Below are 144,179 nucleotides of genomic sequence, written 5' to 3' on the forward strand. Positions count from 1 at the left end.
ATAAAAAATGTAAAACCTGTTTGGGTGGAAAGATTTCAAATGGCATCTACATTGTTTTTCATTCACGGAAGAAAGTCTTTCTCATTTTATTTTTTTCAACCTGAGAGTCTCTTTGTACACACAATTAACTTTACATTTCAGAATCTTGCTGAATTTGGAGTCCTAATAATTTCTCAAGCTGTGTCTCAGAAAATAGAGAGATCTAAAATCCTTCGTTCACTCAAAAAATTAGTCTGTCATAGGTATATCTTATTTTATATTCTTTATATAATGTTTGAAAATGATCACTATAATGCTAAGTTAATAAGGGAAGTCTCAGTGACTATGATTTGACAAAAACATTTCCATAAAACCTTCAAAACATACAGCTTAAATTTTATTGCATTTCCATGCAGAGTTAGCAGTGAAAAGGTTTCAACATTGTAGTATTATATCAGAGGCAGAAATGGAAGGCTTTTAGAAATAAACCACTCTCATTTACCTGTCTAAGTAAGATGAAATGGAAAAAATAAACTTTATATTGTGACAAGCAAAGTAGATTAAAAAAAATTATTTGGCATCTAAAGTGTCATTTAAAGCATAGATGAGGAAAGATTTTTAAAAGTACTGTAGGACAGAACTAGTGTGAATTGGCAAACCTCCACTGATTGCATTGGAACTTTGCCTGTTACATTAGCTGAGGATCTGATTTTATATGAGTTTTAGCTTCACAGTATCCCTTAAATCACCAGGAATAAGATGCCTTAGTGACTCAGTAAATCAAAGCAAGATCAAATAATTATTAAAAAATAAATGAGAACTGTTCTTTAGTGCAATACAATTTTATTTTGAATAGTGTTTCATAGAAATGCATCCCAAGATACTCTATGAGAAAACCTATAAATAATACAATTATGTGGTTCAATAATAAATAATAGATTAAAAGCTGTTAGTGGTGCTGGAGAAGCAGTTTCATCTTAGATTTAGAATGGAATGAAGAGTTTGTGGGATGAAGCAGGACAAGGATGCTAGCTTAATGACAGAGGAGGAAACACTCAATCCAAAATCTGAATTAAAGGACAAGAGGAAAAAAATTAATTTTCCTAGCTGAAGACTTTTATGCGAGAGAACCTATACTTCCTAACCTGCTGGAGAGCAGTCCAGCTACCAGGTTACAGACTGGTAACAGACCAGGTTCCCAGGCACTGGGAACGCTTTCAGTCCTTCTGATCAGAGCCTTTGTGCCTTGCAAAAAGAAGAGAACATAGCTTGGGCAAATTTTAACATACTGAGCCTCATACAGAGCTGTATGTGGGGGAGAAATTTAGCATTCCAGCCTTCTAGAGTCCTCGCCAGGTGAGAGAATCTTCAAAAGCATGACCCTAGCTGTTTGTTTTTCTGTTAAAAATATAGGAGGAGTGAGAAAGAGGTACCACTGGGGGGAGAGAGGAGCCTATCCTTTAAAGAACCATTCCTTTGGAAATCAGAGGATTTTTCTTGCCACTTTTTGCCTACTGTTTGTTTCCAGTATAACACAGGTTTTTTTGTAGATGTTTCTCATGCTTCATGTCTCTGCCCAGAATTGGCAATTCAGATACTGAGGGGTGATCTTAGAGGTTAGGGCACTTAACAGCATTGCAGTGACCAAATCACTGATCTTTGTGCTTTAAGCCAAAACTTATGTTCTTTGTTGCTCATACAGGTGCACTTTTAAATGTGTATGTGTTTGTGTTATAATTATTTTATTACATGTATCTGAAGAAGGAAGTTTTCAGATATACTCCTCAAATCTCAAGATTAGAAGAAGTAAGAAAGTGATGCACAAGGGTGATAGGCTGCCAGAGACCTCCTAGAAATTAATTGGGAGATGCAGTCATGAAAATGTTTCTAGGAGAGGATGAAGAGTAGAAGTGAAGGGATGTCCAGAAGGGAGTAGGAATCAGAGGGTTCGTGGGATAGAGTCACAGCAGTGGGAGACACACAACAGTCCCTGGATGAGATGTGAAATTATCACAGGCTCCTGCTGCTCCTGTTCTAGCCAAGACTCGTCTGGTTTTATACCATAGTAGTTGATAATATATCTGACAATCTATTTTGAGTAACTTCTTCCTCCTCTTACAAAACCCAGTCTATTCTGGAAGACAGGAATTGTAGGTAGGGGTTTGTTACCCATTCCTCTAACTAAAGGAGACAAATGACTTCAGGAAAAAATGCAAAACTTTTTACTTCTAAAAATAGCATCAGTTGTATTAAAATAGAAAAAAACCCCTTCTGTTAAAAATATTGCATTAAAAAGAAAAAGAAAAGCCACAAAGTAAGCCTTTTTGATATACCTTGTAAAATTTATATCTTATAATTTTATTATTGTAAAATAAATTTTATATACATTGAAAAATGTTAAGATTTTTCACTAAAAAAGGGATGAGCAGCCATATTGTTATCTAAAAACAAACACTTGTTTTAGACAAGAAGATTTAAAAAAGAATGAACTTTAAAGAAGTATACATGTACTTCCAGATCCTCTTTTTTCCACACAAAGATTAGTATTGAAGTATCCAAAGGATAACATGAATCAGATACTGTATCAGTGTGTATTTGGACCCTCACAAGCATAAGGATATTTCTCAGCCCCATGCTGCACAACCACTTTACAAATTAAGGTCTTCTGCTGCCCTTGAGAGCTCACTTGCCTGCCCTTCAAAATGGTCTCTTGGCACTTCCTGTCTTCTTTATATATATATTTATATTTAATTCAAAGTTCCATTTAAAATTAAATTGTATTATATAATCGAAGAGAGAGTTTTGGCAGGCCATGAGAAAAGATTTCTTACTGTTTTTACACTCTAATGCAAATTTTGTAATATTAATGCCTACTTGGAACTGTTTTTCTTCCTAAAAGTGCCAAAGGAAACACAAGACAAGTACACTTTTAATGCTAAAATACCATACAAAAGGATGTTATATGTAACTACAGTAACATAAGCTCATTTCCCTGTGGAAAAGACCTATTTCCCTTACTTGATAAACATCACTTCCATAGACTTCTTATTCCTGCACGTTCTAGTGATTAGTTGGGTGGCTGTGAGAATTATTTGCATCTTTCCCTGCTACAGCAATGTTGCCTTGGGAGAGTTGAAAACCTTGGTTAATATTAATGAAATAATTTGGGACATGGAGAATTACACTACCTTCTGCTGCCTGGGCACTAATATTACTCCTCATTAAAGCTTGTGGAAGTTCATCTCACATTCAATTACAGATGCCTAAAAACTATTTTCCAGGCAATCTAAGCTCCTTAGACAAGAGAAAAGGTGGAGGAAAGGATCTGTTTTTCCCCTGGGATTTGCTGCTCTTTTTGCATATAATAATGCCAGCCAGCTGGGAGATTTTGCTAAGTGACTCCTTGGTCAGAGAAATGTCATATTGAGAGATGATAAATGACTCTGGGCTTCTGCTCTAAGAACTAGCGGAAATAATGTAGTAGTCTCAAAGGAATATTGGCAGTTGTATCTGTAACAGCTTCAGAAAAGCAGCCACATTTATAATGTTGGTGTAAATTCTAGAGGAGTAAAAAGCCTTGGTATTTTGGTGGATTTTTTTGTTTGTTTGTTTTTTTATTTAATTTTATTTTTTCTTGGGGTTTTTTGTGTTTGTGTTTTTTTTTTCTGAAAGCATAATGTTTTGTATACTGTTAACCCTTTTGAATATGAAACTAATAGGGGCCTTTGTTCAGTGAAAGGCTGAGGAGATGGAAATTCAGGATGAAGTGAAGAAGACAGGTCACACTCTACTTATCCCAGCTGATTTTTTTGTGCCCTAGCTTGTGTTGTATTAGAAAGTTCTTCTGTAATCAATAGAAGTATACATGATTCATTTGTAAATACAACAGTTCATAACCACATCACAAGTACAATTAATACATCTTATATTAGCAGGAGGTAGCTAATGGAAAATAAGAGCTACTTCAACGTTGAATTTGAATGGCGTTTTGGCTGAGGTGCTTTACATTTCAAAAGCTATAAAATTTGAAAACATTTCTTATCTAAATCTTTTTATTTCAGCCTCATTCAAGACACCTCTTTTTGTCATTTTCTGACAGATTTCATGAGAAAACACTCATCACATTATTAATCATCATTTTTAGTCTCTTTTGCTACTGGATATGTTTGTTATTTAGAAACCAGAATCTACCTGCAGCTGTTAAAATCAACACATGCAGGGCAGAAAATAATTGCCACATATTTTATAGTGTTAATGCTCTTTCTTTCTTGTCCTTTCTATTGAGAGAGGTGAAGGAATTTAAATTTAACTGCCATGAAAGGAGCCTAAAATAACATATACTAAAACTTGGAAATAGTCATATAAATTCTGGACTGTAATTGATTTTTCTGTCATAACAGGAAACTTGCTATACTGTGATATACCTTGGACCACAGAAAGGTTCCCTGAGACAGGGGTTTTAGAAGAGAAATTTTAAATTGGAAAGATTATTACATGCAATATACTTTACATACAGTATTTTCCCAGATGAGATTGAATTATCATTGGAGGAGAGTCTTCACTGCCTGCAGGTGGGGCATTATTTCTACATGAAATACTGGAAGAGTTAAAGAATTTCTTTTGAAACCTTCTGCATTGCAAATGCATCGTTAATGTTAACTGTTGTCCCTGCTGTAATTTGATTATTTTAAAAGATAATGGATGTAGTTGCCTTCCATAGCTCTTTGTTGCCGTCTTAACCCTATTTAATATTATTTAAATTTCTTATAGCATATAAATATATATGTCAGAGCATCTGACATATTAGTCAGAGCATCTTCTGATGAATGAGGAAGATAATAAACTGTCTTTTCAGGCAGTGTAAACAGCTATAGCTCCACTGATCTGCTTTACACTGGAAAAGCATCTGGCTTTCAGCATTAATAACTATTTTTGTTCAGTGTTCTTCACCTTGAAAACTGATGGTGCATCTACTATACCTAAAAGGCAAAGATGGAATTGCTTTGCACGGTTCAGTTCCTTTTTTAAGATTTCCCAAATGCTCATCAACTCTGGGGCCTTTCTCATGTACTTTAAGCTTCCTCTGTTGAATCTGATCATGACTTTATTTGCAGGTTTAGCAAACAGGTCAGAGTTAGGGCATTCTCAGCATGCTAATGACAAGCAGCTCCACACCCATGTAACCTGGCAAAGTGCTCTAGTCTAAGAAGGTGTGTCTACTTTGGTAATTATATTTGTTCATTTATATAAACATTTTAAAAGGTATCTGGATTATATATGTTTGGTTTCTAGAAGGTTTTTTGCACTTATACAGTTACTTTTGCTTTTAAAGCATACATTTTTAACAGCTCATTTACAATAGTATAATATTTAAAACAATAGCTATTAAGTGAAGATTTGAAAACAATAGACTGAATGCACATAGTAATGATTTCAATGACGTTTTTTGTTGAGTTTGAACAGAGAGGCTGAATACACACTTTCAGTGGCTCAATTGAAATGACATCCCATAATGGCTTCAAAGGAGCTGTTACAATCTACCCAGTCAATGATCCATGAACGAAGAAGGATTTACTCAATTTGAAACCAATACCTTATAACATGTTAAAAACCAACCAAACAAACTCTCCTATGCTCTACTGATCCACACAGAAATTTCCTTCTTTACTCACAGGTAGTGCATTTATCTATCTTCTGCATTGTCCTTGTAGTTCTTTCTGCTTTGGCCTGAAGGACTTAAAATGAGAAAATGTTTTAGCCTGCTTTGATATTACTGTCAATGGCAGTTTCAGCTTCTGGGAAAAACGATGGGACATCTTCAAATTAATGTATTTACTACTCATTTTAGAAAAGATGAGTTTTCATACTCAGATGAACCACAGACATGAGAGCTTCTTTGGGCCAATTATCTATTTTACCCAGTACTGAAAGAGTAGATTTATTAAGTGAATGGATAATAGACTTGCTTCTCTACATGATGATAAATCTGTCTCCCTCTTTGTATTAGCAAATGACTTTCTATGAATTTTCTAAAACAGCTGAGCTGGTATGCTATTGACTGAGTTAAATGACTGAATAGTACCAACCTCAAAGGATGCCAAGTTTTGCGAAAAATATTTATCCTTCAAATAGAATTCCTGTTACCCAAAGGCAAAGGTATGAGTAGTCTAGTCTAGATGCCTGTATTTTACTTGGTCAAATATAGATGTAAATAAAATATGAACATGCCTAATATTTTTTCTGTATAGCAAATACTGTTTTAGCTGTCTAACAGTCCAAATCATTAGTACAGTTATAACAGAATGACACAATATGTTTGAGGTCTGAGTTCTGTGTTTGAGGCCTGAGTTTTTCATAAGGGTCTGGAACACATTGGTAACCCATAGAATATAAGGAACTGCATTTTTAGGAGGGAAAAAAATCAATCTAAAATGCTTAACTTTCTCTCAACCAAAATCACTGATTTGATGTTTGAACTGTGTTCACAAGCAAAAATTATTTTAGAGAGGACAAAGACCCACTGAGGCCATATTTATTCATATGAATGGTAAGAAAAAGTTATGCAACCATGAGGAGCAAATGTATCTTCTTCTGATAGGTAATTTAATAAATATTATTATACTAAAAAACATTGCAATACACAATATGAACATATGCACATTGAAATACTGGGTAATACTGAAAAATGGAAATAATTTCAAAATTAAATCTTTAAGCTCAGGATGAGATTTGAGTCCTAGAGTTGAGCTAGATGATCTGTGGAAGTCCTTTCAAACCAAAATTATTTCAGTAATGTATAATTTTGCAATTCACTGCTGCTTGAAGGACAATGAACATATAGCAAAATTATAAATGCATTAAGACACCATACACCAATCAATATGAAGGAAAAAAAAATACCAGCTGAGCAATACACTTACAGAAGGGAAGAATATCAGGATATTAATATTACTGCCAGTTCTTATGTTTCTAATGTAAAAAATAAAATAAAATTTGAAGCATATAAGCTGTCATTAACATAAAAAGCCCAACACATAGAGATTCAGCACACACAGGAATAGCAACTCCATAATTTTTCAGAAACATACTTATGTTCATTTACCACATCTTAGAGCTCAAGCAGTTGTAGATGGAGGTGTAACACAAAAAGAACTGAGAGGAGCATAAAAATTATTCCAATTCAAAAATTGCTGATGTCTTCTTCCTAGAATCTCAAGTCAAAATAAACTTAGCTCATTCCTGAACAGGCTCAACATTTCAATGAAGTACTTGACTTAAAAAGAATTTCCGTTCAACATGATGTTGAACTTTACATCCATAATACATAAAAGGGAGCAAGGTAAGATCAATGCACTGTGTACCCTCCAGACCTAAGACTTTTGGAATTCAGATATAAGAGTTGGGAAAAAAAATTGATGATATTTAGAAAAAATAATACCATATACATAATACCAATTACTGTCATTCTCTATAAGTAAAGAATCCATGTTCATTTGGATTAAAGAGCTGTTCATTGTTATGAAACATTTAGTCTTAAAAATTATAACCATTTTTTCCTACACATGTAAGAAATCCACACAAATCCTATTTGCTACTTAAAATCTCAGCAGAAATGCATTTTCAAATATTTTCACATGTTTTCAAAGATTAACTGAAAATAACATGGCACTAGTGGCAAATTTTCAAAGGACTTATATTTCTTATCAGAGCCCCCTTTAGGGAACTGAACATTCTTACATAACATCTACTTTAATGTATAACTTTGATATATAACATGTTAAGTACATCTGCCTATTGCAATGGCTGTATTAGGTTTTACTTCATGAAAACACACACACATGCACACAAAAACATTGATCCATCCATCCACACACCCACCTATCTGCAAAATACATTTATTTATCAAGTATGAATCCATCAGAAGTGGTGATAAGAATGCTGCATTAAGCTAAGCAAAAAAGAGTAGGAACATATTCTCTGCCCTAAATTTATCATTATTCTGTATTGAAAAAAAAAAAGAATCCTTTCTCAATCTAAGCAACAGTAGCTACCAGAGATATAGAAAAGATAACATCTGATGCAAGTGGTTATAAATCAAATGAGTTCAAATGAGTGGCTCTCCTTTACACAAGCTTAGCTATTAGGCTGCTGAATCTTACTATCCACTCACTTTATGGACTTTATATCAGGTTGCTTTATTTCAGTTTTGTAGTATTTCAAATTGCAAATGGTGGACATGCAGAACTTTCTTTGTTTTCAAATTTGCCCTTAGGGTTTGAGTACTCATTCATGTTTATTACTTTGGATGTTCTGTTATCAAACTTCTCAGTTTCTTTTGAGATATAGTCTACCTACCCTGAAATACAAAAGTATCTTTTTCTAGACATTTTTAAGGAACTTTTGTCATTCTTTTAAAAGAGTTGAAGTTTCAGGCCCCTTTCTTTTCCTGGTGTCTGATACTAGACCAGACTTCTTTGAAACCTTACTTAGTTTTTGCTTCTTTGAATGAGATTCTTTACAGTCCATCCCTATCCAATCCTGCTTCAAGTCCTACATACTTAGTTGGATTTTCTTTGAAGAACTCTTGATCAAGACTCTTTTTCACTTAAATCTTATAATTTTAAAAAACTTAGAGATTTTTAGTACTACTGATTGTCAGATCTCTTCAACTACAATAGGCAACACTTAGGTATCTCTGTACTTTCCATACATAGAAGCAGCCTTAAGAAAGAGGCTTGTTGAGGATCAGCACATTCAGTTATACAATAGTGTACCTCTGTGTGTATCATTAATAAGATGAGTAAATGTGATATCAGCAGCATCTAAATACATTTGCCCAGTCAGTAAGGAGCCACAGCCTTACAACTGTCTGAGTTTTTTTCAGAAACTTGAAAAAGTCGTCAAACATGTATATTCTTAAAGCAAGTAGGCCAATAGTTGTAGAAGTCTTGAAGATTTTAGAGAGATATCCTTTCCTTATCTTTTGTATCCTTATAAGGTGATTTTACTCATAAAATCATAGAATCATTTAAGCTGGAAAAGAGTCTGAAGATTATAGAGTCCAAATGTTAACCTAACACTACCAACTGCACCACTAAACCATGTCTTTAAGCACCACATTAAAATGTCTTTTAAATACCTCCAGGTATAGTGACTCAACACAACTTATCTCACTTGAGTGAACATGACAACAGCAGTGAAATGTGCTCTTAGGTTAAATAAGTGTAACATTAATAAACAATTATGAAATTAAGTACTGGAGCTAGTTGTTACAGCAGTGAAGGGTCATGAAGTTCCCTTCTACATATACAGCTTTTTAAGTGTGAAGACAAATTCATATTCAAAACTGTCCAAGAGGGGTCTGAGATACTGAATGCTATTTTAAACTGTAGTAAATCTTTATTAGTTAGAAAAGGCAGAAAATTTTGTCAAACATTTTTTCTCTCAAATTATTTAATCCTTGAGTTGGTATATATACAGCATTGTTTTGTAATTACTTATGTAACTTATATTACGGACTTTTACAAAATTCCTTATATATAAAAAAACTTTTTCAAAACAAAAAACAAATTTTGATCATTAATGTTTTATGTGTATGTGAAACTCTATGTGTACATGATAAAGTTATATATAGATCCTGTGTGAAAAATGTGCTACTCAAGACAAAATTGGTGAAATGCCATTTATAATGCTAAGGGTAGATTTGAAAATCCTTACAAATACCCAGCAGATGCTACTGAGTTTTAAAGAAAAACCTGTGAATATTACACCAGCATGAACTGCAATATATTCTCCAGTTCTGAAAACAAGTTGGTGCATTGCATTTTAATGAATTTGCCTTTTTGTATTTTTTTTTTTTTTTGGTAGTTTCAGGTAAATGTACCTCTTAAAATTTATACAGATTGTAATTTTTCCCCATGTACTAAAATTTAAATTATGCAGGAATTCCACTACTGAAACAGCTGAAAAGACAAAAGGCTTTTGGTTTTATGAAAAGAGCTGTATATCAAAATGATACGTCAAATGCTGTTCCGCAGGAGTCATGACCATACAACAGACAGAGGACAAAATTTAGCTTGCAAACTGGTTTCCTAAACTTTTGGGTTTCATAATGCTACTTGTGCAATAGTATAGAAATACTTTGTATATTTTTATAAAGGAATATTCCTATTACAGACTTCTGATCAGTGGAGATTAAAGGAACAGAAAGGATGATACATTGAGAAGGACATGAACATAAGTAAATAATACCTTGGGCTATTTCATTGGCTGAGTGAATTATTTGGGACACATTACCTGATGCTCACACTATACCCATGTTTTAGCAGTCCAGCTTATACTAGCTCCAGTCTGGCCACATGAGCTGAATTCCTCTCAGTGAATGAATGCATTGCTGGAGTATGTAGTTTAATCTGGAATAAATTGTAAAATCATAGAATGTCAGGTTGGAAGGGACCTCAAGGATCATGTGGTCCAACTCTTCCAATGTTGTTTATGTGAGATATCTCAGAATCTCACTGAGCTGAGACTTAAAACTTTATAAAGAGGGGGAATCCACCACTTCCAATGGGAGAGCATGCCAATGTCTGATTGTCCTCACAGTGAAAAATTTTCCTCTAATGTTCAAATGGAATCTTTCCAGGAACAATTTGTGCCCATTGCCCCATGTCTTGTCCATGTGACTCCTTGTAAATAGGGAGTCTCCATCTTCTTCTTTCTTTAAGTACTGGAACATGGTAATGGGATCTCCCCTAAGCCTCCTCTTCTCAAGGCTAAGCAGATGCAGTTTTCTCATCTTTTCCTTGTATGGCAAGTGCTACCCAGCTCATGTGTTTTAAGACTATGGTCTTCCACCCCAGTAAATGGGGGTGAATTTGGAAATTCACTTCAGAAGAACTCTCCTAATTTAAAAAACTAGGGTAGACACAAACTCAGTGTCTACCCTAATGTCTTAAAGAATGCATTATTTTTCCGGATATGAAAGAATTAGTATGACTCTCTTTTACTACCTAGAAGGTACTTTTTCACCATAGCTCAATCAACTTATTTTGTTTTTTTGATCTCATACTAAATAAAGTTCTTTATGCCCTTACAGGCCAGAGCTGTGTATTTCAAGGAAATGTAAGCCATAGGTTTACCTTCTGATTAAGACACCTTCTGATGTCTTAATAATGAAAATGTGAAACTTTATTTATAGACATAGGATTTCTATGCCTGATTTTTAAAATTGTCATTTCCATTTTTATATGAGGTCATGATAAATAAAAGCTATCTAAATCATCTCAGTTTTCTATTTCTTCTCATCTGATTTTACTTTTTCTAAAAATTTGCTGTTGTGATTTTCTGTGACTGCATTACTACAGCAACAACTCTTTATGTAGCGAGTCTAAGCTTTGCACGAGGTTCAACACCTCTCATACCTGGGGATAACCATCAGCATTTGAGGAAGATGATGAAACTCAGTCTAATCATTGCAGAATTCCTGATTTGGCCATATAACAAGGAAAAGGAAGAACTAGACTAAAGAGAGAAAAAGCGGTACCCATGCCCTCTATTTTCTTCTTCCCTGTGACAGAAGAAGAAAAAGATACAAAAGAAGAACATAGAAAAAAAAAAGCTGAAAATTTGTCAGTTAAGACTTTCTTTGATGACTTTGATGATCTGAAGAAGGTTTCCTTAACCAACTCAATCAGAAGACCCCAAAGGCCAAGCACCTTACTATTTCATGACTACAAAGCATGATAACATAAGATGTCCCACTTTTTGACTTTGAAGATCTGTTCTCTATGTCACTGTTGGCAGGGTAACTATTCTATTGTGTGGTGACTTCTGAGATTCCATAATTTGCTTTTGCTCTCCACAAGAAAGCAAACAGAAATCTTTGTAGAGCACAATACTGGAATGAAGTTTAGGACAAATCCAGAGCTTTCAGTGTAGGATGAATGCTCTTGTACCTTTGTGTCTGAGGTTTTTTCAATTATTTTAAATTGATCAGCAGAAGAAGTTGATCCTCACACTTCCGTATCTTTGTACCCTACCCATCAGACATGACAGTTTTGTTATTTCTCTCTTTCCGCTGACATTCTACCTTACCTGTGAAACCTTTACCTGGAAAAAGTGTATCTCTAGGAAACACCCCAAAGGTGCTAGATTTGCCTTTCATCACAGATGTTTTTATAAATTCTGATGTTTGCTTCATTAAAGGAAAATAAATACTTCTGGACAGTTCAGGAATGTCTACTTTGTTGTTTACCCAAATAGAAGGAGAGAAAGTATATACAGCAGGGAATAATGTATTAATGTTTTTAGGCATGTGAAATGGCTTTATTTGTCTGTATTGTGTCTTTTTCGAAGTGCATAATGGGTTTCTTACCACTAAGGGCAGTAAGATGGGATATGAATTCATTTAGTTATGAAATAATTAAATTTTTGCCTGTGATATACTGTTTTCTTAAGTTCTTTCCTGATAATGCTGGATTTCCTTTGTGGTATTCAGTGGAAAGCAAAACCTTCAAATTAAGAAATATCATCTGGCTCTTACATAGAAAATCATTATACTTTTGGGTTTCTTCTGCTTACTTAGACCTTGTGAAATGTGTAATATACCCTAGAAAACCCTTCTGCTCTTCATCAATTACTGTTTTACGGCATGCACAGGGAAACCCAAAAATATGCTTTTATGTTGACAAATGAAGAAAACAGAACTTGGACACTTTATTACATTGCACTTAAAATGTGAATGCTTGAGGGGTTTTACCAGTGTTTCAGGGATTTATTGTTTTCCAGAAAAACACATAATAGCATGAATCTGTTTGCTTAAAGGCAAAGCAGTAAGAGTGGTTTCCCCACTAAATAAAACTACATCTACTGCAAATGCTTGTACACACAGAATTTGAAATGCTAATAAATTAAATACTAGCAAAATTCTTATCAAGAATATCCCAGTAATTGGGTAAGATAGCAGTGCTATTTCAGTTACCTGCAACTAATTAGGTTCATTGTATTAAATACATGGTTTCAGATCTGACTTTTTTTCCTTTGTCTCTCTACCCAATTTACTGCATTCTGAGTTGCAGCACCACATGGAATGGGTAATATGGTAATTAGTAATATGGGTAAAATGATAATAGCCGCTTTAAGATAAGAAAACAAAACAAAACAAAAAAAGTGTCTTTTTATTAAAGTATATCTAGACCGTCTTCAACCAATATAAAAAAGTCTTTCTATGGCATTTTAAGATAAAGACAAATAGTATTTTAATGTTATCACCTTAAATAACAACTGACTTGTAAAAGCTGAGATTGTCTATTTTATGTATAAAATGAGACATGACAGTGCTGATGCACAAAACAAAACACAGAGCAAAGTGTATATTGTAAAGTATGAACAAAGGAATAGATTCAAAGGAAATCAAAGGTAATATATATAAAATTTTTAAAATAAACCAGGATTCTTACTTTTTTCTTTTCTCACAAAATATCTAATCAGACTTAAAAATTCATTAGATCAATTAAAACACTCTCAATATAAATACTATTTCTTAAAGTGAAGATTTATAATCACATTGAAAATTGTCAGATAAAATAAGATTAATTTCTGACCTAATTCTTATTATTAAAACACTAGAAAAGTAGCAATTTTGCACCATATCGAGGAATTCCTAGTATTTTAATTAGTTTTAAAGTACAATTTTTTCTACCATGAATAGGCAAATACATTAGTTGACTATTGTTCTTCTCTTTTGTAATATTTCTTATAGTCTTATAAAAAGATACTTTTTTATTTAACATTTTTTTCCAGAGAACAACAACCTAGCTTATTGAAATTATTTGAGTGTATATAATTAAGTTAATAAAAAAAATCTTTTCTTATCAGTGATAAAATGAGAATCTTAAATAAAAATGATCTTTCCAAATCCCCGAGATTTTGGTAATGAAATATACATCAAGAAAAGAAAAATCACATCATTAGAGAAACGAAGCTAACAAACAAAAAAGTGTTTATTTCTGGTATTAACACTAAAAAAATTATATCCAGAGTAGACCATCCTAACCTATAATGGCATGTTTTGTTTCACTTTGCAGAATTGTAATTATTTTGAATGAAAAACACTGTAATTAGTTAAGGGAGAATTCCAAAGGGGAATGATCAGTGATGTGATTCATACACCAAGCTTATTGGATGTAATTAGTGTGATTTGGCTAACTTTTTATTGTTGGTAAGTCACACTGACACACAAACCCTATGCATTTTAATCATGGAGTATTTTTTTCAGTCAAAAAATTCTTTCTCAATGTACTTTTTTATGTCACAGCACTTTATTAGAGGCTCCAGAGGGTGTAGTCATGTCTCAGATATTTCTGGTGATAAAAGCTGTAAATATGAGGAACCATTTCCTTTTTATTTGTCTGGGTCTCGCAACGGGCTTCTCAAAGACATCAGCAAAGCTTGGATAAAAGAGCAGTTCAGAGAAAAACAGGTTTGGAAGGAATTCTATATTGCTATATAACCCCTGCCATTATCACAATGTGAGAATAATTATAGATTTTTTTTTTATCATATTTTCTTAAAAAGCTTTATTCATGGGGAGACATGGCCTCTTCAGGCAATCTAGTCTAGCAGTTTTTGGAACAGTGAGCTTAGCTAGGTTCACAGATAATTTTATGTGCTAATTTTGAAATACTTCTCAATTGCATTTGATTTATTAAATCCCAAACATAACTCACTCGGTTAGGGCAGAAATACTCAAAAAGGCAGTATTTTGGCAATGAGACTGTATTTAGCCTGTTCCTTGGATTCCATAACTAATAAATGCCTCAGAGATCTTTACATAATAGCTACAAAACAAAACTTGAGCTGGAAGCCATCATGCATCAGGAAAGCTATGATGTAATCGCTATAACGGAAACGTGGTGGGATGACTCCCATGACTGGAGTGCTACTATAGGTGGCTACAGGCTTTTCAGAAGGGACAGGCAGGGTAGGAGAGGCGGAGGGGTAGCCCTATATGTTAGGGAGTCCCTTGACACTGTAGAAATTGAAGTCTGTAATAATAAGGTGGAGTGCCTGTGGATCAGAATCAAGGGGAAGGTCAACAAGGCTGATATTGTGATGGGAGTCTGTTACAGACCACCCAATCAAGATGATGAGGATGATGAAGTATTCTACAGGCAACTGGCGGATGTCTCCAAATCGTCATCCCTTGTTCTCGTGGGCGACTTTAACCTACCAGACATCTGCTGGGAACTCCACAGCACAGAGACGAAGCAGTCTAGAAGATTCCTGGAGTGTATAGAGGATAATTTCCTGCTCCAGCTAGTAAATGAGCCCACCAGAAATGGAGCCTCGCTTGACCTTCTTTTCACAAACAGAGAGGAGCTGGTGGGAGATGTGGTGGTCGGTGGTCGCCTGGGACTTAGTGACCATGAAATAATAAAGTTTTCAATATTCAGGGATACAAGGAGGGTCGTCAATAAGACCTCTACGCTGGACTTCCGAAGGTCAGATTTTGACCTCTTCAGAAGACTTGTTCGGAGTATACCCTGGGAGACAGACCTTGAAAACAGAGGGGTTCAGGAGGGTTGGTCGTACTTCAAGGAACAAGTTCTGAAAGCACAGGAGCAGGCTGTCCCAGTATGCCGAAAAGCGAGCCAGCGGGGAAGACGACCGGCCTGGCTGAATTGGGAGACTCTGAAAGAAATTAGGGTTAAGAGGAGGGCCTACCAATTATGGAAAAAAGGGATAACTACTGAGGAAGAATTTAGGAATATTGTTAAGTCATGTCGAAAGAAAATCAGAGACACAAAAGCACAATGTGAACGGAATCTCGCCACCTCTGTGAAGGATAACAAAAAGTCCTTCTACAGATACATTAGCAGCAAAAGAAGGGGCAGGGAAAATATCCATTCTTTACTGGACACGAGTGGGAATATAGTTGTTAAAGATGAAGAAAAGGCTGAGGTATTTAACACCTTCTTTACCTCAGTTTTCAGCGGAAAGACAGGTTACCCTGAAGACGGATGGCTTCTGGAGCTCATAGAAAGTGACATGGATCTAAACAGCCCCCCTGTAATCCTGAAGGACACAGTCTCTGACCTACTGCGATGCTTGGATCCCCACAAGTCTATGGGACCAGATGGGATCCACCCAAGGGTAATGAAGGAGCTGGCAGAAGAGCTCGCCAAGCCTCTCGCTATCATCTACCAACAGTCCTGGCTCACTGGGGACATCCCAGATGATTGGAAGTTGGCGAATGTCACGCCAATCCACAAAAAGGGCCGGAAAGAGGACCCAGGAAACTACAGGCCCGTCAGCCTGACCTCAGTGCCTGGCAGGGTCATGGAACAGATCATCCTCAGTGCAATCACACAGCACCTGCAGGATGGGCAAGGGATCAGACCCAGCCAGCACGGTTTTAGGAAGGGCAGGTCATGCCTGACCAACCTGATCTCCTTTTATGATCAGGTGACCCGACTGGTGGATGAGGGGAGGGCTGTGGATGTGGTCTACCTAGACTTCAGCAAAGCCTTTGACACCGTCTCCCACAGCATCCTCCTGAAAAAACTGTCAGCCCGCAGCTTGGACAGGAGCACCCTGTGCTGGGTTAGGAACTGGCTGGAGGGCCGGGCCCAGAGAGTGGTGCTGAACGGGGCTGCATCCAGTTGGCGGCCGGTCACTAGTGGTGTCCCCCAGGGATCAGTGTTGGGCCCAGTTCTGTTCAACATCTTCATTGATGATTTAGATGAGGGGATTGAGTCCATCATCAGCAAATTCGCAGACGACACTAAGCTGGGGGGAGTGTTGATCAACTAGAAGGCAGGAGGGCTCTGCAGAGGGACCTGGACAGACTGGAGAGTTGGGCTGATTCCAACGGGATGAGGTTTAACACGGCCAAGTGCCGGGTCCTGCACTTTGGCCACAACAACCCCATGCAGCGCTACAGGCTGGGGACAGAGTGGCTGGAGAGCAGCCAGGCAGAAAAGGACCTGGGAGTCTGGATCGACAAGAAGCTGAACATGAGCCAGCAGTGTGCCCAGGTGGCCAAGAAAGCCAATGGCATCCTGGCCTGTATCCGGAACAGCATTGCCAGCAGGTCCAAGGAAGTGATTCTGCCCCTGTACTCAGCCCTCGTGAGGCCACACCTTGAGTACTGTGTCCAGTTCTGGGCCCCCCAGTTCAGGAAGGATATCGAGGTTCTGGAGCAGGTCCAAAGAAGGGCAACCAGGCTGGTGAAGGGACTCGAGCATAGACCCTACGAGGAGAGGCTGAGAGAACTGGGGTTGTTCAGCCTAAAGAAGAGGCGGCTCAGGGGAGACCTCATCGCTCTCTACAACTACCTGAAAGGAGGGTGTAGCCAGGTGGGGGTTGGGCTCTTTTACCAAACAACTTTCAACAAGACAAGAGGGCATGGACTTAAGTTGTGCCAGGGGAAGTTTAGGTTAGATATTAGAAAGAATTTCTTTACGGAAAGAGTGATCCGTCATTGGAATGGGCTGCCCAGGGAAGTGGTGGATTCTCCGTCCCTGGAGATATTTAAAAAAAGACTGGATGTGGTACTCAGTGCCATGGTCTAGCAACCGCAACGGTGGTTCCAGGGTTGGACTCGATGATCTCTGAGGTCCCTTCCAACCCAGCCAATTCTATGATTCTATGATTCTATGATATACTTTCAGTTTGTGTTTTAATTTGTACGTTTTGAGTGTAACTTGTGTTTCCAATTATATAACCAAAACCAAAAATCTGTGTTTTGATAAAGTAATACCTTTTGATTGGTTGCATTTTAAGTTTCCCTGCCATTAAAAATATAGCAGCCCACACATGAGAAAACATGAATCAGCTCACCATAATAATGACACCAAATAAGTTATGTTTGAAGACAAACTATTTTGTAGCAACAAAGATTTGAGAATCTGGGCTTCAAGTATTCCAAAGAGCTGCAGTTAAGGTCAGAGGCTGATAGTAATGTGTCAGAAAAAGGGAAGGAATCTTTTCTTACAGTCATTCTTCAGTCCCCCTTTGGCAAAGGGCATGCAATAGTCTCAAATACCATATTTTTGTCTTATCACTTCTCTTCTGGTCACAAAATTTATCCCCTTATTTTTGTAGATAACATTTTTAGAAGCTATCACATGCAGCTGGTAAGCTAGTATTTGTAACATTCATGTTCCTTACATTGTTTACGCTTTAGAAGAATCATTTAGGGGAAGGGGGAAAACCAGCTGTAGGACACATCTGAAATCTGAACAGAAGCATAGTGGGCAATTTTAAAGTGATTCTTTTATTTGTGCTGCACAAATCACACAGTCATTCTGTATTGCATTAAAGATTCATTTGGCTGTTTTTGATTTGACAATAACCATTGGTGGGTTCATCTGGAGGGAGGATTATAAACACAGGAACATAAGAATAGACACATGGTTTTCACATATCTTGAGTCTGACAGTGGCATATTGTGCTGTTGAAACTTGTAAAATGGGTACAGAAACAACAATAATTCTCACATCAACCTATAGATTAAGGGTTTTCTGTGCTGGTGGTATTTAGATGCTGCATTAAATGATAAATTTTAAATTATTTTTTTGGTTCTACATCTAGTTCTTAAAAATAATTTTTATTTATGAATTATTTTCTTTTTTTTTTCTTATTTTGTGACAATGAGTTTTGTTATTTCAGGAGTGTGCCGTGTCTAAAAGCAATCCTTTTGTTCCTTTAGTTTACCTTTTTTTTTTTTTTATGTCCCTTATGCTTAGGTTATTATTAGAGAATAAACAGTTATTCTATATTCTATTTTTCAGTCTTATCCATGATGTTACGTATAACTTTCATAAAATACATTCCAATCTTTTTTTATGGAACAATGCATCCTAACTTATTTGATCAAAATTTAATAAAAAATTTATCAGCTCTGTCATCTTTCTCTGCATCTCCTTGAGTTTACTTTTGGGATATAAAGAAGAGAGTTATATACAAGACACTGCTTCTGAAAGAGCTAAGAGTTTAGTATTGTTTAATGTTTTCTTCTCTTTGAATTTTTTTCTCTTAAAAATGTTAATGTTTTGTGCTTGCTGCCTTGACTCTTACTGAACACAAACCAGATAATTTCATATAGTTATCCAGATCTTTTTCTTGAGTGATTATAAGATAATTTAAATCTTAAAATTATGTGCCTTTATAGATACTATTATTGTGGAGAACTAATATATCTGATAATTCATAGTGAGCATATGAAAAGAAAACAATTCCAAACCTGAGATTTGCTTTTCAAATCTAAAGGAAACCAGGGCTATTCTAGGAAAGATTACATATGGTTTTGCAGCTTCCTGAGAGCTCCTGGATAGAGGAGGAAAGAGCTGATATTTAGAAGGCAGATGAAGAAACTCTTTCATTAGTGCAAGGTCACAGTCAGGACTTGCCTCAAACAACAATTGTCAACTGGAAGACTGGAAGCACTATCCCTGTTAATACTGTTAATTAGGGAAGACAATTAGGGGAAACACCTAGCCAAAATTATGTTAATTATGCTGATGCAGTAGATGACAGACCACAACAGAGGCAACCACTCGATGGAACTGTCCAGGCCAAGTCAGGACAAGCCAACGATTAGGTAGCAGCTGTGACACAGCAAGAAATGGATAATATAAAAGAGAAACATAAAAGAAGGAGACACTCTAACCCCTTGTCATTCTTCTAGGATGGGACTCTGCCCATCCCCACTCCCCTGTCTCCCTTCTTCTCTGCCATGAGACCAACAGCAGGATGCCACTAGCTCAATTAACTTAAACAAGCCTGCTTGATTTTGCAGTAGGCTGAAATGGTCTCAACATCTCCCCCTTATCTGCTCTTTAATGCAGATAAGCATTACTATCTCTCTCTATATACTATTACTATGCAAACTTGTGTCTAATAAAGTAAGAATTTCTAATACATATAGGCAAATTTAAGATAGGATAACTAAATGACAGTTTAAAAAGCAGCTTACATTTTACTTCTGCTTAACTGTTAGTTATGCTTTGCACCTGGGACATGTGCTTGGTGATGCAGCAATGTAGATTTAGTAGCAGCAAGTCAGGAGATTGCCAAGACCATGTGCACACTTAGGACTGGGATCAGGATGATGTCACGGATGAGCAGTGAGCATGGTATTATGGCTGCAGACTGACCCACAGCTGCTTGGTGTTTTCTTTTCTAGTGATGTGAATAGTTTGTTGTCATTCTCCAGTCAAAATACAGGAATTACTGAACAGACTTCATATGCCTTGAGGACTTGGGAAGGAATAGCTTTATTTTATGAGAAGGAAAGGATGAAATTTTAATACTCTGATTTTATTTACATTTCTAGGCTTACATGATCTAGAAGCTAACTCTTGATGTCTAAAGATAAAATAAAGCAAATATTACCAGGTAGAGTTTGGAGCACAGCAAGGTCTACAGCTATGAGTTTTCTCAGTCTGTGCTCATACTTAAACAGGTACTTTTGGTTGCAATGTATTTAGTCCTATTTTTCATAGCTCCTGAATTCTTATTTCAGTTAATGAAAATACTAAATATCAGTTGATGCTGAAAACTTCTGCTATAGGGAATCACTCACTACAAAGAAAGTAGCAGAGGTTTCTAAATTGAGGTACATGCTCTACTGTGACACCTACTTGAAAAATATTGCCTGCAGTTTGAGGGATATGATCCTTTCCCTCTGCTTATCACTTCTGAGAAGCATCTGGAGTTCTGCATCCAATTCTGAGCTTACCAATATTGGAGAAGTATGAACAATTGAGAGTCCCAGAGGAATGAAATGAGTCTAGCAAAAGGCCACTAAAATATTGAAGGACTGGCACACCTGACATAACATAGACATGGGACTGTTAACCTGGAGTAAAGAGGGGAATCTTATCAATGTTCATAATAAACTGGTGGGAGAAGTAAAGAAGACAGAGATTAACTCTACTCACAAATGGTCAGTGATAGGACAAGAAGGAATGGGTACAAACAGATATATATATATACATATATACATTTTTTAAAATTTAGAATTAACTAATCAATTTAGAGTAAAGCTAAATTTGTAAGTGTAGACTACTGTCTTTCTTTAATAAAAGAGATTAGAAGCATTACTTCAAAGATAAGGGTTTTAATTTTTTTTTCCATTTTGGCACTTGACAAATTTTTTTTTAAATCAGCAAGATAAAATACATATTAAAATTTATGAACACTGGGTGGGCAGCCTAGGTAGTTTATCTTTGGATAATTTTATTTGAGCAGCCTTTCATCAGAGTGACATTTATAGCCATCAGCACTCATATTCCACTTTTTAAGCCAAACTGAGATTGTCAGTAATTAGTATACCATGCTGCTATGTAGTAGTTCATGAACCACAGTTGGCTAACAAACAGTATTGCAGTTTCCAGAAAATTTCTTAAAAAAAGAAAAAAGTTTTGTTTTGTTTTGTTTTTTTCTGAATCAGCCAAAAATGAACAAAGAAATTTTAATTTTCATGTGAGCTGGAAGTTTCCCAAACTTTGCAGCTGCTCAGCCAAATGAGCTCTGAGCTGTAATACTGTCAAGAATGCAAAACCTGTCAAACTGCAAGCACTGATTGTAAGATGCACAGTGCTGACTGCCTTCTCATAATTGCCTCCTGCATGGTACCTTAGCATTTTTGCTTTTCCATGACTGCACATGCCTGAGTTGTTTTTTTGTTAAGCTGGTAACCAGCTGCTCCTTGAACATGGGTCAAGGGGTGAACAAGAAGCCAAGGTGCTGCCCAGCAGCTGGGGCAATCCTTTTTAGAGAAGGGTTTATGGTCAAAAGACCCCTTAGAAGACATGCTGTTTTGCTATTGTGTGTCTTAAAAGCTCTCTTGTCATATAACCACATGGTATATAATCCACACTTCAATTTTGCTACATCTTCTGGTACTGTAATTGCTCTGCCATCACATAACTTCATGCAGCACATCCTCATGAGCTGAGGAAAGTGAAGTTTAATCAGCTGAGGAGGTGAGGGAGTTTCCCATTTTGAGGTTTTTTCATCTGATATCCCAAACTTTGAACCATGAACTGAATATGGTGACAGTTTCTGGCACTGAGGTTTTTTTGGTGTAATATAGGAGGCATTAAATTATTATTTTCTGACAAAGAATAATTTTCTGACCAAATTTTGTTTCCTTTGAAAGTGTATAAGCATCTGCACTGCGGAAATTCAAACAGATTCAGAAGAGGAAGAAGAAGCTGATAGTATCAGCACTAGATCTAGGAAGCTGCCAATCTCCTGTCAGAAAAAGAATCTGGACTGGTGTTGGAACCAGTGGAAAAGGATAAGAAACATCCTTAAGTCAGAACAATTGAACATTCATAGTATGTACACATTTTGATTATCCCAATAATGTTAATTATATTATTTTTCTGGTCATTTAACTGAAGAAGTATTTAGGAAGCCATTTTAAGGACATATTTTTGTAAACAGAAGTTGATGAGTAAGGAAACTATGAACTGTGAAACTAGAACCATGATCTAAAAACCACCGTGAATTTATTAACATAGGAAAAAAAAAAAAGAAAGGGTGAGAAGTCAAGCCTGTATTCATGTGAAAAGAAGGAGGACAACACTATGAAACACATCAGACAGACAGCCTAGGGTAGCCTGGAGGGGTGATCTGCCCTGAAAGAAAATTGAGCTTGATACGAAGAGCAGAGAGGAAGCAGATAAGGAGCTAAGGGAAAGAGAGAACAAGAAATGGCATCAAAGCACATTTCTTTATTCTAATAACTTTTCTTTAAGGAATTTCCTAAAAGTTAGCGTGATGTGAAGAGCTGAAAACTATGCAGGAGTTAACTGGCAAACTGAAATGCATGCAGTAGTATTCCTTAGGATTCATAAATTTAATTTCTGTATTTCTCAATATGCTTTTCTCTTATGTCATGCATGGTTTTAACATATCAGCTATTCAACATGGATTAATAGGCCTACATTGAATTTTCCTGTTCTGATACTACAGTTTTAAAAATATATGCAATAACTAGTCCCATTTCTAATATGCCAAACAGAAATTTTTATCATTCCAAATTCAACCCTGCACCTTTAGTTTTCTTAATCCTTCCCCTGTCGTGCATTCATCACAGTTTTGGCAAAAAACTTTGAGTGGAAGTTGTTTGATAATAGATAGACAAAATAATTCTACTTAAATATTTTTTCTTCATATCAGGTATGGCCTATATAAATTCAGAATTTTTGTTCCAGAAAAAAATTATTAGAGCAAACTCTTATGGGCTTTTTTGTACATACCTGAAATATTCCATCTTTTTCTTAAATAGCACAGGGACAAAATGCATCCCCAGAGAACTCAGTAGTCTTGTCTGTTTGTCAGCTATCTGACCTGAACACGTTTCAAACAGGAAATATTTTTTCTTTGGTCTAAAATATTCCATTAGCTTCTGAGCACTTGCTTCAAAATCCCTATTGTTCCCATTTTTTTTTTCTGAGGTACTAAAAAATATCTATGAGGTCAGGCTCCCTGAGGAGCAACAGAAAAGTATTGGAGAGGCTTCCATAATTTCTGTGTCAGTTGTAAACAATTTAGAAGTGTCAGACTTGCAGTTCAGATTAATCTGACAGATAGTGGATGTCCAGAATAGTCAAATATATATGAGATAAACCTTCTAAAAATATTTCTGTGTCATACACTGCTTTAAATCTGTTAGCATAATTAGAAATTAGTTTTTTGCACTGCCACGTGAAATTTTACAATCTGGAATGTGGAGTCTTATTCCACTTGTTACATATTCAGTGCATATAAATATAAGACCCTAGTTAAACTTGCAAATATTTTTCCCAATGACTTTGTAGTTTCCTTTTCAGGCATTAAAATAATAGGTCTTCCTGAATTTTGATTGTGGCCTTGATCCTTGCTTGCTCTTTTAGTCTTGGACAAGCCATCAATTTTCAGATGGAAGATGAACTAAAAATTGAGAGAATCCTCTCAGTTTTGTAGTTTCTGTAGATTTTGCTTCTGAAGGGATTGTGATGACATAAGCAACCTATCATCACTGTATATAACTGGATTTAATCAGTATGTAAATTTGTCTTTGGTAGATGTGATTAGCTATTAAAAACAGTTTAAAGTAATCATAGAATGGCTAGGGTTTGAAGTGACCTTAAAGGGCATCCAGCTCCATCTGCCCTGTATGTTCAGGGACACCTTCCACTAGACCAAGTTGCTCAGGGGCCCATCCAACCTGGCCTTGAATGTTTCCATGGAGGGGGCAGCCACAACTTCTTTGGGAAACCTGTTCCAGTATCTCACCACCTTCACAGGAAAAATTTCTCCCTAATGTATAACCTAAATCTCCCCTCTTCAAGTTTTAAACAATTTCCCCTTGTCCTCTTACTACACACCCATGCAAGGAGCCCTCCCCCTGCTTTTGTGTAGGACCCCTTCACATTGGATTGCTATAAGGTCATCTTGGAGTCTTCTCCAGGCATAACCACCCCAACTTCCTCAGCCTTCCTCAGCCTGTCTTCATAGGGGAGGTACTCATGGCAATTATCCTCAAGAGTTGTTATGTATATATCCAAGTGGGCCACATCTTTTTGGTTCTGCCCATTGTGCTTGCCTTGCGAAGAAATGACTAGGAGTAGGTAGGACTTCAATGTTAATTATACTTACAAAAATATATCTACAGAATTCTGTTTCTTTCTACATGAGAAGAATCTAATATCTGGAGTCCATTTTTCTCAGATTCCAAGACATGTTCTAGCCAGCACTTATCCTAAAGGTATTAGGACATGTTGGTATCTAACATTTCTAACCATGTGTGTTGTTTGTGCTTTTATCTTTATTTTTACAAACAGGAACAAGTTCAGCAGAGAGCGTTCAGTGTTTTGAAGCCGAATTTCATAATTTTTATAAGGTTTCCCTCCTGATTTTAGCCTCAGTGATGGGCAGTCATTACTTTCATCAGTTTCAATATGATTTAACCTTGTTTCAAGCATCAAAGGAAAAATTTTGTATATGTGCATGTTACTTCATATGAGGGCAATATTTCTTTTCTGAGGAAAATATTAACAATAATATGTGATAATGATCAAGGACTTAGCAGAACAAGAAGGAATAGTGACAAAACAAATTACTACACTCTTTTTGTCAGAAGAGTTGTACTGATATTTAAGCCAATGACACTGCAGTCAGTTGAAAGAAAAAAAGGCTTTGCTCTTCATTGTTCTACAGAAATATTGCAAATGTTTCCTGAAAACATGAATTTTCTTGCATAGATAAGAAACAAATCAAAACCACTAGGAGGTTCTAAATAATTATTAAAAAAAACAACACCAAACCAAAACAATAAACAAACAAAAAATCATATTGACAGTTTCAAACTTTAGATGCTAACATACTCTGTTTTACTCTTTTTATCAATGTATGCATGGCAATAAAATCTGGAAGACTCAGTGATGCACTCAGGAAAATCATCATAATCTAAATGCACTCTTTGTAAACTGAACTTAATTCACAGACCTACTGTAAGTACCTGTTGCCCCTCTGGCCTGAACATTGTCCAGTGATGACTGCCAGTTAAGCAGCAAGGAATAGCCAGATGCAGATCCTTAAATGAAATCCAGCACACTTGACGACAAAAAATTCCACAGGAATCTTTTCTCATATTCATACCATAGACAACACTGGAGGGAAGTGGAGTAGTTATTAGTTATGCTCAGATATTTTTGCTGACATCACAGATATTATCCACAGCATTGTTTTAGTCATTAGAGGTTTTGCTTTTTTTTTGACCCACACTCTTAAGCTAATGCTGACAGCCACTTTTATAGCTGAAGTGTGGACAGAATGAGATATATTACATCAGAAGAGATGCAAACAGAGGAAAAATAATAAAGGAAAACTAAGAAATCATGGCAGGATTCTTCAAATTATAATACACAGAATTAAGAAATGCCTTGAGACATTCTCAACAAGCAGCAACAATATTTCATTTTAATTCACATCAGAGAAGGAGACCAAGCCTGAAAATGGAACATCCACATTTTGTAGACAAACACATCTGGTATTTTGGCTAAGAACAACACAAACTGTGCTTTTAACAGCTGCTGCTAAACACAATGTAGACACAATCTCTTTGGTGTACAGATTTTTTTTCTGCTAAGTTATCTTTAAAAACAGTTTGGCACACCTCTCAATTTCTACCCTTTACCAAAAATTCTATCTGGATTTCTGAGAACCTAGAAGAGGCTATATTATCGTGTATTTTTAGAGGAAGTGTTTAAGAGTTTGCAACAACCTCTCCTGTTATTATCACATTACATTAAAACCCTGAAAAAAATATTGAGTATATGTGTGTTAGTTCTATATAACTAATGTCAAACTGAACATCTAGAAAAAAATATCCATTAAAATGAGAGAAAATAAGTACATGGCCTGTGTTACACCATGATCAGCAAGAATTACAGCTGCCTGTGACTGACAGGACATAAAGTTTTTCTTATGATACACATGATAGTACAGAAACTTTGTTCCATTTTACACCCACACTTTCTGACAGACACATTAAATAAAAAAAAACCTACGAATCCCCTAAAACCCCACAACCAAGATAGTAAAGTGGAATGAGTGATGACAAGGTTTTCACAGATGTCACAAAATTATGCTAAAAACGATGTTTAGAAATAGAGTTTAATTTATCTTTTCCTATCTGAACATAGGGTTTAGACATATGTGTTGAGGCAGCATTAAACCTGATATTTGAAGAAGTATCTTCTTTATAGAAGTAGCAAAGAAGCTGTTGGCAAGAGAAGAAAATTGAGGGGGCAGGCCAGCAAGGCAGATATCCTGTTGGGAGTCTATTACAGACCAGCCAACCTGGATAAAGAGGCAGATGAAGCATTCTACATGAAGCAGGCAGAATTCTCAGAATCACTGGTTCTCGTTCAGGTAGGGAACTTCAATGTACTGGACATTTGCTGGAAATACAAAACAGCAGAGAGGAATTGGTCTAGCAGATTTCTGTGGTGTATGGAAGATAACTTTCAGACAAAGCTCAAAAGTGAGCCAACCAGAGAAGCTGCCTCGCTAGACCTGTTGTTTACAATCAGAGAAGAGCTGGCGGGAGATAGGGTGGTCAGAGATCATCTTGGGCTTAGTGACCGTGAAATGATAGTCCTCAGTTCTTGGTGGTGTAAGGAGGTGGGCCAGAAAACCCAATCCCATGGGTTTCACAAAGGCAGACTTCAGCCTGCTCAGGACACTGATTAAGAGAGTACCTTGGGAGACAGGCCTGAAGGGCAAAGGGGCCTCAGGAAGGACAGTGTTTAAGACGGAAATCTTAAAGGCACTGGAGCAGACTTTCCCCATGAGCTGTAAGACAAACCATTAGCAAAAATGACTGTCCTGGCTGAACAGGAAGCTTTTGCTGGGATTCAGAAAAAAAGAGGAGTGTACCACCTTTGGAAGAAAGGAAAGGCATCTCAGGATGAGTAGAGGGATCTTGTTAGGTCATGCAGAGAAAAAGTTAGAAAGACAAAAACTCAGGCAGAATTTAATCCAGCCACTATTGTAAGAGAAAATGAAAAATGTTTTTACAACTACATGAACTGCAAAAAGAGAGCCAGGGAGAAACTCCATCCTATATTGGATGTGGTGGGTGAACACTGTGACCAAGGATGAGGAAAAGGCTGAGCGACTTAATGCCTTCTTTGCCTCAGTCTTGAATATCCAGACCAGTTATCCTCAGGGTAGTCAGCCCCCTGAGCTGGAAGACAGGGATGGAAATCAGTAAACCCCCATACATCAGCAGGAAGCTGTTAATGACCTGCTGTGACACCTGGACACTCTGTGAGGCCAGATGGGATCCACCTGAGAACACGGAGGGAACTGGCAGAGGAGCTCACCAAGTCATTGTCTGTTATTTATCAACAGTCCTGGGTAACAGGGAAGGTCCCAGATGAGTGGAGGCTTTCCAATGTGACACCCATCTACAAAAAGGCAATGGGGAACTATAGGCCTGTCAGCCTGACCTCCGTACCCTGGAAGGTTATGGAGCAGTTTGTCTTGATTGCACTCAAATGGCAAGTGCAGGACAGCCAGAGAATAAGGTTCAGCCAACATGGATTCAGGAAAGGCAGGTTCTGTTTGACCTGATCTTTTGCTATTACCAGGTGCTCTGCTTAATGGACTTGAATCCTGGACTAGAGTAAAGCCTTTGACACTGTCTCCCATAGTGTTCTTCTAGGGAAGATGGTGGCTCACGGCATAGACAGGTGCACTCTGGGTGAAAAACTGGTTGGATGGCCAAGCCCAGAGACTTCTGCTGAAAGGAGTTAAATTCAGTTGGTGACCAGTCATAAGTGGTGTTTCCCAGGACTCAGTTTTGTGACATATTAATATCTCCATTGATGATCTGGATGAGGGGTTTAAGTGCTCCCTTCATAAGTTTGGGGATGATACTAAGTTGGTGAGAGTGTTGATCTGCCTGAGAGTAGAAAGGTTCTATGGAGGGGCCTGGACATGCTGAACTGATACGCTGAGGTCATCTGCATGAGTTTCAACATGGTCAAGTGACAGGTCCTGGTCCTAAGTCACAAAAAGCCCAGGCAATGATTGCTACAGGACTGGGTAAAAGTGGTTGGAAAGCTGCTGACAGAAAAGGACTTTGGGGGTGTTGTTGGACAGCCTGCTGAACATGAGCCATCAGTGTACTCAGGTGGCCAAGAAGGCCAACATAATCCCTGCTTGCATCAGAAGTAGTGTGGCCAGCAGGACTATGGGAAGGATCATCCCCCCCTGTACTGGGGTCTGGTGTGGCTGCACTTTGAATTCTGTGTTCAGATTTGTGCCCCTCACTGCAAGAATGACATTGAGTTGCTGGAGCATGTCCAGAGAACAACAAAGCTGGTGAAAAATATGGAGCACAAGTGCTACAAGGGGTTACTGAAGAAATTTTTTTAGTCTGAGGAGATTTTTTTAGTCTGAGGAAGAGGGAGTTGAGGGGAGACCTTATTGCCTCCTCCTGAAAGGAGGTTGTAGTGTAGTGGGGGTCAGTTTCTTCTCCCGCGTAACAGGTGATAGGACAAAAGGAAATGGACTCAAGTTGCTCCAGGGGATGTTCAGACTGGACATTAGGAGATATTTCTTTATAGAAAGAGTGGTCAGGTATTGGAACAAGCTGCCCAGAGAAGTGGTGGAGTTACCATTCCTGGAGGTGCTAAAGAAACAAGTAGACATGACATTTCAGGACATGGTTTATTTAGCTGGTGGTGTTGGGTTAATGGTTGGACTCCATGATCTTAGAGGTATTTTTCAACCTCAATGATTCTATGATACTTGCTCCTAAGCCTAATAGCTGGAATAGTGATATAAAATGTGGGAGTTTTAGACAGTGATCACAGTGCTTGTGATCTAAACAAGAGCTGAGCATATCTCCCCTAATTCTATCAAATTATTTCCCTCAGGCTATTTTACATTCCCATATTTTGTCTTTTATAATCAGAAAAATTGCAAAATCTTACATAATTTCTGTTACAGATGATTTCTTTAGTCTTCTCTTTAATAGAATTTTCTAAACATAATTTAGTAAATTATGATTTTAAATCTCAAAGGCAAGCCCGGAGAACTTCTGCATAAACAAATTTGAGCTAAGAATTTTCTAGTTTTCATATAGATGTATTTAAAAGCCTCTATAGTCTTTACAAAGAGATATATCTAATTCAGACACAGATTACTTATTTTACTCTTTAAGAAGGTTATGTTTCAGTATTTTAGCAGTGTAGATTTTTCTTAGGCAATATCTCTTATGCATTATTGATTTTAATAAGTGTGAAATTATTTGAGCTATAACAAACAGTTTATACTTGAGTGTAGAAGGACCCGAAGTATTTATAAATGACAGACCTACAGAATATCTATGAATTAAAATGAGCCCTGGTAGCAGAATGTTGCTTGTTCTGCAACCAAATCATGAAAGAGGGACTCTCAGCATGCTTGACATGAGGAAATTGGTGATTCCTTTCAGTAAAGGAAGTGCTATTCAGATTTCGTAAAGGTCTATTACAGGATACAGCAGAAGCTGCATTTAAAGCAAGAAAATAGAATGCTATTTTTAATGCATAACATATAAAATGTATATGGTGTGTAAAATTAGGTATCAATGGCAATGACAGTATTGGACTACTACTTTCATAAGCTTATTTGACACAGAGCATGGTACTACATAAAAGAAACCTTGTTTTTCTACTATAAATATTCAGACATACTGATAAATACTTGAGACCCATTGATTTGACCTGACATCAGATGGACTGTTTTTAAGAGACTGCATTATATATATGTGCTCAACCTGTCAGCCTGCTAGGGAGAATCACTACCATGAGAATGATTACATTTCCTTTTTAATAAGACAGCATTGTAAAGTTGCCCGAAGGCAGAAAAAGTCCTCTTCCCTCCCAAACCACACTGAGCAGAATATAGGAAAAAAAGCGCCATCCATTGTATGCTTCACCTACCTAGATTTCTCTACTCTTTTCTCATTGTGGTAATTCTTTCATATTTTCTCTTTTTTAGGCTGAACATTGAACTGATTGTCACTCTCACTGAACTCCTCACTGTGGTTGTGCAGCAGCAGAAATCACAGCCAGTGATCTCAGATAAATGAAGACTAATGCCCAGATTCAGGCTAGACAGCTCAGGTCAGTATGCCAGCAGAAGACCTGAGTTGAAAGTCTTTGAGCTTGCAGAGAACTGCAGGGAATTCCCTGGCAGTCATATAGTTTTATACAACTGGACCAAGGGTACAACCATAATGAGACAAGTCAGTCACTGCATGTTCTGTGCTTAAACAGTTCTTTTTTTTTTTCCTAAGAAAGATTTTTCTTTTTATGTTTTCATATAAAATTCTCTAGTCACAAGCTCTTTGGTACTGCAAATGTTGGGGCTGCTGCTAGATTCTTATAATTTTTTCTAGAACTGTTATAAGTGTATGGTGCAGAATGTGGCATGCTCAGAAACATATGACCTTTCTAATATGAAAGCTGTTGCTGCTCCCTTCAGCATCTTGCAGGGAGCTCTCTGTTTGCTGACTACTCCAGAGCCCAGCTGCTCATATACTGGACAACAGCCAAAGGCACCAGGGTCCTTCCAGCTCTTTCAGGGGTCCCAATGTAGCCAGTCACCAAATTATCTTCCATGCTGATTTTGTCACTCAGACTTCTTTATTTAGGCAGTATGACAAGTAGAACACAAAGCAAAAGCAGACCAACCCATCCTATTAAAGAGGCACCCCTTACAGTGTAGCCACAGAGGAGTTCATCTTGCACTCTCCTTAAATTAGACAGTCATTTTGTTTGTGTTTATTTATTATTAACTTCTCATCTGGCATTTATAGGACATTTATGCTCTATAAGTGATTGCACTTGTTAATCAGATGTTTTATTCTGCTCCACCTATTACAGCTGTCAGGAAGCAGCAAGGGGAGGCAGCTCCTGCAAAGGCAGATGACCTGGAGGTGGGCAGTGCTCACTTCGTTCAGCCAGGAGTCCAGAACATCAGGCAGGTCTGTAGAGATGAAACAATCCCAAGCTTAAGCCAAAAAGTCACAAAGTCACATCTGCAATTTGCAATCTGGGTTGGAGTCAGAAAGGCAGAGGACTGGCCAGAGGCATACCTGCAATATTGCTCAGCCAGAGATCAAGGCAGAGAGCCTAAGCTCAAGACCAACTCCCAGGCACTGGGAGGCAGGTTAACAATTGGGACTTCTCATGGCCAGAGAGGAGCATTTTCAAAGCAGGCCCTGAACCTGAGCAGCCAAATACAGGAAATACACTCAGGGTGGCAGGAAATACACTCAAGGCCCTGAAACTACCATGTGCTTTCAAGAACTGGATATAAGACTGGATTGAAGCAGATCAGATTTAAGCAGGTCAGACATACATGGCTCTCTTTTTCTGATGACACACTTGCCCTGTATTTGGTGGGCTGCTGGGTTACAACTGTCCTGTTTCCTTTATACTCAGTTAGCAGCTAAACCCACATTATTCTTGCTTTCGAACTAAGGTTACAGTCTCCTTTACATATACTGCTGTCAATGGTGATGGATCACTTCAGGCTCATGGACCCTGCAAAATTATTGGGTTTTTTCTTCTTTGCACAAAAAGACATAAGTTAGTGTTTCCTCAGGTAGCAGGAATAGCCAGGTAAGTGAAAGGAACGGGTATATATGTGTGTATGTTTGTGATTGTGTGGGCATGCATGTATGTGTTATTTCAATTACCTTCCACTCCCCAGCAAATTCTTACATCCAAGAAACCGAACTTTGGTAAGGGTCTGAGCTCTGTCAGTACTGCTGGGTTACTGTGCTGACATCACAATCTCTATCACATATGAAACTTTTACAAATGGTAATGAACAAAAGTGCTTATTCTTCAATTTGAAATCTATTGATATATATGTTTAAGCCTTTCTGAAGACATCTCTTTTTTCTTTTATATTTACAGGAGAGTTAACAAATGAAAGCATTATCTTATAATTGCATTTCTGTATAGAATTTCCCATAGCCAAGGGTCCTTTGCTCAAGTACATGGAGATACAAGTATGTGCTGCCTGCACTCAGTCTTTTCTTCCAGAATGAGGTAAAGATCCATAGTTATCTGAAGAAACTGGCATACATTTTTTTTGTCTTTCCTTTAGCAACCGAAATTAAGAGCTATACTACTTTCTTTCTTTGTTTATACCTAGCTTGCTTCTTGGCTCAGGCTCTGTTATGCCATTTAAATGAAACAAAAATACTATCAAAGACACTTAATGCTTATTTATAGTTCAAGTGAAAGTCATAAACTCTAGACTTTACTTTGTATTTTCTTTTTTACTCTGTCATGTTTGGATGTTTAATGAGTGGAATATTTGCATAAATAGGCATTGTATGGTAAACTGGATGCTTAGATAAATACTGTTTCATAATTAGATTCCAGCTTTACAGCATAGCCAAACAGCTGAGGAATAATATAATAGAGGATAATCTGAAGGAAATAAATTATTTTCAATATACACAAGAAGACAATCAAATTAATGAAGGCAATGGAAGATACCTCCTTAGATAGAGACAGGATTTGAGAACAGAGGAGAAGTTTCAAGTGCAAGGATTAGAAAAGTTATTAAGGTCTAGAGCTCTAACAGGACATGGGGACAGATTGAAGTTGGCATAATATAGAAAAAAACAAGAATGAATTTTAAAAGTAGCTCTTTCAAGACAATCTTTGGAGGCAAATGTGGAGAAGCTGAGGAAGGAAACAATAAACCTCAAGGAGACTATATCTGTTCTGTAGGTAATAAGGACAGAAACCAGAGCTCAGGAGAAAATTATGTCTTCAGCAGTTTCACAGATTTTCCTGAGGATTTAGTAATGGCTGTTATTTACAGTCTTTGCCTACATCTAGGCTTCTGCCAGTATGTAACTTCTTAAAATGGCCAATTTGAACAATGTGTAGTGTTATTTAACAAGGCCCAAGGCAGTGAGGTAAAGTGAACAAAATTATTCTTGATCAAAAATTCTGCTACATTTTTGCACTTAACATCTTATCTACTCTTTTAGCAATTATAGATCATTTCCATCTTAAAAATAGCATGTTTCTGTACCATTATGCTAACGGTATATCTTCTTAATGCACCTAAGATAACATTTGTGGCTTAATCTGTGTAACTTCTGTAATCTTGTGATCTACAGTTTTTATATTAAAAAAAAACAACAAACAAACAAACCCCAAAACCAAAAAAAAATCCATAACTATACATAAATTACATCATTTTAATTTAAAGGATCAAGATCTACTATAAAGGGGAGCATCTGAGCTAAAATAATTGCAGCTTTTGACCACAGAGATCCCAAAATATTACAACCCCTATTAAAAGGCAACTGCACTCTAATTAACGTGCTCTATAATGGAAGTCTAGTTAAGTATGGGTGGGTAAATGAAGCTTAGAAAGGAATCAGGCAAACAATAAGGGAGAGAAAAAAAAAGCCATTTTCATAGCTTGGAAGAGTGAATCTCTGATGATAACAGCTTATATGCTATGGAAGGTCCTAAGTTCCAGGACAAGGAGAACCTGTTGCCCACTCACCGTTCCCAGGGGTAATTTATTTTGCTTGGATGTTTGGCAGGGCTTGTATCTCTAGCAAGTACAGATTTTAAATTAAATTGTGACTCATATTTGGTCCTTTACTACTGCTGACATTGGTTTGCATGGTACACTAAGAACTCCCATGGCAGTCAAAGTATATTTTGGACAGAGGGATACAGTCCATAGAACTATGCTGTCAGGTTCAAAACTTGAAAATGCCTCTCAAAAGTATTGCTTTTCAAGAAGGATTAATTACATCTAGAAACTGGTAAAAAGGGAGACACTGTTACCTTTTATGTCCCAGTGTACACTACAGTTGTCAATTGTAAGTACAGTACAAAGTTACAGTACAAAAGTAAATACAGTACTACAAACAGCTTCCACATAGAAAAAAAATTAAAAAGAAGTAATACCATGCAGATGTGTAAGACTTTCTTTGATCTCACAAACAGAAGATTTAACAGCCAGCTGAGCCATGTAAAAAAAAAAGTTTGGATGAAGTTTAGCAGATGCAAGAACAGTTTGTCAGGAGAGAGGCTGTAGGGTGTTTAGAGAAGTTACTCATTTTTTTAAGAGCTAAACTAGGTCAGGACAGAAAAGAACTAAAAAAAGAGGGTCTGCCTCTTTTATGAAGAAATTTTATGCAAAGGTACAGTAGTTACTTACAAGGGAAATAAACTGAACTTGTCACTACTAGCTATAAGGATGCACAAGGGTAAGCTATCCTTTCCTGTAGCAGCACTAAAATTCCCTTTGACACTGATCAGACATGACATAATAAACAATGCTACAATAACTTATGTTTTCTTGAAAAAGTAAACCAAATCCCCTAGAGTATTTTTAAGGTGTCCCTAGGCCCAGTCTGTTCCACAATAATAACTATTTTGTGAGGCAGCCTTCGGTCATCAATATTTGAAGGCTGCAGCTGAGGAAACAGCCCAATCATGACAAGAAATTTGGAAACACTGGGAAGATATTGATTCCTTTCCTGGCTTGGAGGAGTGTGCAAAAGAGAGAAATACTAAAACTTTTGCAACCAGTGAATATATGTCTTCCAGGAGACTTTGAAATTCTTTGGACAGTGCATTAAAGACTAGCTGGCTATTGCTGTGTGGCACTTTGAAACACTTTGAAACACAAGCATACAATTTCTGCTTCTTTACTTACATTAGCTCTTAAATTTTCACATTTTGGTGCTTAGTAAAAGCATGATCTGGTGGTATGGAAGGAAATCTTTTTTTTTGCATATGTAGACTTTAGTCTGTGTTAAGATTTTAAGTGATGAATCAGTTTCATTTGAGCTAATTTTCTTTGAAGCCAAACCTTAAATCCCTGCTGATAGAATCTGAAAGATAAGTTTAGTCCTTGAGACTGAGAGTGTTCAAAAAGGCACAAGGGTGAAAAAAGACATGGCAGAAAATCAAAGCATCAAAGAGAGAGGGTCTGTCACAAAGGATGTGGGTGAGTAGTGGAGAGATACAGACAACCATTGAGAATACCTGGAGAGCAGCTGGAAAAGCCAAGAGAGATCCTGAAAACCAGGGAGTGTTGGAGATAAGTGTGTAAAAGCTCAGGACACTACTTCCTGGGAGTCCCAAGAAGAAAGATGGGAGTTAAGATTTTCTCAAGTTTTTTTCTCAAGTTTTTTCTCAAGTTTTTCTCATAGTTTGAGGGTAGCTTTATTTTCCAAAAATCTTAAAAACTCATTCTTCCCTATGGTACATCTTCTAGTGTTGAGATTCTAAACCTGAGGGTTGCCCATCTGTCCTATAGGAGATGTTTCAATGGTGCATCTGGGTCTGCAGACAAAACATGAGTTGGCTGAATGGGTGGGTATGGAAACACCATCACTGCTACGTCAGGGATTAGCACCTCAAGGGTGCTCACTCTGGACACTTGCGTGTGCTTGGTACTCCTGAGCTCCCATAAAACACACGTGTAGCAGGGAATTGCAGAGCACTCAGGCAACAATGCTATGGTCTCATGCTGCATCTCAGCATTGGAGACAGTTATGTATGATGCACAGCTTCATCTCCATTATAAGCCAGTGTTTTCCAGGCCCAGAGACTTCACAGGCAGTTTGCTACTCTTTCCACAGAGGAATGCTCTTTCACCAGGACACATCTAAGAGCCCTAGTTTAGTAAAACAGCTTTCAGTTTGTTGGAGATCAGCATTGCTGTGCTACTGAAATCCTTGTAGGAAACATAAGATTGGATTTCTGTTTTCCCTACCTTGAAAAAAGAGAACAGCAAAAACCTTGGGTCGTTCAAAAAGAGTAAGTTTAGTAGGATGCATTGTTTTCCCTCTGGAAAATGAAATGAGATGATGATAGAATTATCTGAACTTTATGGATTGAGAGGTGAGGAAATTATTTACAAAGGAACATCTAACGCTTTCCTTCATAAATTTGCTGAAAAAAAAGTGTTTACAGTAAATGAATCATATGTTCCTACAGTTTATCCTGCAACATACCATTTCTAGTGTCAATTCCAAACTTTTTAAATATTCTTAATAAATATTTATTCTAGTAGAAATATTTTTTTCAGTCAGGCTCAGTCCCATACTGTTTTTATTCTATTAATACAGGATGTGGCAATTTTATGTCAGCCCATATGTTTATACATTTTTCCCTTCTGTTTCTTCCTCTGCCTTATAGGACTGTATGTTTTTTGAATTGAATCCCTGTATGCCTTTCTACAACAATTATCCTGACTGAAAAATCCGAGTTTGGCCCTTGAAAAACTTAAACAGCAACTAAAGAATATTTGCAAAAAAAAAAGCAACCTGTGTTCCCTCACCCCTTGAGTGGATTGACAGCAAGGCAGAAAGTAGGGAAACAAAATCATTCCCACTGCAAAAGAAGATCATGGAAGCCACATGGAGGACAGGGAAAAGATTTGAGACAGACAGCATAGCTTCACAAAAGGCAAGTCCTTCCTGAGCAGCCTAAAAACCTCTATGACAGAGTGACTACACCACTGTTCAGGGGAAGAGCTATGGATGTCATATATCTAGATGTCTGTAAAGCCTTTAACATAGTCATCCACAACATCCTTCTCCCTGCATTGGAAAGAGATGGATTAGATAGGTGGACTGCTTGGTAGATTAGGAATTGGCTGAATGGTGATGTCCAGAGGGTAGTGATAAATGGTTCAATGCTCAGATGGAGATCAATGACAAGTTGGTGACCCTCAGGGGTCTGTACTGGGACCAGTACTGCATGATATCTTCATCAAGGACATAGCAGGAGATGCAGATGACACCAAGTTTTCGGGTGAGGCTTCAGACCCATCTGAAGGATATGATGCCATCTAGAGGGATCTGAGCAAACTCAAGAAGTGGGCCAATGTGAACCTCATTAAGTTTAATAAGAAGTGCAAGGTTGTGCATCAGGGTCAGGGCAATCCCCAGGTATCAATATAAGCTGAGGGATGAAGGGACTGAGAGCAGTCCTGCCCAGAAGGACTTGGGGTAGTGGTGGTTAAAAAGCTGGACATGAACAAGCAACACATTCTCCTGCCCAGCTTGGTGTAGTCTGCAGATTCACTAAAGGTGCACTCAATACCCTCATCCAGATCATTGATAAAGATATTAAAGTGAACTGACCCAAACCCTGAGCCCTGGGAAACACTGCTTGTGACCAGTCGCCAACCTAATTTAACTCCATTCACCACAACTCTTTGGGTTACCTTGTCACAGAGGATCAGATCAGTGAAGCAGGCTTGCCTTTCATAAACCCATGCTGACTGGACCTTACCATCACTTTGTCCTACATGTGCTATGTAATGGTACTTATTATGATCTGCTTCATAGCCTTCCTCAGTATTTGGGTCAGACTTTAACCATTTAACCCATTTAACCCATTTAACCGATTTAACCAGGACTGCTCATAGGTGATAATACAATAGTTTGTGGCAACTGAAGAACAGTTTGTCCCATTTCCATTCTGATTCAGGTCCTGCTGTGTGGTAAAATTATTTTCCCCTTGCGTATGAAAGAAACAAATTGTCCCCAGTGACTTTAGTCTTGCAGATGGCTGTCTTTCACTAATAGGTCCATTAGCTTCATTAAAACTGCCTGAGTGAACTAACTTAGTTGGATAACCAACTGAATTGAATCAACCAATTGAATCATGCATCCATTTAATAAAATGGTTTACATTGCTTCCTTTCCACTACGTCTAATTTGATGATGATAATACCCATGATTTATCATATTGTTAAGTTTAGTTCTTTGCTGATAGCTGCAGTCTTCCTAGAAATGGAAATTTCTTAAATGCTGAGCTTTATTAAAAAAAAAAAAAAAAAAAAGATAACTAAGATATAACTAACATGAAGATAACTAACAGGACAATTAAAATGACTTGAAAGTTGTTATCATTTAGTCTGATATTTTAAGCTGGTCTTGTTATATTAAAAGAATTGTCTGACAGTTTTTTTTAATTTGGAGGTTGAAGACAGATCTCTCCTTTCTTGAGGAGTGGGACCAGATGAACCTCATTAATTCATCAAGGTGCAATGTCCTGCATCTAGGTTGGGGCAATCTCCAATCTCAATATCAGACCACAGGATATATGGATTGAGAGCTGCACTGCAGAGAAGCATTTGGTGATAGCAGAGGATAAAACACTGGACATGAGACAGGAATGAGCTTGCATCTCAGAAAACTAATCGTATTCTGGGCTGCATAAAAAGAAGAGTGGCTAGCAAGTTGAGTGAGGTGATTGTTCCTCTCTAGTCCTCTCTTGTGGGACCTCAGCTCAAGTACTGTGTCTATTTGGGGAGTCCCCAGTACAAGATAGAAATGGACTTGTAAAAGTGGGGCTAGAGGAGGGCCACAAAAATTGTCAGAGGGCTTGAACACCTCTCCTACAAAGAAAGTGCTCAAGGTCATATGGGATAGTGCTTTGAGCAGCCTGGCCTGGTGAAAGATGTTCCTATCCATGGCAGAGGGGGTGGGACTAGATGATCTTTGGAAATCCCTTCCTACCCAATTAATACTGTGTGTCATCGTATTGTACAGAAAATAATATCTAGAATTTGTTATTTTCATTAACTTCTGGAAATCTTGCTGTCTAAGAAGCACCAAAAATAGATGTAATAATGTTCAAAATCAAACTCTTAAACTATTCCTTGAAACAAAAATAATCTGCTTAAGTATTTACTGTCCTCAAATACATTTAAATTTCTGCTTAAGGTAACAATTTTCCTTATCTTTTCATTTTCTCTGGTTCTATTCTCTGTACTGACAGAGCATATGATTTTAAAGGCCTTCTTGAATCCATTCTGTATCATCCATGTAGAGAAAAGCAGCATGCTGTTCTAGAAAGCTGCAGCCAGGTGTACCCAGTAAGATTAGGGAGAACAGCCTGTAGCATCTGGAGAAGAAGGATGGTGTTATATTTTCCACAGATTCCTGAAAGAGCTGTTTTATGCAGCAACTGAATTTCTATTGGATCAAGGTAGGACTTACTCATCTAAACAAAAGCTCATTATCAGATTTGGTCTATTATTTGGTCTTTATTTTGTCTATTAACTGTGGAGTTATTCTAATATGACAAAGTCTGAAATATGAGCCTACAGTATAAACATGTACACTTAAGTGAGGCAAATCCCATTCATTATGCCTCAGGAGAAGGAAAGAGAATAGTAAACTGCCACCAAATTCTTCTTCCTCCATACTCTTCAGTCTGAAGCAGAGTTTTGAAATGGTTGTGTTCTAGAACTGCTACTGCTAATCTGACCAAGTGTCTTAGTCTTGTCCTGTTTATTATTAGCCTAAGCAGGAATAAAAACTTTCTAATTCTGAAAATGTGTTTCTACATATTATACTGCTGAGAAAGCTGTTCTTCCGAAACCCTGTAAATTAGGGACATATAATTATATCTGTTTGTGTAGAGAATGCCAAAAATGATGATTGAAAAAAATTAGAATCAATGGAATGTCATCATCCTGAGATTTACTCTTGGAAGCCTTCATTAATTTCAGTCATTTACTGTATGATGTTGACAGTAAATAATAAAAAGTTCAAAAGAAGTTGAAAAAATTAGACATAAGGGTATCAATGGGAACTTGGAGTTAATTCCAGTGACACCTTTGAAAGTCTCAGCTATAACAAGCCAGTACTATCAATTACTGTTGGTTGTTTTGAGAATACCATTTGGATAACACAGTCACAATTTCCATCACTCTTCTACTTCATTGGCAGGTCCCTAGTTTTCCAGTTTTCAAAAATCTTTCTTATACCACTCTTTATTGTCAATATTAAACCTACAGATTAATTAACTGTAAAGATGAAATATAATTAGTAAGCAGTAAACATGAAATTAATAAAAATATATTTAATGGAATGTAAAAAGAAATGGCCTGTTTTCTATAGCAGTTGTATCATTCCACTACACAGGGTATTTATTGAAACACAAGATCACTCCTAACCTTCTGTTCTCTTTTATTAGAAAGGAAATAACTTCAGAGTTTTATATTATTTTAATAAAGTGGTGATGAATCTATGATTAAGCCAAGCAATGCAGGTTCATCTTGCTTGATTGGAATAAAAGCTTAAATTTCTTTGTGTGAATGGGAGTAAAAAAGATTATCTGCAGCTTTCTATTTTTTGTAATTTCTGCTGTTCGGGCTGTTATTTTTACTATTTTCTTAACAAAATAATCAACATTTTTCTAGACTTATTTCCAGTGTACCTTTTGTCTCTTTTTGGATCATTATTTTTCAACATCATTTGGAATGTCAATATTTTAAAAGAGAAGTAAGAACTACTATTTTTAAACAAGTAAAAAGTTCACACTCCCTTGGTCCCTCTTCATTATAACACAACGATGAAGATCAAAATGAAATTTGTTAGGTTTCTGTAGAACTACTGCCTTGTTATTGTAAAATAATATTGAATTGCACCCTGAAATCTCTCTTTTTTTAGCTCCAGATTAGAAGTGCAAAGAATGTAACTTCAACCTTCAGACATATTGTTAGCAGTGAGCTAACTGACTGGGTGTCAATGAATTGAACAAGAGATTGTGTAAGTGTTCATTTTCACAGCCATTTGTAAGGTTCCTACGTCAATCATATTTAACAGCAACTAATACCAGATGAGCAGCACCAGGCTCTTGACAGATACATGTTCTATGTGCACGGTGCACTGAAACATGGCAAGAAGTTTCTGACAGATCACTGACATGCTTACTGGAGCTCCTGCTATTTTTCACTGACTTAAACAAAGTTTTCAGGAAATTAGTCCACACAATAATTTTAAGAATTGGTATACTCCTCCAAAAATATTCTCCTCAGTCAGAATATAATATAGCTCCATATCAGTGTCTAAGTGCAAAGCACAGACGGATACTGCTGATTTCGTACTAAGTAAACGGTGAGAAGGTACTGAGAAAAAAATCACAGAAATTCTTTGTAGAGTTGCAATAGCCAAAAACCTGGTGTATTAATACCATTTTGGTCACAGATGGAAACCAAAGCACCACAAGAGCTTCTGTGAAGAAAATTAACTCCATTCCAGCTAGATCCAGGACATAAGTCAAATTCCCTCTTGTTTTTTTCTGGGTCTGATTATTAAAGTCCATCAGTCCATCTTGAGTAGGAAAAGCAGAAGGTGGTGACAAATGAGAGCTGAGAGTTTTTAGGCAGTTATGTGTTCTGGCTTCACTTGGTGCCATTTCTGGTAGCAAGGATGGTGCTTCCCAGGGGTGGGTCATATAATTGGCTTTTGAAAGCTCTCCTGCTCCAAAATGTCCAGACCCACCTCAGGCCATCAGTGCACAATAGATGTTTGTCTCTGTGATTAGCATATTCAATAAGGGTAAAGCATCCTGTGATTAAGAGTAGAGCAAAGGAGAGGGAAAAGTGACAGTAAACAGCTGGACAGAGAGAGCAACACCAGAGGAGAACAATGCCAGATCAGAGACCAAGGTCAGTGAGGAAGGAGAGGGGTGAAGAAAAAATATTTAAGCTCTGGTTTGTGTTTTCTCTTTGCCCAGTTTTGATCTGACTAATGATAAATTAAAGTGATCTTTTTCCTCAGGCTGAGTCTGTTTTGCCTGTTACTGTAGTCATAGCCCATATCTTCACCCACAAGGTTTTATTCCTCCTCGCCATCCCAAAATGTGGGAGTGACCAGCCGCATGGCCCTCTGTTATCCGTCAGGCTCAAACCACAACATTATAGCTTTAAACTTCATCAAGCCAAGATGTCACCAAATGTCAGGTCTCACACTTCTCAGACAAATGCTCTAAGCACCAGGCAGATGGTGGCCTCCTCATTTCTTTGCAGTGCCGCAAAGGCTGATCAACCCTTTCATAGTTTTGAACTTTGTTCTTGCTTTTCTCTCTCCCCACGTCAGGACTGCTCATACATCATGAGATGCACAATGCTCTGGCATGCTGGAACATTCAGAAAAATGGTTTTGTTTTTTGTCATTTTCAGATTCACAAAACAGACTTGAGTGTTGCAAGACTGATCAGGGTATTAGTCCAAGGACTGATTTCTGTGTTTTCCCTGGCTTCTGCCTTTCCAGCCTCAGAAGCCTTTCCTTTTCAAGCCATGCACTGTGCTGTGGGTAATGGGAGGCTTATGTCCCTTCTCTTGAACCAATATGAAATGGCAAGCATAGAAATGAAGCAATGAAATCTCAAGCATAGAGCATCAGGAAAGTCAGAGAAAAGAAAAACTGAACAGGCAGTGAAAATTAGCCTTTGTTTCCCCCATGTAGAAAAAAAAAATAAAATTTGAAACCCTCAGACTTGTCAATACCACTGTAAAACTGAGCTATGGGCCACAAAGATCCTAAATTAATAAGTCTGATATGCATTAAAATCAGATTAATTAGTTATTAATTATGCTGGGAAGAACCTCAAATGATGGAACTAAGAGAGATTATTTTTTTTCTGAAATTGCATGTTTTTCTTGAAATAATTAATACTGAAATATGTTTTCATATCAGAGTTCCTGAAGTTCCACTTATTTCAGTGAATTTTTCACAGACTTAAAGATATTATCATATTGATCAGTAACTCTACAGGTCTAAAAGCACTTTCTCATATTGACGTTTTTAATGTATCTTATTATTAAGTGGAAAGGCAGAAAAAGGCTGTTAGAGAGAAGCCATTCCATTGAGGAACTTCATTAACATCAATAAATCCTGTTGCATGTAAATGATCTGAAAAACTCAGAGCAATTAGCTTTCCCTTTTAACTTGAGTGTTTTAGTGCAGATTGGTAGCTAATCAAGCTAGGAAATTGAAATAGAGTGTGTAAAAAAATTGCTTATGAGTAATATTGTAAACAAGTATTGCAGGTAGTTCTGTACCTGCTTTAGCGCTATAATAAAATAAGCAGTGAAATCAGCATTGCATCCATTTAGGTGTAATTGTACAAATTGCTAGCTAATCAGAGTGAGAAAATTGAGCCAGGGCTTTGGAGAACAATACTGTATGCTATTCACTTATGTTTAATTACGCAATTAAAGCATTTAGAGGTGAAATTTGTTTTTAAAATAATCATAAATTTATTTTGTTCTAAAAGGTGTGTCTGAGTTCATTTCAATAGTGTAATCTAGAAGAAATTCCAGTGACGTTTGTGAAATTCTTTCAAACACAAACTGGTGCAGAAACATAGAAGCACAGAAAGGTTTGAGTTGGAAGGGATGTTAAAGATCATCACCCCTCCATGGTAAGGGGCAAAACCCCTAGACCAGACTGCTTAAAGCCTCACCCAGCTTTTAGGAGGGGGCATCCACAACTTCCCTGGGAAACCTGTTGCTGTGTCTGACCACCCTGCTATTAAAGAACTTCTTTTTAATGTCTACCCTAAATCTACCCTCTTCCAGTTTAAAGCCATTATCCCCTGACCTATCTCTGTGTGCCCTTAGGGAAAGTCCCTCCCCATCTTTTTTGCAGGTTCCCTTCAGGCTGCTATAAGGTCTCCCTAGAGCCATCTCCAGGCTGAATAATCTCAATTCTCTCAGCCTGTCTTCATGGGACAGATGCTCAAACCCTCTGATGGTATTTGTGGCCCTTCTCTGGACTCATTCCAACAGCTCTATGTCCTTCATGACATTCTGGGGCTCCAGAACTGGACACAATACTCCAGATGAGGTCTCAGAAGAGCAGAGCACAGGGGACGATTACATCCTTTAGCCTGCTAATCACTCTTCTTTTGATGCAGCCCTGGATACAGGTGGCTTTCTGGATACAGCACACATTTCTGAATCATGTAGAGTTTCTCATCAGGACCTCAGGTCCTTCTCAGGGCTATTCTCAATCTACTCTCCAATTGAACTTTAACTGTGCTTGGAATTGCCCTTAGGCAGGTGCAGGACCTTTCACTTGGCCTTTTTGAACTTCATGAGGTTGACATGGGCTCAGCTCCCAAACCTGTCAAGGTCCCTCTGGATGACATGGCATGCTTTCCCTTTAGTGTGTCATCCAACTGTACAGTTTCATATCATTGGCAAACTTGCTGAGGGTTCACTCAATCAGTCTATATTTCCAGCAAGGTGTTAAACAGCATCGGTCCCAATACCAACCATGAGGAATGCCACTTGTCACTAAGTTCCATTTGGACATTGCGCCATTGACTACGCCTCTTTAAGTGCAATAATCCAACCAATTCCTTATTCACCAAGTGCTCCATCTGTCAAGGCTGTATCTCTCCACTTTAGAGACAAGGATGTTGTGGGGGACAGTATCAAACACTTTGCATATATCTAGGAACTCATGAATGCTGCAGCCCCATCACAGGTCAACAAATTTTTCTAGTACACTTTACCTTTAGTGAAGCCATGTTGGCTGTCACCTATCATTATTTCTCATATACCTCAGCAGAACCTTCAGGAGGATTTGATCCATGGTCTTGAGAGGCACAGAGGTGAAGCTGACTGGCCTGAAGTTCCCTTGATCTTCTTTTTTACCCTTTTTAAAAATAGAGGTTCTGTGTCCCCTTTGTAGTCAGTGGGAATTTCACCAGACTGCCACAATTTCTCAGACATTATGGAATCTAGCAGAGCAGCTTCATCCACCTGTTGCCTCAGGACTCATGGATTTATCTTGTCAGGTCCATTGGACCTGTGCCCCTCCAGGTTCTTCAGAAGTTCTCTAACCTGATCTGCAACTGCTCTGGGTGTTTTTTCTTTCTCTTAGTCATTGCCATTGCCTCCTGTGACTACAATGGTGTGGCTTAAGCAATTGTCATTGAAGACAGAGGCAGAAAAATGATTGAGTACTCAGCCTTCTCCATACCCCAGGTAATCAGCTCTCCTGTTTCCCTCCAGAGAGGGGCCATATTTTCCATACTCTTTCTTTTACTCCTGACATATCCATAGAAACTTTTCTTGTTTTCCTGGATGTCCCTGATTTAATTAAATCCCAGATTTGATTTTACCAGGGCTTTTGCTTTCCTAATTGTGACCCATGACTGCTTGGACAATTTCTTTGTATTCCTCCCAGGCTATCGTCCTTGCTTCCATTATTTGTAGGTTTTTCTTTTTTGTCCAAGTTTGTTCAGGAGCTCTTTGTTGATCAATGTGGGCCTCCTGGTATTTTTGCCTAAGTTCCTCTTTGTTGGGTTGACTCCTGAGCTGGAGGAAGTGATCCTTCAATATTAACAGCTTTCTTGGGCTTCTCTTTCCTCCAGGGTTTTATCCCATGGTACTCTACCAATCAGAGGGTAAAGTTTGCACTCCTGAAATCCAGGTACTGAGCTAGCTGTGTGCCCTCCTCACTTTGAGTTTCAATTCCCCACCAGCCCATTCTTGTTGGTGAAAACAAGATCTAGCACAGCACCTCTCCTTGTTGGCTCTTATATGTCTTGGAGAAGGAATTTATCATCAATGAATTCCAGGAACCTCCTGGATTGCTCTGCTCTATCATCCCACCAATAGCTATCAGGGTGGCTGAGGTCCCCCATGAGGACCCGGCCTTGTGTGTGTGAGGCTACTCTGATCTAACTACAGTGTGCCTCACCTGCTTTGTCTTCCTGGTCAGGTGGCCTGTAGCAGACCCTACATTATATCACCTTCCTTTGTCTTCCCTTTAATCCTGACCCATAAGCTCTCACTTCCTCAACCATCAACACTCAGAGCTCCATGGACTCCATCTGGTCACTGACACAGAGGGCAACACCTCCAACTCACCTTCCACTCCTGTCTTCCCTAAAGATCTTGTAACTTTTCATCCCCACATGTCCTGTGATGTCAATAAGATCATAGCCCTGCAAGCACTAGCACATCTCTAGCACCCCTTGTATATTGGGTCCCTGATGAAGTTGACTTACTGGCTGGAGTGGCTGGAATTTCTTTGAGATACTTCACTGTTGCTTCCCTGTTGACTCTTAATCACTCAGGAGGCCCTAGCTCATCTCTGTAAGATGTCAAGTGTGCTGCAGTGTATCCAGCCCATTCCCAAACACAATCTGAGTGCTCTCCTAACAGCTTGTCCCCTCTGACCTTGGCATGTGATTGCACATCTTGTCACAGGGAAGCCTGGTAATATCCCCTCCCCTTCAAATAGAGTTTAAAGCTGTCAATGAGATCCACAAACTCCTGAGCAAAGACCCATGTAAGCAGTATGAGAATCAGTTCCATTTACTTTATTGTTTTCTGCTGGGTTAAGCCATAGGTATTTCATTAAAAATGCAAAACTGGTCAAATGCATACAATTCCCACAAATAAACACTTCAGTTTATCAAGCCAGCTTGCAGTCAGCAGTTCAATGGATTTTGACATGCTCAACACAACAGGGATTTAACTGGATCCATGTAAGTCTGGCTCAAAAGCTTGTGAACTTTTCAAGACATTCAAAAAGCTTGAAAATTCATGAGATGAGGAAGGATTGACTTGATACTTCTTTCTCATAAATTCTATTTCATTTAAGGTTTTACATTCTCTAGTGCTGTGCATTAATGTTTGAACTATCCAGCCTTGTGGATGCAACCTAACTTTTTTTATTTTAAGATGTTATAACTCAAAGTAAAACTCAGCAATATCGATCTGGCAAAAACATTTAAATACGGCTTTCATTTACTTGTCCCATAGCAGAACTTTTTGAAGGCTCTACTGCTCTACTAAAACATTCTCACATGCTCTATATATTCTATTTACAGAAATAACATAAAAAAACATGGAAAAGAAAAAAATATCCTCCTGTAATCTTGTACTCATAACATGGAGGAACTTCAGGTCACTTAACCCTTGAATACGCTAGACAATGGCAACTCTCCCCAAGTAATTTCTGACAGATGTTAGTTGAGCTCACAAGAAAAAACAAAGGGGGGATAAGGTGCCAAAGTATCACTGGATATTGCCTTGAAACAGCTTTTTTCCCTAAATGTAAAATTGCATGTTTTTTCACTTAAACCCATGAATATTTATTCTATGCATTGTGGTAATAAATAAAGGCTTTTCCAACAGAAGCCTTTTGTGCATTGGAAGGCTATCTTAGCCCACCCCAGTCTTCCTCAGGCTAAAGAGATTTTTTTTCAGTGTGTTCTCACAGCTCATGCTTTCTAACCTGTGATCATTCTCATTGCTCTCCCCTTTACTCTCAGGATGCAGTGTTTCAGACCTGAGGCCCTAGCAAATAAAAAGTAGAGGTAAAAAATTATTGCGGGCATCTTACAGGCAATGCCACTCTATCTTGTGGTAATCTCTGTTTTTTTTGTTTTGTTGGTATTGGGTTTTTTTGTTTGATTGTTTGTTTGGTTTGCGTTTGGTTTTTGTTTGTTTGTTTTTTGTTTGTTTTGGTTGGGTTGTTTTTTTTTTGGCAGCATTCTGACTCATGTTCTGATTGTGATCTACAATAACCCCTACATGTTTCTATACAGAACTATTACCTAACCAGATACTTTTAAAGCAAAGTTATGCTGATGAGTAATCTCTTGGCTTTTGTTTGTGATGAATTTAATCAAATTGTTTCTTCTTCTTCTTGAGCCTCCTTTCTCTCAAAAACTTATAAAGATAACCTAATTTTTCTTCAAGCAAAAACATATGTATGAATGTAAATCAATTAAAATTATTTAACCAGTATTTATATAGCATCAACTTAAAAAAGGAAGAAACTGTATCTGACCTTTATATAGAAGAACAGATATATTGTCAGAGTTTTCATTATATGAACTTTGGCCTAAAAGTGTTAACTCCATTTGTTATCATAAAAAAAAAATTAAAGAAAAAATCTGAAGGCTAAATCAGATGAACACTTAATTAACATCTCAAAAAGAGAGCTCATTTGGTTGAACTGAGAGATCATTTGGTTTAAATGAGATGAATGATTCTGTATTTGTTTTAATATTTTTTAAGCATTTGCCAACTTGACATGCTAGCATACCATCTCAAGAACACAACAGCAATGTCATTACAAAAACCTAGAGGGTGTGGAGCACTAAAGTATGAGAGTGTTGTTTCAAATACCTAAAAAAAGCATAGCTCACATACAAAGGCAGCATGATGCTGTAGAGACTCTCAAATACAATGTCCAAGTTTTGTGGAATTATAGAATCATAGAATGTCTAGAGTTTGGAAAGGACCTTAAAGATCATCCAGCTCACACCCCCCTGTGTGTGCAGGGACACCTTCCACTGGACCAGGTTGCTCAGGACCCATCCAACTTGGCCTTGAACATTCCCAGGGAGGTGGCAGTCACAACTTACTTGGGCAACCTGTTTCAGCACCTCACCACCCTCACCCTCACCCCTAGCACCACTCCCAAGTCTTTCTCCTCAAGGTTGTCCTCAAGCCTTTCTCCTCCCAACCTGTATTCATGCACGGGATTGCCACCACCCAGGTGCATAAACTTGCACTTGGCCTTGTTGAACTTCATGTAGTTTTCACGAGCCCACTTCTCAAAACTGTCAAAATCCCTCTGGATAGCATCCCTTCCCTCCAGTGTGTTGACTTCACCACACAGTTTGGTGTCATCAGCTTTATAGACATATAGTTGAACAGATTGGCGTCCTGAACTTTGAAATTAGAGACCAGTTATTTGTAGGTTCCTTTTTTTTTTTTTTTAAGTGTCAAATTAATGCAGCATTTAAAACTTGGAGAGTTAGGAAAGGGAACTATTTATTTACTGTACTCACATTTGGATTACAAGGCACTCCAATAGTGTTTCATTGATTAATGGATATTCTTTTAAGAGCTATGAAGGGTACAGAGCTGCGTATTTTAGTAATTTGTCTGTATCTATAACCACTTTAAAGAGGCATCTAGAACATCAAGAGGAAGTGCTCCAAGAAATTGGAGAATGAATTTAAATTTGTATTTTGAGGGATGCTAGTGTTTACAAGTTCAAACTATACTAGACAGTCCACTGTATGAATCCATTAGTAAATAAGAATGTGTAGAAAATCTAGTCAACTTTTCTACAGTTAATTTGTTTATCAGTCAAACCGAGGGTGATCTGGAGAAATGAATGAGCTAGACCTGCCAAACAGTGAAGATAACCATCTGTGAATACAGGGCTTCAGAGCCCAGATTTGTTGGCTGTGTGCATAGTCCAACTCAAATATTTCAGGAATCAGCATGGGAACAGTTTTTCTAAAAAGAAAGAAGCAACAGATGTAAATGTAAAATTGTTTCTGCAGGGATGAGCTACAACAGAAAAAACACTTATGGATGTAGAAATGCACAGTCACAGAATAGATTGGGTTGGAGGGGACCTTTAAAGGTCACCTAGTGTAAGCCCTTTGCAGGGACCTTTTCAACTAGACCAGGTTGCTCAGAACCCCATCCAACCTGAGCTTGAGTGTTTCAAGGGATGGGACATCTACACCTCTCTGGTCAACTTGTTCCAGTGTTTTACCATCCTTGTCATAAAAATACTTCCTAATAAATAGTCTGAATCTACCCTCTTTACATGTAAAAAATTACCCCGTTAACCTATCACTACAGGTCCTGCTAAAAAAGGTTTTTCCCCATCTTTCTTGTAAGCCCCCTGAAAGTACTGGAAGGCAGATATAAGGTCTCCCTGGAGCCTTCTCTTCTCCAGGCTGAACAAACCCAACTCTCTCAGCCTGTCTTCATAGGAGAGGTATTCTCTCCCCTCAAACCTTTTTGTGCCTCCTCTGGACTCGTTCCAATACATCTGTGTCTTTGATGTGCGGAGTACTCCAGAGCTGGACAAAGTACACCAGGTGAGTTCTCACCAGAGTATAGGAGCAGAATCATCTCCTTGACCTACTGGTCACAGGTTTTTTTGATGCAGCCCTCTGAGTGACATCAAATCTCTAGATGGGTTAACCACACCACACAGTTTGCTATCATCTGTAAACTTGCTCAGGGTGCATTCAATCCCACTGTCTATGTCTTTGGTAAATATACTAAACAGTACTGGTACCAGTACAGACCCTCAAAGGACACCACTTTTCATTGATCTCCATCTGAACATCAAACTATTGACCACTACTCTCTGGATGCAATCATCCAGATAATTTTCTCATTTACCAAATAGTCTACTCATCAAATTTTAGGGAAATAGATGTTGTGGGGAATTGTGTCAAAGGCAGTACAGAAGTTCAGATAGAAAACAGCCATAGCTCATGTAAAAGGCTAATGGAGAGTTCTGGTTAAGGTTTCAATGTAAACCATTTTGTTTCAAGTTTGCAGAGTTTAAGAGATTAATTTTCTAGGGTAACAGGGCATCAAGGCATTCATTCATTAAAATAATCCAAAAAACAAAGTAAGGATAGAGTCTCATGATTATCCCTAAAGGAAAAGAACAGATTAACTAGAAATGCATTGCTGCATAGGCTGGGGAGAAGATCGGATGTCCTAAACAGTTGGTTTTAGTAAGAAAGTTCTCTCAGTTTAGGCCCAGCAAGTAACAAAGGACCACACATCTCCTCGCTCCCCTTTCCCCTTCAGGGTGGTGAGGAGGAAGTCCACCTAAAACCTAGTGGGTCAAGACAAGGACAAAGATGGGTTTACTCACAGATTATAGGAAGTGAAAACTGACTCAGCTTGGAGGGGGAAAAAAATAAATTTAATTTATTCTTAATCAAATCAAAACAGAGCAAAGAGAAAACACAACCAGGCCTCAATACCTTTCCCCTACCCATCCTGTCTTCCCAGGCCTGGATCCCTTCCCTGCTGCCTCCCCCTCAGAGCACAGGGGAGGGACAGGGGAGGTTTAGGGTCAGTTCCCCACACGGTGTTTCTGCCACTCCTTCCTCCTCAGGGGGAGAACTCCTCACATTCTTTTCCATCTCCAACTCAGGGTCCTTCTCATTAGAGAGAGTCCTTCAGGAACCCCTCTGATATGAGTCCCTCCCACAGGTGCAGTCCCTCAGGCACCACACTGCTCCAGCCTGGGCTGCACACAGAGTCACGGCTGCTTGGGACACAGTCACCCTCTCTGGCACAGGCTCCTCCATGGCTGCAGATCCACTTCCACTCATGTGATCCTTCATGGCCTTCATGGGACAGCCTCCTGTCTTCACTCTGGGCTGCAGTGGAACTTCTGATCAGGGACCTTCTCCCCCTCCTTCCTCACCGGCTTTAGTATTTCTGCTCTGGCATTTTTCTCTACCTCCCCCTCTCCCCCGCACCTCACTTGCCCTTCTTGCATGTGTTAATTGCAGAGATGCATCCATTGTCACTGGTGGGTTCAACATTAGCCAGAGGTAGGACTGCTTCTTAATAGATTTGGATTTTGCTGCATATGGAGAAGATTTTGTAAGTCAAAAAGAAGAGGGAGACTCAGATGGCAGGAAACTAAAACCAAATTACTTCTTTCTAAAGAGCATTCACTAGTGTTGTATGACTTCCTTCCTCTACTTCTTTCGCAGCTAATAATTGCTAGATCATCCCAGGCCACCTGACATGCCAAGCAGCTTGTGACCTAAGTCTAGGATTCTCTGCCTAAACTCTTTAACTACTTGCTAGCCTCAGTATCCCTTAAAAATGACAAAGTGCAAAACAATGGAGTGTGACCAATAAAATCAATGAAAAAAGTCACCTTCTCATTTAGTTCCATTAGGACTTGGTCTTGTCCCAGATATTGTACAGGATAGTTGAACTGGTTTAATTTGCAGCTGGATTGTTTTAGCAGTTTTTTTTCCCTACTCTCATTATTGGAGTGATACTTAACTCCCAGAAGAGTAATTTCAACTGAAAGTCTGTGTTCACTTTGCACAAAACTGAGCCAGTTGTTTTATAATGACTGAGTAAACAATGTAGTGCTTTAATCATTGTTTTACACCTGAAAAACTGCTATATAAACTACATAAACACCTCTATGCTCCGTTACATATGTCAATTTCATTTTCTGCAGTAAGTATTTAATTAGATTGGCATCTGAGAAACTAACTGAAATCCATTTACTTTCATCTGGCATGAAGTAAACATTGACACTAGATTCCCTGTGAATAGTAAAAGACAGCCTGATTACAATCAACCATTAAAAAAAAAAAAAAAAAAGGAATTTTGATAACAATCCTGATTACAAAGGAAAGACGTTTAGTGCTAGAAGAAATACATAAGCAGAAGGCTTACCTTTGCTGAACTTATTCTTCCTCTAAACTTCTAACATTCCCTCCTGGACTGCCACTCTAAATCAAGATAATTTTATATACATGATTAAACAAATCAGACTAATTTTTTTCCAAAGTGGTGTTATTTAATTGAAAGTGCAGATAAAAGAGTAAGTTATCCCTATTAGCACTCATTAGGAGGCAATAATGATGTTGCTATGCATTGATCCAGCAAAGGAAAACATGCAATATTCCCATTCTTTGATTAATGGAAAAGACTGCTTGTAGCATGTTTCTTCTGCAGTTGTTCTTGCCTTAATGGAATCATGTATCCTGTTTAATGATATAACTCATAAAATGAGTACCCTCTACTTCTGTATTAGCATGTTAATGTCCATTGCCACCAGCTTGGCAAGGCAAAATGATGAAAATAAGGTGGCTGAGTTCCCAGTACAGAGGGATGGAGATGATTAGATACCTCTAAAAGATTAATTGCCCCCTTTTAATATGTGAGCTCCCCAGGGGAGCCAAGACACTAAGAGCAGGGGGTGACTGAACCTCAGAGAAACTGAACTACAGAGTCTAGACTTAAAAACTGTCCAGGAGTTGACTTCTGTCTGCTGGGAAGCCAGCTTAGGAAAGGTTTTCTGAGGACAAGCTCTTATCTAGATGAACCCCTATGTCCTTTGTGTAAAACCAAGAAAAAAATAAACATTATGTACAGTAATAGAGTGATGAGACAATATATGGGATGTAGGCGAGTAGGCAATTAGAGGAGTCTGGCGTGTAAAATGCTCTCAATCTTGATAATGAAAAGCCCAGGTCAATTTTCTTCTGGGAAAGAAGGTATCAGATGAGAAAGAAGAGTTGTTTCAAGCAAGTAAGAGGAAACAGTTCAGTGGCCTGAGCTCTTTTACGTACTTTGTGCCTGAGTGATCTGATGATAGAATTTAAACTAACCTGCATAGGGAATTTCTGTTGCCTTCAGGGCTACATAGCTGCAGTACTGTGGGGTTGCTAGTACTTTGTAATTAGGTAAATTCAAACGTGTATTTTTAGAACCCTAAATAGATGTTTTGGGTCTTGTACTAAGCAGCTGCACACTGTTAAGCCATTCCACAGGGTTTTAAATATATGAGTCTGACAAAATGCTTGGATACAACCAGTGAATACTTGATATTTAGGTGGCATAACTGTCATGCAATATATGTAGCTCAAAAAACAATAGCCAACTCACCACTTTCTTCTTTAATACCTATTGATAAACTCAGTCAAAAAAAGTGTAGGTATATGTGTGCACTTTAGTTATGGCACTAAAGCATGGCAGAAGTAAGGAATTACCTTGAAGCCAGCTAACAAATATAAGGACCACTGAGGTAGCTTCCTTGAGTAGCAGGGTGTATAGGAGAGGCAGGAAGCAGCTTGCAGCTGCTTAATAAAAGTGTAACAGGACTTAGAGAAGAGTGCTGGCTCTTGCACTGATGCTTGTTTTTTTGAGTTTTCTAGAGATATATACAATCAAGGAATCGTTTTGATTGGAAAACACCTTTAGGTATCAAACCCAACCACTAACATAATACTTCCAAGTCTACCACTTAACTATGTCCACAAGCGCCACATGTACACATCTTTTAAATGGCTCCAACAATGGTGATTCAACAACTTCCCTGGGCAGCCTGTTCCAGTGCCTGACAGTTGTTTTAGTAAAGAAATTTTTCCATATATCCAATCTAAACTTCCCCTTGTGCAATTTGAGTCCCTTTCCTCTTGTCCTGTTTCTTGTTACTTGGGACAAAAGACCAACCCTCACCTCAATACAGCCTCCTTTCAGGCAGTTGTAAAGAGCAGTAAGCTCTTCCCCCAGCCTCCTTTTCTCCGGGCAACAACCACAGTTTCCTCAGATGCGTCTCATAAGATCTGTGCTGTAGACCCTTTGTCAGTTTTCATTGTCCTTGCTTTAGAAATGCTCTTAGAACCTCAATGTCTTTCTTGCACTGGGAGGTCCTAAGCTAAAACACAGTATTCAAGGTGCATCTTTACAAGTGCCAAGTTCAGAAGGATGATCTCTTCTCTAGTCCTTCTGACCACAGCGATTTCTGATACAAGCCAGATGCTGTGGCCTTCTTGGCCACCTGGGCACACTGACAGCTCATATAGAGCTGGCTGTCAACCTACTTAGTCCCCATTATCTTTTTCCACGTGTCACCTTTCTGGCCTACTTCCTAACCCTATAGGCTGTAGGCATTGGCATGCGGTTGTGTTTGTGACCCATGAGCAGGAACCAACACTTGATTAAATCTTAACAATCGGCCTCAGCCCATCAATCCAGCCTTTCCAGATCCCTCTGTAGAGCCTTGCTACCCTCAAGGATATTGACACTCCTGACTCATCTAATGTGAGGTAGATCATCTTTACTTCTGAAGCTGACCAAGTCAACAGTGAGAATATGCTCTCAATATGTGCAAGGGATCCCATGTTGGTAAACACAGCCTTCAAAGATGCTCTTGTTTGTAAGAGTGTTTATCTAGTTAGAAATTTAACAAAATCACTTGGACTTGCATAGTTTTTAGTCCCTGATGCTACCATTATACTAGTTAATAAAACAACTGTAGGTAGAGTCATCTTGCACTTATAAATGTAAAACCACAAAAAGCAGACTTTAATAGTAGCTGTTTTGAACCTAAACAGGAATACTGATATAGCCTGACTGTGCAAACATTTTTTTTCCCCATTAACCCAGTAAAAATTATGTAATTTCTAGCAATGGACTTTATGCTTCTTGTGCTTCATGCACACTGCGTGAAGTTCCACTGCGTTATAAAACATCCTAAATGTGTGGTGTGTTGGGAGAAACAGCCAATTCAGATCCATCTTACCTTCCCTGTGGAGACCACATGGACTGTAGCCACCACTTCTAATAAGGTGACAACAGGTCCTTGAGATTGCCTTTTGGCAGTTAGTGTCAGCTGTGATTGTTAAGGACTGATGCTTTGAAGACATAGTGATTATGGCTGTTAATAAGAATTAGTAATTAGCAGGAAGGGTGTCATTACTGAAGTGACAGTCCAGGAGAATTTAAAACTGGCCTAATTTATGAGTCTTCTGAAAACTCCCATTTCCTTTTATTTAATTGATGCTTCTGTGGATGTTCAACTGTTAAATGGTCCCTGGTACTGTTTTGCTGGTCTTAATTCCTAGTTTTCCCAGACAATGTTCATGCACGGTGTCAGTGGTATCACATTGTATGATTGCTCTCCATAGCCAGCTTGGGAGATATTGTCTCTGTTGAGGTAGACCACAGAAATCACTAAAGGGAGAGACAAAACATATGGTCTTTAGGATCAGAAGATACTTCACAGAAAAGGATGTCTCAGTTCAGACAATCTAAAGAGTCTTTCACTTAAAAAAAAAAAAAAAGGAATTCCAGTTCTTGTTCTATGTTTTATGTAGTTATTTGTGCATCTGAGTAGCACTTGGACTAAAAATTACTCAAAATTTTTGCTAGTAAAGCAGCAGTCCTGTTAATTAAAATAACTAACCTGAAGTAAAAGATCGTACAGAGATGTGACTCTGTCACCCTGTAGAAATGTGTCCATGTATCAAGTTTACAGGGATCAAAGTATGATTTAAACCAGCTTTCATGTCCATTGTCTTCTGCAAAGTTCTTCTTCATGTCTGTCTTAATGCAAAGAAATGATTGTATAGCCTCTTGGAGGAAACTAAGGAATTTCAGGAATATGTTTGCAAATTGGAAAGTTAAATGCTTCTAGAGGATGGAATGGAGAATAAGTTCTGAACAGCCTTATTTTTAGTTCTGCTAGAAAACTAGTTATAGTCATTTTTATAAGACAATATACTGGTTGTATTTCAAGTCTGTTTTATGAGATATTGCAATTATGGCAACCACTATGGAATTTAAGTTAAATATATGCTATAACTGATGCATAGCTGGATATCAGTGATGCCTCTTACATGTCCATTTAACTTGGATTTCTAATTCCTTCTGGAGTAAGAAGCTTCCCCAGACATTCTTCTGCAGAGACAGCACACTGAGCATGAGAGAAAGTGATTGACTGAGATCCCACATCCTTCACAATAAAGTATTTGAGTAATTGTTGCAGAAGGTTTCAAGATGATTTCAAGATGGTTTTCAAGAATATTGCCCTCAGGCAGCTCCTGCACTGTCTCAACTGTTCAAGTATGTTAATTAAAATCCCAAGCAAAAAATTTGGCTTTTCTGAAGATTACCTCTTGCTGTGGAACTGACCAAATTATACATAGATAAGGTGGTTGCAAATGGTCAATATAGACTGTTGCAGCAGATGCTAGCTGTACTTCTGTACATAGAGAAGGACAGTAAGGAGATGTTTTATGTGTAGTTAAGATAACCAATAGCTGAAGTAGTTGTAAAGAAACGTGGACCAGCTGGCATTTATGAACTGAGCAGAACAGAAATTTCAGGAGACATTTGATCTGGCTGAAGGGCCCACTGTGAGGATGTATGCAACAGATTCCTGTTTCCATCTGTAGAGCGACTGACTGTCCTGTTTGAGAGTTTCATTCTTCATGAAAACATTGCCCAGTTCCAAGATCTCCCCCAAATATATTTTTCAACAAACTTTATCTATGTGTGTGCAGCACAGTCCAGATAATCTGAAGGATAATCACCACATAAAATCTGCCATACAAATAACAAAATGTTTTCTAGCAAAAAATGCACCAAACCTTCCAGCTGCAAAAGTGCAATTATATCTGGCTGAGTCTATTCAGCATCAAGGTCACTTGGACTATTGCAGTTAGTAGTGCTATTCTCAGGTATAGCCTGGGGAGATCAGCAAAAGGCTGAAGTATTTGTTGTAGAGAGTTCGTTGGCCCGTGGATATTTTCACCTTAGGTGCCAGACAATTAACAAATGTGATGCACAGTTAGAGTCCAATTATTTTTTAAAGGGAAAGAGTAATTGTTTCTGAAAGTTTTATTAGTTCACCTAGGTAACTGTAAATTATCTTTTACTGATTGAAAACTGCCTGCAACTGCCCTTTTTCTGCAAGTCGAGGTATTCCCCTATGAAAACATGACTAAAAATACTTCTAATCAATTTTTTATCAATAAGTATTTTGAACTTTCTACTGTTATGAAAGTTCCATCCAAACCAATTCAGACTTCTTCTGTAAATGTACAGTACAAAATATTGTTGGCTACTGTTCCACTATACAAGACATCCATCCAATAAAACAGTGACAAGCTGTACTACATTTTTATAAATAATTAGGTGTATAGGCAGTCCAGGGAGTGTTCTCATATGTTCCAGTGGCAACTTTCAATATAAAGGTTAGTTCACATTGGTGGAAAGTGTATTACTCTTGTCTAGTAGTGTGAGACAGTTGAAAATATCTTTCTATATTGTGTCTTCTAATTAATTGCCATAAAGCATAATGAAGACATGTCAGAAGGAGAAGATACTTCTAGGAAAGAATAGGATTGTCCGGTTGTACTTTTTCTTCATCTCTGATGACAAGTCGATATTATGCTTTATGGCTGTAATAAAAAATGCTACATGAAACGATGCATTTCTAGAATTAAATCAGCAAATACAAGAACTTTCCCAATTATCCCAGGTATCTAAAGGGATTCGCAGTGTTCCCTGGCTCTGTCTTCTCAATCACAGTTTATGACTTAGCTGATGATATGAAAGACCTTCATATATCAGGTCTCCACCAAGAGAATTACTTGAAAACATGCATAGTTTGCATGTGATTCTTTGCTAACTGTAAATGGATATTTAATCTTTTTAAAATATCAGTCAAAACTTTAGCAGTTTTCTGAACCAGCTTTATGTGTACATTTAGGTGTCTAAGTCCTCCTTAATTTCAGTCAAATTACTAACAGGATCCATTCATGATATGGACAGATCTAAGTTCTTATTAAGTAGTAGTCAATTGAAGAAAACATTTACCTTCATATTAGAGGAAACCAAGAATGTTTTCAAGGGCTGTGCCGGGTGCATATGCAGGGGTGGCACAAGGGTGAGGAGCAGTTGGTGCTGTCTTGTGCTGGACACAGCTGGTTCCAGCCAACTCCAACCAAGCACTGCAGAGCATGGCTGAGCCCCCAAGCCAATGGTTTGTGCCTTGGGAAATCTATTTAAGAAAAGATGTGAATGCTGTGCTGAAGTTGTGAGAGAGAAGAGTGAGAAAATGTGAGAAAAACAACTCTGCAGACACCAAAGTCAGATAAGAAGGAGGGGAGGAGCTGCTTCAGGTGTCTGAGAAGAGATTCTCCTGCAGCCCATGGAGAGATCACTGTGGGGAGCAGGTAGATATCTCCTGAAGGAACTGTGTGGCCTGTGGAGAGCATGTACCAGAGCTGGGGAAAGTATGTGAAGGAGAGGCAGAGGAGCTGTTACAAACTGACAACAACCCCATTCCCTATCTCCCTGCACCACTCAGGGAAGGGGAGAAGTGTGAACTGAGTGAAGCTGAGAAGAAAGGGGGTCTTAGGTTTTTTTCCTTCTTTCTTGACACTCTGTAAGCATAAGTACCATAAGGATCTCTTCATTCAGATATGCAGAAAACCAGAACCAGTCACATTTTAAATTTTTTTTTAAATCTAAAATTTATTAATTGGCATTCAACTAGATATTTTTTTTTTATGTTCAAATTTGCAATCTTCTCCTTTGTTTGGCATGAGCTGCATTCTTATAATCTTTTTAAATCTCAGGAGGGCAGCTTCCTATGGAGCTGTTTAGCTGTTTTATAATTGTTTAAGGGCCTTTCACCCTGTTCTGGTAATTTGATACTTTTCAGTTTTTGGAATAAATTTGATGTTACTGTTTAGATTTTAATTTAATTTTTTATCACCAAAAATGGACAACAGAAAAGTTATGCTTCTTTTGAAATAAAAATAACATCTGATTCTTTTCTAAAGGTTAGTCTTTGTGCATATCATGTTCCTCCTAATATTTTGGATGGTTTTAATGTGTCAGGACTACTTACCTCTAAGATCCCTGCCAGTCAAGAGTGGGGATTCACCCAGATCACTCAAGATTTCTTTCCTGAAAAAAACACAAAAGCTTTCCATCCCCAAATGCAAACCACTCTCCACTACTGTCCTGATTCTACACAGGAAGAGATTTAACGGATCTGCAGTGTCACTGAGTAAAGCACTGTTCTCTGTACCACCATGCTATGTGCAGCAAAAATCTAATAAAGTAAGAGCAGTTAAACTCAATTTATGCAGGGAGAAAGAAAATATTGCCTAATAATTGTATATGGGTATAGATATATATTAACCAGCATAAATTAAACAGGGCACACCATGGCAGAGAAATATAATTTCTTTCTTTTATGTAAACACTAGGAAAATACAGGAGGAAGATTCAGTCCTTATATATACATTATGACAGTTTTATATAAGTCTTCATAGTGAGCTCAGTGATTAAATATGTCTAAGATAAATACAATAACTAGACGTAGAACTAAGCTACTAGATACCCATTAATTCCCAGTTTTCATACTGTGAGTTTTGTCAGACTTCATACACACACACAAAGGTTCAGAGAAAATTTGTGTGCTATTAGGAGACCTAAAGAAATTACTCCAGTCTGCAACTAGATTATATTATTTTTTTTTAGTTAGTACCTTGCAAAAGGTACTAACGTTCTGATTAAAATAATAATTGGAATATAGATACCAAACTGGTGTATAAACACTAAACTTTTGACATAGCAGTTTAGAATGAAAAAGTTTAGGGTTGGTAATATAAATGAAATATATTAGGAACTACTTTCTTTCATAGTAGAGACTAAATACAACCAGGTTCTGTGCACAGTGTGCACAAATATAGTATTTGTGTGCAAAAAGTGGAAGCATCAAGGAAATTACATGAAACAGAAATCCCATAAACTGTTTGCTCTGTTTTTTATTTTCAGTGAAGATTTTCTAGCTTTTCAAGTCTGGTGTTCACTTTTATTCATTAAACTTCTACAAAAGTAAATGTGTGTGGAAAATATTTTCCTCAAGGAATGGTGCAATACTTTTATTTTTTGAATTATGTCAACAGGCTATAAAGACACATTTCAAGCAATTGCATAGAATTATTTCAGACTTTAAAACCATTCATGTGCACAGCCACTGACTCATTCACATGTCCCCCATTGTATCTGTCATCCATATGGATAATTTGGATACTTAGGGAATCCCTTATAGCTCTAGGAACCTATGTTTTAAAAATAAGTCCTGTCCCATCTTGCACGAGTGACTGTCCTGTAGCTTGTTTTGACACAACAGAGTTCAGGACATTTTGCCATCCTCAGTACAGTTGTGGGGCTGTATTAGTCACACAATATACCCACCTCAGATAAAATGCTCTTTCCCACAGTGTTTTTTATTAACTATTTGCATACTTTCCATCGAATTAATCAGCATTATGTGATGTACAATGGTAAATATGAGTACAAATTTGCCCGACTTGATTTATATGCTCATTCAATAGCATCAGTAAAAAATATTTAGTTAACTTGTTTCCTGAACAAAATTTTGGTATTACATAACAAAGAATTTAGATACTTGGTATGATTCCTATTCAGATCTGGAAAACCATGAAAATACAAGAGATCCAGGTAAGGTCAAACTTAATTCTGGTGTTTTCCTCCTTTAATCTGATCCAGTTAGTGCAACTTTTCTAAAGATGGCATTAAACACAGCATAAACCCATACACAATTGTTTTGTTATTTATTCTGATTGTATTTAGTGCCTGGATGGTTGCTGAAAATCACAAATTCTGTTTATATAAACAGTTTATTGATGAGAAATGTATCAGGTCTTAAAGTGCTTTAATTTAATGGAGAGGAGAGAGATGGGCATGACAATCGACAGCTCATCGGTAAAAGACCCAATGATGCTGCCCTGAAATATGTTACCATGTGCTTTCTCATTTCTGACAGAAATGCACAATGTGCCAAACTGAAGAAGTGATATCCTACTGTTTGCAGTTAACCATTCTCCTGCAAATGAGGAAAAAAATTACCTTTAGTTATCTTAGGATTTTACAGCAATAAGTTAGACTTCACATTGACTGTATCATCACACATGAGTTTGCATAATCAGGTATTATTTTTTTTACAGAGAAGTATAAATAACATTTTGAATTTATTATCTGAAATAGTTTGAAATTGCTACCTGTGTAAAAATAACTTTGCATGGCTCTTCACATGATTCTTGTGTAAGTTCAGCCATACATTCTGGATTGTGAATGAGAAATTTTACAAAAGTTACTAATGTAGATCTAATAAGTCAAGGTCATGTTTTGACTTTCAAACTAGAAAACAAAATAAGATTCAGAGACATTTTTTCAGCTCATTAATCAATGCAGAGGTTATTTAAAATCTGAGGTTCCATATGACACAGATGGAGAATAATTTGGTGTTGCAGAATGAGAGACTAAAAAAATGTGTCATTTTGGTTTAGATCTGTATCCTGGTCCGCAACAATCAGATCAACTTATCTATTCCCTTCTTAACACATATCTGAGGAAGACCACAAAAAGTATAGGTTTAAAATCCTAGAAAAAATAAATTTCATGCAAATTATATGACAGTTAAGTATAGAAAAAAATTGCTTACATATTGCACGGTATACATTTGCAGTATTACAGTATACTGTTATATGAGCTACCCTGTATTTTCAAGATAAAACTCTCAATCATTCACTTATGACCCAGCTTCTATGTCTGTTGATAGCAGTGAGTGAAATCTATTAACATAATTCTGCACATAGGCCATAAAAAATAGTGCTCTACATAAAGCGATGCAGAGTAAATCGGAATGTTGTTGAAAGGTTATGGACAGCAAAAATATAAAGATAAGCAAAAATATAAAGCTAACATTTCAGTAGTGCTGTTACACTAAAAATATACACAAAACTTGGACTGAATGTTCTGAATTTAGTCAGTCTACATCCATAAGAAGATCTTCAAGGTTTGGTTAATTTATTTTGCTAATTTACTTTTAGAGAAACAGAATTTCTTTATGCCAGTGCTGATATAAAACTCTCTTAGAGAAAGAAATTTGGTCAAGGAATGATTAAAGAATGTCTTTTTGGTAAATCTATACTCCCATACCATTCCTGTGGTTTTACTACTTGCTGCAGGATGAGAAAGACCATGAGGATGGAATGTACATTTGCATATGAATGTTTTGTCTGTTTAGAAGGGTAATAGATGACTATTGATGCTTCTGACAGAATTGCTTCAGAATCCCTTATACATTCCTACATCTATGTTACAACCAGTACAACTGCTAATTTTAAGTTTTATGACAGAATACTGTTAATCTAAAGTTAGATAAATATTATGTAAACTGATAAAGATCAACAGTGTATTATTTTTCATAGTTTCTGAATACTTATGAAAGCCCTTGCACCATGAAATGGAAAGGTACAGTTTCATTTGGGCTATTTTGTTTTTGAAAAGTGTAATTGCACACAGAATGATCACAGGCTGTTACCAAATTCATTAAACAAGAATAAATGTACTACATAATCTACAGAGTAGGAACCCAAAGGCTGAGGGAGATGGAATTAGTAAGAGAAGTATTTAATCCCTGAAAAAAAAAATTAGTAATTCTGATTCATAAATAATTCAGCACAGTTAAGGGTGAACAAGCTAAATTTCACAGATGCCAGGTTCTGTCAAGTTCTACAGCTAATTTCTAACTTTGAGCAGTTTCCTGTATCACCCGTTTTGATGTCCAGCTACATTTGTGTTCCCTGTTTCCAGAGGTGATGTTCTACAATAAAATTTAGATATAAAAGTACACTAAACACAGATGCTTTGCTTACAGATGATCCTATCTTAATGAAAAACCCTTTTAAAAGTATGAATCCCCCAGAGTGCTTTCACAAGATATATTGTATAGTTTGGTCCCTCTCCCACATTTTAATAGGTTTTGCGTATAGCTGTGTAATTCTGGCCAGAAAACATTATCCAGTGCATAATGTCTAAGTGTTTTCACTATTACACTTTTCCTGCTAAAGGAAAAGAAATAAAACAAACAAGCTTCTAGATTAATTAGCAGAGGCACCTATCCTGTTGATTCTCTTAATAAACAGTATTCATAAAGAGTCTGTTTATATTCATTAGTGATCTGTAGCTGCACTGGAGCTTTTTTTGAGTCCTCTCCTCATATTACCTGTGAGGTTTATGAGTCTAGAAAGGATCAGAATAGTTTTAAAAGGACCATATGTGGGCTGCAAAGCCTTTCTAGGAGCCCATAGGTGTCTCTGTGGGACAATCCATATGGCTGAGAGTTCTGTAGTGCAGCAGGTATAAAACAGCATCCCTGCCTTTGAAACAGACAGAGCTATTGAGATGAAATGACAAAGATGGAAATACTGCTGGAAAAAAGACAGTGGGAAATAATGTGGCTAGAAGCAGAATTAACTATAACTGCACATTTTACTGTCTTTCCAGAGGGTTGCTTTTGTTTTTTCTCCTCCTCTAGTTTCATGTCACCTTGGTTCCTTTTGCAATTTAGAAAACTGGAGTGTGTGAACACTGTCTTAGAAATGCCTTCTCAATTTTGAGAAGACAAATAATGAGTGATTATTCGTGTGTAAATTATTGGTAAAAACAACTTTTCTACCATAAGTAGAACATCAGTGAAAAAAAGATTAAGTTTTCACACAGGAAATTTTATTGAAATTTAATTTAAATTAAGTCCTAGTTGCAATAAACAAAGAAAAACAAAACCAAAAGCAAACAAAAAACCCCAACCCCAAAACCAATGAACCAACCAAAAAAACAAAAAAAAAACCCACTCAACCAAAAAAAGAGCATAGATTTGTCATAATATTATTGTTCAGTGGTCTGTCCTACAGTGTTGTTCTGTTCTACATCAGTGAGATTTCTGCTTGAGTCTGAGTACTTGCTTTACAGCATTGCACTAAGACCAGGGGTTTCACTGACAGCTCTTTAGACTCATGACTGCAGCCTATTTTAAATCTCATTCCTCACAGATTTGACATGGGGATTTGTATGCAAGTGATATAAAAGAAACCCAAGCAATATTATGGACAATGAAAGTGTAAGCTTTTCCTTCCTGAAATTCACCACAGAGAAGCTGCAGCAACTGCCTCTGGGTGTTCTTGGTTCTGTTTCACCACTTTGCCATCTGGGGAAACATAAGAGAATCAATACATTAGATCTGGAGGTTATATTTAGAGGTTATTTATTTTTAACAGATGAATTATTTTCCTTCTTTTCCTCATAAATATAAATAGGGCAAAATATTGTGACTGGTGACAACAGTGATAACTAAATACTGCAGCTTTGCTTAGATACAGATAAAAAGGTTGTAAGCCCTGATTGACAGTGTCCAGTCACAGCATGAAGGACAAATTTTTCATAGACTTTGCATTACTGTGATATATGGTTCTCTTTTTCCCCTCCCCCCCCAGCAAATTACCTTCATCCAGGATAAATGTAAATATAGGAACAAGCCGTAATATTACTCGATAATTTAACTCTCCTTCACTGTGTCCTTGAAAGTTCTCTCAAAGCATTGCAATCTTTTAGAGTGACTTAATGCATTAAGTATCAAACTACTGAGAGATCCCAATAGTTTCACAAAATTAGACAGGTAATGATTTGAACTGTATTTTTTTCTTCTTTATTAATATCTTTCCTTGTACACAAAGGGAAATTTGATGGAATACAGCTGTCTCCGGTCTTTAAAATTATAGCATCAATTGAGATGTTTATTATTAAATACTTGGCATTATTCCGTGTAATAAATTTTAGGATTACAGAGTTATTACATTATGCCAATAAAATTAGGAATGCATATACTAATTCATTTTCAGTTAACTATGAACAAAAATGGGTTTAACTTCTTGATCTTGTGAAAATATGCTACCCAAAGGCCTTCATCTGTAGAAATGTCTCAAATAAAAATGTCTGAACATGACTGGGAATTTTCTTTTTCCTGAATGAATGTGCAATGCTGAATAATTGTTACTTGCATCATTTATATCATACCTTATGGTCTCCATCAAGTGCCTTTGATTTTTAGGCATCAGATTACAAAGTAGCTGCGCAGTTAGGTCATATCTTCTTCAAATGTCCAGAGGCCCAAAAGGCAGGAATCCTTTGTGATCACTGCAAAAAGAAATATCCTAAAACATCAGTCTATTCATTCTTATAAAGGGAGGAAATACTGGAAAGTTCATCATTCAGATGAAGGAGCTAACTCACAGAGATCTGTTCCTGCTCCTTTGTATCTTTTCTCCATCTTGCTCTATGCTATCTGAATATATGATCACCTGATGGACTAACTTAATCAGAATAGTTCTGCCTACTTTATTTTAACATCCTCTGTGCTGCTGGACTTCTTCCTTCTGTCAAGGTATGGGCTTTATTATCTCAGTTCCACTGGCAAGGAGAATCAGGCCATCTTTTCTTTAGACAAATATTGAATAAGTACAAAAGCCAGGAGTTTAACCATGAAGGTTTTTGGTAATTTTGAAAAAAGCACAGGGCATAATGACCATGTGGGCTGGTTCACAGTTTGGATCTTACTGGACTGAAGACTGTGTATCCAATAGGTGGCATGGCTGTGACTTACAATTTTTAAGATTTATAATATGATACATGAAGTTATAATACATATGAGAAAAGCAGAAGGAAGACACAAAGCATTGTAAGTGCAAATACAATAGAATTCTAAGAGCACTAATATTGAACAATGCTGCTAACTAGCAGTATAGGAAAAGCATCTCAAACTCTTTTACTTTCCAGTTAAATTTGCTTTTGGATATAATAACACTTCCATTTGCTTTTCTTTTTGTCAATACCACTATTATGCTAAGTGCCATGAACAATTAAAAATGTATTTAAAGCATAGTTACCCCAAATCCTGCTTGCAGGAACAAAGTGCTCTTTGAATGGAATATGCATTCTTAATTCATAGCTGGTTGTCACCTTTGAGAATAACATTGCATATTAGAATAGACCTTATTTGACATAAACAGACATGGTCAAGAGATACAGTTTGTCTCTTGTAATACTCTTGTCCATAATTTCAATAGGTTTGTATAACCTAGCAATATCTGTTACTGGCTTCTAGGTAAATTGCATGAGCTGTGACTATCAATGTGGTATGAAGACATTGAAAGTCCTGTTGAAAACAAAAATTCGTTAAACAATTTTTCGGTGAACAGGTAGTTCTGTTTAATGTAGGCTGAAAGCCAAGGACTCCTGATAATATAGGAGCTCTGTTTTCTCTTGTAATAACTGACTGTGACACAACCTTAGGCATAACACTAAGAGCTTTCAGACTTTCATTTTTTTTCCAGTTGTCCTGATTTCAGTACTCCCAAATTTAAAAAAAAATTATTCATTTGATCCAGCAAGTTCAATGTCTTAAAAAAGAAAATAAAATTATAACTAGGGAAAAATGTGAATGAATATATGTTGTATGCATTTGCTTACACTTCTTATTTACACTTTATCTATGCAGAGAACTAATGGAGACCCCAACAGTATGAGGACTATCTGCCACCTGCCATTCTTGTTGGAGGTAGCCATAATTTGTAGGTTTTGATCAGATTTCAGTATATTCAGTAGTCTTCCCAAGACGGAATTTGTGCCAGATTTTAAAATATATGATTGTGGACAGATTTTGTATGACTTCTATCTGACTGTGGGAGATATTAGTGGGAGAACATCCAAAATGGCATGGTTGTCTGTGATGTGCCATGTGCCATGTGCCATTGTGAGAACAACCTTTGTACTGACCTTAGGAGAAGCATCATGGTTTATTTTGTTCTCAAACCATGCATGCATATGCTACTACTTCTGTTCTTTGAAACTTTGTGGCCTTAGTATATTTACTATCTCTGTGAATTAAACCCACTTGAGTAAAAGCTTTACCTATTAGATGCTGTGATGCAGATTCTGTTTCATTCAGGCAGTTTTAAATAACTGGATACTGCCTTAAGTTAAAAAAAAAAAAAAAAAAAAAAAAAAAATTGTCCTCACATAGCAGTATCCTTGGCAGTGAGAAAGAAAATTATAAAAGCAGAATGTATCACTAGGGCTCTAGTGAGACATACAAGTGCTCTTTTAGTAAACTGTATCAGGATATGACTTATTGTTCACATACCTTATCGTCCAGGTAGCATGAGTACATTAGACCTACTGAAAGCCGAGATCTGTATTTATCTCCATACCTCTGTGTTGCTTGGACAATGCTCTGAAACAATGTGTTTTAAAAGAAGAGATAGCATTACAGTACATGTGTTGAATAGCTTAAAGTACTATGAACTGCGAGAACAAATTTTGAGTGTCTTTCTTCATTTTTTCTACATTTTACTTAATAGCAAACTTTCTAGTTGAGTGACAACAATTATATGACTGTTTCTACTGTAGAATGCAAGTATGGGTCTCACCATGAAAATTTGTTTTGCAAAATTATATCTGACCTTTTTCTTAAAAAATACAGTCAGTGAGAACATGCTGATGTTGAAGATAAATCAGTTTACACCATGTACGAATTTATATCCCATTTGACGATTAAAGCTATGTTTTCTATTACATCATCAATAAGATAAACAGTGACTATGTGGCAGGCTTAAGTATGCCATAAAGTCTAAAAAAGAAACAAACATCTAAGACCTCCAGAATATATGTGCTAGAGAACTAGTTTGGTCTGAAGACCTCAGCAACAGGTTTTCATATCAATCACTGTGTCTTCAGATTTTAATAGCTTCAGTGACCTATGGAAATAGACTCTATATCCAGCAAAACACAAGTTTATAGTTAAGTGAATGGATATTCAGGCTTCCATTATAAATAAATGGCATTGCATTACATTGCAGTAGTCTCTTACTGCACAAGACTGTCCAACACCAGTAAAATATCACTATATTACTTTGCCTTTTGTACCAACAATAGCAGTACATATTGCCAACAACAATTCATTTACACCAGGGAACACCAGGTTCTTTCTGAACTGCAGTACATGTGAATAAAGGTGGGTAGATCATCTTTTTCTCCCATTAATTTCCAAGGCAAGCAATCCTACCTTCTGAGGCAGGAGGAATGAAATCCAAATGACTGAGGATTCACTTTATCCAACAATTTTTGCTTCATTGATCTAATCATTCTTGTATATGATAAGATAGATGATTTACAATATACATCTTGCACTGAAAACATATTTTACACTATTTTTGAATAAAATATGAAAAAAAGTAAGTAGAGCCTTAAACATGTCAAAAAGACAGGTGGTCCCTAATTTAGTAAATATTTTATAAAAGCTTATGATATAAGAAAAAGCTTTTCTGTTCACTTGACAGCATACATTGTACTGCTTTAAAAGAAATACGACTTATTCAGAGTGCTGCTCTTTGAGACTAAATTTAGGAGAGTAAAAACTTCGAAGTTCAAAATTTAATGGCATGAGGGTAAAAAATAGAGGTAATTTTCTGGGAAACTTGTGCTTACATTTTCACTGTGTCATTTTTCTTCCCCAAAGCATCTGCTACTGACCAGAGAGATGACTTTGGGGAAAACACACACTTCTTACACTTTTAAGAAGTGTTTTTAGTTAAATTACTATTAATTCCATTTAGATATCTATTGTTCTCCTTGTATTAAGAGTTGAGCCTGTTTCTGCACTCATGATCTTTTCTGTTGTAAAAGATTATAAAGGACACATGTAACAATAAAAGTACATAAATATAGAATATATACATTTGTTACCTTTTTCATAAGCTCACTGTTACTCCTCAAAGATTGCATGTTTTTTCTGGACTGTGAAATAGTGGACTGCAAAACTGAAAACATTTAAGTTTTTTCCATTGTGACAGTTTCCCTTTGCAGCCACTTCATCCTCAGAATCTCTGTTGTCATTGGGCTGCCCTGCACCAGGAATATACTGTAACACACTAAGGTGTGACACCAGCAAAGAGTCTCTGAGTATAGAAAAAAATTCTACGAGGAAGTCAGCACTTCTCCCTGTGGTTGTTAAATACAACACTTGAAATAAAACAGCTCTTTGTGAAGTACAATTTGGTGATGCTAACTTGTCTTTGATAAAGGTTTCTGCCAGCTTAGTTGTGTCACTCACACATCAACCCTTATCCTTCTTCAGATCAGCATTACTGTCACGATAGTAAAAAATCAAACAAAATACTGCAATTATAAATTTTCAGTACGAATGATGCAATAGACAGAAGGTGCTGGAAAAATATGAATGATCTGGCTGATATTTTGTCATTATGTGTTTTGCTCAGTCATCTAATGATGCTGTAGATACTGTACAATTTGATCCCAGTAATTCAACTACCAGAGGATGATGTTCATATTACAAAACCTGGCATGCATACCATATTATCATAGCAATAAAATCACTGTAACACCAACATATTGATGAACTGAAGCCACATGTCCTGGTGACCTCTACTGCACACACACCATTAGGAGGTGTACACGGATTGATTAACCTACTTTCAGTCAGGTTTTGTAGCACAGTTAGGACTGTACTAACCCCTGTATCTGTGCTAGGAAGTCTCCTAGTTGAGATGCTTCTGTTTTATATTGTGGTGTAGGCAATTCTCATGGTGTCTGGAAATGCCACTTCCATTTACTATCATTTATTGTTCAAGGAAGGCTTTTCTTCTCCCTGCTGCAATGAACTTGGTTTCCTACTTTATGAGATTATCCCTGTTGGTTTTCTAAATTTGTTTTATAAACATGAGCAAAACTATTTTATTCATAACTATATATATATTTAGATGAGTTTTATTGATCATGGCTCCCCTTGTTTAGAAATAAAAGAACTACACTTCCAGAACCACTTATCACTTTATTCTTCTCTTCAGGAATAAGCATGTCTATCAGCCTCTTTACTTTATCACTGAGAAAGCTCACCCTTGCTGTTAAACTGTAAATTGAATTGCATTACAGAACATGGAATATAAAGTCTCAGATAACAAAAAACCCAACTGTAATTATATTCACATAAAAAATAAAAACAACCCACAACACAGAGGGAAACTTTTAAAGCTAAGTGCCAGAACAAAATAAAGCACAAAACCAAGGAAATCCATTTATGAATGGAACACTATATATGTCTTCTAACTCACATTGTTGTAACTTGTATTGGTTAATTTTTCAATTAAAAGAAATTTATGTGGAGAGGGAGAGTATGTGCTTGTAAAGTGTAGCCATGTACCTGCTACCTACCTGTGTATATTGAAAGTAATTCTTTGTGTTAGAGTTTATCTGACAAGTGGGAATTACACATGTGCTTTGTGGATTAATTAGGTGAACATTCTGAGGTACATTTTGAATGGTAGAGTGGTATGTAAATATTAAGTCTCAGATGCCCAAAAGTGTTTAAGTACTTGACAACTGTCAAAATAAATGGAATTAAGTGCCCTAATAAGTTTTGTTTTGGTTTGGTTTTTTAATTTTTTTTATTATTTATTTTTACTAAATCTGAGCTTTGTGCTTTTTGATTGTAACTTTTGCTTTCCCTTTAATCATGCAGTTGTTGTGTAGAGTGTCTTGGGAACAAGCTGAAACAAAGAACTGCACGGTGTCAATGATTTTTCAAGTGTCACAGTTTATTATAACTGTAAATCCAGTATTTTCAATACATTTTCCATTTTAAGGCCTTATATACATTTCCACTAACATAAGTGAAAACTACTAAGAGGAAAACAGGAGCCTTTTTTCCCAAAATTCAGATGTTCTTTTGATTGCATGCATAATTGCAATCGTTGCTCCAGAGAGCACTGTGTGTGCAAAGGTTTATTTTTTGTTGTTTTGGTTGGGGTTTTTTACACTCAAAAGCATTTTTAGTCTAGAGAAGAAATTCTTCGTGACAAAGTACTGAGTTCCATCTGTAAGTGCTATGAATAGAAGAGGTTGCATCTTAACTGCATAGGTGTTGAGAATAAGAGAGAGACTGGCACAGTGAGGGAAATGTCTGGATGAATTAATAGAGGGCTCATTTCTTCAACCTTCTGCAGCCTCTTTGATTTGAAACAACACCTTTAGTGTTGTTACTTCTTTGCTGCACGGAGATTTAATTCAGCCTCCAGCAGCCTTTATGCCCACTAGCCAGTCACATGTATGAACTCTTGCTATATAAAGCAAATAGGTATGTAACGTATTGTATGATCTAAGTAGCTGGCCATGAAGTAAAAATGAAATCTCAAAGTCTTTCACAGATTTGTAGTGAGAGGAAAAGGGGAAATGGTTTAAAACCTGAAGAGGGGAGATTTAAGTTAGACATCAGGAAATAATTATTTCCTGTGTGTGTGGTAAGACACTGGAACAGGTCGCTCAAGAAAGCTGTGGCTGCCCCCTCCCTGGAAGTGTTCAAGGCCAGACTGGCTGGAACCTTCAGCAACATTTTCTAGCAGGAGGTGTCCCTGCCCACACAGGGGGGCTGGAACTAGATGATCTTTAAGGTCCCTTCCAACCCTAGCCATGATATGATTCATTCTATAAAGAAAGCATGCTGAAGACCTGGACTTGACTTGAGGCTGGATTTGATCTCAGAAGTCCTTTCCAGCCTCAATGATTCTGTGATGTTAATGAAGTATTTGATAGGGCTCAGGGAAGTTGTGCCAGCCTGTACCAGTCTGGTCCCATTTTTTTATTTCAGTTTTATTTATTTATAAATAAATAAATTATAAATAAATAAATTTTATTTATTTTCCTAATCCCCTTACTCAAACTTTGCATGTTTTTAAAATTAATCTGTCACAGTATGTCCTTTCATGTTTTAGGAAAATCTTCCATAAAGAAAGTCAATAGTGACCTCTCAAATGGAAACTCAAAAAAGAATAATTTTTGGAATGCTAAAAATATGACATTGGATTTTAAAAGGAAACTATGAATTGTTTAGGTAGAAAACCAGGATGAAATTGTTAGTTATGGTGTCCAAAAGGAAGGAATAATATAATATTTCTAGTGAATAGCAAGCAGTTACTAACATGGTATACAAAGACCATGGTTTCAAAATAGACTGCAACAATAGCAGTTTTGGTTGCTATTTTTAAGTCTTAAGCCACACTTTTTTTTCTTTGCATTTATTAATCATTAATAATATCGGGGTGTTTTTCCATCCCAATTATTTCAAGAATATGCATAGTATTAAATCTCCTGTTGCCATTGTTATGTTTTTGGTTTTGTTTTTTTTTTAACATAGTACTTGTGAAAAAATGTTTTTTGATTATTATAGTCATCCTGATTTCTAGATACCTGATTTCTAAATAGCATCTATAGCAACTATTTAGCCTCTAGATATGGTGTTGCTATGAAAACCTGGCAGAATATATGCAGCCAGAAATGTGGGACTGCCTTCAAATATTAATCTGTTTTTTTTTCCAACATGCAGGAATATCACATATACATGAATAATGGATTATGCAATGATAAACTTCTTAGATTTAAAAAAAATAGACGGCATAATTTGGGGGTTTTTTTGTTGATGGTTTAACATCAGTTAACATCACAGTTTGTCTAGCATTACCAGTTACTTGTAGTATTCTAGTTACTTGTAGTGCAGGGACAGAACACACTATTCAGTCTTATTGTTTGGTTGCCCAAGAACTGAGGACCTCAAAAGACTTACAGGTTTCTATTATCTAAGTCTTCTAGGTGCAGATAAATACATCTCTAAAGAAAATTCAATATAATTATATATAGTCTGATATATAAACAGTATATAACTTAAAGCAGATTTTAAAAACTAGAAGAGAACTTTGTAGTTACCTTATCTGATCCATATATAAAGCTTTATAAACATTGAAACATAAGAAATTCCTATATTATGCCTACAGCCAAAGTAGATAATATCTTTTAGTAAAAGCAAAATAAAAAAGAATACACTTTATATTTTAAAATTCACTGTAGCTCTTTTTGTATCTAAGTGCAGGTTTAAAAGAATTTATGTTTACCAGTATTGATGGAAAGTATGTTCACTTATGGAAAAAACAATGAATGATGAATCATTTCTTCAAATTTTTCCTACAAGTTTAAAATGATGCCTTTTCCAGAGGTTAAGTTCTACAAGAGTAACAATAGCAATAATAATTAGTTTGTATCCTGAAAAGTCTAACCTCTCACAACTCACAGGCAACAAATATACAATACAAGGCATAAAATGGAAAAAAAGACAAGGAAAAAGGATGATAAAATGAAATAATTTTTGGACTACTGGTTTTTCATTAATCCAATAAGTTAAATTTTAGCAAACACTGAGTTCCAGTGTTGACTCTCCAGTGACATGCTAGCAGCTTATTTGAAAGCATCATTCAGACAATAAGAGTTGTTAAAACCCTTGGGAAACGAAAGCAGATTCTGCAAAATAAACTAAATGAACAAAAAAGAAACAAACAAACGTATGTATTACTTCCAGGATAACAGTCCTGAATTGTTTCTTAAACATGCACATTTGGGGTCAACAATCTTTCAGTATTCCTGTTAATAAGGCTGCGTATTATAGGAAATTAAAAATTAATGAATACATGTTTACTACTTTTAGTTGCTATATAGTTTTTTTTTTAACAGAAACTGATTCAGGTGTCTAACTTCCACTTCACTTAGTTTGGATCTAGTCCAGCATGCAAGGAGCAAAAGAGAATGCTATGTTTTTCTTAGCAATTTTCAAAAGTTTTTTGGGTTTTTTTTGTTTGTTTCTTTGTTTGTTGTTGTCAAATGTTTGAAATTGTTAAGTGGAAAAGAATAAGTTAAAAATCTTTGGCTTAAGACAGCACAATACTAGGAAAATCATGGGTGCCAGAGAAGCCGCTTGATCCACATAATGCAGTCCGTAAGGCTCAGAATCCCAAGGAGGTTCTTAAGGTCCTTGGTTTTAGCTTTGTTCCTGTGATGCCTTTTGGACTAATATCATGTGTTTCAGAAGCTCATGAAATCCTGAGGGACTTGGCATCATGGAAGCGAATCCTTCATAAAATATTAGTGGAGATTAATTTGATTCTAGTCTGTAAAGCTGATAATATCTGAGGGTTCCTGTTCTCACATGTATTTTTAATAGGGAATGAAGAAGAGTCACTTGCAAAGCTCTCTTACAGTAGGTATTCTGTGGTGTTTTGCTAAAAATCCAAAAATGGATGAAGCAAAATATTACTTAACAATCTGAAGCATTAAACTTGACTCTGCAGCAAACCTCTGAAATATTTTTTGAATTAAAAAAAAGGTGCTGTGAAACAATGTTTCTTTTAAAAGATGTCACAGATTCCAATTCTTATGTAAACACATTTTAATTCAGAATAACCCTCTTTTCTTAGTTCATGCTCAAACTTGCTGCATTGCAGTGCTCTGCACATTTGTAATTTAATGTTGGTACATCTCTTAAAATGCCCACATTGTCGTTTAAACACTGATACAAATTTCAGTTTCAAAATGTAATGAGATAGAAACCAGGAGGACATAATATAAATGAAAAGGCAGAGTAGAAGTGAGGCATAATTATTTTTATAGTCAAGTATAAATTTTGTGCATGTTTGTTTACCAGCTGAACAGTTATGACAACATAAAAAACATTCACAAATATCTAATTTAAGCAGAGAAATCTACTTAAGGCTCTATCCTTTTTAACTCCGATGGTAAGGGGCATCTGAGTAGTGTAAAAGAAGTTTTGTTGCAGTTCAAACTCACACAGTGAGTGAACAAAACCAAGACACGGTGATGATCTGTGAAAGAATTTTCTATCTTTCAGAGGTCTTTTCAAACTTGTTCTTCTGAAAAAATGCAGTCCTTGATGTATAACAAAATATATCCAGGGTGACTCAAACATGTGTTTCACTGAAGTAATTCCAGAGGAGCTCAGCTCAGGATGTTCTCAGAGTGGCTCCAAGTCACAGAGTGGCTGTACAATCAGTTGTTCTCTTCAGTTTCTATCTTAAAGCCAGAAAGATGGTCTTTGGTTCTAGATCTGTATTTTTACTTGAAGACAGCCTGCCACAGTTGTAGAAAAAAACTTAAATGGAATTTAAGACTTTGCAGTGTCATTAGATGTCTCACCCACATTATCTCTATTTTCAGTCATTTCCTCTGCATTGAAGACTCTCCCAGAACTTAGGCTGGTTACAAAATTTGTCCTGAAGAACACTCACCTGGGAGCATTTTGCAAGTGTGACTATTGATCTCTTTAAGCCATATTTTAATTGTCAGTGTTTCTTTACAAAAAATTACCTGTTTCCATTTGGAAATTATTAGCTAGAGCTCCTCTTTTTTTCAATCCACTAACAAGAATATCTGTGCAAAATATTCTTTGTTGTGGTGTATGCTTAGTATCCCACGATATCTGTAACCAGAAATTGGCTTTATTTCTTTTTAATAATCTTTGAGATTTGTTTGCAGTTAATAGAGCCAACTTATTATGAAGATGGCTTCTTTTTACCAAAAAAAACATTCACGGAATTATCTACAAGTACCTTAATTTGTGCAATGCAGTTTGTTAAAAAATGGCTTTCTTTCTTACTAATGAAATAGATAAACACTTAAAATTTTAATGTAGCATGAGAGCTGGTTTATATTTGTACTAATGTTTGTGAAGGATAATGTTCTTGTACAGAAATTAGCATTATGAAACTAAAAAGTTGCATGTCATAGTTCAGCATTCTCTTATCCCTCTTGACTGTTACAGAGAATTAAATCTACATTTGACAAGCAGGTAGGAGAGAGTAATAAACTTTAAGGAAATAAAAATGGAGATTACTAAAGATTACACTAATTGCTTTAGATTCAAACCATTTATCAAAGAAATGTAAGTAGGAGAAGCCTTTTATTTCTATTCCACCATGTTTTCTGTTCCTGTTATCTCTTTCTCTGTAGGGTAATTTGCATTTTTCCAGGTCTTGGGAAAACATCATAATTAAATGCAGATTGCAAATAAGAAAAGGCAGTCACAATAGATCAGACTGTGTTGAGGCTGATAGGCAGGAAATAGTCTTGTTGGGACACAGTGATTCAGTAGCAGAATCTCCACATCTTAAGAATCTGTTCTTTGTGAAAGATCTTGATCCTTCATATAAACCTAATCTTGTGACAGCAGTTTAACTCATCATACTGTAGCTGTATGGAGAGGTGCAGGGCGGAGAAGGGGAGCTGCAGCACAGTCCTTCATTCATTATTTGCTTTACATAGAATTACATCAGAATTACATTGCATATATTTGTGATGTAGCAATCTTGAACTTCCCTCCTAAGATCACTTTGAAATATTCTACATTGCTTATTTTTTCACAGAACTTCCCAACAAAGTATCTTAGCAGAGAATCCTGCTCAAACTGTGTAGCACAATACATCATGCTATGCTCAATACTTCAGAGTATTTGCACAAATTAAATTTACCTATGTGTTTTTATCCACAGCTTAAAATACTCTTACTCTTGAATTGTGTGTCCTCAATGGAAGAAATCTCTGAACACAGAAGTCTGCAGTGCTTCTTGTAAAATCAAAACTACAAGCCTGGCCTTTTCAGTTTTAAGATTCTGAGTGCTGACTTATCAGCAGTTTTTTTGACAGGAAGCACAGGGAAAGTGTCCGAGATAGCGAATGTGAGTGACCATTTATGAGTAAAGTTGCAGACTGAGAGCTTTGTAAATGCAAGAAATTACACAGATAGGCCTCCTAACTTTGTTACCTCCCCAGCTGCCATACTTCTAATTTTATTTAAATTAATTATTTCGGTATGAATAATAGAAATATAAAGCATTAAATCTATCTCAGTGGATTATCTGTATGCACCCAGAGATAATAAATCAGTTCTAATCCACTGGCCATTTTCTGGATGTTTCCCTCTGCCATTCGACTACTGATATCAGCAGGGCTGATGATCTTTGTCTGTATGTTCAGAAGGTTGAACATTCTATGATTCTAAGAAAAGTGTAAAAGGGATTTTGCTAGATTACTGTGCTGGTTTCTCATAACTTCTTTTTGAATGTGTGAGTTGGGGACAGCTCTTCTGACAAATGGTTTTGGATGTGTAGAGAAACCATCAGCAAGATATGTCTTGTGAATCTTATTTTTATTCACAAAACAAATTAAATTGTCCTTATGGCCAAAGTAACTAGCTACTTGAATCACTGCCAGTTTCTGTTAGTACAAGATGTCCTGAGCTGTTTGAGGTTTTTTTTTGTGAAAGAATAGTATTGCACCAGAGCTGGTTTTTTTCTTTTCTTTTCTTTAAAACAGCATAAAAAAAAGTAAACAATTCTACCTGATGACTTCGATAAACAGTTTACCAGCAAATTTATCAAGGCACTCTGTAACTGTATCTCTTTTTCATACCACAGTCATGACTGTTTCTTTGACTTGCTGGACTGCTTTCTACTTTAATACCCTCAGATATGATCAGTCACTACTCTATGGTTTTATATCACAATCAGCTTGTGGAGAAACCCTATCATGTTCTAATTTGTCTTAATCATGTGCTGTTTAGGATGATATTCTTTACAGTCTCCTGAAAAATATCTATAGTCCCCAGATAGCTTATATATTCTATAAGTGATCACAATTTCTTCTCCATGCAAAATGACAAAAACCCGTTGCAATATTTTCAGTTATTGTGAAGAGATCTGATCAGTTAATACCAAAAATGTATTTGATATGCCAAAAATATACCAGTAAACAGCTTCTAATCATGAACAGGTTACTGATTCTGGAGTTTAAAACTATATAAGCCTTAATCAACTCAGAATTAATTAAAGAGAAGTAATTGATTTACCTCATTATAGGATGTTCTCCATTTTACTTACTTATTTTCTACCAAAGCATTTTTCTGTCAACACTAGAGACCAAAGATTCTTTGCATGTTTTCCTCCTCATAGTTTTCAAAACTAAGAGAAAAGTTTTAATAAGCTTCCTAGATCCGTATGATCAATATAAGGCAGATCTTATCCCTTCTATTCAAAATAGAGTTGAAAAGTCAAGTTCATAAAATTGGTACTACATCCATTAACAGCTTCATGGTTAACTGTTGCAGTAATGTTATAAGTAGTTTCAAATTGTATAGCCACTGAGAAAAGGTGAATGAATTGTTTATTTTGCTTTGCTTGTGCATGCAAATTTTACTTACCCTATTAAACTGTCTTTATCTCAGCCCACATGTATTCTCAGTTTAAACTTCCAATTCTCTCCCCTATCTCTTCGAGGGAAACTGAATGAGGGGCTACATGGTGCTTAGCTGCTTACTGCTACTTATGACATCGAGCTAAATGTTTTTATCTCCTGGATAGCATAAGTTTGTTGTTACTTAGAATTCCAACAAATTTGACTCCCAAATATCTCTTTGATTGTCTCACAACTATGACTGGTGAATAATTCATCCATTAAACTCCTGCTATTGGTATGATCATTAATTAGTAAGAGAACTTCAGGCCATTTTTTGAAAGGATAAATTTGACTACAAAGAAATGCTCATCACTATTTTCTCAGGCAAAAGATGAAACATACATGCTGCAATGGTCTCTATTAATTATGCTACTGTGTTCTTCTTTGAATACAGTTGTATGTGTGTGTATATATATATATAAGTAATTGAAGAAAAAAAGTTCTTAGCAAGAAATGGCATCTCCTGAGCATCTCTTTGCAGTAGGCACTGATCTTACTGAAGTTGTTTTTTAAACATCTTCTGCATATTAATAAGGTGAGAGTCTTTGGTTTATTGTTTGGTTTTATTTTGTTTTTTTCATTGCAATCAAAATTCTATCATGGTGATTCTGTGGGTGCCAGAGTACACAGATTTTACAACTGTTCTTTATTCTAAATAAAAGACTCATTCATTGGAAACTTCTATTACCTTTAGCATGCTGCAGCAAAACTATGTCAGCTGATCCCACTGGATGAACCAGAATGAATTAAAAAATAAGAGAACAAAGAGAACAAGTATATATAAACTGAAATCCTTTGGGTACCCCAGTCCGTTGTCTTCAGCTTAATGCATTGTCGAAAAACATCAGAGATACTGTTCATTTCCAACTCTGCTGCATGATTACAAAATTGTAACTTTACAGATTTGTTTGAACTTCTTTGCATGTTGACCTTCAATATTCTTGAATAAAAAAGCTACTGTAGGTTTTGAGAAGTTTTCTCACATGAAGTTTGGATGCAAACACTCTCCACATCTAAAACTTTTGGAAGGTGATAGAAGACTGATACTGTATATTAAATATAAATTGTGGATATCATAATTGAAGGGCCCTAAGCCACAAACTGTAAAGATAGAGGAAGAAGGCAGAGCAGTATTCCTCTGTTCTTGCTATAGTGTTGTTTTATTTGACTAGATGCCTTTATTTTCCAGTGTTCCTGCTTGTTTTCCACTGTAGGGCTGCCCAAACAATGATTACAGGTGGAGAAACAAGGTTGACCCTTACCTGCCCCCCAGAAAAGAGGTACTAGATAGGGGACCAAGTAAAGCACTCTGTTACTCACAGTCTCTGTTACTAATGGCCAGAGTTCTTCATGATTCTAAGTAGCAACACACAATAGATCACCTCACCAAAATATGAAATGTCTTCCCAAATGAGTAACAGAAAAAAAAGACAAGAGACAGTGATTGAAAAAAAACCAAAACCAACCAACCAACCAACCAAACAAAAACAACAACACAGAAGAGAGAGTGAGTGCTGAGCTCTTGAAAAAGACAATTACAGGGCAGCCAAGGTGTGGCACCAAGTAGATCCTTATTGGTGTGAACATTTGCATTGATCAGTGCACAAGAGAAGGTCAAGAAAGATTCTGGGCCTGGCATGGTATGACCGTTCTACTCAGAGTCTGCCTTTCAGTAATGAAATTTGATTCTGGAACATAAATATTTTGCTGTATGAAGCCACTACCTTCTGAAATCCTATGATGGAACAATATGTGTGCCCAGTGTGAAATGAAGTAGTGAAATTTGAAAGCAGGTCAGTCGAGGCAGGAACTTTCATAGCCTGAAATAAATAAATAGCATCTTTCTGACAGAACTGCTTTCTTTCTTTTCTCACCCAAATTCCATACTATCTAAATGTGAGCCAAAGTAACCCAGATAGAACCCCGAGAATTTTGCACATAAAAAAAAAATACAAAAACCAAAACCAAAATAAGAAAAAAATGTTCATTTAAATATTCGAGACTGTACACCAGAATGACCTGGAAATTAAGAATTCTCCTTCTGTAGTTTTCCTTGAAAGCAGCTATCACTAATGGTGCTGATTGCCAATCCGGATTTTGCTACCTTCATTCAATGCTTACCTGTATCTGTCTATTACACTTGTTCAGTGTCAGATCAAAAAATCCATTCTCTCTTCAGATCCATTTCACATGTAGTAATAAATATTATTATATGATGTTATATTTCAAAGGAGATCTCAACAGTTTCATACTTTTTTCCATCCTGGAAAATTACTTCAGTACACAAATGCAATTAAGGTATTAGCCTTGAGGCAAAAAAACTTGCTCACTGAAAAGCAATGTCCCACAAACTATTCACTCGACCTAGTTCCTATTTAAAAAATAATTTTAGTAGATTGATTTGCAAGGTATATTTTCCAGTGCTTATTATGGTATAATTAGTAAAAATGAAATCTAGACCAGTTAGGAACTCATCCACTACTTTGATATAGAGGATTTTCACTTTTACTTCAGAGGTTCAATTTTCAAACCTAAATCTTCCTCTCTTCCCTTGCCACCTTCCATAGTAGCATATGCATCCTTTTTCTTTTCCTCCCAAATCCACCCACACATCCCTATAAGCAGGTCATATTTACAAATATTTTGAGCTGTGTAGGCAAATAAATATTAACCTGAATTAATATTTAATACTAATGGATGTTATAGTGTGATTTGTTGTTGTCATTTCAAGCACAGTGCTAGCATATTTTGTGTAGGTTTTTGGTACAGTAAATTTCATCTCTTTGTGTACTGTTAAACTTTTGTCACCATGCACTGGTTAAACAAGCATGCATATTACTTGTGCACAAGTAATACACTACAAGTGAATGTGGCAAAAGCATCCTCAGAAAGCTCATATAACTAATGTAGTTAACATACAAATCATTATTATTTGCAGTTACTCACCGACTCCTTTTTTTTCTGCCTTTTATATATATATATATATATATATGTATAATACATACATATATATATATATATATGTATCACACTGTTCTAGTTCTCTTTTTGCCGGAGACTGCAACTAATACAGACTGAGGCCAGCAGAGAAATTCACATGATTTCAGCGGGCTTAAATCAATTCCATACAGTGTTCACTCTAAAACATCCATTTTACTTCAGGGGTATTACTCATTACTCTAAGCCTTAGCACTCAGATTTTTTTTTGCTAATTTGTTTTTCTATACTTTTCTAAAACGAACTAAGATTTCTCTTTGGTGTTTGTTTTTTTTTATTATTATTATTTGGGGTTTGTTTGGTTGGGTTTTGTTGGTTTTTTTTTTCCTTTTTGTTTTGTTGCTTTTATACTTCAATTTAGTTTACTTTTGTTTGTGTTTTAAATAATCTTTTCCTTCTGTTGTCTTTTAGGATTTTTTTTACACTCTCCTAAATTTTTTTCTCTTTTCCAGTTTGGCTTTCTCAGATGTTTAAAAACACAGCACATGAGTTTCTGACAATTTCAGTTAGTGTCAGCTCTGTTTTTCTTCTTGTGCTGAACCAGCTTTTAAAAGCCACACCAGCTCTCTCAGCAGGTGACTGCTGACTTGTACTGCTAGAAAATCGTATCTTTTCAGCCAGTCAGTGCCAGAGGAGGAAAGCTGCCTTGTGGCAGTTTTAATGACCTAAATTGAATTGGTACAACTGGGTGAGAAAGCCTTGTGCGTTACACAGCTGATTAAGGATTGCATAATCTACAATTCTATTAAACCAGAGAGTGTTAAGTGACTCTTCATGATAGTAAAAGAGGACAATATATTTAGCAGCATGCAAATTCACACTTAGAGCTCTTTGTCAGTGTTTTACAGCTACTGTATATTTTTCACCAAAACCTGATACACCTGAGTCAACAGAAGGACTTCAGAAATGTATATATTAAACCCAGAAGTGTACCAAGGTGCTGTCTATCTGTATTTCCTGGCAACAAGGCACTGGTATTTTATTCCCAGGGTACTAGTTAGGAGAGTTCTAAAAAGTGACACAAATATCATAACTCAGTGGCTCTCAAGTCTATTAGGGAGTATCCTGACTTTAAATTGTATTACAAAAATAGAAAATTATTTTTCTGTTAAGAAGGAAGATTCTAAAACTGTCTCATACAATTTGATAGGATACGATATCAGAATACATTGGTTACATTAGTGTTGCTTAGGTCATGTTATTAGCACACTTAAGTCCTTAGTTTCCCTTTTGGCCATGATAGGACTCTTGCTTAGATGAGACAACTCATCTATGCAAAAGTAGGCATAGCACTGGGTAAGAGGCATGTGGGGATGGGTATAAGAAATTTTGACCGAGTTACAATACATGGTGAACCATAGGGGAAGTTTGTCTGTGTACAGAGGAGTAAATGAGAAAACAACATGTTCCACAAAAAAATTACATAATTTTATTTAAATTCCAGAGAAAAGGTATATAAAGAGTACTTTTTAAACAGAGACAAACTGTTTGTTCTTCCTTTGTAGTCGTTTCCTACCAGGGCGGATTGTTAAATTACACACTAGTACTGAAATCCCTATTCAGCTCTTCTCATTCAAGCAAAGCTGACACTGATTTCAATGGCAGCTCTACCTGATTAGAGAGTTGAATAGAGCCCTGAAGCAATGGTGTTCTGTCCTTGTCTTTCCTCTTCTGGCCCTTAACCATTACTTTTTAAGAGCTTGCTCACGAGGTGAACAAGGAAAAGGATAAAAACAATAGCACAGGTTGTTTTAAGTGGCCCTAAAGGAAAAAGCAGTGTGTATCCCATTGAAAGAATTGAAAAAAGAATGCACATAAACATTTCTTAAGTTTCTGTGGGGCTTCAAATACATGAAATATCAACTCACAATAAAAATATGTAAGCCTTTATTTATCTTCATAGGAATATCTCTATATATGTGTATGTTTATTCCAAGGTTAGAACCACTGCACTGCTAACTTCATCCCAATATTGATAGATATTAAATGATGACTATTTTTTTTATTTTTCACACTGGATTTACTGAATAAAATACCATTTATATTCTTCACTCTAATTAATAATAATTGAGAAATATGACTGAATAAAGGTGTGTCAGAAAAATATTGGACTTTTCAAAATTTGAACAAAAATTTGAACAAAAAGATCCACAGCAGGGAAACTGATATAGTTAAATAAAAATAATTATACCAGAGTCCATCACTTTATAGCATTTTTATAGTCAAGTAGAAAACAAACTGTATTTTAACTTGTGATTTAGTAGATATTTAGATCTCTTCTTTCAGGTAGTACCATGGCCATATATACAGAAAGAAGGCTATACTGAGTAGCACATATATTCAATCAGACGAACATATTTAAAATACATATCCTATTATATATCGGTGTAGAATAATAACTGCTGGAGTTGGTTTCATCCTTGGCAGTAGGACCGATTTTAAAAAAAAAAAAATATAGAAAGCTTGTTCCTGTTTCTTATTTTCTCCGCTCCTGCAACACCTCAAGCTTGGGCTCAAAAATCCCTGTCATAGGAGATTACTAGTCCTAGATTTTACCTTTCAGAGATCCTTCCCACAGGCTAGCTGATATTTATTAGAAAAAGTACTATCTTGGCTCCTGCAAGGATTGTACATTAAAAAATGTCTATCAGGATCTTCAGAACAAAGCCATGCCTATTATCTCATTCAAAAGATAGGAGAACACATAGAGAAAAAAAAAATATAAATCTGTACATACATTCTTCCTCTTCCCGGATTTTTAATTTTTTTTCTTTATTTTAAACATATGCATAAAACCTCTCTCCTTGGTTCCATATCTACTTGGGAACTTATATGACAAATTTATCATGCATTTTTTTTCGAGTTCCAGGTTATTTCCTTTAATATACATTAAGTTTCACTTTAATGTTTTGTTCAATGCTCTCTTTGAAACTCTAGCACCTTAGATATACCTGTTCTGTTTAGACCAGGATAGACCAAAGGTCCTGATTCTGGAAGGTGTTGGAAAGCTGTTTTGATAAGATGAAAACAAATAGAAAATAGAATTTTCCCTAGAACATCTCATTCACACAACAGTTTGCCTTCACTTAAAGGATCACAGGAGGAAAACCAGCACCTAAATGAGCTCAGTGTGCTCCCTACAAACAATAAGATACCACACGAATAACTTGCATGTACTTTTTACTCCAGTAAAAACTAGACTGAGCTTCCCTGACTTTCCCTAATATTTGACGGATTTATCATAGTGCTGTATTGTGACTTGTCTTCTGCCACAGCTTTTTTTGGGTGTCTTGACAATCCTATCAGATTAAACCATTATGACTCAGTTTATTTCTATTTTTTATGCAGTCATTTTCAGTAAGGACGTTGTATTGGGCTAGTGAAGTGTTTTGGAAGCTGGGTGGCCACAGGGGTGGCTTCTGCAAGAAGTTGCTGAAAGGTCCCCCAGTTTCAATCCCTGCCCCACCTCTGCCCAATGCTGAGCAGATAGGGAAAGCTGGATGCACCTCTGTGAGTAACATTTTCAAGAAAGGGAATGTAAAACTGCAAAAAATATTAAAAAAATTACCTTCAGAGAGGAGTAGAGGATTAAGAGAGAGAAATGCCAGATAAAAGACACCTAAGTCAGTGAAGAGGGAGGGAGAAATGTGCCCAAGCAGAGATTTCCCTGCAGCCTACGATGAGATGGCAGCAGTGCCCCTGCAGCCTGTGGAGGAGCACAGTGGAGTAGTCCTTGAAGGAACACGCTGAAGTAGTCCTTGAAGGAACACGGTGAGGTAAATGTGGATTTTTAACCCCTGAAATGTAACAGATGGCCGATATGAAGAAGCAGCCTGTGTATGATCACAGGGAAGGTGAGATGTGTATCTGCAGCCATGGAGGAGCCCGTGCCAGAGGAGGTGGTTGTTCCCGCAGCAGCCGTGACTCTGTGTGCAGCCCGGGCTGGAGCAGTCTGTGCCTGAGGGACTGCACCTGTGGGAGGGACTCATGTCGGAGGACATGAAGGACATGAAGGACTCTCTCCCGTGAGAGAGGGTCTGAGGAGTCCTCTCCCTGAGCAGTACGGAGCGGCAGAAACACCGTGCGGGGAACTGACCCTAAACCCCCCCTGCCCCTCCCCTGTGCCCTGAGCGGGAGGCAGCAGGGAAGGGATCCGGGCCTGGGAAGAAGGGAGGGGTGGGGTGAGAAGGTATAAAGATCTGGCCATGTTTCCTCTTTTCTCCTTGTAGATTAAATTAGGGTTTTTTTCTTCTCCAAGTTGAACCTGTTTTTATTGCCTGTTACCATAATTGGGGGATGCAAACCTCCCTGTCCTTGTCTTGATTAATGAACCTTAAGGTGGATTTTCTCCTCCCTGTCCCATCGTGGAGGGTGAGCAAGTGGAGATCTGGTTGATATCAGCTGGGCCTAAACCGTGACAGCCATAAAAAGAAAAAATAACTCACTGCAGCACAGATTCATGTTTTCTAAATCATAACCAAAGCTGGTTGCAATTTACAGACTGGTGTATTGTGGGTAACATTATTTATAGTAGAATAACGTTTTTTTATGTAGCACCCAGCAGAATACAGTTAATAAGGCACTGCTTAGCATTTTGAATAATTTTAGCAGAGGAATAATTTTGGCACTATAAACTTACTTGAGATGACTGTTCCCCTACAGACCTTTTTTATGGGTCTGCTCATAAAATCATTACGTATGTTGTTGACTTATTTCTCTAGCTTTCTCATCATAATAAATATAAAGAAAAATGAAGTGAATTAAAACTGTGCATTTCTTGATGGAAGATTGGAGGTGCTCACAGAATGAACTGTAGGAAAGCTCATTCAATTAAAGTTTATTTAATATGCTTGATTTTTATTAGGCTTGTCAAAGATCTGTGCATTTCTGATCTTCTTCTTAAGTTGCCTGCATGGATGTTACTATCACTAAAGTCTTAAGCCATTACTTAAAACTTAGAACTTCTACATACTCAGTGTATAAAATGGATTATCATTTTTGCTGTACAGTTATTGTTAAATGAACATATCCAGCATGATTTTACTTAATATCTTCAAATTACTATAGCTTCTCCGTTTATAAACTCAAACTTGGAAGGAATAGCTTAATTCACTGAATCTAGTTCCTTGATCTAGCATGAAAATCTATTATCTTTTCCATAAATGCAGAAATCTATGTGCTAAAAGCCTCTGTGTTTTGGCTATGATTTTTGCCTAGTTGGTTTTGGGGTTTTGGCACTATTTCATTTTTGCTTAAATTATTATTTTACCTCTGTGTGGCATACCTACAACACTTAGATTTCATTTAATAGGCTAAATGAGACAAATTTCTCTTCTCTTGTAAAACACAATTTTCATTCCCTTAGTTACATTATGTCTCTCCTTGGCTTAATTCCCTTTGGCTTATTTTTTTCTCTAACCTTCTAGACTAGGACAATACCCCGGTGAATATATTTGATAGAAATAGCATTTCCTTAATTCTATCAAAGATATTATCAACTGATGTCTTGCACTTGCAGTTCATAGACATCCTATGATCAAACTCTTCCATTCCTTCTCAACTTTCAGATAATTTTTCTGACAGGAACTTTTGTTTATTAACATCTGTGCTACACATATTTTGTTCAATTTCTGTTACTACAGTTCTCAAGGTCATCAAGTTCTTTCTAAAATATTCCTATATGTAAATGTCCCCCATATTTACGATGGGGTCACAGTCTTGGTCCACAAAGACAGAGCAACAGACATAATTTACCTGGGCCTGTGCAAAGCATTTGACACTGTCCTGCATGACATTCTGATCTCTAAATTAAAATGACATGGATTCGATGGATGGACCACTGATCTGATAAGGAACTGGCTGACTGGTCACACCCAGAGAGTTGTGCTCAATGGCTGAGTGTCCAAATGGAGATTTGTGATGAGTCCCGTTCCTCAAGGGTTGGTACTTGGACCTGTGCTGGTTAATATCATTGTTGCTGACATGAACAATGGAATTGAATGCACCTTCAGCAAGTTTGCAGATGACACCAAACTGTGTGGTGAAGTCAACACACTGGAAGGAAGGGATGCCTTCCAGAGGGACTTTGACAGGCTTGAGAAGTGGGCTCATGTAAGCTGCATGAATTTCAACAAGGGTAAGTGCAAGGTTCTGCACCCATGTGGAGGCAATCCCATGCATGAACACAGGTTGGGAGGAGAAAGGATTGTGGATAGCTCTGAGGACGGGACTTGGGTGTGGTGGTGGAGCAGAAGCTCAACATATGTCGTCAGTGTGCACTTGAAGCTCAGGAAGCCAGACAGGCTCAGGGCTGCATCAAAAGAAGCATGGACAGCCGGTCAAGGGAGTTGATTCTCCCCCTCTGCTCTGCCCTTGTGAGACCCCACCTGGAGTACTGTGTCCAGTTCTGGAGTCCCCAGTATAAGAACAACATAGAGCTCCTGGAATGAGTCCAGAGGGGAGCCGCTAAAATGATCAGAGGGCTTAAGCACCTCCCTTATGAAGACAAGCTGAGGAAGTTGAGCACCTGGAGAAAAGGAGGCTCTAAGATCACCTTATAGGAGCCTTCCAATATCTGAAGGGGGCCTAAAAGAAATCTGGGGTAGGGATCTTTACATGAGTGTCTAACAAGAGAACAACAGGAGATGGATTCAAACTTGAAGAGGGGATTTAGACGTTAGGAAAAAATTATTTCGTGTTAGGGTGGTGAGATGCTGTAACAGGTTGCCCAAGAAAGTTGTGGCTGTCCCCTCCCTGGGAGTGTTCAATGCCAGGTTGGATGGGGCCCTGAGCAATGGGGTCTAGTGGGAGGTGTCCCTGTACATGCAAGAAGGTTGGAAATAGATGATCTTTAAGTTCCCATCCAACTCCAACCATTCTATGATTCCATGATTCTAACTGCTGTTTGGTGTTGTTTGAATGCAATGTCTTTGGCAAACTTCATTATCATTTTTCTTATATGTATGCCAAAACCACTAACAGAATTACTAAATAAGAGCTGATTTTTGATTTGCTAGTAACCAATCTAGTACTTTTCCTTTTCAGTATTACCTAGTTTGTTGCAAGCTGTTTATTAACCTTATAATTCCTCTATTAATCTGTCATTTTTTCCCCATATAAAACTAGTGATTTCCATGTTGTGACACATTGAACACTTCACTGAAATTCAGGCTGATAGTGTTTATCACCTTTTTTTTTTTCTTCTTTGTTTTTTTTCCTCCATTGAAAAAAAGAATTTTATTAACGTATGTTGTGATAGTAATCTGTCATGATTCTCCTTTCCAAACTTGTGCAGTTTATCCCAGTTTCTGTATACCTTCCTGTATTATATTCTTTAGTTTTCTGTACAGTCCAGGATTTTGAATCTTACTGAGGTCAAACTTCCAGACATATAATGTCTCCCACCATAGTCTTCCTGATTGTAAGTAAAGTAAAAAAGTTTTCATTTCTACACCTTATAATACCTTCCTGACATAATGAAATTACAAAAATCATCTACTATCAAGCCTGAAATTCCAGTTTTCTGTCGCCTGTATGAATTAGGTGCCTTTTATCTGCTCCTCTGAGCAATCTCTGTGTTTGCAAGTGACTCGCTCTTGCTACAGCTGTGATCCTTTCACATCTTGCTAGTTGTGGTTCTTTTTTTCCCCAGGACATATATTTCTTTCCTTGTCAGTTTCTATCTACCACTGGTTTCTGCCTTTGGAGAAGTTCACTTTATCTAGTAACTCCCAGTTTTAAAGGAATGGAACATAGAAACTGACAAGAAAGAAATAAAACAAATCCATCCCAATACAGGTCCTTGACATCATTATGACATTTGTCTCTAGGGCACCCCAAGCATCTTTGAAAAATCAATCAAGCTCTATTATTCCACATTTTCAATTATTTTAGTTATCATTTTGACGTATTACATATTTTTTCTTGTAAGTTGGAACACTTTGGTTATGGCTTTATTTTAATTTATTCCAGTGTTCTTAATAGAAGATCGTTTTCATTTTGGAGCCCTTTAACTTGGTACTGTCCCTAAAAGAGACAGCTGGGTTTGGTATAGTGATTGTTTGATGAAGAAACGTGTAGGCTCTCTTCTATATTAATATCTGGGCAACAAATGAAAATATTTCTTAATTTGAATTTTAATTAAAAGTAGGTTTACATTCAAAAGAAACATAGTAAATTTAACTGGTAGAACTCTTCAGCTTTTCCCAGAGTTTTCCAGATGGTTTTATTTCTCTTCCATATTATTATATATTTTGTTTCTACGCATTTCTCCTCTTCAGAGCAACCACATTATTGTGCAGTTCCTTTCTTTTTTTACTAGTTAGATCAATCTTCTCATATATTCCTGATCTTAAGCAAGCATATGTGTTCTTACCTGATAAGCTTATTTAGTTACAGAATGGCTTTGGATAGCTGTGCTTGTAAAAGCAAAGAGCCATTACAAGAATATGAACAAAATGTTCATATTGGTGCAGTTACAAAAATTGCTTGTAGTGTAGGCCAGGTTTATTATGAATAAGACACCTGTGCTACAAACACATGTGCTTGAAAGACAGGGAGACTGTTTCATTTTTTTTGTCCAATTAAAAATAAAATTAACTTACAAGATGACCTAAAGTGGATTTTGAAATATGAGGTGTGTATGCTGTTAGGACATGAATAACAAATATAATTAACTCTCTAAACACCTCATCCATTTGACTAACTATCTGCTGACAATTTAATTATTTTTTTTTAAAGCAACAGATAATGATGAGGGTAAGAATTTTTCCAACAGAAAGATGTTGGAAGACAGATGTAAAACATGAAAATTCATGGTAGATAATTCATCTGAGAAGGCATCTAATTCTTTTAATTAGATATAAGGAAAGCCATTGCTAGTAATCCTTGGATTTGAACTGCTCCAAGACTGTTCACCTTGTCTCACCATTTGATTAGTTGCATGCCAATATTTCTGTTTGCTTTTTGCGAAAATAAAGTATGAATCTTCTGTTGAGTCGTGAATAGTTTGAAGAGGCAGAGGTATTTTAGAGGAGCTAAATATGACTGATGGATGATGAGCCAAACCTTTGAATAGCACCACTAAAGCAAGAGCTGAAAAGGCTTGAAAACAGACAACAGTTCCATCTCCAGCTTCTCCGACATTCACACCTGACATGTGTAAGGCTCCGTGGGAGATGCTCAGCTTCATGTTCAGATGATGGGCTGGCCTTGTACATGAATGCTGATTTTCAGAAAGATTTCCGCAGACTTCTAAGCTATACTGAAGATAAGATTGATGAAAGGTCATTGGAGGGGATGACTTGACATTGTGGAACAGCCTGCCATGGCAGAAAATACTGACATGGCCATTTACAATGAATTATAAATTACTCACTTTTTACAAGCATTTTATGGTAAGCACAGGAAAATATGACAGGAATAGGAGTAAGAAGAAGAAAAATTTATAACTTCTGTAAAAAAATATACCCTAGTGAATGACTGCATTAGCACACTCACTTGTTTAAAACCACTAGCTATTAGACATTTAGCAATAAAATAAATAATAATAAATCAATATCCATATGTCTATCTATATATAGGCTACAAATACCTAAGCCTGCTTATGTTTTTGAGGGGTTGTTTGTTTTTTCTAACTGAAGTATAGTATTTCTTTATTGCAACCTTTTTTATGAGTTTTGCGAGCTTTTAAATATTAATTTTTTAATGTTGAAGTATTCAGTCTATAAATAAAGGAAGAATTAATTCACCACAGTAGGGGCAAAAATTCAGTGGCTAACAGAATAGCTCATAGGTTTCTTGAGTACTGTATTCAATGTGAGTGCCACATAGCTTTAGTTGTTTTCTGAAACAAGTAATGAATCAGCTTCTCTTACTATAATTGCTAAATAAAATAAAATAAAATAAAAACTCATGGGGGTTCTTAGATAAAGAATTTCTTTATAGCTCATATGGACCTTTTAATTTGCTGGAAAATAACACTTATATCCACTGTTCAAACAACTGGAAGTCAAAGCTCCAAAGCAAAAACATTTAGGGGCACAGGCAATGTGTACAAAGTCTGTACCTGTAAGTCTGAGGAGGGGCTGGATGACAGCCATGAATAAAAGGTTAGTATTATTCAGATTCTTTCTAATTATTCTAACTGGAGACTTTGGCAATTCCATGCCAATATTCGTAAATACTCAAAAGAAAATAACAGGGAACTCTAAATTTCTTCCTAGTTTCATATTAGGAATATTAAAAAGCTAAAGAAAAGATAACCTTGAAGAGTAGTTTCAAATTCTATTCAAACTAGGTAAAGGAATAAAAGACCTTTCAACAAGGTATCTATTGCTTCCTTGAAATTATAAGATTACTATATATTATGAATTGCAACAATGGAAAAAGAAGAAAAATTGCAGTGTCTTGAAATACTTAAAATTAATACTTTAAAGTCCTATTATGTACCATGTATCTAAATGTAATTTTTAAGTTAGGAAATATTTTCAATGTTTGCTTTATATTATATCCAGACCCTTTACAGATTTTTCCTACACCATTTGACAATACTAGGTTTTATATATTTTTTTCTTTTTCAGCCACAAACAAAACAAAAGGAATACATCACATAAATCCCTATGGTAATTACTGTCTTATAATTCCCTTTTTGCAGTCTAGTGCTTCCATTTCAATAAGGGTAATATCACTATGCCATTACTTTAATTATAATATTCAATATCTTATCAAAATGAAAAGTCAGTGTATTTTTCCCATGGGCTATAATTCTGTAGAGTGCATGTCTGAAGTTCAGACACATTGCCAAGTGTACAGCACTAAAAGTCTAGCATACAGAAATTAATTATTTACAATGTGTATTTGTGGTTAAAGAGATTTTTTTTTTTCTGTAATGTGTACAAAGAGCTCAGGTTTATGAACGAGTTTTAGAAAAATATTAGTGCAAAGAGAGAAATTTCTGCTATTCTAGCTCTGTGGGGTTGTGACAAAGCCCCCAAACACGTAGGAGTTTTGGTCGTTTTTGTGGAGAGGAATTTTAGGACCATAGCAGTATACATAAGTATGGTACCTACACAGCTCCACAAGAAACTTTTGTTATTTAAGCCAAATTAAAGGTTTTGACCCACACATCTATGTTACATGTAGGTAATTGTTCATATTCAGTTTTAGCTTCTATTTTCTGAATGGTTTTGTATTTATTGATTTATATGTTACTATTTTTTCCTACACTACTTATCTTTGTATTGTTTAAACAGTCAGTTTTGAGAGACCAGAACTTAGTTTGTAATGTTCAGAACATATACCTTAGACCAAATTTTAATAGAGATTTGCTTTTATGTGGATTCCAAATGAATAGCCAATAGTTCCTCCTAGGAAAACTGTCATCATAAGATTACTCACTATAGATACTGAGTCTTTTTAATTGTTAGTACCCAGTGCTATAAAAAGTGAAAAACAATCTTGGTAACAATATCTCATAGCAGACTAATATCACCTGTTCACACAGTAAAAAAATAAAAATCCAATTACAAATAAGACTTGAACTCACCTCTTCTGCTCTTTAGTGTTTTTTCCAGGCTTGGGACTGTGTATACTGGGAAACCCAGATCTTCAAATACGTAATTCTACTGAGGCCCCCAGGATAGATAGGACCTTCAGAATATTAGGCACTCTCTGCCATCTACGTAGGGAAACTCCTACTCTAGGCACTTTCATATAAATTAGGGGGACTGGTTTCTCAATATTCTTCTGAGGTTAAAGTTTCTGGTTTGATTCAAAATAGCTTAAGACATAAAATAAATAGTTTTTCAAACTGATAATACAGTCTGAAGTATTTATTTCTGTTGAAACTGAATATTCCTATTAAGTCTAAAATTATTTTTTGGGTAGCAGGTTAATTTTGGTGAAATTTTTAAAATCAGCAAGACATTTTTTCTAAGATTTGTTGTCATTTCATCTGATTAATAAAACAATTTCTTATTCACATAGGACTACTGAAATGAAAACATTATGGAGCATAGGGCACCAAGAGAAACAATTTGCAAATCTCTGCAGATCAGTGAAGTCGTTGCCACTAATACAGTTTCTTCAAGTAGAATGGAAGAACATGTGAATTACCATTGGAATGGGGATTGATCTACATTATATAGTTTTTTGATCTTGTCAGACTTTCTGATAAAAACAAAAAGCAGTTAAAATTCACAAAGAGGGTGACTAGAATGAATGTTAAACCTGTTGCTTACTAAAAGAAGGTCTGCATAAAAACATGATTCTCTAACTAGTTTTCTCTTCCTCAAAAGGGATTTTACTAGTATAAAGTACATATAGCCATATCAGAACACAAAGCCAGATAAAGTATTAATAACTTTTAAAATACCAAGTATCAATAGGAAAAGGAGACACTGCTGAAAATGTCATAGAATCATAGAGCAGTATAATATAGAAATAGCATCATTAAGGTTGGAAAAGACCTCTAAGTCCAACCATCAACCCCAACAGGACCCCACCAACTAAACTGTGTCCTGAAGTGCAATGTCTACACATATTTTGAACACCTCCAGGAAGAGTGGCTACACCACTTCCCTGGGAGAATTTCACATGTGAGAAGAGACCAATCCAAACCAAACAATAATATCCTTTCAGGCAGTTGTAGAGATCACTTGTTGTAGAGGTCTCCCCTCAGCCTCCTTTTCTCCAGACTAAAGAGCCCCAGTTTCCTCAGCTACTCCTCATTAGACTTGTGCTCCAGAGCCTTCACCATCTCTGTTGCCATTCTTTGGACATGCTCCAGTACCTTAATGTGGTTTTTGTAATGAGGGGCCCAAAACTGAACATGGTACTCAAGGTACAGTTGCACTTGCACCAGGTACAAGGGGATGACAACTTCCCTAGTCCTTCTGGCCACACTATTTCTGAAATAGTTATTGGTATTTTATGACTGTGCTAACATCAGAAAATATTTCCAACCAATTCCCACGTTAATCTCAGATCTGATTAACAATATTTTGTACAGTACATTGTTTATGTTACAGAAGATAGTGAACAAATAATAAATTCCTTTGTAGTTCGTATATTTGATTAGCAAGTCTGGTGATACAAGCTCTAGCTATAAAAGCTTTTGATATATGCCTCTGGAGTTCTATTTCTCATGTCTTCCATCTTTAAAAGCAGTATAGCAATATAAATAACAATTCCAGTAGGACTGAATGGCCCAGGAAATTGGTAATCACAATGAGAGCTTTTTCTTTCTTTCCTGCTAATGTCAGCCTATGGCACAACCATTACCTGGAGGATTGTTCCATCTCAACTAGTATCAATGAATCTGTCGTGGACTGAATGGGTATACATACAGAACTGTTTGTTTGTTTGTTTGTTTGTTTTTGGTTTATTTTTGGTTTGTTTTTGGTTTAGTTTGGTTTGGTTTGGTTTGGTTTGGCTTAGTTTGGTTTGGGTTTTTTCCTCTCTGTGTCACATGAAAGTGTGGGAATCTTAGGTTGCCTCTCCTGCATTTAAATTAAGTAATTATTTTCTGGGGATGAGAAGAATATGTTTTCATAAGCATGAAAATTCACCTGTTTTAACTAAGTGAACTAGGGCAGTGTGGCAGAAGGAGCTCTGGCAGCAGCAGGTAGTACAATAGTGTTACAAACATGTCAAACTTGAAAGGAGCTACATAAACAAGTCAATCTTGAGCAAGTAACCTCCTTTGGGAAGATTCTGAAAGGAGAACTGCAGCCAGCAGTCTAGCTGTGTCACTTCTCATTTATACATTTTTTTAAACAGCCTTCTTTGTCAAAAACATCCTAATTAAATTTATTTTCTATTTTCATCATGCATTTCTTAAAGCTGGTTTATTCAATTCAGAATAATATATCTGCTTTCAATTAATTTCTTGACTTTGCAACCAATACAGTGGCTACAACACGGAATTTTGCTGAACATTTTCTGGAAGTGTGCATGATGTGCATATCTCCTTTGTCTACGTTGACAGCCGTATCCTCTGAGAATTCCAATGAGTTAAAGTCTTTACCTCCCTTGTCTCTCCTTAGGCCATTTTAAAATAATGGCAGTATGTTGGCTACTCTCCCGTCCTCTCAGATTTCAGCTGATATATTTTGAAGAACAGAAGTATATAAAAATGCCTGCCAAACCTTCAATTTCTCTTCTTACTTCCTTAACCCTTTTGGACATGCACTGTTTGGCCACGGCCCTTTCAATTTTAAAAGCCATTTCACCTTGTAATAACTACATCTGACACACTCTGTACATATCCTAATTCCTAATCATTCATGTCCATAAATCTGAATTCAGATGTAGTCAAATATCTACTCTCATCTTTTGTAAGGCCATCTGTAAATATTATTTAATATATCCTCAATGCCATTCTACTCTTTCTAGGGAATAGGTTGCAATATTGAAGTTTCTATCAGCAATGAGGATAAGTGTAGAGCCAGAGAATTAGTTTTGATAATTTTTCTGTTTTTTTCCTGTTCTAGGGAGGAAACAGCCTGCAACTAAATTGTAGTTGTTATAGCTATTTGCTTCTTCATGACAGCTTCCTGACCAAGAGATTGTTCTCCTTAATGCTCTGCAGTCTGCAGGTTTGCAGCCCTGTCAGGGGAGCAAGAAGCTGCTGCTTTGCTTCTTTACTCAGGCATGTCAGAATCCTAATGATTAGCTCTTTAAAGGACCTCAGGAAGTGATGTAGTCTGTCCTCTCATCCTAGGCTAAAATCAGCTATAGCCCAGCTTGTTTGTGTGCTATTCTTAACAGAGTCATAGAAGCAGAGTCATAGGGTCATAGAATGTCAGGTTGGAAGGGACTTCAAGGATCACCTGGTTCGACTGTTCTATCCACCCCTTCTTGTTTATATGATATGTCTCAGTACCCTGTCAAGCTGAGACTTAAAATTTTCCAAAGTGGGGGATCCACCACTTTCCCTAGGAGAGCATGCCAATGTCTGACTGTCCTCATAGTGAAAAAGTTTCCTCTTGTGTTCAAACAGAATCTCTCCAGGAGCAACTTGTGCCCATTGCCTCTTGTCTTGTCCATGAGACTCCTTCTAAATAGGGAGTCTCCATCTTCTTTGTTGCTCCCCTTTAAGTACTAGAATATCATAATAAGGTCTCCTCTAAGCCTGCTTTTCTCAAGGCTGAACAAACCCAGTTTTCTCAGACTCTCCTCAAATGGCAGGTTCCCCAGTCCTCGGATCATCCTTATGGATCTTCTCTGGACCCTCTCCAGCCTGTGAATAGTTTTTTCTTTTTCTTGGAGATCCCATAACTTCCTTTAGCAATCTGTTCAATGCTTTTCTAAATTTTAGCTTTACAACATTTCTTTAATTTTATTCTATAATTCTTACAAACAAGATTAAAAAAACAAAGTATGATACTTCACACATTATAGTAGTTGAAAAACCTCTTAACATTTCTTCATGTGAGACACTGATTATGCCTACCAAATGTATAGAGACAAAGCCTGGATCTGAACCTGAACATAGGATCTATTTGATCCAAACTGTGCCACTGAAATAAAGATGATATTTTATAGTAATCTACTAAATTTTTTAGATGCAAAAGCTTTCAGTATCAAACACAATGTTAATTCGCAGGTACTTCTAGAAGTGCAGCACTGATTCTACCTGGATCATGTGCAGGAAGTGAACCTAGAACCTCTAAGTCTAACACAAAAAGCTGTGGCTGTCTGAATCTTGTTCTGAGCTATATCCACTTGAAAGAATTATTAAATCAGGAAATCCCTGTATGTATCTTCTCTTTCTGATTACTGGACAAAGCCCAAAATGATGATGATATGACTGCTTCAAACTAATGCAAAGTATTTTTTTTAAAAAAAGCCATAAAACTTCTTTAGTCCAGACACATGGGCTGGTATTATGTAATGGTCAGTAACAAATATCAATCCACTGTGGATCAACAAAGAATCTTTCCCTGAGGCAAAAGTTCACCTCAGTTAATTTCCTTGAGACCACAGGTTGAGGCTGAATACCTGTGCAGGTACCATGGGCCACTTGCTGGTTTTTTAATTCTTATTTTTTGAAGAAATTCAAACATTTAAAAGGTAGAATTCATACACTGATTATAGGGATCAACTATGCCTGTTTGAATGTGTTGGTCATACTGTGACCACTTTAAAGACCATTTAAAATTGCCTTGGCTGTACACACTTTCTAAAGTCACTAGCCGTTTAGAGAATTTACCCCTGTTTCTTATATCACAAATTATAATGGTTGCTGAGCAGGCAAGCCATGATGTCCCCTTGTTAAGGTGGAGAGAGGAAGATACACTCAGTTGTATCTACTAAAGTCATAACTTGTGGGGTTTTTTTTGTTTGTTTGTGGTTTTTGTTTGTTTTTTGTTTTTTGTTTTTTGTTTTTGTGTTTTTGTTTTTGGTTTGTTTTTTGGTTTTTTTTTTTTTTTTCCCCCTGTCTTTTCACACATGAAGGCACAGAGAAGAGGAGCAATGTGCTCCTTTGTCCTATGTTGTTCCCACTGCAACTTTAATTGTATAGCTCTGTATATATATTTGCCTTGCATCCCACTGCAAACTACAGCCTAAGTAATATTTATGCTTCACCAATGGATCTGTTACATGCTGGATTGCTGACAACCAGTTGGCATAATTTAGACAAAGTTCTGGAAAAAAAGAGCCCTATAAGAGCTCAAAGGAGGGCTAGGCATTCTCTATCATTTGTTATGTTAAATTTTTAACAAGTGGGTCTCAAAGGCAAGGATATCAACCCAAACTTACCAAGAAATTTATACAGACCAAGGGATCATGACTCATATACAAACCCACATATTTTTGGCTCAATTAAAGTATTATCAGGCCAATTGAAGGATTATGGGACTAGTTGCAATTATGTTACCATGTATAATCCAAATTCTCTCACTTCTGTAGCTCATTCAAGTTGTCATAGTGTCATCTGGCACAGAGGGGAGAGACAAGTTCTTTCAGGGATACCTGGCAGAATGATGACGGCACAAAATTGTAGGCACAATTAAAGCTTTATTTCCTTAACAGGATTTAATGTTTAATATAGGAAAGGTTATAAACTCTCGGGGGGTTTTTTTCTGAGTTCCTGCCAATGCTCTCTGTTCAGCTTTGCCATTTTTTTTCACTGCTGGCTTGTCTTTTGGCACATCTTCTCCTTCATCTTTAAGATTTCTTTCTTGAAGAATGTCCAGCATTCTTGGACTCCTTTGCCTTTTAGGACTGCCTCCCAAGGGACTCTTGTCATCCAGACTCCTAAGCAGACCACAGTCTGACCTCCAGAAGTGCAAGGTAGAAGTTCTGCTAACCCCGCTCCTTACTTCTTTGAGAACTGAAAACTCTCTGATATTTTTCATAATCTTTATGCCTAAGAAAGCCTCCAGCTATCCAAGTTCCTCACTTAGGACCGGTAACTGCTTGATTTTATAAACAGTGCTGTATGATGTTACACTTCCCAGTTTTTTGATGGGGTCGACAACAGCACCTGTTTGGCTGAGTGCCTGGGACCTTCAATGCTGGTAAAGAGCAGAGTAATCAGTCTTGTGCCCAGGAATCCTGAGGCTGGTATGGAGGAGAAAAGAAGAAATATGTTTATTAGTCTGCTGGTTCACAGGTCCTTCAAGGTCTAATAGTGAAAGGAAAGGGAATGAATACATGAATGACTCAGTCATGGAGAACAGCTTTGTGCCTTATAAAACAGAGTGGGTTACACTAAATACATTTCTGAGGCTCTGGAGCAGAAGTTACCAGGTGCATGTGGTCACTCTTCCTATACTCCTTTGGTCTTAGGGTTGGTGAAACTGTTTTTCTTCAAGAAGAAAAGGCAGATCAGAGCAAATTATCATACAAAGCTCTTACTAGGAGGATTCTGCTGTTAATGATTTCTTCTTCCTCATTTGGATCACATTGAGTTAATTTTTATACTTTTTTGGTAGAACAATCTTCTTACTTGTTCTACCTGAATTTATCATATGCAGTAAATGTGTAATAATAATAAATAATAAATATGTTGGATATTTGTTATTTGTTCTCTTTCTTATCTATACAACTTTTTTTATATCATTCCCCAAATCAGACTGCCAACATATAAAATTAACTTGTTTGGGACTGTTGTGGACTGGTAGTTGCTGCTCACTTCTCAAAATCAAATAATAAGTCAGCACCATAACTAATCTAAGCAAACATTTATCTGGTAAATTTGGAAGGGGTTAATAATATCTGGAGATCTTTCCCAGTTACTTACATGTAGTCCTATTTAATAAATTGTGTAGTGCTTGAAAATAACTGATAGCAAGCTAACTTGTGGCATATGGTAAACTGCTTTTGTTTTTTCTTTTTCATGAAAGGATAAGCATGTGATTACTTGCATTGGAATCTGACATTCTTTTGGAAACTAATTTAAGGAGAAAATTATTGTAATGGGCTGGATGAGCTGCCAGTTCTTAAAAAAAAAAAAAAAAAAGGCAAGTCAGAGATAGCCTTTGAGGGTTTCTGGGAAAAATAAGTAAAAAGAGAAAATAAAGAATCACAGTGGGTAAGTTTTTTGTCTTATTGGCTTATGTCTAAAAATGACTAAATATCACATTATGCATTTTAATGAATAATTAGTGTGATTGAGAGGCTATGTACTTTTAAATTGTCTTCAGAGAATTAGGAAATCTGACAAAAATTCCCATATTATCCACATTTGAGTCATGAAACTTTTCTTTTTTTTCTTCAAAATTTATGTTGAAAATTCTGGAAGGAAAGGTTTATGTCTGAAAGAAATCTGCAGGCTTCTGCCTTTTTAACAGTTATTTAACAATCTTGGGTACTTTATCCTGTCTCTGACTCCTGCTAAGAAGGTGTGTATTTGATTTGTTCCTATTAGACTCATGAACAGTATAGGAAAAATGTCAAATTTACAAAGATAAAATTCATTTAGTTGGGTACACAATCATTCATCTTAATTATATCTGACATCTTCACCATTATATAATCAGTTTCCCAGAAGAGAAACTCACATTCTCTCTCCTTTAGGAATCGTTCATTCAAGTAGACTAGTTACTTCAGTACACTGAGAAAGCTAATAGTATTGAAGCACCAGGAAAAATATAAAATATAATGGCCTGTATTCATCAAGAACATTGAAATATCACACTGTCATGCCTGATAACTGTAGTGGAGCAAAGCAATCAGACGCCTCTGATTACCGAGAAGTGGGTGTGAGCTGGTATCAAGTCCACCTGTGCCCAATTAGGGCAGGCCCCCTATTGAGCATGTGCAAGACCAGGGGGCCAATAAAAGGTGAAACTCACAGCCACAGACTAGCTCACTCTCAAGTACTGTATTACCTTTATTGCGCCACTAGTGCTCATCACCTCCAAGGTGAGGCTCTCTGTGGAGCCTCGAACCCGGGGCTTTTGGCATTGCAGTACTGGGTCTTAACCAGCTGTGCCACGAGAGCCTCACCTTGGAGGCGATGAGCGCTACTGACGCAATAAAGGTAATACAGTTCTTGAGAGTGAGCTAGTCTGTGGCTGTGAGTTTCACCTTTTATTGGCCCCCTGGTCTTGCACATGCTCAATAGGGGGCCTGCCCTAATTGGGCACAGGTGGACTTGATACCGGCTCACACCCACTTCTCGGTAATCAGAGGCGTCTGATTGCTTTGCTCCACTACAGATAACCATAAGTCTTAACATTGTTTCTTGAAAAATAGTAGATTATAACACATAAGATTTTGAAGGGGATGTACAAATTTTTGACTAAGGATAAAATTTTTTACATCTTTTCTTCCTTCACTAAAATAAATGACAATTTGAGCTATGTTTCCTGTGTGAGATACTCTGTTTATTTATGCAAAGATAGGGAGAAAATGAATTCACTTAAAGAATGTATTTTGTACTGTAAGTATCTTGATTATCTGCATAGACTACAGGTTGTAACCAACATTAGACACATTACCATACACACGCTATGAAATAAAATACATTTATACTCTGATAAACATACGATGAATTAAATGTTAAAACATTGTTATTATAATCAGCATTAATGAAGAACTGCCACATTTAATTATTACACACTGGATATTTCTGTATTTGTAGATTAAGTAAAACTGGTAGTTCAGATGCCATCTCAGGTGAGGCACTTAAATTGATCTATTTCCATGTTTCAAATGCTTTTTTTCCCCCTCCAAGTATATAACTAATAATACTTAAGGATGTAAGAAATTAATTTTGAAATTCCCCAGTTTTTTGAGGTTAGAAGTTAAAGGAAAATTTCAGCCTCAGTAAATACTAATACACAGCTATGTATATAGGATTCATAAACATTAGACTACAGAGTAGAAGTAATATGTCCCTAGAAACTGTTGTAACAAAAACAATATTCAGAAGAGTTGCAGGAACAGGGAATAAAAAGATTATGTATGGTTTTCAGCTTAGAAAAGACCACCTCAAACTGTAACTGAAACAAGTATCTACTCCCTTAATCTTTCCCTGCTTAATATTTCTGCAGAATGAAAGTCTCTTTTAATTATATTACTTTGGAAAATAAGTGTAAATGATCTTCAAATAATTTTGATTATTAAAAGGTTGAGTGATTCTGAAATGACAAAAAGTTGAAGCTGAATATGCCTCAGTATCCCATGAGTAGATCAGCAATTTTCCTCTCTGTCCTTTATCTCTATGCTCTTTGAGGCCAAGGCTTTCTCTTGACAACAAAGTAAGGCTTCATTGTTTGATTTGAGGAAAACAATTTGTAGTGGAATTGAGAATGATGATGGTACAGCTTAGGCAGAGGCTCTGAACAAATTCAATGTCCTAATATAGACAACTCTAATCAGAGGACTGGGCTACATTTCAGTAACAATGCTGGCACAGTGGCTGCCAGCAAGCTCGTAACCGCTTCATTACCCATGCTTGACCCCTTATGATGAATATGTTTGAGCCATTGTCATATGACAGATTCAAATGGCAAGGGAACAAGCAAAATAATTACTTCCCTGAATTAAATTTTTCATCAGAATTGTAATTAAAAATAAAAATAAAAAATGCCACTGAGGGTTGAAATATCCCAAACTGAGTGCCAAATTCCGATCTACTGTCAACTGAGTCATGTCAGCTTCAGTGTGAGATGTAATGTGAATTTTTTCTCAGATATATAGAAATGTATTTTACTTTCTTCACATATAATGATTCTAGTAATAACTCTGTTGTAATATTCAGAACATTATTTCTAAGGATAGGTTTACCTAATGAATACTGATCTTTTTTTTCCAAGTCAAAATACTGCTTTATTCAAGAAGTGCCAAAACACCCAGATACCTTTAAATAAGCTTTTATTTTCTTTTATTTTTAAAATGACCTAACTTACAAAAAATGCATATTTTAAACACTCCCAAAATTAAATTAAATTTTTCCTGATGATTTATATTGAACTGAAATAATCTTTTAATATTTTTGCTTTCCAGAAGTGGTTATCTTGGTGTACTTATTCCAATTTGACTATCAGGCTGAAAATGTCTACTATTGCACCCGTTTCCACAGGCCATTTAGTACTTAAATGGCTAATGGGCAAATTAACATGGAACAATCTTTCCCTTAAGCTGTTCAGGAATAAAAAACCCACAAAAATACAAAAACCTCAACAAAATCCAAATGAACATATAAAAGAATAACAGATAGCCAGACAATTTGTGTTAAAAATTTGGTTGTGAAATGGTAATTTCTAGAAGTTATGGACAGGTAGAATTATTTTTTTTAAGAATATACACCGAAGTACAGAAGCTTGAAGATAAAATTTGTAGTTGTTGCATCTAAACTGTTTAAATCTAGAATATTTTCAAGCTACATCTGAGTGTTCTGTAACTGCGTCCTAATCCCACTTTGCAATGGGCTTGGACATGCATAGACTCCATTTCATCTTCTGTATGTGTGTGGCAGGCACACCTGCCCTGACAAAGACCCAACGAAGACCTATCAAAGTCCCAACAAAATCCTCCAAAATCTTTCAACAATGGATGTTTACACCACCACACAGTGGTGCTCAGCCCTTACATACTTTGGACATAAGGTGAGGAAGTTGGGGTCCTCAGCTAGTTCAGACACTATATGTACATATTTGTCCACTGGTCAGTCAACCAGGGTATAGTAGGAGCTCTGTTGGAGCTCTGTTTTGTGTTGGTCCTCCTCAGAGCAATGGGTCTGCAGTCAGTGACTCTCCACTTGGGTTAGGATGCCCCCCCAAAGAAATTCCTCAAGGATGAGAGCCTCTCCTTTAGTAGGTGACTGTGCATTTTGAGTCACTGGCCATAAAACTTCAGAAGTTTTAAGTTGGTTCTAATTAGTTGATTGTAATTAAGTTGGTTGTTGGCTTTTACATCATCCCGAACCTGTGATTTATGTTGTCAGTATTAAACCATATTGATAGGCTTCATTCTGAGTTGGTTTTCTGCTAAACAAGTTTGGTTTAATTAAGTTTATTTTTAGCTTATGAGCTGCCTGAATTAATTTCATATGCCTCTGTGACAATGAGCACACCTAGGATCCTAAGTAAAAGGAAAAATTTTGTCAGAAAGGCAGTTCTGGTATATCCAGATGATCTCCCAAACTAAATTACCAGGTAAGTCATACCCAGAGGCAAACAGTTGTGCACATTCTGTTGCTCAAGCCTTAGGAAGATCATATAAGTAGGTATATATGAAAAGTTTGATCTCTTCTAGCAATACATGGATTCTGAACTTTAAGACAGACAAAAAAACAAGTGATATGAATCATATCTAGATGCTCAGTTTGTAGCTAGCTCAAGGTACAGGAAATTAATTACCTTTGATCACTTTAAGCTTCCATTTCCTATACTACTTTATCTTGTCCTTCTCTATACTACCACCTCTTTTGGATCTTAATGTTTATTAACAGAGTACATGAAAGTATCAGATCCAAGTGATTAACAGAATGTAAAATTGCATATCAGCAGTTATGCTTTTGAATTAACAAACAGACCACCAAAAAGTACATGTTCAAACTGCAAGTTTGGATTAACAAGAAATTCTACAACACACTGGACATCTGCATTCTTGTTCTGTCATTTTGTAAAAAACTGAAGCTGCCAAGATGTAATTACATGAGTAGATTAACACCTCCCGCAGACACTGTGTCTCTTTCTAATAAATCAGAGGACACTTAGAATATGCTACCCTGTATGTCAAGCCTGGTCTTTTTTTGTCCTTCTCTTTCTTCCTTGTAGAGTACACGTTAACTTGGCTTTAGTCTCTACAAGACCAGAGAAAAATTGATACAGAGTGATGATCTATGTTTTACTTTGACATCAGAGAAGAAAAATTGTATTTCCAAAGACTCTAGAGATGATTAATTTACCTTTAGATTAATAATACCTTGCATACTGTAAACTATTAGAAATCTGAAAGGGATAAAATATTGGTGAAAAAATTCTCAAGTAGAAAGTCTAATAAAATCTTAAATGTGACTTCAGTTCTGTGAAGCCAGAAGTTCAAGTTAGGTTTCTGCACTGAGGCTCCTGAAGGTGTCATTAAGGCTCCACTTGACTTCATAATCTCACGTTATGTAGTAAACTTTGTTTAATTGTAGCTCTTTTGCAGCTTGCTTGATCCAGTTATAGGCTTAAGAATATTTCTTTCTTATTTGTATGTGTATGTACTATATGTGTAAGAGATTTACTATACAAACACAAATGCAGATCCTCTAAGAAAAGTTTTGATGACACATGCCATGACCTCCAGGTCTGCAAAACTAATGTGTATTAGGTAATTTGAAAGGAAAAGAACAGAAGTAGTTGTTATGTGCATAATTATAGAATCTTGGAATAAATCATCATAGGTTTTGGAAAATGAAGTCTTGCTCTACTTGTCAAGAAGTCAACAAGCATGAGAGCAGGGCCAGTCTCATTGAAATGTATTATTAGATTACTGAAAGGCTTTTGACATGGAAAGAATATAAGAGAAACTTTAGCAGGCATTAGATGAGAATAAAAACTCTTACATGGCAACAAGATAAAAAACAGAATGCAGATAAATGAAAAATTTTCATAGTTGAAAGAGTTCACAGAGGAGATCCAAAACAAACTGTGCAAGATATGCTGATGTAACCTTTGACAAGAGTGAAATGACAATTTTTCTGATGATACTGGGTTTTGTGACATTAAGGGCAAGGGTTATCTCTGAAGAGTCATGAAAAGTTGTTAGAATACTTGTGGGCAATAGGTTCATTAATAAGTGAAAATCATTATAAACAAATGTATATCAACATACATAACTAAATAAACAAATTACTTTTCAGACAAAATTGTGTGCCTGAGCTGACCTCTGACCCAATCTGAGATTTGGGGGTTACGACCATAAAATCATAGAATCATAAAATTTTCAGGGCTGGGAGGGACCTTTAAGATTATCTAGTTCCAACCCCCCCATGCCATGGGCAGGGACATCTCCCACTAGATCAGGTTGCTTGGAGCCCTGTCCAGCCTGGCCTTAAAAAACTCCCAGGGATGGGGCTTCCACCGCCTCTCTGGGCAACCTGTTCCAGTATTTCACCACCATCATGGTGAAGAACTTCTTCCTGATATCTAATGTAAATCTACCCCCCTCTAGTTTGAATCCATTCTTCCTAGTCCTATCACTACCTGACATCCTAAAAAGACCATGCCCAGCTTTCTTGTAGGGTCCTTTCAGATACTGGAAGGCTACAATAAGGTGTAGTGAGACAGGACCAGGTGCCCTGAGTTATTGATGAGTGGGTGTGGGTTCACCTGCGTCTGGCCTCCCTCCTGAGCATGTGCAGGAGCAGGGGGCCAATAAGAGAGCAGCTGACACCCACAGAGAGAGCTCTCACTCATCAGTAAGGATGGAGAAGCCCACAGCTCAAGGAGCCCCAGGAGCAGGCAAGAAGGGGTAGATCCTGGAGCCCCAGGAACAGCCCTAGGACATCGTCCAGGAATGGGCTAAGCCCCGAGGCCTCAGGATCAGCCCTAGGAGCAAGAAGGGCTCTTCCCGCTTCGTCTGGTGGAGAATGCGGGCAACCTGCAGAAAACCTAGCTGGCACAGAAACTGCAAGAATGTTCTCCCTGTAAGGTATGATCAACAAGCTCTCTGGACAGGAAACCCCAGAGCAGAGGGGTAAATCCCATGAGGAAGGGTTAAATCCCGAGGCCCATGAGGAAAGAAACCCCGGAACAGAGGGAAACCAAGCCAGAAGAGCAGATACAGGAGGGAGAATAATAACTAGAAGAACAACTTGCAGAGACTCTGTGAAAAGTGCCTGGTGCAACTTGCAGAGACTTTGTGAAATATGCCTAGGCTAAGCCCTTGAGCAGAGGGAAATCCCATGAGGAAGGGTTAAATCCCGAGGCCCATGAGGAAAGAAACCCCGGAATAGAGGGCAAGTGCCTGGGACAATTTGCAGAGACTTTGTGAAGAGTGCTCAGACAGCTTGCGGAGACTTTGCCAGAAAGGGGCTGACATCGAGCGAATATATGGGTATGCTTAATTCCCCTTAAAGAAGGTTGAAAGAAAGAAGGTTGAGAATTCTCCCCAAAATACGTGTAAGGGTTGAGAATTCTCCCTAAAAATATATGTAAAATAAGTTATATGTTATATGTAAGTTATATGTTTAAATCTTGTAAGTTATATTTTTGTGTAAAAATCCTCTAACCTCTCGGCGCCTCCTCGATGCTCTTAGTTGAGTGTCCCGCGGGGCCCGAAGAAAAATCCTGTAAAAATCCTGTATGTCTATGTCTAAATCCTGTATAAGTGTGTTTTGTACTGCCCCTCGGCGCCCCCTTGATGCTCTTAGCTGAGTGTCCTGCGGGGCCCGAAGAAAAATCCTGTAAGTGTATTCTTGTGTATAAAAAATCGTGCTATGTAAATATGTAAATGTCTATGTAAATGTCTGTGTAAAAAAAAAAAAAAAAAAAAAAAAGAAGGGGGAAATGTAGTGAGACAGGACCAGGTGCCCTGAGTTATTGATGAGTGGGTGTGGGTTCACCTGTGTCTGGCCTCCCTCCTGAGCATGTGCAGGAGCACGGGGCCAATAAGAGAGCAGCTGACACCCACAGAGACAGCTCTCACTCATCAGTAAGCATGGAGAAGCCCACAGCTCAAGGAGCCCCAGGAGCAGGCAAGAAGGGGTAGATCCTGGAGCCCCAGGAACAGCCCTAGGACATCGTCCAGGAATGGGCTAAGCCCCGAGGCCTCAGGATCAGCCCTAGGAGCAAGAAGGGCTCTTCCCGCTTCGTAAGGTCTCCTCAGAGCCTTCTCTTCGGACTGAATAACCACAATTCTCTCAGTCTGTCTTCACAGGAGAGGTGCTCCAGCCCTCTGGTCATCCTTTTGGCCCTTCTCTGGACACTCTCCAGCATGTCCATGTCTTTCTTGTAATGTGGGCTCCAGAACTGGATGCAGTACTCCAGGTGGGGTCTCACGAGAGCAGAATAGAGGGGGAGAATCACTTCCCTCAACCTGCTGTCCATGCTTCTCGATGCAGCCAAGGATCTGGTTGGCTTTCTGGGCTGCAAGTGACACTGATGGCTCCTGTTAAGTTCTTGTCCACCAGCTCTCCCAAGCCCTTTTCCTCAGGGCTGCTCTGAAGCCAGTCACTGCCCAGTCTACAGTGGTGCTTGGGATTGCCTTGACTCAGATGCAGGACCTTGAACTTGGTCTTGTTGAACTTCATGAGTTTGGCATGGGCCCAACTCTCTAGACTGTCAAGGTCAAGATAAATTGTTCTGTGTGAACGTTTGTTCAGTATTTAGTAGCAGCAGAAAACAAGTGAACCATTACAATGGTAAAAATTATTTGAAAGGAATAGAGAACTATTATACCATAGTATAAAGAATTAGGTCACTATATGAATGCACTTGCTGGATTCCTAAATATCAAAAGATTAGAATGGAAAGCTTCAGAAAAGGGAAATAAAGGAAATGTATGAAATTACTTCTATGTGAGAAATGACTGAGACGCAGCTAAATAAACTTGAACTCTTGATGATGAAAAAATACGAGTAAAGAAGGACTTAACAGAGGTTTATAGGATCAAGAAGAGCACAGAAAATATGAGGAAGAGGGCAGGGAGGGTAGGAATTGGTTTTCCCTCTCTTTTTCCAATACAAGACTAAAGAGACATTGGATGAAGCCAGGAGGAGACAGGTTCAAAACAGAAGGAGATGATTCCTCGAGGAAGGGGTTGTCAAGTTGTCTTCACCCTTGGAAGCTGTACCTGCTTAAAGTATGACAAATATGGTAGAGACTGAAAATTAATGGAAGAAAAACCACAGAAATTCTGTGTTTGAAAAGAGTGCATTCAGTCCCCTTGTTCATATCACTGATAATGTATTAAACAAGACTTGTCCCAAAATTGAGCCCTGCATAACGTTGCTTGTGACTGGCTGCCAGCTAGATTTACCTCCATTCACCACAGCCCTCTGGGCTTGGTCGTTCAGCCAATCTTTTTACCCAATGAAGAGTAGACCAGTCTAAGCCATGAGCCATCTTTTCCAGGAGAACACTGTGGGAGGAAGTGTCAAAGGTTTTACTGAAATCCAGGAAGGCAACATCCACAGCATTTTCCTCATCCACTGGGTGGGTCAACTGGTCATAGAAAGAGATCAGGTGAGTCAAGCAAGACCTGCCTCTCCTGAACCCAAGCTATTTGAACCTGATCCTCTGGTTTTCCTGCACTTGCCATATGAGTGCACTCAAGATGAACCTCTCCATTGTCTTCCTCAGTATTGATGTCAGGCTAGATCCTAGGATCTTCCTTCCAGCCCTTCCTGCAGATGGGTATCACATTGACAAGCCTCCATTCATCTGATTAATCACTCAAATCAACATTAATGATGGAGGCTGGCTTGATAAGCTCCTCTGAAAGCACTCTGAGTACTCTCAGGTGGGTCCCATCTGGCCTCAGAGAGTGTCCAGGTGGCAGAGCAGGTCATTAAAGGTCTCTTCCTGACTTAGCTTTTTTTTTTTTTTTTTTTTTTTCTGCACTCCATTGCTTTTGTCCAGTTCAGAGGGATGAATACCCTGAGGATAACTGGTCTGGATATGCAAGACTGAGGCTAAGAAGTCATTAAGTACCTCAGCCTCTTCATTCTTGGTAACAATGTTCCCCCACCACATCCAATATGGGATGGAGATTCTCCCTGTCTCTTTTGCTGTTAATGTGCTTGCAAAAACATTTTTGTTTTCTATTGTGACAGTAGGTGGATGGAGTTCCTAAAAAGACCCCTGTACATTCCTGGAGTTCACTGTCCATTCTTCCTACGGTGGTACACTCTCCTCTTTTTTTCTGAATCCCAGCAAAAACTTCCTGTTCAGCCAGGACAGTCGTTTTTGCTGATGGTTTGTCTTACAGCTCATGGGGACAGCCTGCTCCTGTGTCTTTAAGATTTCCTTTTTGAACACTGTCCGGCCTTCCTGGGCCCCTTTGCCTTTCAGGCCTGTCTCCCAAGTCACTCTCTTAATCAGTGTCCTGAGCAAGCTGAAGTCTGCCTTTGGGAAGTCCATGGTAATGGTTTTGCTGCCCCCCATCCTTACTTCACAAAGAATTGAGAACTCTATCATTTCATGGTGATTAAGTCTAAGATGGCCTTTGATCACCATATCTCCCACCAGTTCTTTTCTGTAAACTGCAGGTTAGAACAGCAGGGTTGATCTCTTTTCCCCAGAACAAGCAACAGGACAAGAGGAAAAGTTCTCAACATGTGCCAGGGGAAGTTTAGACTCAATATTAGGAAAAATTTATACAATGGAAAGGGTTATCAAGCAGTGGAACAGGTTGTCCAGGAAAGTGACTGAGTCACCATCCTTGAATGTACTTAAAAGATGTGTAGATGTGGTGCTTAGGGACATGGCTTTGTGGTGGACTTGGCACTGTTAGGGTAATTGTTTGACTCAATGGTCTTAAATATCTTTTCCAACCTAAATGATTCTATGACACTAGGATTCTGTGATTCTCCAGGTTTTAACAGTTCCAGTTCTCTCAGAATGTCCCCATAACAGAGATGCTCCCATCCCTTCATCTCTGTGGTCCTTTGCTGTACCAGTTCTAATAGGTCCATGTTTCTTTTTTTACTCTAAGTCCAGACCTGGACCCAGCACTCCAGGTGTGTCACACCAGTGTACCAGGATAACCTCCTTTGACTAGCTGGCCACTGAGGCCATGAAGAGTTACTAAACAGATAGAAAATCTGGATTAAGAAAATTCTGTAGATGAAAGGAATAGCCCACCACAGTAATGTAACTTACGATACTGCTGCATGATGACCATATCAGCATGTCAAATGACACTGGAATATCAAATATTCACTTAGAACTCAGTCCCAATTTTTTTGTAGAGTCTACAGAGCAATCTTGCTTCATTTACCCAAATGCCAGTGTTAATTGGTATTTGAGATGTTATACAGTACTAGAATTATCAGGAAGTGATGGGAACTTAGAACGGATGGCAGAACTCTTGCCTTGTGAAGTAGAACCTGAAGGGCAGGCATCCCAAATGGCATTAGGCAACTGTGTGTGGGCTGCCAAGATGTCACAGATGAGTTCATCCTCAATTTATGTTTTTTCTGGCAATAATCTTTGCCTTCCATAACATTTCTTTTATATCACATAAACCCATAAAATAAAAAATATATTTAAGTGGAAAAAACACCCCACTTTGTCTTGATGTTTTTGGTGCAAGACAGAAATGACAGAAAACTGTACAATTGAAGGACTTTGAATTTCTTTGAGGAATACTTGCTTCTGTTTGTATAAAAATGTCCAGAAAAGTTATTTTTGTTACTGTAAAGGTCTGTCTTCTAGTTTACATCAGCACTGAAGTTTCAATGTGTAGCTGTATGAATCCATATTCAGAGGAAATCGTTCAATATTTCTGTCACCAGTACAGAGTATAACTGCTACAGACTGATGCTGAGCCTGCAGTAAAATGAATGACAGGTGCTCTCTATGCTTTCTTTTCCCCTATAGGGAAAGGAGAAAGAATAAGGAAGAGAGACTTACAAGTTGGAAACTGAACTCCACAGCTTTAATGAAACAGTAATGATAAAAAGGGAAATAGCAGAATATAAACAAATATATTTAAAGTCACCATCATGGTCCTCCCTGTTAATACATCCTCCTTGAGCCTGACAGGGCAGGCTCTGGAGAAGACCCAGACTGGGCTCTTGGAGTCAGTGGCAGATGGGAGCTGGATCCAGGAATGCAGAGATCAGGATCAAAGGCAGATGAAGAGGTGGAATCCTCTCAGGACATTGGCTGTGGACAAAGAGAGATCAGTCCTTGTGATCTATCAAATTTATACCAAATATGATGTAATTGGATGGGAAATTTTTTTGGTCCTCCTCAAGGGAGTATCACAGGTGTGCCCCCTTTCCTCCATTATTTTTTCCCAGATGATAAGAGGTTTTACAGAATCAAGCAATGGTCTTAGTTCTGCATACCAGTCTCCAGCAGTAACTGTAGACATCAGGTGCTTTCAGTCCTAGAAGCAGACACTGACTGAAAAACATGCTGTAAGTAAGTGCAGTTACTTAGAACAGACTTAATTGTATGATAAAATTACTAAAAAAAAAAAATTGGTTCTATCCTGGCTCAAAAAAGGATAAATAATCATCTTTCAGGGTCATTGAATGACAAAGTAATTGTGTCCACTGTGATACTTATAGACTAATTGCTATTTTAATTTTTTTAATGAGAATCATATCTATTTTATAAAGATAAAAACTGCTTGATTGCTGTGTCATTACTAGCATTTTTTTTTGTTTTTCTTTTATTTCAAATAGGTGGTTTAAATCCAGATGTAAAATATACTAATGTATATATTTCAGTCTCAGACAGCCCAGTTTGTCAGGATATGCAGATACTCCTGTACTAACAGTAGAGAGACAAATGTAAATAAAAAATACTAGTAATACATTAAGAGCATGCTTATTTCATTTCATCCTGTCCTGTTTACCTCAATAGCTCTCTGCACACAAACTATCAATTTTGGAACTACAAAATATTTTAATGAAGTATTAGAGTGCCAGAGTATTGTACAGAAACTCCTTAGATTGCAAAAGGATTAATTCCATTCTGCTTTGAAAAGGAAAAGAGTAGTCTGGAGATTCTTGAGGTTAATGCCCTCCCCTGGCATTGTTTATATGCATAATTCTACTCGTCATTTTATTGCCACATTACCTGATTGTTTTTCAAGGGAGAAGTACTTGTCCTCAAAATCTTTATCAAAAATACAAAAAATGCAAATAAAAAGATTATGCAGATCTAAGCATGCTACTTAATCTCATTTCATGAGATACTTCAGACTAACCAAAGATTTCAATTAAATTTTCTTTATACTCAGTAATACAAGGAGAACAAAAAAGGAAAACAAACAAATGAACAAAGCCTCTCCACATGCCAAATTTTAGATGATTGTTTTTGGAAAGATAAAGCAATGATAGTTGTTGGTGTCTATTTCTTCCATTTCTTACTATTATAAAATTGATGTCTTGCTGATGAGTCATTTTGGAGGCAGCATGATATGAATTAGCTGCGGAATAAGTATTTTCAACATATCCATGTTACTGACTTCTTTGAGCCAGAAACAGAAGATCCTGGGGCCAGATTCAGGTCTTGTTCACACCATCCAAAATTATGAACAACTATTTTCAATAAACTCAATAAATATCTCACCTTCTCTGTCTTTTCTTTGATAAAATTATAATAATATTATTTATTGACCAGCCTCCAAGGGTGTTGTAAGAAATAATCCATTAATATTTTTACTGTACCTTGTAGTGAGTTATTATTCACAGAAGATTTTCAGAGTAGGAGGTAGCATTCTTGTATCACAACACGTGCACTGTGAAGCTTCAGTGTAATAAAAGGAGCAAAACTGTCATGTAATTGAAGGGTATAAATATGTATTGAAGGATATAAAAGCAGGAAAGTGAATAGCTTTTTTAGGGTTAAGCTGGATAATCCTGAACAAAGGAAACAGTAGACCAGTTATAAGGAAACCCTTTCGGGGTTTCCTTATGTGTTTCCTTTTCCCCTTATGTGGGCAGGTGGCCCATATCCTCTATTTTATCTTTTAAAAGCTAACTTGAACAAAATATTTCTAACATACGCTTTAAGAAAACAAACCTGTAACAACAGAAAGATAGAGGAGATAATTAGAGGTCAGGAAATTGTACTTGGTTAGTGACAACTCTGATATAACCCAAAATAATAAGGAGAGAGTACAATAAAAAGGACACATGAATGAGTAACCTCAGCTGTTAGGATACGGTGTCAGTACTCACTTCACCAGTGCAAAAACATGTCATAAGAAAAAATCAGTCTTGGTCTCAGTTTTTTCACTATAATTCCTTATTCTAATATATTTCATAATTTTGGCTGCACTGAAGCCAATGCGAAAAACAAAAAATGTTCATTGGAACATTCACAAGTTTTAGTGAATCTTGTGTTCTCCCTGTGAAGAGGGTTGGGGTTAAGTACACTGTGATATGTGAACATCAAAACATGCCTGCACTTCTTTGCTATTGATTTCAGTAGTCTGACTTGTGATTTTAAAGTTAGCTGCCCATTATAATTTTAAAATATTTATCATTATTATTTGAATAATATTGTTTAAAAATTCTGCTGACTGGATATTTTGACAATATTGGTACAAGTCACCTGTAATAATGTAAGTAGGAATGGGAGTGTGAATTCTAGTTTTAAAGTGCATTTGTTATATTAGTCACTTTTTGTCATAATCTCTGTATGCATAAAGAAGCTGTAATAAATTTTACCTACTTTTGAGGAGGTCAAAATATAAGAATTCCATGCTACTAATTATAAGTCACTTAAAATGTATTAGATTTTTTAGACAGTATGACAAAATTCTTTTCTTTCATCTGAATAAAGAAAAAAACTAACAAAATTTTTAGATTATTTTAAGCATTAAAAATGCTTTCAATGAATTGGGTTGGTTCTGCCTATTGCAAACCAGATCTAAGTCTAAATGACTAGTGATAGGCAAATTATAGCATGGCAATTTAGTAAGGAGACCATCAGTTATTTCACATAAGGGAAATGATAAGTACAGTGGTGATTTGGAGAACAGCCAGATCTCCTGTTTTAAAATACTTCTTCAGCTCACAATGTTCCTTGCAGAACTCAGTCTTTTGTTATCAATAACTGTGTAATCCAGTGCTAGATTTTGAAATCTGTGACCAGAAGCAGGATGGTATCACCCAATTGATAACCTGAAATATTAACAAGCCAATCACAATTTTATTTGTGTGCATCATGTAATTTACAATAGAGGAGTAAGGATACTAATTTTCTAAATATAGAGAACTTAAAGATCAATATGAAAGGTATTTAACATTTGATTTTAAAAAGTTTAGAAGTAAATAGATCATTTTATAAACTCACACAGATTAAAACAGAAATATATTAAAATCTAATAAAAATGTATTTTAAAATGCAAGAAAAACAAGGAGGGTTATATTAAACAAAGTATACTATTTTTATATTATATATTATATAATAAATAAGGTACTGCAAATTGTTGTCCATGGACAGCCATTCAGGACCTTAATAAAGAAAAAATACAAAACAAAAAGAACAATGTAGATATTTTATTTATTTGAGGCAACTCCAGGGTGCTTGAGAAAAATACATTTGGTAATACATTCATATATTTAAATCCACATTAAATATGCAGTAACAGGTATTACTTGCCAAATTTTTCACCGTTAAATTAAGTATGAATATGGTATATAAATGTGTCTATCTTTTTCTTGGATACTTTTTTCAAAAGTAAATACTTCCTGTGCAAGGGTCTCATAGACTCGTAGAATTGGATGAGAAGTACCTGCTCGAAGAAATCATAAAACAAAGGCATTCTATTAGTAGCAGGAATTGTGTTTTGATCTAATATATGATCTGTGTTATGATTGAAACAGTATTTGTAAGCAGAAACAATATATGAGGGCAAGAGAAAAAAAATTCTTAACTGGTGATCAGTGATGTGTACTTATTTGCTACTATGCCCAATTTAGCTAATTATCATTGTATAATTGATTTTGTAACAAGGAAAATGCAAGAGCATGGGATGAGGTGTTGCATGTATGGAGTTTATTGAAGCAACTATTTCTGTTATATGGATTTATAACATCAGAAAAACGAATCAAACTAAACCAAAAAAACCAATATACTCACTTCTAATTTGCAGTGATAGCTTAGATTTTAAAGAATTGCCTAGCTGGACTGGAAGTCCATGGGACATGTTTTGCCTTAGATGGGAATATTCTCTGTAAGAATAAACTTTTAAAAAGAGGAATGCTGGTATTTATTTTTATCTATAAAGCCCAGGAGAAGAAACAAGAAATAGAGATTTTTATTTTCTGCCATACTTTTTAACACTGGAGGTTGGTAATTTTTTTTTTTTTTAATGTCACACAGACAACAAGGAGACATATGTGATGAGGTGTTTAAATCTCCTAGTGGGAGATGTAATAATGTGATACAGCTTTGCCCCTTGGCTAGATACCTGCTTGTAAGCAAGCAGGTATGGGATTGAAAATAAATGATGAAGTGGATCTTTAGGCCAGAGTATTAGTTTTCTGGAACCATCTAGAAGGGACATAGTCATACAAAGCTGATTTTTGGAAACAGGACTTTAAACTGACAAATTATATTGCCATTTTTATTAACCACTAGAGAACGAATGAGTGCAGGAATAGAGAACGATGGACATATTCTCTGAACCTTTTCCAGGGAAAATTCCAAGAGTTAATCTGTGTATTTTGAGTCATTTCCACTGCATTTTGAGGACCCAAAAATTAAAAAAATGTCTAATCTTTTGTTTAGAATACACATTTGTAGTTTCAACTGTTAGAGTTTTTCATGGAAGTGGCATGACGACTGTTCTTCATCATCTTTACTCAGGAAAAGGAGGTGAAAAAGGGCATGGTGGTGGATGCACATTCAATCTATATTGAAGTGTTTTAAAAGTCATGTAAATTTATACATAAAAATTGGTCAAAAACAGACATAAGAAAAGAAAATCCATCTGGATTTTATTTTCAGACATACTTCAGAAAATTTATCAAGCAAATTAGTCCTACCTAATATTAGAAATTTTCTTAAATGTCTACATGGAGCAATTGGATTTATGAGAGTTGAATTCAGGCTCTGCATTTGTTAATAATTATATATATATGTAACTGAATATTATTCAGATGGAGAAAGTATAAGTAATTTCATCTTTATTTAAAAAAGCAAACTTTTCTTCATGAATTCTATTGTAAGAATTGAGGCATTTCTACAGATATCACTCATTTTGGGGGAGATAAATAAGATAGCCAAGCTTTTTCCATTTGTATTCAGCCATTTGAGTCAGACCGTTTGTACTGAGTAGCTTTATTGTTACAAAATGTGGCTTCTCACTGCTAGAGCTTTACCTTTTGCTACTCCTCTGAAATTTGAAAACACAGCCTTTGAGATTAAAGTATTTTTCATGCTGTGAATTGGCAGTTGATAGGCTAGACTTATCTCTATCAGCAAAGCAGAGCATTTTTGATTCATGAAATAGATGATGAAACTGAAAAAAAAATAACAGTTGAGATAAGCTTATAATTTCTTTCTACGTATCTAAATAGTTTTCAGTTCCTAAGGCCATTAAACATCCTCTGGATTTGTCTTTGAAGATAGTCTTCATCTGTTTCTGTATATTATTGAAGTTTGGTTTAAGTTTTGTATGTAACTCTATGGTAACTAATAGTTTTGCTGTGTGGAGTGATATAAAATCCTAACAAATTAATTGATGAATAATTAAAGTTTTCCTTACATCTTTTGCAACCAAAATGTAACACTGATCTACAGAATAATCTCACTATTCTAGTACATTAATCTGTCTTAAAAGGGCTTTTAGAAACACTGAGCATTAGTAGACTTCAGGATTCTTTGAAATTGCTTTAATATAGGTGAGAAGCTGGTACTATAATTTACAGTCCATCATCCAGGGATTTCAATAGCAGTCCATTCAGTTTTAAATTTTTTTTAGTCAATAAAAATATTGATTAAAAGGTGGATTTTATTTTTTGTGGAGCAATACAGTATTGGATAATAAAAGATTCCTTCTGTAAAATTATGCTGACAATACCACTTTAAACTGAATTTCCTTAATATAGGCTGTTTTAAAGTCAGTATAATTTTAAATCTTCTATCTAATTGTAACAATAAACCATTTGATGTAAATACCTATCCAAACACAGTCATGGTAAGTCTAAATTGTTTTATCGTCAATGACCCTTGGACAAAAACAAATTAACTCAGTGAGCTGTAAATCAGTATTGGCTTGAAATTCATTAGATGATAGCATTTTACAGACATTGTGTTGAGTACTAGGTAAACTGTGATACTTCCTGAATAATGTTAATGGCTTAAAGATTATACAGCAAAGCTCCCATTTAAAATTTGAGCCTAGTTTCACTTCATAGACACATAGGAAATCATAGGTATCATATACACAAAGAAAATTCTGTGCTACTGAAAAGCAGTAACATTTGTACAGATAGAAGAATGGGTATGGTGGCTGTAATCTGATTATAAAATAATCTGCTGGCAAATAGAGCTAAATCTGGCAGTCAGCAATCATTCATCTAAAATTCATTGCATAAAAGTTCTGGATGCAACAGAAGGATTCTGTATTCTAGTCAAGTTGAGTGGGAACATTTTAATGTCGATTGCTCAACATTTCACTTATCCAGACATAACTGTGTTACGACTTTTTGTTTTATTGTTGTTTGTTTTTTTATTTTGTTTAGTTTTGTGGGTTTTTTTCTTTTTCTGGGTACAGTGGGTACAGTGGTTGTGAAATCTTGTTCATGAAAAGATATAAAAGTATGTGTGGGTGGTGTAATTTCAGAGGGGTTTGTGTTACAAAAACTTGTATGTGATTTTAAAGATTGGACACGGATACTTGTTTTTTAATGAACACACCTTGGTAAATATGTCTGAGTATTACATATGCTAGAAAAATTTTTAAAAATATTGTCTTAGATCTTTAATGGTTAAGGAAATATAAGAGGAGAGCAAAAAGAAGCTCTCTTTAGAATGAGGATCAACATTTGATTTTGTTGAAATTAATTTATGTCCTTGGAAATCACAGAAATTAAGACTGAAGATAACTAACAGAGGTCATCAACTCCAGTCCTCATAAGAGAACTGGAATCTGTCCACTGGAACATAGCTACAAATGTATTACAGATAATAAATTGCTGCCTGTGGTCCCTTAAGAACTTCAATACAAGACCAAATTGTAAAATGCCAGAAAGCTGTGAAAGAATACTGAGGAGTCTTGGCCCTAAAGCAAACCATTTCCAACAATACACAATAGATCAGAGCAGTCCGCAGGTACAGTCCACTGTATCTTGTCAATCTTGTCTGGGAGACAAACATTTACTCCAAATGAATGATGCATTTTAACCACAGTATATTAGTGGGAAAGAAATTACAGATTTGAGAAATGTAAATACTATTGCAAATATTCATACATCTATCCATATGTAATTTTTTTAGATGTAAACACATTTGTGAAGAGGTCAGAGAAAGTTGAAAGATACAGAAAAATCTGTGGAAGTCTTTTCTGATCTTCATGCATGATTAATAAAAATTCCAAGACAACAGATTCCTTTCATGACACTGATACATTGGATATCTTGATCTCTAATCCAAGGAATACCTTCTTTTTTTTTTTTTTTTTTTTTTTAACATATCTTATTTCCTAGATCTGGGAAAGTATGTTAAATTAACATAGACTTTTTTGCTTGGACGTTCTGGAAGATCATTCTAGAACTTTTTTTTCTTTTGTTCTTTTTGTTAGACAACTATTTTCAGTCTACATTTTCTCATATCCATCTGCTTGATCTTATAATAATATTAATATTTAAGTCTTTAAGTTGCTCCTTTTCATCCAAGATACATTTCACAGTATCAGAAAAGGGCTGAGGCTGGAAGTAATCTCTGGAGGTCATCTTGTCCAATCCCCCTTCTCAAGAAGGGCCACCTAGAAATGAGTTATCCAGGATCATGTGCAGATGGCTTTTGAATATCTTCAGAGACAGAGACTCTTCAACTTTTTTTAAGTATCAGGTAGGAAGGAACAGATTATATATTGAAAGTATGTGAAGACACGTTCTTGTACCTCTTATGTCCATAATGTGATGGCAGTATCATTTCTTCTTTCCAACCTTGCTTCAGTTCTCCAATGTTGTCTGTTTCTTCTAAGAGTGAGAAAAGAAAATGGATTTTCCAGGCAAGAGTATTTTCCATTTTCTTGTGTTTCTAAACACATTCCAAGATCCTCACTTCTTCCTGGTATATCTGAACCACTTTCAGATACACTATCCCTGACACTGTCTGTTCTACAATGACAATAATGATTACACCTTGGTGACCCAATCTCACACAATAAATAATATGTTGCACTATCCCTACATGAAACATTATGTCTATCCTAAAAATCTATACTTTCTAGCAGAAAAGGTACCAGTACAATAGAAACAAACAGGAAAAACTGGAAAATGTTGACTTGCTTTTAGACTGGATCTGCTCATTACTTGCTTAAGAGAGCTAGGATTGACAGTGATGGCAAAAATATACATTTAGCATCTACTGACTACCTTGTTAGAGGTCTACTGAATACATTTGAATTGCTCCACAGCAGTGCACCTGCCAATGTCTTTAGTGCTTGTACTCACAGTAATGGCCATTTGTTATCTTTGGAAAGATAGACTGTTCTTTTTTATAGGACAATGAAGTTGGAAGTGGTCTTCTTTTAGGAAAGAAAATGAACCATGAAATTGGGCAGCAACAGCAGTGAATCAATGGACTTCATATGGAAGCAGAGAGCCCAGTACTGGACAGCAAAAATTTTTGTGATATTTTATTTTATAAAATCTTTATCATTTCTGTTGCCTGCTCTGCCTGTAGTCATTGTTTTTCAAATGCTTTATATGTGTTATATCAAAAAACTTAAGGACTTTTACGTGTGAAATATTGACTGATACCTGTCGTGTAATTGCTCTGTAACAGAGAATAAATCAGTATATACAGAAATATTATGTTTCTGTTCCCATAAGATATTGGGCCTCATTCATGTTTGGATAACAATTTTGTCTTTCATATTTTGCCCCCTCTTGTCTTGTATATCTCTTTCTCTCCTTATGCTTTCTCCATGCCATCTTCTTGGCTCTCATGGCCTAATTGACTATTTCTGTTTCCTGCAGGAAAATATAAGGTTAAATGCTTTCCTGAGTCTGGAAACAGAGAAACCAGATGGCCATTTGAGCAGAGAGAACATCTGATGGCTACCTGCCTACTGATAGCTGTTCAAAGTGACTCAACTGTGCTATACTACATACTCAGTGAAGCAGAGACAAGAACAGAGCTTTGACACCAGAATGAAGTACCAGATGAGATGCTGACAAAATCAATAATGGCAGGCATTTGTCCAATAGGTCCTTTTTCCTCGAGTGAAAACAAAAATTCAGTGAAGTTGACCATTTGTTGAGCCCTGCAGCCAGTGTGCATTTTGCTTTTGTGTTATTACTAGTTTTACAGCTCAAGTTCATCAGCTGGCTTCTTGTTGGTCTCTGCTTTTGCTCAGTTGTGATGCACTTTGGGATGATTTAATTTTTAAAGGAGCCAAAGTAAGAAGAAATTAAATTGCTACTGTTAATAGCATTTTTCAGAATGCTACTTCCCTATTTATAGGTTGGCAGTAAATAATCAGATGTGAAGACAGGGGACCTCTCTTCAAAGACAAAAGTAGCCTTTGATTGTCTTTCTCATGAAAAAACTCCAAATATCTAATCAAAAGAAAAAAATCTAGAAAAAAATTACTATCTGACCCTAATCTTATGATAAAATTCCTGTTCTTTCCTGTGCAACTGATATATAAAGTAGATGTAGTAGGTCTTTTCCATCTTGATTTTTTTGTGTTATGCCTACTGTTGCATAAATTTAAAAGCTTTTTCTCTTTACTTTATGACTTATTCCAAGTTCTGTTTATTATGGAGTTTTTATGTCTTACATTATGTCTGTTGAAGTTTCTTAAGTTTTGTTGCTTAATTGTTCAAGAAATTTCTCTGGAGGATCCTGAAGAAAACATGAGATAAATTTTGGAAGGAAAATAAACAAAAGGAAACCACATCATAAGTTGAGAGAGAGCAGTGAGAAAACAGTACTGAATAAAGATAGATTAGATTTAATAGGATGTCTGATATAAATACAGTATTGTGTTTATCACTAGGGGAGAGAGCATCTGTTTTAACAGAAGATATTTTAACACAGTTACATGTATATATATATATGGGAGGCAGCAAATGCTGAAGTTGAATTTTACTGGTATGTGTCTGGCTTTCTGCATGTGGTACTTTAGAAAACCTATGATATTGCATAAACATAATATGATATTCATATTTTGTTGATTGTCTACCTATAACAACACCTATATCACTAATTGAGCTCCCTGTTGTTGGCAGGATTCTATTTATTACCACATGGGCATGCAAAGGCAGCTTGTGATGCCCTCAACAGAAGTTCCTGGTAAAGTTGTGTGAAATCTGGTGGAACAACCGAGGTTATCTAATATCCAGCTCTGCAAATAAGAGACTACCGAGGGAAGAGATGTTTAAGGGACAGGAAAAAATAGGCAGGGAAGAGGGAAGATCAAGTCAGGAGCAGTCTGAAATATTGTTATTTGGGAATGCTTATGTACTCACAGCCAGGTATTCAAAGTGAGAACAGATACATAAATGAATATACAATAGAAGCAATCATTCACCAGTTGTAGCTATGGGCCATATAGTCTTGACTTTGTAAAATTTGTTTAATTTCTTGACAGTTATTTGTAACGGAGAAAGACGGTGAGAAATAAAAGAGAAATTAAGTATATTTCCCTCTCTCCTTGCTATATTTCTTCCTAGGCTCAACTTCACTGCTGACTCTTCTACCTCCCTTTTCCTCCCTCAACCTCAAGCAGTTCAGCAGCATGGAAAATGAGGTACAGCCAGCTCTCAAGTCTCTGTCACTCCTTACTTCTCACACTCTTACCCTGCTCCAGTATGGATTATGTCCCACAGGATTCCATTCTTCATTGACTACTCCAATGTGGATCTTTCCCATGGGCTACAGCTCACAACAAATAAACCCACAATGTCTTATGGAACCCTAAATGGCAGATGAAAGCATAGGAAATAATTTAAAAAAATTATAAATACAATCTAGTAAATGGAATAATTAAAAACTTAATTATAAAAAAATGAGTACACTTGAAATTTGCTGTAAGTTAAAGCGAAATAAATCTGAAGACTTTCATATTGAATCAGAAACTTCACTGGCAGATGGTGTCTGAGAAAAGAACATGTGCCACAGATTAATTTCAATTCATGTTTTGGATTTTCTGGCACACTGGAATGAGATTATACTTTTTCAGATTTCAAACAATATCTACCAAAAAATCTTATTTGGTTATAGCATAAAACACCAGGACCAAATGTTTCCCCAGATATATACATTACAAATGTTCTAAATCTAACATTCTGATTTTTAAAAGAAACCTGTGAACATGTCATAACATTTTTGTTTTGGCTGAGATATTAGAAGACATGAAGATTGTAAGATAAACTCAGATGAGAGATTCTCACTGCCTAGTGACTATCAGTACGTATCAGTCATATTTAATAAATGTTTTACTTCTAAAGTAATTACTTTTAAAGTAAATGAAAAGTAAATTTTAAAGTAAATTTAAAGTAATTACTTTTAAAGTAATTGTCAGACTAGCTATTTAAAGATGGGTTATGCATATCTTGGTGTTTGTTTTGTTCTCTTCAGGATGTCTTCAGATGACATGATAACCTAACACATTTTTATTTATAATTCCAGGTTTTCACATATCCAGGAACTATAATCTAATATCAACATAATCTATTTTTTAAACTCAAAAAAACCCAAAGAACTAAACACCCAAAAAAACCCAAACACAAAAACCTGGGAATTAAAATAATCTGTTAGCAAAAAGTAAATCATAAAATATTTTCTATCAACAACTGTCAACGTTATGTACATTTTTTCTAGAACAATTAAACTGATTTTTATAATTCAGTGTCTTATTTTTATATTTGAGTAAATAATTCACAACTGATTATTTCTGTAAGAAACTAACTTATTTCTGTTATGTAAGGATGGTATTGTGTAGAAAGATTCAGTTTTGGCAGAAGAGGATCAGGTTAAAGAGCACTTTAAAAATGGACATACATTTTCAGGACATGGTTTAGAGCTGTACTTGATAGAGCTGGAGTCAATGATCTTAAAGGTCTTTTCCAACAAGAATGCTTCTGTGATTCTGTGATAAATCCACAGGCCCTGATGGGATGCACCCACAACTACTGAGGAAGTTGGCTGGTTCCACTGTGAGGCCACTCCTAATTATCTTTGAAAGGTCATGAAAAATGGGAGAGGTTCCTGAAGACTGGAAGAAATGTCACTTCTGTCACTCCTGAAGAAAGGCAAGAAGGACTTAATGAAGTACAGAACTGTAAGCCTCCTCTTAATCCCTAGGAAGGTGATGGAGCAACTAATCCTGCAAATAATTTCCAAATCACTAAAGACCAAGAAGGTGAATTGTCATAGTGGAATTCTGAAAGGGGAACATGCCTAACCAGCCTAATAGCCTTGATGACTGTCCTGGTGGATGAGAGAAGTATGTTTTTCACTTGGTCTTTAGTAAGGCTTTTGACACTGTCTCTCACTATGTAGTTAGGGTTAGGTAAGTGCACAGTGAAGTAGCTTTAAAATTGGAGGAAGAGCTGGGTGAAGATTAGATGCATAAAATCCAGCTGGAGGCCAGTCATCAGTGGTGAAAGGAAAATGCAAAGCTCTGCTTCTGCAGAGCAATAATCATAGAATCACAGAATCATAAAATGTCAGGTTGGAAGGGACCTCAAGGATTATGTGGTCCAACCCTTCTAATATTAGACTGGAGGCCAGCTGCCTGGAAAGCAGCTTTGCAGACAAGGACTTGGAAGTTCTGGTAAGGAACAAACCGACCATGAGTCTTCATAACAAAGAAGGTCAACAGTATCTTTGGCTGCATAAAGGTGAGTGTTGCCTGCAGGTCAAGTGATGTGATCCTTCACCTCAGCTCACTACAATTGGGACACATCTGGAGGTCTTGGTGCAGGTCTGGACTCCTCCGTACAAAAGAGACATGGATGAACTGGTGTGGGTCCAGCAAAGGGCCACTAAAATGAAGACACTTGAACTATCTTCAATTTGAAGAAAGACTGAGAGAGCTTGAGCTACTCAAACTGGAGAAAGTTGGGGGTAATCTCATAAAATTAAAAACCATGGAATTCAGTCTCAACACAAGAAAACAAGGGTGGTCAAACTCTGGGACAAATCACCTAGAGAGGCTGTGGAATCTCCACACTTAAAAGGTATTAAAAGCCAACTGGACACAACTCTAAGTAATCTGCTATAGCTGACTCTGCTTGAGCAAGGTTGTTGAATTAGGCATTCTCCAGGGGTTCTTTAAGTTTAATGAAGCTAGTTTCTTAAGTCAAAGAGCCATCAACCAGATAGTTTCATGAAATAATTCTCTTTTTCTCTCATGGTATTAATATTTGCTCAACATTCATTATTTTTTCAAATGTTTCTGCAGGCAGGGCCATGAAAACAGTTGTAGTGAAAACATATGAAAATCCATGCCAATACACACAGAAGAAAGCACTGAATATGTGCCTAGATTTATTCCTCTGTGATTCATTAGCCAGACTGAAAGATTATGATATGTTCCATGTAAGGTTCACTGTGTTCAGTTTTGGGAAGGATACTGAGTTGCAGGAGTGTGTCCAAAGAAGAGAGGTGAAGCTGGTGTGGGGTCTAGAGCACAAGTCTTATGAGGAGTGGCTGAGGGAACTAAAATTGTTTGGTTTGGAGAAGAGGCAGATGAGGGGAGATCATATTGCTCTCTACATACTGAAAGGACATTGTAGTGACGTGAGGGTCTGCCTCTTCTCCCATGTAACTGGCAATAGGACAAGAGGAAATGCACTCAAGTTGCACCAGGGGAGGTGGAGATTGGATAGCAGAAAAAAATTTCTCTAAGGAAAGAGTGGTTAAACATTGGAACAGGATGCCCACGGAAGTGGTGTCATCACCATCCCTGAAAGTGTTCAAAAACGGACAAGTCATTTCAAAACATGATTTAGTTGGCACAGTGATGTTGGTATGACAGTTAGACTTGTTGATCTTAGAGGTCTTTTCCAACCTTAATGATTCTAGGATTTTATTTCTACATTGCTCTGAATACCCATTAGGAATATGTAAATCAGGGAGACTGTGGGCATCTTCCTGTTAGAGAGAGTCAATAGAACTTGGTCTAGAATGATGCACACTAATTTTGGGGTAGCTGTTCTGTCAAGTGCATAGGAAAAGTGGAATTAAAATGATGCTCAGATAATTGCAAATTTTGGCCAATGGAAAGGGTATGCATATGGTCTCTTGTGGCTTGACTTTTAATTTTTGTCCACTAGCTTCTGAATAGCATGTAAAGAGTTTATTTAATGTCTCATACAGCTGTCTTGTAAGTCAAAAAATAGATCAAATTAGTCCTGTATGATTTAGTATCAACAAGATATCCTCTGTTTTCAGCTATGAAGTTCCTTTAAAATACAGTGCATTTTGAACATATTATGATGGTTTGGCTCACAATGAATAATCCTATATAAAGAGTTTTCTAGTTGGTGTTAGCTCATTTGCAAATTGCCTTTCATTGCAGTCTATTTTAGTCCTTACAATCATCGGACATTCTTTATCTTCTCCCTGTCTTTAATGTTAGAGCATGTCATCATGCCTGGAGAGATCGAGTGATTTAATGCTCTAGTAATATTTGCTGTTTTTACATAGTTGAGCATGTACTGGAAATCTCAAGCACTGAGCTTGAGAGTTACACTCATTTTAGTTACTTTTTTTCTGTAGGTCTTTCTTTTGGTATTATAAGAAACATATTGTTAAAAGAGACTGGTGGCCAAAAAAAGAAGTTAGGAAGAAAGTCTTGAAGAATCTGTTACAATGGATATGGTTTGGGTTTAACAACATTAGTGTTATTCAAGAAAATGGGAAAATGAGACTTTGAACATTTGTTTTTGTGTTAGTCTGACAGAAGATAGCTTTCATATCATTCAGAAAGGATATGTAACCTGCTTGAGCAGTAAAAAAAAACGTATCACTAAGCCCTGTTTCATAAAAATTCTCAGTACAAGTAAACCAGAAAGAATTATACTGATCAAAAAGTTAAACCTTACCAAGTCTGGTGATGTGAATAAGAGATGAATAGCTGCTTCCTTAATGAGCAGTGAAGGGACTGATAATGTACCCCAATCCAACTTTCTTATTGTAACCTAACCTAGGTTGGAAATCAAAGTTAATCTCATGCAGAAAATTTTAAAGGGTACTTTCCAGCATGGTCCATGACCATTACCTTTTTTTTTCGGACTCTCTCTTACTTTTCACAGACAAGTGCAGAATTTTTAACTTCTGTACATAGTGCTTGCCCTCTGCCTGGAGGACCTGAATATGAGGACTAGATATGCTCTCAAACTTACAGTGAAGCTCTCTGAAGGAGTTAACACATAAATATCCAATTTTCATTAACTAGTAGGCTATCTAATATGTTATTTTTACTACTTTACTACAGTCAGATTCTCTGATTGAGGTTAATGATTTAAGAATTGGGAAGACACCAGTGGAAACCCAATTACAAAACTCATTTTAATGTAACATTCAGATGAAGAGAAAAAACACTGAGACACAATTGGGAAATCTATAATATAACAGCAAATTCCTGAGAACTGGATCATCACAAAAGCAAATAATTTCTTTGTGTTTCACTTTTGGGGTCCAAGTAGTGATACATGTCATGAGCTGACTTATGAAATATACATTATACAAAATGTTTTGGTTTTTAATTTAATGTAATTTAATTTTAATTTATTTTATTCCTAAATTATACTTGCTCTCCTCTGGTGTTTCCTTCTCTTCAGGTGCTATTCTCTCTTTCCCTGTGTTGCTTTTTCTCACTTCCTCTTCTCCTCTTCTCTGTCTTAACTACCGCGTATCTCCCTTCTTGAATATGCTAATCACAGAGGTTCTCTTTTTTGTTCACTGATGGATTAAACTGGGGCCAGGCATTTTGGAGCAGAGAGAGCTATTCAAGCTACTTACTTGAGCCTTCCTTGGGGGAGGGGGCCACTTCCTTGCTACCTAAAACGGCACTGCATCAATCCAGAACAACTTGTTTATGTCTAAATGGTGCAGCTGTTCACTAACCATCTACTCTTAGATTATGGAAGCTTCAAACTTCACCTCATCTCTGTCTTCCAGTGCAGGGTTTAGGGACACAGCAAACAACTGGTCCTACTACTAAAGACTGAGACAAAGAAGGCATTAAGTATCTCAGCCTTCTCCTCATACTTGATCACTATGTTTCCTGATGCATCTAATACAGGACAGAGAATCTCAGCTGTCCTCCTTTTGTTGCTGATATATTTGTAGAAGCGTTACATATAATCTTTGATAGCTGCACCCAGACTGATTTCAAGTTGGGCTTTGGCACTTCTGATTTTTTTCCCAGCATAGTCTCATGACATCTTTGTGGTCAGCCTTAGCTTCCTGGCCCTTTTTCCAAAGTCTATAAACACTGCTTTTTTAGCCTGAGTTGCACCTGGATGTCTCTATTCAGCAAAAATGGCTTCTTCCCCACCTGCTTGTCTTTTGGTACAGAGGAAAGACCTGCTCTTGCACCCTTAAGACTTCCTTCTTGAGGAATGTCCAGCCTTCCTGAACTCCCTTGACCTGTAGGACTTGCTCTTGTTAAATTTTATACTGTTGGCAACTGCCCAGCTTCTGGTCTATCCAGATATCTTAGTAACAGCTCTCTACCCTTGAGGAAGTATACAGTTCATCCTAATTTAGTATGAGCAGCAAAATAATTGTACATTTAAGTCCTGCATCTAGATAATTTATAAAAACATTGAAGAAAACTGATCCTAAAATTGAGCCCTGGGTAACCCAATTGGTGATTGGCTGCAACCCGATGTAACCTCATTTACTGTAGCACTTGAGCCTGACCCATCAGCCAGTTGCTCACCCAATATACTAAGGACTTGTCTAGTAGTGTGCTGGACATTTTGCCCAGAAGGATATTGTGATTGACAGTATCAAAAGCCTTGCTAAAATAAAAAAATCCCCTCATCTACTTTGTTTCCCTTGCTCAGCTAAATGGGTGATCTTGCTTTAAAAGGCAAATAAGTTGGTTAAGCAGGCTTTGTATCTCACGAACCCCTGCTGGTTATAAGAAATGCCCATGTTGTCTCTCAAGTGTTTTTCAAGAAATCCCAGAGTAACCTGCATTATAATTTTATCAGGCACTGAAGTGAGACTGACAGGTTCATAATTACCAAGGTAATTCCTCCATATCCTTCTTGAAGACTGAGACATTTGTCAGCTCCCTTTCAACTGGGACCTCTCTCAAGACTGTTGAAAAATAATGGTGAGAGGTCCTGTGGTAACATTGGCTAAGTCTTTCAGTACCCTGCGATGAATCCCCTCAGGCTCCATAGATTTATATGCATCCAGGTACAGCTGCAAGTCTCAAACAAGTTCAGATTTGACTGGGATTTTATCATCCCCCTAGTCATAGTCTTCCAACATAGGGCTCTGTGGATCCCAGGGCTCACCATCAGTATTTAAGACAGTGTCAGAGAAGGTACAAGAAGTCTCTGCTTTGTCTATATCCCTATTTGTGAGGTAACCAACCTCATCAAGTAACAGACCAATGATATCTCTCATCTTTCTTTCGCTTTTAAAATATTTTTAAAAACCCTTTTTTTTTTGTCCTTCACCATGGTGGCAAGCTTGAACTCTTATCAAGCTCTGGCATCAGAGATTTTCTCTCTGCAGTGACAAAAAAAGGATTTGATGACATTTTTCTTATCAAGGTTGTGATAGATTATTTTATGTGGTAGCACTGTTTGTTGTAAACATGAAGCTACTGTTTTTACTCCTAAAACATCTAAATGAATACCCATTTATTTAAAATATTATCTACTGATTGCTGTCTTAGTCACTTATTGCAGAAAATAGTCTTATTAAATCATAATGTAAAGAATTCTCTTTATCTTTACCTTTCACCTCCTTGCCCCACCCCAAATGAAAGATGATTTAGCAACCTCAGTCCAGTCTGGAGAAGCTACAGTAATGAGCTGGAAACTCACATAAATAATTAAAAAAATAAAAGAACCTATTCTAAACAGTGCAAAGAGTGCATCAACAACTTTGAACAATTATCTGTGCTTTAATGCTTTAGTCTAATAGTCACATTATGATGTATTTATGTAATTTTTACATTGATTTTTCAGAAATTATAAAGAAGCAAATTATTATCCTTGCAGTTAAAAAATAAATGTTTTTTAAAAGTCAGAAAACCATCTTAACATTGTCTGTGGTAACATGCACTTGAAAAAACTTGGGATTTTCCAAAGGAGGTTTTAAATTCTCTAGAGTACTTTTGCAGAGAGCAATTGCATATTCTGTCTAAAAGAAATATGTCATATTAATTATTTAATTGAGTGGATTTTTTTATTATTTTTGTTTCTCTAGTTTATACACAGACCAACAAAGAAAAGATAATGACATATAATGACACAATATGTAAGCTAAGTGAGTTTGCTGCATTTGTAATTCTGGAAGCATAAATTCTAATTAAAGAATTGCAACAACTTGCTATTAAGAGTAAAATATGACAAAATGTGTTGACAGGCTACTTTAGAAGATGATACTTAATGCTTACCTGTGGGAATGTGCAAGATTACTAAAGTTGTATAAAACAGAAAAGGCATTTATAATACATATAATTGAAAAGAAATAAATTTTTAAAAAAGGAATGAGAGAGTTCTCTTATTGGAAGTATGTTATTGAAATATTTACATGAAAGTAAATGTTATACGTTATAATGTTATAACAATATATTTAGGATAAGAATATTTTGGTTCATTATGTTATGCCTATGATTTAAAAAAAACCCAAAATAATCAAACTTTTTTACAATTCCAAAGATGACCAGGTGACTGCACAGTCACTAACTCTAACAAGAAATATTAACACTCTGGCTATTTTCTTTCAAAGCATAAAGTAAGAATTACAGGTCAGAAGTAGGAGACATCATACAGCTTCATTATTGTGATTCTTTTGATATTGCCTACAATATTTCCCCCTTAGGATTTCTATCAAGTGAGAAAAATCTGATTGTAAAACTGCATAAAAAAGAATAGTTATCAAAAGTTTAACGTTAAAGCTGAAGAATGGACTGAGTACAATTCCAAGGGAGTCTGTGATGGCTCTAGTAATGTTTAGCAGTTTTGTTAACAGTCTGGCTGATTGAATGGCAACTGCACTGAATAGATTTACAGATGACATCTGCCTTCTGGAATCTGTAAATGCACTGAGGTTGAATCTATTTTGAGAAAATGGAAAAAAGGTCAGAAAAAAAAAAGCAATTTTACAAGGATATTTACGAGATGGAAATAATCAGCTATACTAAATGAAGATGGGAAACAACTGGCTAAGTTATTGAGGAAACTTGGTTATTTTGTCTGGAGAAAAAGATGAAAGATCATGTACCAGTCTTCCTATGCAGAAGATGCTTGACAGTAGAGAGGTAATGAACTGTTTTCAGCATGTAGCCTGTAGGTAGGTTAAGAAGTAAGACACTTTCATGACATCAAGTATGATTATTTCAAAATTTTTTGTAAGAAAAGTTAGCATTTGAATACATTCTCTAGAGAGATAACATGACCTCTATCACTGCAACCATTTTTTTGAAGAAAATTGGAGTAATACTGACTAGCTGGTCTTTTCAGGCTAATGGGGTGAACTAGCTGACCTATTATGGACTCTCTTGGACACAAAGGCTTTGTGTGTTTTTGCCTATGTACACTTGAAGCCATATATTTCACTGAAGCAATGTTTCAGTTCACTAATTTGTTCCTTTTATTAGAAACAAAGTAACATTACTTAATTTCATACATAAACTGTTTTGAGAGCTACCAGTTAAAGCACAGATGTCTACCTGCACTATTATAATTTAATAGTTACTATGTATGTAATACGAGGCTATACTGGTACAAAACATCACAGTACATAATGCTTTCATATCCACATCCCATTTTCATGTTGGCCCTCTAGAAATGTCTAGGAATGTCAGAGGATAAGAGAAAACATCTGTTTTAGCTTGACTTAGAGTCTGTATGGAAAGACAGCTCAGCACAGACACAGAAGTTGAAAACACATGAAAACTATTCTCAGAGAATATTTGAAACAATATGAAAGTATTCACAGGGAATGGATCAGCCAGCAGATGACCTATTCTCCACACTGAAATAAAAGAGCATAGTAGACAGAGCAGACTGACACAAGACATGTGGATCTACACTGAGGACAGGACACACTGTATCTGTTTGGATGCAAACTGTGGATTAATATTTTACTAGATACTGGAAAGGTGGCTATTAGCAGGAAGACTGAAATACTATGAAGGGCAGTATTTCAGTTAGGGAAAAATTGTATGTGAGTTCTATGGTCAACCATAAATTATCAACAAAGTCTAAATAGTGTATCAGGGTCAGATAAAACTGTGAAAGTGAATAAACAAAATGGTAAATAAATAGGATTGTAGGTTTTTTCTTCTTGGCAGAAAAGAGTTCTTTCCTTATTAAAAAGGTGGTGGGTTTGGGTTTGCTTTCTATACATATCTAACCTGAACTATGAAAGTGCCATCTATCTCTTTTTTTTTTTTTTTTTTTTAAGATCTAAAAATACATCCACAATGCTTTCTTGCAAATATATTCAATGTACTTTTGTAGAATGCATAGAATTTTTTTCTTTTTTTTCTGATGATTCTCAGTTTTGGTTCAAATTCCTTCAGTGCACCAAGATCTGTGATTTGGACCTGCATCATTATTGAATCTTCCCTTATGAGTGAATTCTCCTGTTTCTTTTTTTTGTTAATCTGGTCAACAATCAAATATCCTACATGCCCTATGTGCCCTGTTTACTACATAATCTTCACCTAAAATTTCTGCTGCCTTTAATTAATGGTTCTTGCTATATTTCACGTACCTCTCATCCTTTCCAGCCTCCCAGGCAGAAGTCACAGATTTTAACACAACTCAAGAAGGCCTCTCTACCTTTCTAACTGGAAAGGAAATCAATGTTTTGAACTGTCTGACATGGTTTGATGGACTTCATTTTTCTACAAATCACAATCTGGTCATGAAATACAATACTAACAACTGTAGGCTCAGAAAGTGCCACTCATAAAATACTTTGGAGAATGGTACAGTATAAATGGCTTGGGACCAAGAATACTTAAATGAAAGAGCAAACATATAATCCTTCATTACAATGAAGGTTAAGATTTGTGAATAATAGCAGGAAATCTGTTACATGGCTGATGGGTATGGTTAGCAAAAACCCTAGTTCTTGCTGTTTCAAATACCTGAGGATTATTTTTAGAGTGTATTAAATATACAGCCCATTCTCATCATAGTTATGTTGACAATTGTCACACAAACTGTTAATTATCCCTCCCTAAATATTTATAAAAGGGGCAGAAGAACTATTATTATGACCTTTGATGTGTCTTGTCTTATTGTGGTATTTTCACGAATTTTACAAATTCCAGGGAAAAAAGGGAACCCAGGAGAAAATTATTTTACATACTAAGAACTGGAAGTAAACTAGTGGTGTATGAATCTGTATTACTCTGACAAAGAGCAACCTTTACAGCAAAGAAGAAACCAGAAAGGTAAGAACCAGGTTACAGGTACGTAAAAAAGAAAGTAAAACTGCTTTGGAGTGAGGCTGTAGAGCCTGCTTATTTTATTCTTGATCTGTTATTACAACGGATTTGCCCTATTCTGAGTAAAAAAACCTCAGATTTTGTAAAGAATGGCCTTGATTCAACAGTGAAGTCTTTATCTGGAATTTTTTATCTGGAATTTGCCTCTGCAAGTAACATATTCAAGAAAGGGAAAATAAAACTGCAAAAAATACTAAAAAGGAGCTGTAGAGTACAATAGAGGATGAAGTGAAGAGGAGGAGAAAGTGCCCAAGCAGAGATTTCTATGAAGACCATGGTGAGATGATAGCTGTACTCCTGCAGCCTATGGAGGAGCATGGTGGAGCAGTCCCAGAAGGACCATGGTGGGATAAATGTGGATTTGATTTCTATCCTGAGAAGCATGCTTAAAAACCTTAAAAACCATGCTCTTTCACAAACCCTATACTTAAAGATCACTTTGTCTTCTGGTAAAAGTTTTATTGTTGTAAATGCATGTAATGTAAAAATGGTATCAAACTAATTCCTCTTTTAGAGAAATGGTACATGGTAAATATTTAGAAATAGAATAATTACTGGAGGAAAAGTGCAAATTATATAGGCAATGGAAGGTCTCAGTTCTGTTAAAAAAAAGGTAGATGGTTGGGATCTCAACAGAGTGGAGTAGAGGGGGAGAATCACCTCCCTTAACCTGCTGGCCATGCTTCTGTTGATGCAGCCCAGGACAGAGCTGGGTTGCTTTCTGACCTGCAAGCTCACATTGCCTGCTCATGTTGAGTTTCTCATCAACCAACACCCACAAATCCTTCTCTGCCGGGCTGATCTCAAATCCTTCATGCCCCAGCCTGTATTGATACTGGGAGTTGCCCAGACCCAGGGGCAGAAATTTTCATTTGGCCTAGTTTAACTTCATGAAGTTCACGCTGGCCTACCACTAGAGTGCCCAGATCCCTTTGGATGGCCTCATATCCTTCAGGCATGTCCCTCATCCTCACTGTGCATCTTGGTATCATTGGCAAACTTGCTAAAGTTGCACTCAGTCCCACTGTCTATGTCCTTGATGAAGATGTTATATGGTACATGTCCCAGTACAGATCCCTGAGAGACACCACTTGTTGATTTCCAATCAGACATATATGTTATATATATATATATATGTATATATATGTTCTTTGTATATAGTTATGAGTTATACAAAAGAGTCATGGAGCAGTCTCATGGAACATTTTTGTTTGTTTTAGGCTTGTTTGTTGGTTGGTTTTCTTGTGTGTGTGATGTGGTTTGGTTTTTCGGTGTTTTTTCCTTTGATGATGTTATTTTATTTTTTTTTTAACAGCAGCAATCACCATGGAATTCCCCCAAACTGTGAAATTGTTGTAAGGAGTACATTACTGGAAATACTTGTTATTTAATGTTGACTTAATGTATCTTCAGAAGAACTCCTGCTTTCACAGCAAAAGTACTATAAACAGTAGTGAAATAATGTTTATTCAGAAGCAAATATCCATAGCAAATATCCATGTTTTGAGATACACCTGTTTACATCAAACTCTATGCATACCAGATGCATAAATATTTACAGCTGTTGTTGGAGGTCTCTTTTGAATCAACCATTAGGCTAAAATTGCTAAATAAACTGCTATTATTAAAATAAATGGTAAATAAGATTCATAATTATCAAACTAAATATGAACATGTGGACACTATTTTCCATTTTTCTGCATCTGCTGCACAAAATAAGTGTAGCCAGCTGCTATTCTCATCTAACATAATGTATAATACTCATAACATTCAGATTCTGTCATTGTAAGTAACAACAGGAGGTGCGGAGTTATGAGATCAACTTAGAACTGTTACTTAACAGGAAAATAATTTAATGAAAAGCTATTTTCTTGATGTACTTTATGGCTATTTCTGAAGAGCAAATAATCTACGGTAGCTGAAAAGCATTTGACATTCAGATGTAAAAGCTGCAGCAGTTCTTGCAAAGGTTAATGGATAAATCTTAATTCTTTAGGACTGGACTATGGGAGCTACAGGTGCTTGTACAGAAATAGTGAGAGATGAATAATAATGTAAAGATGAGTAATAATATTGCTGAATCTAGTAGGCTGTCAAAGCTGAAGCTATCACAGCTCCACATCCCCAGGTCCAGCCAGTAGTGAGACTGGGTGTGTTCCTGATAAGCACACATATGCAGAGTATATGTGCACATAGCTGTGCACACAAATTAACACAGATGACACACTCAGCACTCACACAGACACAAATAGCACCAGTAGCCTCTTCCTATTTCCCTTTCTAGCTGATCAGAATGAAGGTTCCTTTGTAGTAAATATATATTCATATCTACAATGTTGCTGACTCTCAGAAGACCCACAGTTCCACTCCAGATGCAGATTTACCTCAGCCACAGACAGGCACACATGCACAGCCATGCACAGGTGCATTACAGATCCTTCAAAGGAATTCTACTAAGCTGCCTGCAGAATTAACATTGTCTTATTTTAAATATTATTGAAGCAGAATTTCTGTTTCGGGGGCAGGGAAAGGACTACTGGAAAAAGCGTGAGACCAAGTAATACAAAGAGAAAACGCTGGAGAAGTTAAAATAAAACAGTAAACAAAGAGAGTTTCTTGAGATTTGTCAAGACAAAATATGCCATATATATAGCCTTGACCTTCATATGAAGTCATTGAAAGCACAGAAGATTTTTATGTTGCTTATTAACATCTATGTATTTCCACCTGCCTAAAATAGGTACAGAGCACCTGTTGCATCACTTATTTCAATACAAGTTTATCTATGATTGCAGTTGCAATATTTCACAATATGCATGCATACATTTGTGAAATAAACCAAATATGAGTCAAATCAGCACACAAATGCAATGGTGATGGGTTCACTAGAAGTTTAATATTCTGCTTCAAGACACAAACTGGGGCTTCTCGGCCTTTTTTTGGGGTTGACTTTTTTGTGTTTTGTTTTGTTGGGTTTTTTTATTTGGTTTGAGTTTTTTCTGTTTGGTTTGGATTTGTTTGTTTGTTTGTTTTTGTTTTGTTTAATTTCATAGATGTCAACAGATTTACATCAGCAGAGATACAACCCACTGATTTTAACAGGAGTAATATCTATGCATGAAATATCAAAATTTAGAGTTTAGAAACAGTTCAAGAAGGATTGAAAACAACGTGAGACGCTATCACAATTTGGATTTCCTTCTCTCTTATCTCCTCATGAGAAATGTGTTATGCTGATACTTTGATTTACCTAAGCTAAGGATCTAATCTGTCCCAGTTTTATGAAATTAAGAACATGGCTGATATATGGTTCTGATGGAGGAAATGATAATCAAGCTGGCTGATAATTTCTGGAGATAGTCTAGCATGCAAGGCCAGTATTTTTGCCTTTGTAACTGAATAAGGACTCTTGATATCAAACTGCCCGAAGTTCCAAGCTGCCTTGTAAATACAGTTAATATGAAACACTTTGAGATATGGTTGTTATCTATACTGTATGGAAATATGTAGTATCTTCAAATTACGTAATCTATCAATGAATGCATAAAATACCATTAACAATAGTAGAAGATATATACATGCAGCAGGAAGAGGCTATGTTCTTCAAAAGACATTGAGCTTTGGAAACAGATATTTTTAGATTTATCTCTGATTAATATGGTCTCAGATATCAAAGTAACATGTGACAGGCATGGGGTTAGAACTATTAAATGCCACAGTATGACAATAGCTTTTGATAATATATTTTTAGAAAACTTATTGCCCATGCTTCTCATGAATTAAGTGAAAGAATTTATAAGCAAAGTTAACAACTGACTCTAATATGTTACTATTAACAGCAGCATTTACTGTATTGGCATTGTTATAGGTCTAATGTATTGTTTTTTTTCCTTACCTAAATAAATTTTTTCATCTGCATTTTCAATGGTGTATTCAGACAACATATTTCCATATTAAGTAGTGAAACTTCCTTTCTTTATTCTTCTTGCAAAGATGTGATGCTCTGTTTGTCTTTCCCAGTTGTGGCTCATTCAACATATTTTTAAAGGATGGCTCCAGCTTGTCTGGCGATTTCTGGGCTAAGCAAAAGCTTTCTTTATTGTTTTCCTCATAAGTGAACATTACTGGATACATTTGCCTGCCCCAAAGATGCTCATTAGTGAAAGGAGTGAATCTTCAGTCTTTTGGAAACTGGTCTAATGAGACTTTGTAGGGTGATTATCAGACTGTTTTGTCTTCCAAAGAGACTAGTAATTTAATGAGGATTAAAGGTAAAAATCAGAATTCTCAGTGTTCCCACTTCAACTAAAACACAAAATATATGCAGGGTTTCATTCCGATGATGGACAAGAGACATGAGATTGACAAATAGTGCATGAACACATTTATGGTAATCTCATTAAAAAGAAACAGAGGAGATAATGCAGACTCTAGAGAAATTAATTGTGCTGTGTGTGAAAACAGAGGCACAAAAGGAAAAAGACAATGCTTCTTCACAAACTGTATGGAGCCTGTTCACATAATACTTCTGGAATGATACTCCACGGATTGCTAAGAAAAAAAGCAATGTAAAGGAATATTTCCTCTTTTTCTTATGTCTTGTAAAGAAAGGATACTTGTGCATGAAGATGGAAGATCTGGCATCAGTGCTTTTAGGGATATTGACTTTACAAGCAACTTTAGAAACAGATCTTTCAAAAATGAAACAACTTATGAAATGAAAATAAAATTGAAATTAAAATTAACATATTACTATTCCCAAGATAGATTTTTCTTCTTCTCCTTTGGTAAAGAGTTTTAATGTAACTTAACATTTTCATCAAAATGCTTTTTTTTTTTTTTTTTTGGTCTGGTTTTGACTACATGAAAGATATAACTTGTATATTTGAAATTTCACTTAGGTTGTCGTATTTCCATATTCCACTTTAGTTTCTAAGCAAGTTATTCAAATTTTAAAAGTGAACTCTTAAGTTCTAGGAAAACATTAGTTTTTTCACATTTTCACAGCTCAGTATGTGGACATGATCTCAGTCAAGGGATGTGCATGACCTTATTGATGCACCATTATAAATGGAGCCCAGAATCAATACTCAACTGCTACAGCTACTCTGCACTATTTAAGTACACTGAGTCCTAACAAAGATGCAGAATTTTCAATAGAATTTTTAAGAATTTCTGGAATCTCTTCAAAACAACCAGCTTCTTTAGTCCTGCAATTCTTAAATTGTCTAAAAAAACCCCCAAACTTGGCTGAAGGTGCTGTGTCTGATTACATAGTGTCTTCAGTGTGAAGAATGGCTTATTTCAGAGCTAATCTTAAAAACCTTAGTGAGCTGGATTTTAGACTTCGAGTTGAAGCTCTGTGTTTAAAATTCTTGAATATTTTCTGGGAAATCATACCCTTACTGTGAGTTATTTCTTCTTTTCTGTTTAACGATTGTAAAATTGTAAAATTGTAAAAAAAAAAAAAAAAAAAAATCACAAAATCACAGAATGGTTAGAATTGGAAGAGACTTTAAAGTTCATCTAGTTCCAGACCCCCTGCATGGGTAGGGTACCCTCCCACTAGACCAGGAAAAAGAAGGGGGCGTGCCATACAGAAACTTGGGTACACAGGAAATATGGATAAACTTATTATTTCCATGCTATCCCTGAGATCACGATCAGTATAAGTGAACTGAGGAAAATTATAACCTGTGTATTCTCTGCATCAGTATTGTAATTAAAAGTTATTCATATAAACAGAAAACATTTCAAGTAACCTAATTTTGAACTCATTTGAAAATAATTTGTAAAAATTTATAAAACAGAGAAGCAGCAGAGAAAGTGTTTTCTTAGTGTCTTCAAACCAACAAGACTTAAAATCTCTTCTTTTCAAGAAGTGCCTGACATCATCTTAAGTTTTAATGTAAGAGTAGAAGACCATGGTATTTTAATTTTGCAATACCAAGTGTCACTCCTACACTTTTGTAAGTACCTAAGTTTCTTATTATGCAGGGAGGATAAGCTGACCTTGGAGTACAGAAAAATTAAGAAAACAGAATAGAAATTATTTTAAGGGTCTCAATGAACTCCCACTGGAGTTGATGGTTAAATGTCTAGCTATTTCAGTGGGAGTAGTACAAGATCAATGATAAGGAGGTTATATTTTCTAATATACAGTGTATAGTGTTCCTATAAATGAGATTCAAAAACTAATTGACCTTCAGGTTGCTTCATCTTATAGAAAGAAAGAATTATGCAGCAAATGTCTTTAGGTCTTCCTAACCTTGGAGTGACTATATAACATTTTAAAGTAGAATCAACAGCTCACAGAGTTGTGGTCACTTATTTCCACAAAACAAGTGATGTAGACATCAAGAAGCAAAACCTGTGAATTTAGTCAGGTGATTATATTGCATATATTTCTGAATTATTTCTTAGACTGCTCAGGTAGCACAAATGGCTATCCTGGATGTTTTGAGATAGTCCTGAACCTGTAATTACATAATCACAGAATGTCAGGGGCTGGAAGGGACCTCTGAAGATTAAGTGCAACCCCCCTTACAGAGAAGGGCCAAAACTAGGGCGGGTCACTCAAAAATGCATCCAGATGGGTCTTAAAAGTCTCCAGAGAAGGAGATTCCACAGCCTCTCTGGGGAGTCTGTTCCACGGCTCTGTTATCTTTACAGTAAAGAAATTTTTCCTCACATTGAGGTGGAACTTCCTGTGCTCTATCTTGAATCCCTTGCCCCTTGTCCTGTCACAGGGCACAAATGAGAAGAGGTCATTCCTCTCTTCTTGACGCTCAGACCTCATATATTTATACACTTTAATTAGATCCCCTCTCAATTTTTGCCAGACTAAAAATCCCCAGGTCTCTCAGCCATTCTTCATAAAGCTGGTGCTCTTGTCCCTTAATGATCCTTGTAGCCCTCCTTTGTCCTCTCTCAAGTAAATCCCTGTTCCTCTTGAACAGAGGAGCCCAGAAATAGATGTAGGTGAGGTCTCACTAGGGCAGAGTAGAGGGGGAGGAGAATCTCCCTCAATCTGCTGGACACAGTCTTCTTAATGGACCCAGGATACCATTGGCTTTCTTGGCCACAAGGGCACATTGCTGTCCCATGGGTAACTTGTTGCCCACCAGGACTCCAAGGTCCTTCACCATGGGTTTGCTCCCTAGCAGATCCCCTCTTAACCTGTACTGGTGCATTTTGTTATTCTTTGCCAGGTGCAGAACTCCATACTTGTTCTTGTTGAACCTTATCAGGTTCCTCTTGGCCCAGCTCTCCTGCCTGTACAAATCTTGCTGAATGGCCACACAGCCTTCAGGTGAATCAGCCAGTCCTCTCTCCTCATCAGCAAATTTCCTGAGAATACACTGTCCCATCGTCAAGGTCATTGATAAAGATGTTGAAAAGATGATGGGCACAGCACTGGTCCCTGGGGGACTCCACTGGTTACAGGTCTCCAGCTTTAATCTGCGCCATTAATCACCGCTCTTCGGGTTCCATTGTGTAGCCATCTTAATCCATCAGACTGTCCATTCTTTTATCCCACATTTCCTGAGCTTGCTCATAAGGATGTTATGGGAGACTGTGTCAAAAGCCTTGCTAAAGTTAAGGTAGAATACGTCCACTGGTCTCCCTGCATCTACCCATTCAGTCATAACATCATAGAACGCTATCAGATGAGCCTATCTTCTTTCTTGACATTCTTGAAGACTGGAGTGACATTGGATTCCCTCCAGTCCTCATGATGGAGATGTGGTAGGGTAAGAACGTCATCCAGATTTCTCAACACTCTTGGATGCTTCCCTTCAGGACCCATGGCCTTGTGTACATTCAGTTTGCACAACTGATCTCTAACCCAGTCTTCATTGAATAGTAGAGAGTCTTCCCTCCTCCAGCCTTTTGCTCTCATATCCAGGGTATGGAGTCCACAAGGGATGGTCTTAGGAGCAAAAACTGAAGCAAAGAAGACTTTTGGCAACTCTGCCTTCTCTGCATCCTCTGTTATCAGGGCTCCTGCCTCATTCAGCAGTAGGCCCACATTTTCCCTGTTCTTCTTTTCATTACTGATGTATTTGAAGCATCTATTCTTCTGCTTCCTTTCACTTTCTTTGCCAGTTTTAGTTCTAAGAGGGCTTTGGCCTTTCTTGTTGCCTTCCTACATATTATGACAATGTCCCCACGGTTCTTCCAAGTGACAAGTCTCTTCCTCCATGAGCTATAAATTATTTCTTCCACAAGATTTTCTTAGAAGCTCCTTGCTGATCCATTCAGGTCTCTTACCACTTCTACCTGAATTTTTTACTCAAAGGAATGCACCTATGTGCAGAATCACAGAATGAAAAATATGAAGAATAAACCTGTTGGGGTTTTTTATTTGTTTGTTTCTTTTTTCTTTCCAGAGACACTTCTGTATTTTTATAAGCATAAAAGGTGAAATTTTCAGTGGTATTAGTTTATCATGTAATTCTTGTTTCTTCTGCTGGACATGAGCATAAGTGCATAACTATAACCACTTGAGAATGGAGAAACAGCACCTTTAGACATTACTTGTATACTACAAATATCAGCTGGTTCAGTATCTATTGCTTAATGCTCACTCCTATAGGATTACTATAATTTCCTTTATTGGTACTGTGAATTCAGTGTTCTAAAAGAGTATTGTAAAAACAGAGAATCAAATGAACAACCAGAATTATTCTCATTAATACTGCTGTAGTTAGATATCAATAACAAGTAACTGAGATTTTTCCACACAAAAAAATTCAGATACCCATAATGTGTAGAAGGAAAATGGAGTCATATAATCTGAAATAAGAATGTATCTGAAAGTGAACTGTAGCAGAGGAGACAGCATTTAAAATACCAGAGGCATTGCAAGTACACAGGTACAGTATGGTGCCAGAGGTCTTGGCACTGTACATACAAGTGGTCAGTTATTGATTCAGAATGATTTAACAACTTAATTTAGCTGCCCATAGCTGATAGCATAGTTGGAAATATTTAAGATAACAACAATTAATTGTATAGGTGTGGCTGCTTCAGAACTGGTTATGTAAAATTAATGACCATGTTATCTTGCAATGTTAGAGATTTAATTATATTTAAAGAAAAATACCTTTATTGCTAGGGTTTGTTTTGAAATTCCACCCTTTAGGTTTGATCATATTTTAAATGCAACACAGTCTCACAAGAATCTCAAATAAGTATAATAAATATTTGGTAATGTCTTTATATATTACTGATGCAAAAATAGGCAATCAAAGGTCATGAAATTAATGTTGTCCTTTTTTTTTTTAGAAACATAGAACCAGCTGGGTTGGAAAGGACCTCTGAGATCATCAAGTCCAAGCCTTGATCCACTACTGCCCTGGTTACTAAGATCAGAAGCAGCACCTCTTGCTAATTAAAGTACATTGAGGACTATTTGTAGATAATTTATAAATTTTATTGCTCAAAGCTATTCCATATACACTAGTAATATATCATAATACTGAAGCTTCATATATTAGAGCCCATTACTTTAACAATGTCTCACTCCTGTGCAATCTAGCACAAAGGACAACACATGCTCTTCAGAGGTATTTTTATTCAATGATGTCTTCATTGAATGGTCAACAATATAATAGTTGAATTTGTATCATCCAGCATGGAATAACTTCAAGACTCATGTAAAATTCATGATACCGAAATAAAGTACTATTTTTTTTGACACTTAAAGCATATTATTGCATAGAACCTTTACTCAAATAATTTTCTGTTCCTCTGAATGTGAATCTATTTTAGTATAGGGTTTTAAATTATTCCACAATCACCACTTCCCGTTTTTTTCAGCATCACACCTTTGCATGTTGTTTTGTCTGGGTGTTTGATGGCCTGCTAGGCAAAATGCTGAGAAAATAGAGAGGGATTGATTTTGACCTTTTACAGCTTTGAATCTAAAAATGTTTATGCACATACTTGTCTTTCTCAGTGAATAGTGCCACTGACGTCAGTGTGACCAGTTTTGTTAAACTCAGAAATATTTGCAGGGTCAGGATTCAATTTTGCAGAAATCCAAATGCAAACAGAAGAGGAGATGACTCAGCAGGTTTCTCTCATTGGTATTAACAGAGATTGAAATGCAAATACACTAGATTTACAAGTACTTGGCAGATTCTAGGAAAATTCAGTCTTAATTTGCATAAGAAGACTTAAAAGCAAAACTGTTCTCTTACATTTAATTAAATTTTCTTTTATAGTCAAACATTTATTTGTATGCACAGGTGGAATTTCTATATTTCTGAAGTACAGGTAATTTAATATGAAATGATTAATCTTTTACAGAACAGTACACCTGATAAGTTAAAAGTTATGCTAATACTGCACTGGCATTAGTGTTAGGACATTAGTGTTTAGAAGGATAGGCCAATTTTAGGGGAAATTATTATTCCTATTTAATTAGATTTTAAATAATTTGCAAGCTTTTGGAACTTAACACAC

The sequence above is a fragment of the Calypte anna genome, chromosome 3 (genome assembly GCF_003957555.1).
Source record: "Calypte anna isolate BGI_N300 chromosome 3, bCalAnn1_v1.p, whole genome shotgun sequence".
NCBI lineage: Eukaryota > Metazoa > Chordata > Aves > Apodiformes > Trochilidae > Calypte > Calypte anna.